Below are 144,179 nucleotides of genomic sequence, written 5' to 3'. Positions count from 1 at the left end.
GAACATTTAGGAACAGACATAGAGAGAGATAAAAGGATCTCCAGGAATGAAACAATACTAAGAGAACTATGTGACCAATCCAAAAGGAACAATATCCATATTATAGGGGCATCAGAAGAAGAAGAGAGAGGAAAAGACACAGATAGTGTCTTTGAAGAAATAATTGCTGAAAACTTCCCCAAACTTGGGGAGGAAATAATCGAACAGACCATGGAAATACACAGAACTCCCAACACAAAGGATCCAAGGAGGACAACACCAAGACACATAATTATTAAAATGGCAAGGATCAAGGACAAGGAAAGAGTTTTAAAGGCAGCTAGAGAGAAAAAGGTCACCTATAAAGGAAAACTCATCAGGCTATCATCAGACTTCTCGACAGAAACCCTACATGCTAGAAGAGAATGGCATGATATATTTAATACAATGAAACAGAAGGGCCTCAAACCAAGGATACTGTATCCAGCACGACTATCATTTAAATATGATGGCAGGATTAAATGATTCCCAGACAAGCAAAAGCTGAGGGAATTTGCTTCCCACAAACCACCTCTACAGGGCATTTTACAGGGACTGCTCTAGATGGGAGAACTTCTAAACAGAGCACAGAACAAAACACACAACATATGAAGAATGGAGGAGGAGGAATAAGAAGGGAGAGAAGAAAAGAATCTCCAGACACTGTACATAACAGCTCAATAAGTGAGCTAAGTTAGGCACTAAGATACTAAACAGGCTAATCTTAAACCTTTGGTAACCACAAATTTAAAGCCTGCAATGGCAATAAGTACATATCTCTCAATAGTCACCCTAAATGTAAATGGAGTTAATGCACCAATCAAAGGACACAGAGTAATAGAATGAATAAAAAAGCAAGACCCATCTATATGCTGCTTACAAGAAATGCACCTCAAACCCAAAGACATGCAGAGACTAAAAATCAAGGGATGGAAAAACATTTCTGTCAAACAAGAGTGAGAAGAAAGCAGGGGTTGCAGTACTAATATCAGACAAAATAGACCTCAAAACAAAGAAAGTAACAAGAGATAAAGAAGGACACTACGTAATGATAAAGGGCTCAGTCTAACAAGAGGATATAACCATTCTAAATATACATGCACCTAACATAGGAGCACCAGCATATGTGAAACAAATACTAACAGAACTAAAGAGGGAAATAGAAACTAAAGAAGTCTCATTTTAAGAGACTTCAACACACCACTCACGCCAAAGGATAGATCCACCAGGTAGAAAATAAGTAAGGACACACAGGCACTGAACAACACACTAGAACAGATGGACCTAATAGACAACTATAGAACTCTACATCCAAAAGCAACAGGATATACATTCTTCTCAAGTGCACATGGAACATTCTCCAGAATAGACCACATACTAGCTCACAAAAAGAGCCTCAGTAAATTGTAAAATATTGAAATTCTACCAACCAATTCTTCAGACCACAAAGGTATAAAACTAGAAATAAATTCTACAAAGAAAATAAAAAGGCTCACAAACACATGGAGGCTTAACAACATGCTTCTAAATAATCAATGAATCAATGAACAAATCAAAATAGAGATCAAGCAATATATAGAAACAAATGACAACAACACAAAGCCCCAACTTCTGTGGGACACAGCGAAGCAGTCTTAAGAGCAAAGTATATAGTGATCCAGGCACACTTGAAGATGGAAGAACAATCCCAAATGAATAGTCTAACATCACAATTATCGAAACTGGAAAAAGAAGAACAAATGAGGCCTAAAGTCAGCAGAAGGAGGGACATAATAAAGATCAGAGAAGAAATAAACAAAATTGAGAAGAATAAAACAATAGCAAAAATCAATGAAACCAAGAGCTGGTTCTTTGAGAAAATAAAATAGATAAGCCTCTAGCCCAACTTATTAAGAGAAAAAGAGAATCCACACAAATCAACAGAATCAGAAATTAGAATGGAATAATCACGACAGACTCCACAGAAATACAAAGAATTATTAAAGACTACTATGAAAACCTATATGCCAACAAGCTGGAAAACCTAGAAGAAATGGACAACTTCCTAGAAAAATACAACCTCCCAAGACTGACCAAGGAAGAAACACAAAAGTTAAACAAACCAATTACGAGCAAAGAAATTGAAACGGTAATCAAAAACTACCCAAGAACAAAATCCCAGGGCCAGACGGATTTACCTCAGAATTTTATCAGACACACAAAGAAGAAATAATACCCATTCTCCTTAAAGTTTTCCAAAAAATAGAAGATGAGGGAATACTCCCAAACTCATTCTATGAAGCCAAAATCACCCTAATACCAAAACCAGGCAAAGACCCCACCAAAAAAGAAAATTACAGACCAATATCCCTGATGAATGTAGATGCAAAAATACTCAATAAAATATTAGCAAACAGAATTCAACAGTATATCAAAAGGATCATACACCATGACCAAGTGGGATTCATCCCAGGGATGCAAGGATGGTACAACATTCGAAAATCCATCAACATCATCCACCACATCAACAAAAAGAAAGACAAATACCACATGATCATCTCCATAGATGCTGAAAAAGCATTTGACAAAATTCAATATCCATTCATGATAAAAACTCTCAGCAAAATAGGAATAGAGGGCAAATACCTCAACATAATAAAGGCCCTATATCATAAACCCACAGCCAACATTATACTGAACAGCGAGAAGCTGAAAGCTTTTCCTCTGAGATCGCGAACAAGACAGGGATGCCCACTCTCCCCACTGTTATTCAACATAGTACTGGAGGTCCTAGCCATGGCAATCAGACAAAACAAAGCAATACAAGGAATCCAGATTGGTAAAGAAGAAGTTAAACTGTCACTATTTGCAGATGACATGATATTGTACATAAAAAAAACCCTAAATACTCCACTCCAAAACTACTAGAACTGATATCGGAATACAGCAAAGTTGCAGGATACAAATTTAACACACAGAAATCTGTAGCTTTCCTATACACTAACAATGAACCAATAGAAAGAGAAACCGGGAAAACAATTCCATTCACAATTGCATCAAAAAGAATAAAATACCTAGGAATAAACCTGACCAAAGAAGTGAAAGACCTATACTCTGAAAACTACAAGTCACTCTTAAGAGAAATTAAAGGGGACACTAACAAATGGAAACTCATCCTATGCTCATGGCTAGGAAGAATTAATATCGTCAAAATGGCCATCCTGCCCAAAGCAATATACAGATTTGATGCAATCCCTCTCAAATTACCAGCAACATTCTTCAATGAATTGGAACAAATAATTCAAAAATTCATATGGAAACACCAAAGACCCCGAATAGCCAAAGCAATCCTGAGAAAGAAGAATAAAGTGGAGGGGATCTCACTCCCCAACTTCAAGCTCTACTACAAAGCCATAGTAATCAAGAAATTTGGTACTGGCACAAGAACAGAGCCACAGACCAGTGGAACAGACTAGAGACTCCAGACATTAACCCAAACATATATGGTCAATTAACATTTGATAAAGGAGCCATGGACATACAATGGGGAAATGACAATCTCTTCAACAGATGGTGCTGGCAAAACTGGACAGCTATATGTAGGAGAATGAAACCCTATACACATACACAAAAGTAAATTCACAATGGATCAAAGACCAGAATGTAAGTCATGAAACCATAAAACTCTTAGAAAAAAATATAGGCAAAAACCTTTTAGACATAAACAGGAGTGACCTCTTCTTGAACATATCTCCCTGGGCAAGGAAAACAACAGCAAAAATGAACAAGTGGGACTATATTAAGCTGAAAAACTTCTGTACAGCAAAAGACACCATCAATAGGACAAAAAGGAACCCTACAGTATGGAAGAATATATTTGTAAATGACAGATCCGATAAAGGCTTGACGTCCAAAATATATAAAGAGCTCACACGCCTCAACAAACAAAAACAAATAACCCAATTAAAAAATGGGCAGAGGAACTGAACAGATGGTTCTCTAAAAAAGAAATACAGATGGCCAACAGACTCGTGAAAAGATGCTCCACATAGCTAAGTATCAGAGAAATGCAAATTAAAACTGCAATGAGGTATCACCTCTCACCAATAAGGATGGCTGCCATCCAAAAGACAAACAACAACAAATGTTGGCGAGGCTGTGGAGAAAGGGGAACCCTCTTACACTGCTGGTGGGAATGTAAATTAGTTCAACCATTGTGGAAAGCAGTATGGAGATTCATCAAAATGTTCAAAATAGACCTACCATTTGACCCAGGAATTCCTCTCCTAGGAATTTACCCTAAGAACGCAGCAATCAAGTTTGAGAAAGACAGATGCACCCCTATGTTTATTGCAGTACTATTTACAATAGCCAAGAATTAGAAGCAACCTAAATGTCCATCGGTAGATGAACGGATAAAGAAGATGTGGTACATATACACAATGGAATACTACTCAGCCATAAGAAGAGGGTAAATCCTACCATTTGCAGCAACATGGATGGTCCTGGAGGGTATTATGCTCAGTGAAATAAGCCAAGTGGAGAAAGAGAAGTACCAAATGATTTCACTCATCTGTGGAGTATAAGAACAAAGGAAAAACTGAAGGAACAAAACAGCAGCGGAATTACAGAACCCAAAAATGGACTAACAGGTACCAAAGGGAAAAGAACTGGGGAGGATGGGTGGGTAGGGAGGGGAAGAAGAAAGGTGGTATTAAGATTAGCATGCATGGGGGGAGGAGAAAGGGGAGGGCTGTACAACACAGAGAAGACAAGTAGTGATTCTACAACGTTTTGCTATGCTGATGGACAGTGACTGTAAAGTGGTTTATAGGGGGGACCTGGTATAGGGGAGACCCTAGTAAACATAATATTCTTCATGTAAGTGTAGATTAAACATTTAAAAAAAAGAAAGAAAGGAAAGGGGGACTACTCCTTGATAGGTTAACTAACTGTAAATCAATGATTAATGCATGCTTTACATATCCTTAATTTTTATTGCTTAAAGGGTCTCAGATGATCAGCTATGGAGGTACACTTTTCTGATAATATTCCTTTCTCTTAAAAAAAAGAAAAGCAGTTCCTGTGTGGTGACCTCCAGTGAGTTCTACGCAATGGTATAAAGGGTATATCAAAGTATGGGCAAAGGGTTTGTTTGTGTTTATACAGAGGATCAAAGCCTAATTTGGCTACCCAGAAAATGAACTAAGATACGATATGAAGAAGAACTTCCAACATCACCACTCTCTGGAAGAGTCATACCAGAAGATGATCATCAAAAAGCTCAACAAAGATCCAGGCGATGCTGCAGTTGTAGCTGCATCCATCCCACTGGTTCCCGGACTTGCCATTGGAATGAAGAAGGAGATATCTAAGCTGGCCTGTGATTTCAGTAAAACAACAAATTTGACTGGATCTATACTGTTGGAACTCAATTAGGAGAAGTGCAAGTTGTAGCGCTCCAAAATCTTACAACTACAGACTATCTACTGTTAAAAGAACATATGGGATGTGAACAGTTCCTAGGAATGGGTTGTTTAAATTTGTCTGATTTCTCTCAGACTGTTCAAGTACAGTTGGACAATATCCATCATATCATAGACAAATTTTCACAAATGCCTGGGGTGCCTGACTGGTTTTCTTTTCTTCACTGGAGATGGCTGTTAATTATAGATCTGCTTTGGTTATGTAACTGTATTCCTATTATGTTAATGTGTGTGCACAATTTAATTAGTAGTTTAAAACCTATACATGCTGAAGTTACTCTCCAAGAAGATATGTCAAAGAAATAATCAATCCTCCCATGTTTTCTTCCATCTGCTACCTCTATAGCTTTTCTTCTTCCTTCCTAATTACAACCCTTAAATAGAATTCGTGCCTCATATCGAATTTACTGAGTATCATAATTCCTCCAGGTGGTAAAGATACCTCGAGACAAGTGCTGGGCATAGAAGCCACAGGGCATAAATCTGCAAAGAAGTAAAAAGCTAACCTTTTCAAACAATATGGCTTCTCTCTCACTTACCAACTTTACATCTCCCTGTATGGCCCCGGAAGAAGACTGGTTAGCCAGAGACAGGTAAGATTCCTCAAGGGAGGAACAACCTAAGATAGGCACAGTCGCAGGGGGGCCATCAGGTGAGAAATTGGGGATCAACAGTGGTGAGGCTTAGAACCTCACCGCCCCTCCCCTGTTTTGAGAAAAATCTTCTGCATCCATGGATACTTTAATGCCCTTGTCTAGCTTGGATTAACACATAGTCTACAGGCACACACCTGATCATCTACATTTGCTCTCTTACAACACTAAACTATGTTTTCTACCTTTATCTTGCATCTACCTACCACTTCAGCATTTTATTAAAATAAAAAATAATAATAATAAAGGGAGAAATGTGGGATCCACATATAAATCAACTATAAAAATCAAACAAATATTCATATTTGACCTGATTGTTTATAGTTCATAATGCATGATCAAAACCAAAAGTTTCTGTGATGACTGCCCTTGTACTGTTCACCATGTAAGAACTTATTCACTATGTAAGAATTTGTTCACCATGTAAGAACTTGTTCATTATGCTTCAGAAGATTGGAGACTGATGAAAATTAGGCTTGGGGTGGATTCATGATTGTGCATTGAGCATTGACTCCCCTATACAGAATTTTATTGTTGTTAACAACCATTTGATCAATAAATATGAGAGATACCCTCTCAAAAAAAATATTATCAAACCGAATTCAAAAATACATCAAAAAGATCATCCATTATTGTCAAGTAGGATTTATTTCAAGGGTGCAAGGATGGCACAATATTTTAAAATCCATCAACATCTTCCACCACATTAAGAAAAAGGACAAAAAACACATGATCATCTCCATAGATGCCAAGAAAGCATTTGACAAAATTCAACATCCATTCATGATAAAAACTCTCAACAAACTAGGTATAGAGGGCAAGTACCTCAACATAATAAAGGCCATATATGACAAACCCACAGTGAACATCATACTTAACAGCAAGAAACTGAAAGCATTTCCTTTAAGATCAGGAACAAGACAAGGATGCCCACTCTCTCTACTTTTATTCAACATTGTTCTGGAGGTCCTTGCCACAGCAATCAGACAATAAAAAGAAATAAAAGGCATCCAGATGGGTAAAGAGGAAGGTAAATTGTCCCTGTTTGCAGATGACATGATATTGTACATAAAAAACCCTAATGAATCCACTCCAAAACTGCTAGATCTAATATCTGAATACAGCGAAGTTGCAGAATACAAAATTAATAGACAGAAATCTGTTGCATTCCTATACACTGACAATGAACTAGCAGAAAGAGAAATCAGGAAAAGAATTTCATTCACAATTGCATCAAAAAGAATAAAATACCTAGGAATAAACCTAACAAAGGAGGTGAAAGACCTATGCCCTGAAAACTACAAGACACTCATGAGAGAAATGAAAGATGATATCAATAAATGGAAACACATCCTTTGCTCATGGATAGGAATAATTAATATTCTCAAAATGGGCATCCTGCCTAAAGCAATCTACAGATTCAATGCAATTCTTATCAAAATACCAAAAGCATTCTTCAATGAACTAGAGCAAATAGATCTAAGATTCATATGGAACCACAAAAGACCCCGAATAGCCAAAGGAATCCAGAGAAGGGAGACTAAAGCTGGGGGGTTTACACTTCCCAACTTCAAGTTCTACTAAAAAGCCACAGTAATCAATACAATTTGGTACTGGCACAGGAACAGACCCATAGACCAATGGAACAGACTAGAGAGCCCAGATATAAACCCAAGCATGTATGGTCAATTAGTATACAACAAAGGAGCCATGGATATACCACAGGGAAATGATAGCCTCTTCAACAACTGGTGTTGGCAAAACTGGACAGCTACATGCAAGATAATGAAACAGGATTATTGTCTATCTCCATACACTAAAGTAAACTCAAAGTGTATCAAAGACCTGAATGCACGTCATGAAACTATAAAACTCTTAGAAGACAACATAGGCAAAAAATCTCCAGAATATAAACATAAATAACTTTTTCCTGAATGCATTGCCTCGGGCAAGGGAAATAGAAGCAGAAATGAGCACGTGGGACTAAAGCAAACTAAAAAGCTTCTGTACAGCAAAGGACACCATCAACAGAACAAAAGGGCATCCTACAGTATGGGGGAATATATGTGTAATAAGAGTTGGTGCATATACACAATGGAATACTATTCAGCCATAAGAAATAAACAAATCTTACCATTTGCAACAACATGGATGGAGCTGGAGGATATTATGCTCAGTGAAATAAGCCAGGCAGAGAAAGACAAGTACCAAATAATTTCCCTCATTTGTGGAGTATAACAACGAAGCAAAACTAAAGGAACAAAATGGCAGCAGACTCACAGACTGCAAGGGAGTAGTGGTTACCAAAGGGGGGGGTGAGGGGGGTGGTGGGAAGGGAGGGAGAAGTGGATTGAGGGGTATTATGATTGGCACACATGTTGTCAGGGGTATCATGGGGAAGACAGTGTATCACAGAGAAGGCAAATAGTGACTCTGTGGCATCTTACTTCACTAATGGGCAGTGACTACAATGGGGTGTGGGGGAACATGATAATATGGGTGAATGTAGTAACCACATTATTTTTTCATGTGAGACCTTCATAAGAGTCTATATCAATAATACCTTGATTTAAAAAATCTCAAATGTAAATGTGATTTTTCTCCATTATGAGGTGAGATAGGGATCCACCTTCAACTTCTTCCATTTGGATAACATTGTTTTCAGCCTCATCAGCTCCTTTTTCTACTGACAATATGCCACCTTTTTCAAGTTCCAATGTTCTAAACATGCAGAGATCTATTTCTGTGCTTTTTTGTTCCATTGATCAATGTATCTCTTCCTACTTCAACACAACTATTCAAATTACTCAGTCTCCTAGTCAGTCCTAATAACTAGCAGAGTAAGTCTCCCCTCTCTGAAGAAATTCTATGACTATTTTTAGTCCTTAACTCTTCGACATAGGATCATAAAGTTTCATGAAAAGCTCTACTGAGGTTTTGACTGTAATTACTTTCAATGTATCTATTAATTTAGGGAGAATTGAAATATTATTCTATAAAAACTCTATTCAAGAATGACAGTTCTCCAGATTACTTTGACCTTCTGTAATATCTCTTAACAGAGCTGTATAATTTTTCCTTTTAAAGTTGTATTAATCAGGTTTCATGTATAATAAACAATTTCAAAATTTTACAATTAGTATTTATTTCTAAGTACTTCAAGTTTTCTGTTACTATTGTAAAAGTTATTTTCTATTATAGTTCTCATTTGCTGCTGGTGTATGCAATTAACATTGGTACTTAATCTTATTATTTCAAATGTCTGTTTATTATTTTAGGCTTACTATTTATATGATCATGACAACTTTATTTCCTCTTCCTAATCCTCATACTTGTAGTTGGTTTTTCCTACCTTGGAGCACTAGCGAGGTGCCCCAATACAATGTTGAATAGAAGTGGTGATGAATCCTTCCCTCTTTCTTGACTGCAAATGGAATGCCTCTAATATTTCCTTAGTATTATTCCCTTAATATTCTTTCAGATTTTTTAATAGATACTTTTCATCAGGTTAAGGAATTTTCTTTTTAAATTTACTTTGTTTTAAATATAAATAAGGTGCTAAAACCTATTAAATGCTTTTTTATGGTATGGATTTAAGTGATTTTATGTTTTATCTCTATCTATTTGTATGGTAGACTGTATTTACTGGTCTGATATTAAACCATCCTTGTAAGCCCTACTTGGTCATTGTGTATTACCTTTTTTATACATTGTTAGACTTGCTTTGCTCATGTTTTACTTAGGATTATTGTATCCATGTAAATAAGTAAAATGAGGTCATAACTTTTCTTTTATAACATCTTTGTCACCTGTAAAACTCACCTTCCAAATCATTTGACCTTGGTGTTTTCTTTGTGGGAATTCTTTGTGGAAATCTTGCTAACCATTGCTTCATTTTCTTTAATAGTTATAGTATTCTATTTTTAATCAGTTCTGTTGTTACATAATTTTAACATATCAAAAGTTATAGTTTTATTTTTCTATAATTTAGTCAATATATTTCCAGTGGTATTAATTTACATGCATTTACCAGATATATTTACAAAACTGAGGTTTTGTAATTTGGGGTTTTATTGTAGTTTTATACAAAATGAGTTTTGCAATTGTATCATCTGTTTTTAAAGCTTTCAATATTTTGTGAACAGCTTCCCTGGACTTCTTCAACATTGGAAATGACTTCATATCATTAAGGAAAATGTCTAAAATCCAGTCATTTTGGAACCAGATACAATTTTTTTCAAGGGGCATTCCACCCTCTTTACAATAGCTTTCCTGGTTTCAATATCTTGAGCAATAGGAGAAGCTGTGCTACAAACATATTGTATCTGTTCCTCCATAATTGTAAGGATACTATTGAAATTTGACTTTCAACTTAACTGTTTAACTTGTTATTCTTCATTATTAAATCACTTGCTTAAAATACTTCAAAACTGTTTTATCAGGTGTTGATAAACTGAATTAACTTAATGTGTTGAAATGTTTATCATATGTAGTGACCTTTCCTATCTAATAATACAAGAAAGAGTAGAATTTAAGAGCATTAGTGGGGTTGCAGACACTCACTACACAGTGTAAAAGATTGGCATTTGATGTGTTTCCATCCCATATTTTCAACTTTTGCATTTCCATATTTTTTCACTATAGATTTCATTCATTTACATTTATTAACATTATCCATATATCTGGACCTGTGTAGCAATGTCATGTTCTGCCCAGATCCATGTGGATCCTTGTAAACATTTTGTTCAGTCCCCACCACCACTGTTCATTGCTTCCAAAAGCAAGCATTTGCCACTGCTTTAATTGCCTTAGTCTCCATGTTCACATTATTCTATGCCCTCTGGAAGTGCTTTCTTAATGACTGATGGCCATGGGGATATATGGCAGGCACATACACCCTCCAAAGTTGCTCTGCAGGGTCACGGTGACACCACCGTGCTGCCTGCTCATGGGTTGTACCTTGTGTGACTTCCTTCCCTTTCACATTCTGTTTTGTCCCACTCCATTACCATTTGACCCTGGAAACATTTCCTGAATAAAACACTTGTAAGAATTCTCATCTCAAAGTATGCTTTGGGGAATCTGATCTAAGAAAACCCATTTTTACTATCTCTCCCACTTTTTCCATCATTTTAGTTTATGTCTTAGTTTTTTAGGTTTTTTGGGTAGCTTTTGTTTTTGTTTTTGTTTTTGATATTGACATCTACATCACTTCTACCTCAAAAAATAGAGAATTTTATTACACTTTCAACTGTTTCAGACTCTCCATTCTTTAGGTTGGTAATACCTTGATTTAAAATTCATAGTTACTATAGATATAGATTTTTTCTTTTCCTTTGCTTTTATTTTTTAAAGATAACAGTTTTACCAAGGTATGAAATATCATTCCCTCGTGTATCTCCTGCAGTATATTTTAGCTTTTTCTCTACACTTATGTAAGTTTCACTCCTGTTTCCAATGCAGATCTTTGTGTGACAAACTTCTGAGGCTTTCTATGTCAGAGAATATCTTATCATGACTCTGAATTGGAATGACCGCTTGTTGGATATAAAATCCTAGATTCTAAGTTGTTTTCCTTCAATATATTGAAAACCCTCCTTCATTGTATTCTTGCATCTAGAATTAATACTGAGAGAAAAAAATCTGATGTCAATCTGTTTCTTGGGCTCATTTTTTATTTTGTCTCTGAAGCCTTTTAACTTCTCCTTGTCTTTAATATCTCAAGTTTTACTATAATGTGTCTGAATGTGAGCTTTTCTTTATCTCTCCTCAATGGCACATTATGAGGCTTTGAAACAGAGGTCTTTGATCTTTAATTGGGTAAGTTAATCTCCAATATTTCTACAAACATCTTCCTGGGACTTTATTATCTGGATATTTGTGCCACTGCTTCTTTCCTCTGTATTTTCTTGCTTTTTTAAAAATACATTTTTGGTTTTTCTTCCAAGAGATTTCCTCAATCTGTCTTCTAATCTATTAATTCATTCCTCAGACCCATACATTCTGCTACTCATCCAAATGAATGCATTTTTTAAGTATTGTTTTTATACCTAGTATGTCTGCTTAGTCCTTTTCAGCTTTTTATTGTTCTTGTTCCACATTGCCAGTTTTGTCTTTTATCTCAGTACATTTATTAGGATAATATGATTATTTGTCTTCAATATTTCTACTTCTGACACAGCCTAAAATTGAGAATGTTGTTTTTAATTTTAAAATAACTGTCCTCAGCTGATTTCTTCTCTTGGTGCAAGTGCCTTTGAATTTTAACTAATCTGTAGGCAATGTGGCAAGTAAGACCCCAGCTTGCCTCAGCCCTGATGTGGGAGGTTGATGGGCTCAGAGTGGAGACCCCTGGGTACTAATCACTTCTCACAGTCAAATCTTTACCACTGTAACCAGGAGAAATACAACTGGTGTCTTGCCAATGGATTTCAGCCCTGGGCAAGTTCACTATGGATTCAGTGAGACCGAGGAATGACAATGGAACATTCTTGGGGTGAAAGGTTTTATTACCCAGTTTATTCTCTGACAATAGGTTGAACACTACAATTATGCCTGCATCCAACAATCTGCAGCTCTGTAATCCTCCATCTCTGCCTCCACCCAGAGTACTGGGCAGAGCTCTTTATATAGTGACTCAGTCAATAATTGCTTATTGCCTGTGGTTGTGGAAGCAGTAGCCTAGGAGCAGGCCAGTCACATCATCAAGTAGTTTAGGTTCAGGTGAGAATCCTGGCCATTGGAACCTTCATTTTATCCACAACTGGTTTTCCTGTAATCTTTCTATATATGTTTTTGGGTCTTTCTCTTCACTTCTGTAGTCATACCCCTTTTTTCTCCTTCCTGCCATTGCTTGTTGACAGCTCTGTCACAGCGTGATCCAAAGAACACTTGTATTGACATCTCCTGGTTAAAAATGCACTTCCTGGGCTCTACCTTAGATCTATTGATCCAGACTCTGAGTGGAGTCTGGGAAGCTGAGTGTCAGCAAACTATCCAGGTGAATTTTATAGATGTTAACAACTCAAAACGATCCCTAGTTCCTATTGTTAATTTTGCTTTCAGAAGCTTTACTGAGGAAGTTGGAGAAGGATTTATAATGTATGATTAAACTGAATGAGTGAAATGAGGTTTTAATGTTCTGTGGATGTCATCTCTCTGTACTATGCCTGGTCCTCATAGTATAAATAAGCAGGTCCCCTTAGTTTAAATAATCTAGTGCACCTGTCCCAAGGGGCTCAAAGGACTTCGTGAAGCTTAGATTATATTAATTCTCATTATGTTCTCTAATGGCAAACATGTATTTATAGAACCATAAAGAAAATGAATCTTATTTTGTATTGATGAATCATACTGTCTAGTGCAAGAATATAGTCAGTGAAACAGCTATTGAAAGTCATGAAACTGAATGGTACTGAGGAACCATGCAGAACGTGGGACTCTGTTTCAGTGGTAGAAGGAGTCCTTTGTTCACCAGAAAGAAGCAGGTACATTTACTTTAAGAACTTTCCTGGCAGCATATTCATATATCCCAAAATAGGAAAGAACCCAAATGCCCATCAATACTAGAAAGGAGTAGTAGGATATAGTATATTAGCATTATTTAACCATGAAAAATGGACTAATAACAGGTATATATCACAAGATGGATAAGTCTCATGAACAGAATTTTAAGTAAAAGCAGATAGGCACAAAACAAAACATGCCATATGATTCCACTTATATAAAGTTTAAAAAACCAGGAAAACTATATAATATTTAGCAATTCAAACAAGGTAGCTTAAGTATAAAGAAATTATAGGGAAGAGAGAGAGGTTATGCGAAGTTCATCTGTCACTCCATACTGGCCCCTTCTGATCAGTGATCTTGCCTACTTACGCCAATGAGAGAGCTACTGAAACTGTGTTTGGACTATATCAACAATCTTCAGTGAATGTCCTATTAACCGGGAAGACAACTGCATCTTCCCTTTCTTGTATAAAGGACAGGACAGGTTTGAAGTGAGCAATCAAAGATCTGTCAGGGCATCCTCAGCATGCCCCACCTCTGAGGCCACATGTTTCTGAGAGATTGATTGAAAGTAAGCACGAGGAGTTCTTCACTGATTCACATAACTATGTCACTTCTGGGGCTTTCTAACTTAGAGTTCTCTTTACCATCACTCACTCAAGGAGTCAATAAGCTGTTATGAGCACCTACTGTATGCCAGGCAGTGTTCTGGGTGTTAAAGATACAGCAAGTGGAAAAGACAAAATTTCTGCCTTCAAGGAGCTTTCAGGTTCGTAGGTAAGATGAAAAGATAAAAGGCAAATAATAAAAATTATTCATGTAGTTTAAAGTAGTGGTTAGTACTAGAAAAAATGTACCATGGAAAATGGAAGTAAAAGTGTGTGTTAGAAGTATTATTTTGATATTTACAAGCCATGGAAGGCTTAAACAAGGGCTTGAAAAATGTTCCACCAGGGAAATGGAAGTTTTCCACAGTTTCCTTGCATATGTTATGATGTTATTTTGTTCATTTTTTTCACCCTAGTCCATTGGATTATTCAGATACACTGTTTATTTTCTCTAGATCTAAAGAGCATATATTATTCATAGTTACAGATTTAAATATAACTTCTTTTTCATATTCACCTGAAAACTATGGTTATGGGCCAATCACCTGTTTATTTAATGTCTATGAATGCTTTTATGCTACAATGGTAAAAATGTGTAGTTGGGACAAAGTCCACATGGCCCAAAAGCCTAAAATATTTATGTCTGGGCCTCTATTTAAAAACTGTGTTGACCCCTGGCTTCGACTATTAAAATTTTTTCTATTTTTATTCTATTTAAAGCCATGAATTTACCTCTAAGCATTGCTTTAGCTGTATTTAACTGGTTTGGGTAGACATATTGCATTACAATTCAGTTCAAACCAATATTCACTATAATTTATCTTTTTACACATCGGTTGTTTAGAAGTGAGTTGCTCAATTGGTAAACTATTAAGAACATATCTATTTACCCTTCTGTTCTTGATTTCTAATTTAAATTCAAAATGGTCAGAGAGCACAACCTATTTTCAATTATTTGATTGTTTTCAAGTCTTGACTTAGGGACCAGCATACAGTGTACTTTAGTAACTGTTCCATGTACACATAAAAAGAAAGTCTGATGGGCATCTAAGTGTAGTATTTACATAGCTCAATTAGATTAATTAACCACAGTGATCAAATATTTTATACCCTTGTTGATTTTCTGGCTAATATTCTAATACTTATTGAGAGATATGCATTAAAGCTCCAGCTATTAAATGATTTTAGATCAGTTTCTTTTAGTTCTGTTAAACTTTGCAGTACATATTTTGAAGGTATTAGGTATATATAAATGAAACATTAGGTGTAGAAAATTTTAGGATGTTTTTATTATATGAAATGTTTCTGTTTGCTTCTAGTGATTTGTCTTGCCTTAAAGTCTATTAGTCTGGTAATATATATTAATAACCAGCTTTCATTTGGCTACTGTTTGCATGGTATAATTTTTTTCTATCCTGTTCCTTTACATTTAACTTGTCCTTATACTTAAACAACTTATAAATAGCACATGCTCAAGTTTTGTTTTTGTATCCTGTATGACAATCTCTGTCATTGATTGGAATGTTTATTTATTCCTACATAATGTAAGTAATACATTGATTTAGGTCTCCAAACTTGCTATTTATTTTCTGTTCATCCCATTTATCCTTTGTCTCATATGTTTTTCTCAATAGCTCTTTCTTGGATTAATCAAGTATTTTTGTTGTATTTTTCACCTCAATAGCTACTCTTGAATATTTTAATAGTTACCTAGAGATTCAATATGAATTCCTCACTTACTGCAGACTACCTTTAGTTATTTTTACCACTTCCTGAGCAATGCAAGAACTTCACAACATTTTTAATTCACTTAATGTCCTTATTCTTTGTGCTATTACTCATATATTTTTACTTCTACATGTTATAACCCACAATGCATTATTACTTCTAACTCTTATTATATGCTTTTATTCTCCACACATATTTATCCATTTCAGCACTCTCTATTCTTCCTTGTAGTTCCACGCTTCCATCTAGGATGATTTTCTTCAGTTTTTAGAATTTATTTTGGAATTTCTTCTGGAAGAGGCCTACTAGCCACGAATATTTCCAACTTTTTTGTTTACAACATTTTAATTTTACATGTAATAAAGAATATTTTCTCTGGGAATAATATTCTACATTGGCTGGTTGTTGTTTTTTTTAATTTGGTCCTTTGGAGATACCATTCCAGTGTCTTCTGATATGCACAATTTCAGACAAAAAGTTGCTGTAAATCTTATTGTGGGTCCTTTAAGGTTATGTGTCTCATTTCTCTGGCTGCTTTTAGAGTCTGATTATCTTTGTTTTTTAGTGGTTTGAGTGTGATGTGCTTCAGTGAAGTTTTCTTTGTATTCTGAGGTTCATCAGTCTTCAATCTGTAAACTGAGAGCTTTCAACAGTTTGAGGAAACTGTAGCTATTCTATTTTCAAATAGTACTTCTGCTTCATTTTTTCTCTTCTACTGGAATTCACATTAAACATATAGTAGATTATTTGACCATTCAGATTATTTGATTATCAATTTCACTTATCTTTTTTACCCTCATCACTATTTCCATGCTTCTTTCTTCTGTGTGTTTTAATTTGGATATCTTTTATTGATCTGTTTTCAACTGCATTCCTCCTGTTTTTGGCTATGTCTGGTCTGCTCTTCAGTCCATCCAATGAGTTCTTAATTTTAGGACATGGTATTTTTCATTTCTAGAATATCCATTAATTTTATTTTAGAGATCCAGGTCTCTATTGAAATAATTCCTTTCATAGTTTCAGTTTTCTGTTGAAAGTCTCCAACTTTTCATGAATTTATTTGGTCTTTTCATCTCTCTCTTTTATAAAAAAACAAAGTAATCATAGATGTAACCCACTTTTAAGTAAGATATAAAATTTCCATCTCCTCAAACCTGGAAGTTTTGCTCATTGTAGGTTTTGAACTTAGCTCTTATTTTACCCATTGCAGGCTCAAAATCTGGCAAATATCTTAAGAGGAGACCAATTATGTATTTATTGCAGGCCCCTCTAACAAGAATTTAGCACCATGAGAGAATGGGAAATTCCGTTCTGCCTTTCAGGCCCAGGCCTCCAGCCCCAGACACTGCTCAGAAATCAGGAACTGTCCCGGGATGAAAACTGACATATCACTTAGGTCAAATTTGTTAATTGTGTTATTCAAACCTTCTATATGCTTACCAATTTTTGGTCTATTTGCTTTATCAATTACTGAGAGAAGCATATTATCATGTTCCACTTTGATTGTGGATTTTCCCACTTATTTTTTAGTGCCAGTTTTTGCTTTATATATTTTAAGGTTATATCATTAGATACATATACAGAGTAATTCTGTATTCTGAGTGACTTAAAACTTTTATTGTTATCATGTACCCCTGTTTATCTCTAGTTAGGCTTTTGCCTTGGCATTTATTTTATCTGGTGTTAATATGGTGATAATTGCTTTTTTTATTAATGTATGTAATCTTCCAGCCTTACTTTCTCCTATTCTGCATACTTATACTTAAGATAACAGCACAAAGTCGGATTTTATTTTATTCAGTCTGACTATTTCATCCTTATCTGAAACATCTAGTGTAGCTTCATTTAATTATTTACCAACAAAATTATTTTTGTTCTCCCATATTTTATATTTCCATCTTTTCTGTTTCTGTTTCCTCTTTTTTCTTGTATTGTGGCGAACTGATTTGTCTTATTATTGCATATTTATACTATAATTCTGAAGTGATTTTTTAAAATTCTTCCATAAGTAGGTATGCTGGAAATTATCTGCATCCTTGCCTTGTAGCTTATTTTTTATTGTTGTCTTCTTTCTGGATTTTGCAGAGATTGTGGAACAATTTAACTTAATTAATCCTCTTCAAATCTATAAGTATTATTGTCTTGTATTTTAATTCTATACATATTTTAAACCCCACTAGATATTATTATTTATTTATTTATTCATCATCCAGTTAGACTTGCCATTTGCATTGTATTTAATTCCTTCCTGAGGATGCCAACAATCCTTGGTGATCTTAATTTAATTTCAAGCTTGCAATTTTATGGAATATCTTGGTTTACTTATGTTTCTAAGGTTATTTTTTAAGCCCTTATTTTTAAGGTCCCACCTCTCAGAGTCTCTTCTCAAAGCTGGGGTTTTGCTTGTGATTCCATCCATTATAGACTGTGGATCCTAATTTTTGTTTTTCAGGCTTACAAGTTTGTCAAAAGTGCTGATTATTTTCAGCCACTCCTGATATTCACAAAAGTCCCATATGCCAATGTTGCCTCTAAATTTGTCTATTCTCAGATACTTCTCAACCTTCTAGTACCTTTAAGAATATACTCTTACACTATAAAAGAATTTGATGAAGCTATAATAAAGGGCTGGAAATTATTAGAAGAATTTTGGGAGAGAGGTATTGGTGGATTGAGGGAGGCTGTTCCTTCCCACTTCACCTCCAAGAGATGGAACTTGGGGCAATCACTTTGGAAGTTTAATTTTTGTCCTTACAATCTTACAGTGTGAACTGGTAGCTGATTGTTATGAGTTGAGTTGTGTCCCCCCAAAAAAGATATGTTTAAGTCCTAATGCCAGCTCCTCAATACATGACCTTATTTGAAAATTAGGTCATTTCACGTGTAATATGTTAAGTTGAGATACTGGAGTAGAGTGGTACCCTAATCCTAAATGACTGGTATCCTCATAAGTAGATAACCATTTGAAGACAGAGACACATAAAGGGAGGTCATGCAAAGAAAAGCCAAAGACTGAATTGTGCTTCCATGATCCAAGGGCCACCTGAGGCGATCCTGAACCCTCCCCGGGAGGTTTTGGAGAGAACACAGCCCAGCCAACACCTTGATTTCAGACTTTTAACCTCCAGAATCATGAGAGAACAAAGTTCTGTTTTTTGAAGCCATTCAGCTTGTGGTACTTTGTTATGATAGTCCTAGGAAACTAATACACTTACTTATTAATACCTAAAAATCTTAAAAGGAAAGCTGATTGTCTAGCCACTCTGTTAGTGAACCAAGGAAGTGTGACTGGGTCGGATAACCTTCAGACCCACATTTGTCAGGTCTTTTCTTATAGAGACATAAAACCTGAGATTTGAGAGATGGAGAGAGGAGCAGCAGAATGAGGATCATTAGGAGCTCAAGGTGATGAAGACAGAAGATGGAAAGCACACCCCTTTTTCCATTGCCATTGCCAATCTACAATAGACCTACCCTAGAGGAAGAGGAGGATATGCCTCAACATTAAATTTGACATTTCTTATTATTACCTTGGATCAGATATTTTAATTACCGAACTGAGACTTTTTTGGGGAATGGCATCATAAAGGAATATTTTCTTTCCTAAGAAGACCAAAATAGCCAATGATCATCATAAACCTCATTCAGGGACAGGGGAAGAACCAATCCTACATTTAAGAATGCAAAGAGAGAGAAAGAGAGAGAGAGAGAGAGAGAGAGAGAGAGAGAGAGAGAGAGAGAGAGAGAGAGAGAAGTAAATTTGCCTGCTTTTTGAATGTAACACCACATGAAGCAAACAATCTTCAGTAAAAAATTTTGAAGTCATCCTATAGAGAGAAGTAGATAAGAGACAGAATCCAGTGACATTTGAGTTTCAGCTTCTGGTTGTCCCTGCTTCTAAGCTTTGCCCTGCCATATTTCATTTAAGGAAATGCAAACTGGCTCATGAAAATTGTTCAAGTGGTCACAAAAAATCTTTGCCCCCTTTATTTTTGAGAAATCATTCCTTCACTGTTAATGGGTTGAATTTTGTGTCCCCTGCAAATTCATATGCTGAAGCCCTAACACTCAATACCTCAGAATATGATTAGTTGGAAAGAAAGCCTTTAAAGTGGTGATTAAGTTAAAATGAGGCACTAATGCGACACAATTGATAGTCTAATAAGAAGAGTAAATTTGGACAGAGAGACACCAAGTATGCATGTGCAGAGGAAAAACCTTATGAGGATACAGCAAGGTAACCAAACCAAGAAAAACCAAGGAGACCAAGGAAAGAGGCCTCAGGAGGAACCAAACCTGCTGACACTGATCTTGGACTTCCAGCCTCCAGAACTGTGACACAATGAATTTCACTGTTTAGCCACCCGGACTGTGTATGCTCGTTCTCAAGCGACTTACCTAAGCAACTAACTGGGCCTGCTTGAACCCAGTATCATATAGAATACTGATTTTGGAACTTTATTGCCCAATGGGCCAGATAACACCCAGTACATGAAGGAAACCCAGAATGCATGGGCTTTTTTTTTTTGGTGTCATTAATCTACAACTACATGAGGAACATTATGTTTACTAGGCTCCCCCCTTCACGAATTCCCCCCCCAAACCCCATTAAGTCACTGTCCTTCAGCGTAGTAAGATGCTGTGGAGTCACTACTTGTCTTCTCTGTGTTGCACAGCCCTCCCCGTGCCTCCACCCGGAATTCTCTGAGCTCATCACAACTCTTCCTCTTGCTGCAGCCACAGGTTTCCTAGACGGCTCTAGGCACCTGACTCAGGGCCCTCTCTCTCTGGAATGCTCTCCCCCTTATATTCCTACAGTTCATTCCTCACTTCTATCAAGCCTCTGCTTAAATGTTATTTTTTCAATGAGATCTTCTCTGAGCACCCAGCATGACATTAACTCCTGTGGCATTCTCTATTCTCCTCACCTTGCTTTGTATTTCTCCCTAACACTTACATATTCTGACATGCCAGATTTCTTGGTTTTCTTTCTCTACTAGATCATGAACTCCATGGGGGCAGGCTCTTTGTTCACTGCTGTATTCTTGGAGCCTCAAACAGTGCTGGTATATCTTACCTAGTAAATATGCATTGAATGGGAGAGAAAAGATGGCAGTGTGAGAAGTGTGATGGAACTCTCCTCTCAAAACCACATATATTTTGAAAATACACTCCTAAAAGAGTGACCAGAAGTAGGAATACACCAGCCAGTCTACATCTGGGAGAAGTCAACATCTTACAGAAAAGGGTGAAGTAAAAAGATGTGACCCGGCAGGACCACAGCACTACTCCCACCCCAGCTCACCGGTGGGAGGAAAAGAATTAGAGCAGGGAGGGAGTGGAAGCACAGGACTGCTACATACCCAGCCCTACAAATCTACTGCAGGAGCACAGACTCACATTGCATGGAGTAAATTAGAGGGGCTGAAAACCAAAGTTAGAGACTAATACTGTGAACAGGTTCCCACAACCAGCTGCCTGGGACAAAAGAAAAGCAGGTGCTTTAAAAGATTTCTCAACAGTCAGAAGGCTGCTAATGGGACAAGGGTTTAGGAGAAGGAACAGGTGGACAAAATCGTCCTGACACACTCACCCCAGCAGGTTGGGAACTTTCAGGAGCTACAGGCATCCTATCCCCTGGTTGGCAATGCAGCCCCGAGGCCCCTCACTGCAATACACAGCTGCCACTCCTTCTGCCCCACTGGCACCTGCACACAAACCTGCTGTCCCCACCATTGCTGCAGACCAGCTGGAGGGCAGCCCCGCCTACAGCAATTACACAGCTTAATGCAGAGGTTTCTCCCTGTACACAGCTAATGGGCCCAGATAGTGGACATAGGCATGGCAACAGGGAAGCATGGAAGGGCTTCGCGCCTCCTGCAAACACCCGTGCTGCTTGCCAGTACCCCTGCTATTGCCCTAGGCCATACTGAGGACCGCTCCACCCACAGCAATTTAGGGGATTAACTCAGAGACGGCTCCCTGTGTGTGGTTAACCAGCACAGATAGCAGAGCGACCTGGAAGCATGAAAGGGCTTTGCCCTCCCTGAAAACACCTGTACTGTGTGCCAGCGACCCCCACCATTACCCTACATCATCTGAAGGCTGCCCTGCCCACGGCAGTTTAGGGAATTGACCCAGAGGCAGCTCCCTGCGCACAGCTAACTGGACCAGACAGAGGAGACAGGCACGGTGCAGGGAAGCACAAAAGGGCTTTGTCCTCCTGGAAGAATCCACACCACTCACCTGCAACCCCTGCCATCACCCTAGGCCATCCTAAGGGCCACCACATCCACGGCAGCTTGGGGGATTACCCAGAGGCACCTCCCTGTGCTTGGTTAACCAGCACAGATACTGGAGACAGGCACTGTGACTGTCAGGCAGGAAGGAAATTTGTCCTCCCAGCTGACACCCACACCACTTGCCTGTGACCACTCCCATTGCTCCAGGACTAGGAAAAGGCAGATGAACGTTGCTCAATCCAAAATCCCTCAAACACCAGAAAAAGGGCTCGGTGAGACTGAAATCACCAATCTTCCTGAAAGACTTCAAAATAAAAGTCATAAGAGTGCTAATGGAGCTACATAAAAATATTGATGAGCTAAGGGATGAATTCAGGAGGGAGATAACTGAAATGAAACAAACAATGGAGGGACTGAAAAGCAGATTAGGTGAGATAGAGACAGTAAATGGAATATAAATTAGAGAACAGGAATACAGAGAAGCTGAGGCAGAGAGAAAAAAGGATCTCTACAAAAGAAAGAATATTAAGAGAATTGTGTGACCAATCCAAGTGGAAAAATATTCACATTATAGGGGTACCAGAGAAGAAGAGAGAGAAAAGGGGATAGAAAGTGTCTTTCAAGAATACGTACCCAATCCGGGGAAGGAAATAGTTTCTAAGGCCATGGAAGTCCACATCTCCCAACACAAGGGACCCAAGGAGGACAACACCAAGACATACAATAATTAAAATGTTAAAGATCAAGGACAAGGACAGAGTATTAAAAGCAGCCAAGAAAAACATCACCTACAAAGAAAACCCATCAGGCTATCATCAGACTTCTTAGCAGAAACTTTACAGGCCAGAAGGGAGTGGCATGATATATTCAGTGCAATGAAACAGAAGGGCCTCAAACCAAGAATACTCTACCCAGCAACATTATCATTTAAATTTGAAGGAGAGATTAAACAATTCTCAAATAAGCAAAAGTTGAGGGAATTCACCTCCCACAAATCATCTCTACAGTTTATTTAAAGGGACTGCTCTAGATGGAAGTGTGCCTACGGCTAAATAGATGTCACCAGAGAAAATAAAACCACAGCAAAGGAAGCAGACCAACTAAATAGTAACCAAATGCAAAATTAAATCAGCTACCCATAAAGTCAGTCAAGGGATACACAAAGAGTACAGAATATAACACCTAACATATAAAGTGTGGAAGAAGAAAGAGAAAGGAGAGAAAAAAGAATAATGTGATTGTGTTTATAACAGCATAATAAGTGAGTTAAAGTAGACTGCTAGATAGTAAAGAAGCTGCCCTTGAACCTTCAGTAACCACGAATCCAAAGCCTGCAATGGCAATAAGTACATATCTATTGATAATCACCTTAAATGTAAATGACTGAATGTACCATTCAAAACACATGAGTTACAGAATGGATAAAAAAAACAAGACCCATCTATATGCTGCCTACAAGAGACTCACTTCAAACCCAAAGACATACACAGACTAAAAGGGAAGGGATGGAAAAAGATATTTCATGCAAACAACAGAGAGAAAAAAGCACGTAATGCAGTACTTGTATTAGACAAAATAGACTTCAAAACAAAGAAAGTCACAAGAGACAAAGAAGGACATTACATAATGATAAAGGGGTCAGTCCACCAAGAGAATATAATCATTATAAATATCTATGCACCCAACACAGGAGCACACAAATATGTACAACAAATATCCACAGAATTAAAGGGGGAAATAGAAGGCAATGCATTCATTTAAGGAGACTTCAACATACCACTTACTCCAAAGAATAGATCAACCAGACAAAAAATAAGTAAGGAGACATAGGCACTGAACAACACACTAGAACAGATGGACCTAACAGACATCTACACAACACTTGACCAAAAAGCAGCAGAGTACACATTCTTCTCAAGTGCACATGGAAAACTTTCCAGAATAGACCACATAGTAGGCCACAAAAAGAGCTTAGCAAATTCAAAAAGACTGAAATTTGTACCAACCAACCTCTCAGATCACAAAGGTATGAAACTAGATATATAAACTGTACAAAGAAATCAAAAAGGCTTACAAACACATTGAAGCCTAATAACATGCTCCTAAATATGATCAATGATTTGATCAATGATCAAATTAAAACAGAGATGAAGCAATATATGGAGACAAATTAAAACAACAGCGCAATGCCCCAACTTCTGTGGGACACAGCGAAGGCAGTTCTAGGAGGAAAGTATATAGCAATCCAGGCCTATTTAAAGAAGGAAGAACAATCCCAAATGAACAGTTTAAATTCACAATTATCAAAATTGGAAAAAGAACAGAGGCCCAAAGTCCATAGAAGGAGGGACATAATAAAGATTAGAGAAGAAATATATAAAATTGAGAAGAATAAAATAGAAAAAATTAATGAAACCAAGAGCTGGTCCTTTGAGAAAAGAAACAAAATAGATAAACCCCTAGCCAGAATCATTAAGAAAAAAAGGGAATCTACACACAAAAACAGAATCAGAAATGAGAAAGGGAAAAATCACTACAGACACCACAGATATATAAATAATTATTAGAGAATACTATGAATAATTATATGCTAACAAACTGCCTAACTTAGAAGAAATGGACAACTTTCTAGAAAAACACAAACTTCCAAGACTGACCCAGGAAGAAACAGAAAATCTGAACAATTAAGAGCAATGAAACTGAATCGGTAATCAAAAAACTACCCAAGAACAAAACCCCCGAACCAGATGGATTCACCACTGAATTTTATCAAACATTTAAAGAAGATATAATACCCATTCTTCATAAATTCTTCCAAAAAGTAGAAGAGGGAATACTTCCAAACTCACTCTATGAAGCCAGCATCACTCTAATACCAAAACCAGACAAAGATAGCACAAAAAAAGAAAACTACAGATCAATATCCTTGATGAACATAGATATAAAAATATTCAACAAAATGATAGCTAACCAACTTCAAAAATACATCAAGAGGATCATACATCATGATCAAGTGAGATTCATCCCAGGGAGGCAAGGATGGTACAACATTCGAAAATCCATCAACATCATCCTCTGTATCAATAAAGAGAGGTACAAAAATCACATGACCATCTCCATAGATGCTGAAAAAGCATTTGACAAAATTCAATACCCATTCATGATAAGAACTCTCAAGAAAATGCATATAAAGGGCAAGTATCTCAACATGATAAAGACCATATATGACAAACCCACAGCCAACATCATACTTAACAGTGAAAAGCTGAAAGCTTTTCCTCTAAGATTGGGAACAAGACAAGGATGCCCACTCTCCCCACTTTTATTAAACATAGCTCTGGAGGTCCTCGCTATGGCAATCAGAAAACACAAAGAAATAAAGGCATCAAGACTGATAAGGAAGAAGTTAAACTGTCACTGTTCACAGATGACATTATATTGTGCATAAAAAACCCTGAAGAATCCACCCCAAAACTACTAGAACTAATATCTGAATTCAGCAAAGTTGCAGGATACAAATTACTATACAGAAATCTGTTGCATTCCTATACACTAATGATGAACTAGCAGAAAGAGTAATCAGTAAAACAATTCCATTCACAATTGCATCAAAAATAAAAAAATACCTAGGAATAAACCTAACCAAGGAAGTGAAAGACCTATACCTTGAAAAATACAAGACATTATTATTTTTTAATTAATTAATTAATTTTATTTTGGTATCATTAACATACAATCACATGAGCAACATTGTGGTTACTAGATTCCCCCCATTCTCAAGTCCCCACCACATAACCCATTACAGTCACTGTCCATCTGCATAGAAATATGGTATAGAGTCACTACTCGTGCTCTCTGTTATACTGTCTTCCCGTCACCACCCCCCATGTTATGTGTACTAATTGTAATGGCCCTTTTCCCCTTTATCCCTCCTTTCTCACCCATCCTCCCCAGTTGCTTCCCCTTTGGTAACTGTTAGTCCATTCTTAGGTTCTGTGAGTCTGCTGCCATTTTGTTCCTTCAGTTTTTGCTTTGCTCTTATACTCCACAGATGAGTGAAATCATTTCAGACTTGTCTTCCTCCACCTGGTTTATTTCACTGAGCATAATACCCTCTAGCTCTATCCATGTTGTTGCAAATGGTAGGATTTGTTTTCTTCTTATGGCTGAATAATATTGCATTGTGTATATGTACCACACCTTTATCTATTCATCTACTGATGGACACATAGGTTGCTTCCATTTCTTGGCTACTGTATATAGTGCTGAGATAAACACAAGGGGCATATGTCTTTTTCAAACTGGGCTCCTGCATTCTTAGGGTAATACCTAGGAGTGGAATTCCTGGGTCAAATGGTGTTTCTATTCTACAAGACATTCTTGAGAGAAATTAAAGAGGACACTAATAAATGGAAATTCATTCCATGCTCTAGGGTAGGAGGAATTAATATTGTCAAAATGGCCATCCAGCCTAAAGCCATCTACAGATTGAATGTAATCCCTATCAAAACACTGGCAGTATTCTTCAACGTAAGTGAAAAAATAATTCTAAAATTCATATGAAACCACAAATGACCCCTAATAGCCAAAGCAGTCCTGAGAAGGAAGAATAAAGCTGGGGTGATTATGCTCCTCAACTTCAAGCTCTACTAGAAAGCCACAGTAATCGACCAATGGAACAGATTAGAGAGCCCAGATATAAACCCAAGCATATATGGTCAATTAATATATGATAAAGGAGCCATGGACATACAATGGGGAAATGATAGCCTCTTCAACAGCTGGTGTTGGCAAAACTGGATTGGTACATGTAAGAGAATGAAACTGGACTACTCTCTAGCTTCATACACAAAAGTAAATTCAAAATGGATCAAAGACCTGAATGTAAGTCATGAAACCATAAAACTGTTAGAAGAAAACATAGGCAAAATTCTCTTGAATATGAACATGAGCAACATTTTCATGAACACATCTCCTTGGGCAAGGGAAACAAAAGCAAAGATGAACATGTGGGGCTATCAAACTAAAAAGCTTCTGTACAGTAAAGGACACCATCAGTAGAACAAAAAGGCATCCTACAGTATGGGAGAATATATTCATAAATGACATATCCAATAAAGGGTTGACATCCAAAATATATAAAGAGCTCACATGCCTCAACAAACAAAAAGCCAATACCCCAATTAAAAAATGGGCAGAGGATCTGAACAGACACTTCTCCAAAGAAGAAATTCAGACAGCCAACAGGCATATGAAAAGATGCTCCACATCACTAATCATCAGAGAAATGCAAATTAAAAACACAATGAGATATCACCTCACAACAGTTAGGATGGCCAATATCTAGAAGAAAACAACAAGTGCTGGCTAGAAAGCAGAGAAAGGGGAGCCCTCCTACACTCCTGGTGGGAATGTATATTAGTTCAATCATGTGTAAAGCAGTATTGTGGTTCCTCAAAAAATGAAATACCATTTGATCCAGGAATTCCACTCCTAGGAATCTACCCTAAGAAAACAGGATCACAGATTCAAAAAGACATATGCACCCCTATGTTTATCGCAACACTATTTACAATAGCCAAGATATGCAAGCAGCCTAAGTGTCCATCAGTAGATGAACAGATAAAGAAGATGTGGTACATATACACAATGGAATACTATTCAGTCATAAGAAGAAAACAAATCCTACCATTTACAACAACAAGGATAGAGCTAGAGGGTATGATGCTCAGTGAAATAAGCCAGGTGGAGAAAGACAAGTACCAAATGATTTCAATCATCTGTGGAGTGTAAGCACAAAACAAAACTGAAGGAACAAAATGGCAGCAGACTCACAGAGACCAAGAATGGACTAACAGTTACCAAAGGGAAAGGGACTGGAGAGGGTGGGTGTGAACAGAGAGATAATAGGACTAACAGGCATTATGAGTAGCACAGATAATATAGGGAGAACACAGGGAAGTATAGCACAGAGAAGGCAAGTAGTTACAGCATCTTTCTATGCTGAAGTACAGTGACTGTAACGGGTTATGTGGTGGGGACTTGATAATAGGGCAGATGTAGTAACCATAAGGTTGCTCATGTGAAACCTGACTATAAGATTGTATATCAATGATACCTTAATAAAAAATGCATTGAATGGATGAATGAAAGCTTACAGTACTTACAGTGAAGGTTTATAAGGTCAGTATTACTATTTTTTCCACTTCTCTGATGAGAAAACAGATTAACTGAAGGTTTAATTAACAGTTCTGTCTTATAAGGGACAGGACTGGTATTTGCATAGGATGAAAAAGCTCATTTTTATTGAACATATGCTATGTGGTTAACATTATTTTAAGTGTTTTATGTATATTAACATTTAATCCTCATAACAACCTCATCTTACAGATGGGAAAACTAAATCAGAGAGCGGTTTATGATTTTGCTGGGTACTTTAACACTTGCTAAAAAGTTGCAAGCCTGTGTTCTTGACCACTTTTGTTATGCTACCTAATCCTAAAACCAATTCCTTAAGGACATATGACTCTGCTTCTAACTGCCAGGACAGTGAGATAGAGGATGAAATCTAGGATTACTAATGTTATTATTATTGGGGACCGCTGCTGATAGTAGAGTCATCCATCAAGTCAAAGAATATAGGATGTGTTGGTTTCATTCTCCTTTAACTCCAGAAACCCAAATCCAACTGACTCCTTGATTTCTTCACTTGGATATTAGGATACAAGGTCAGCTATAGTAAAAGTTATCTAGAATAACCACAGCAGATTATAGAAGTTAGCTGTCTTACATGAAAGTTCAAGCTGGTATATAGACTCTGACCCATGAAATTCTCAGTGGCCTGCCTTGTTGATGTCAGTCCTCCAACATAGCTCACAACCCCAATCATCAGAAAGGAACACAGGGAAAGGTGATCCCCTTTCTTTCAGAATATGATCTGGAAGTTGTACACATTTCTGCTCACATCCCATTGGCCAGAACTTTGTCACATGGCCACACTAATGAGTTTATTATAGGTCATCATGTGTCTAGATAGATATTCCATTGTCATGAATGAAGAGAATGCATACTAAGGTTCATCTAGCAATCAATCTCTACTGAGGTGTCTGCTACAGATACATAGGCATCTCAACTTTAACACTACCAAAACTCAGTTTCTGCTTGTTCTTCCAAAACTTCTTCTATGCACAATTACCACCATCTCAGGTAATGGTGGAAATTGGGACAAGTTCAGCGGTTCAAATTTAGACATGTCGAATTTGAGGTTCCTGTAGAACATCCAAATCAAATTTCTAATAAGGGGTTGAAGATACATGTCTGAAATTTTAGTAGGGTCAGGGTTCAAAATTCAGATTTGATCCCTGATTGGAATAAGTGATAGAGGAGGAGTATATGTAAATAGTACTGTCAGGGACTGTGTAATATAGTGGGCAAAGAACCAAGGATGGAGGGGAAGAGCATTCTGCAAGGAAGACTGAAGAAGAGTGGTCCAGGAAGAGACACAGGAGAGACTAGAGAATGCAGTGTGATTGAACTAAGGGAGTGGTCTTCAGGAGGCAGTGGTTAGCATTACGAAAGGCTGCAAAGTCAGATACCAGCGAAAACTGAGAATCAACCTTTAGACTTGGCCATTATGCCGTTACTGACATTAATACAAGCAATGTATATAGTAAAAGTGGGAGAAAATGCTAATTTTCGGTAGTTGAAGAGGTACTTGGGAGGAAATGGCAATCCAAACACAGCTCTTCTAAACAGAAGTGACAAAGTTTGTAGAGAAATTAATGCACAAGAGAAGGAATGACTGAGGGATTAAGAGTCTTGAGGAGATCCCCTCCAAAAAATAATCAGCTATAGAAAGGAAAGATGGCTCATACTTCAAGACAGATCAGGGGGAGTGCAAATTTAGCCACATTTGGAGGAATAAGGGTGGAGGCGTGAAGGTGTTCATGCCTGGTGTGTAACTACTATTACTAAGCACTAACATATATTGAGCACTTAATATATGCTAGACAATGCTCTTCATGGAGCTAATTTTGCTTCAACGGAATTTCTTAGACACTGAGAGCTATTCATACACTGAAAGCTTAGTCTGTGTTTCAACAGCTGAGTAATTCTGATATAATAAAAAATGCAACAGTAAACTTCATCCTACCAAATCTGATACTTTTGTGGTCCACAGTCTTAGCTTACTCCAGATCCTGGGGGCATGCTAGGTAATAAAAATTTTTTGCATTTGGATTCATCTGTTGTGACTCAAATCAACAAGAAATCTTGAGCACCAAAACACCTTATCAAAAAACTCTATTTTATCAGATATATGGGGCAAAATGTCTCATTAAAAGAAAGTTATATGAGTATTAGCAGGTATATTTTAGTAAGTACTCCCATAGTTATTGAAATGCTGGGTTTTCTTGAAAAAGTATCCAGTTTTACAGGTGTGACTTCCACTTGGACAGTTAGTTCTTGAGGGCAGAAATAGGGACTGTTGAGCTTTTATTGTTTCCCAAAGTTGGCACAGTTCTGGTCAAACAGAAGTTCAGTTTAAGGAATTCATTCATTATGGTGAAAAGATTAAACTGGGCCTTTCATTTTACACCTGAAATAAGAAAATTATTAGAAACTATTGAACTCCATTTTGATTAGAATGGCCCAAAGAATTTATACAAATTCCTACTTAGTAGATATTAGGTTATTTTTCTGAGGAAACATACCTGAAGAAAAATATGCATCTGATTTGGGAGAAGAAAATAATCATAGAAACTTACGTATATGGAGGTGGAACACGACCTGCATTCTAAGGAGTCCTGACAATATTTGTGTTGAGAATTTTTAGCAGCAAACATCTAAAATTTGAAAACCGATAAAGCAAAGAACGCAGTGGCTTCCTAAATCAAGTCTGACACTATTGTTACACATAAGAATACCTATTTAATATTAATGAACTTAAAGATCTATGAGTAATTTTCCAGATTCCAAGGGAGGAAGTGGGATCCTCCTTGTCCTTAGTAAGAAATAGACAGTCACTTGACACTTAACTAAGAGTAGATTTATTTCTCTTCATTCTATCTAATATTTTGGAACTCAGGGACTTGCCACAATAAAAAAGTACACCAGATTATTATAAAGTAACATTTCATATATTCAATTTCTACTTAAAAGGAAGTAGAATAGCTAAATGTATCTACATGTTAGATACTGTGGTAATATTTTGCTTTAATTACTCAAAGTCTTTAAAGATTTTCATTCTCATTTGTCTAGTTTGATTATATGCAAGGATAAGTAAAAGACTTAAGAGTTTAATTAGTCTCTTCCATAAAACATACCTGCAGTTTCCAAATTATCTGTAAGCGGGTAAATGAAAAATGGAACTGAGTTAAAATTTGGACATGTTTAATACTGTCATTTATCATCAGTTATCCTAGGATAACTTAAATTCCATCGGTTTCTTACAGTTGTTTACGTATTTTATGACAGTTAAATACACTATGTACTATTGTTGATACAAAAAAGTTTGAATACTAGATAAATGAGATCTCATGTAGCATATACTAGCTAAATTGGAAACCGTAAAACTATGAACCGTTAGTGATTCCGTTACAGCTTTGCTAGTAAGTGTTGCAGAGCCATAAAAAACCCCTTTCAAAAAATGGTGACCTTGGTACTAAATATGAAGGCGCAGTGCTTTAAATAGGTTTAGTTGTCATATGGGTCAAAATTAGCCTCCATGCAGCTGGGGCCAACCAAGAGGCCACTTTCTCCTTCCCGGGAACCCACCAAACGTCGAAACTGCAGGAGACGGGCTTTTACGTTCTCGTTAACTACTGACACATTATGTGTTGGCAAGAGGCCTAAGCAGATGACCTTGGTCCCCTGAAAGCTGGCCCACACTCTCGGGCTACCTCTGCAATGTTTACAAAGGCAGCTCCCGGAGAAAAGGGGTTGGGGTCGGACCTAGTATCCGGAGGCTTCTGCCTGGCCGCGAGGCTGGGGCTATCACAGCCTCTTCCGCGGACTTTCGGAGCAGATTCGTTCCCCACCAAACCGGAAGCATCCAAGTTCCCGCACGTTCCACCACTGGGTAGAGCAGGAAGGTTCAAGGCGTTCCCAGAGTGTACCCCCTTCTTTCTGTCGTGCCACAGCCAGCCGTGGCTCTAATTAGGTATTGCTCCTTTTTCCCTGTTTCAAGATGGCGATAGAACTTGCTGGACCTCCGACGAACAGCAGGCAACTTCACCTTCCCAACAGCCCCGGCGCTGGCGACGACGGCAAGCAGGAGGGGGGCGGAGGCTCTAGATGGGCGGGGCACAACGCCGCACCCTCCCGCGCGCGTTCCGGCCTGAAGCTCTCGCCAGCCCCGGCGGCGCGCGCTGCCTGCCGGGATACTCGGCCCGCCCAGCTAGTCCTCCCGGCCTGCGCTGCGGCCGCGAGATCCGCGTTTTTCTCAAGATGGTGGCTCTGTGCTCGGGCTGACTGCTTAAGACGACAGAGCCTGAATCCTCTTCGCCAGAATCCTCATCGCCACGCCGCTCTCTTCTGGCTAGCGCACCCCGCTGCCGCGTAGCCATCCGCCAGCCCGGGCGCTTGCCATCTGCCGCCGCCGCCGACTTACGCTTCACCTCTGCCGACCCAGCGCTCACGGCTGCGGGCGGCGGCACCTCCCTCAGCTCCTCCTCGGGGCCGCGCTCGGAGCAGCTCGGAGCTTAGCCGCGGGCAGGCAGGCCTCGCAGACTCCCGGTGTGGACAGGCAGTGGCGGAGCAGCGTCTGGCGACGAGCGCGGGATTTTTTGCGGCCCCGGCGCCACCTTTCCCGGCCAAGGTCTCCGGAGAAGGAAGCGCGGGTCCCGCATGAGCCCCGGCGGTGGCGGCAGCGAAAGGGAACGAGACGGTGGCGGGCGGAGGCGGCGGGCGAGGGCGACGACGACTAGTGAGGCAGCCGCCGCTGCGAGGGCCGCAGCTCAGGCGCGGGGCCCACGACAGGTCAGTGTGGCCTAGGACGGGGCCTGGGCCCGGGCGGCCGGGCCCCAGCTCCCTCGTCCCCTCTGTTGCCCGAGCCACCCTTTGGGGCCGGCTCCCTCGAGGGGAGGGATGCCCCACCCCCCCTGGGTTTGGGGGCGCATGGTCTGGAGGGGGCTGGTGCCAGACGTAGGCTTCTGGTAGCAGCGGCTGCTGCTGCTGTAACTGTCAGTCCTGGCTGAGTGCCGGAGGGAGGGTTTGTCGCCGGAGGGGACACGAGCGGGCCCGGGGCGGGGCGGGGCCAGCGGGGCCTCGAGAGTTGGCCCTCCTGGAGCGGGGCTCGCCGAGCCAGCCTAGGCATCAGGCTGGCAAGGGCTGGCCTGATCCTTCCAAAATGAGCTTTTTCTTAGTGTTCGAGGTTTTGGCCTTGGTGAGGAAATTATTTAGACGTGTGCCTTGGTGGGTTGGGGTTTTTGGGGTGGACTGGTAGAGAGGACGGGCGGAAGAAGTGATAAATCAAGCCCAAGGGTTGTGTTGACAGATTACTTCTTGGGATTCTGAAATTAAACGAGAGCTGCAGGGTTTGCCAGAGATTCTCCGAAATGCAAACCTGCAAACACTTAGCCTTTTTTTTCTCCTTTCAGTTGAGAAAATGAAAAGGACGCTTTCCTCGTCATGGTGTGGAGGTTTTTGTTGGTAAAGTCAGAATTGAATGTGGCAGATGCTCTAGTCCATAAAATTATTAGAATAATTTTAACATAGACGCTGTTTGATTAAGCTTAGAATCTTTGACAGATAATTTAGGCTGTGAGTTTTTTAAAACGTTCTATGGGTATGCTAAAATAGAATCATTACGAATTAGAGATTACATTAAGTGGCTAGGGTGCTGTTGAAAATGTAAACTAAAAGCAATATGGGTTTACAGTCCACAGTTACCCTCAGTCAGTCATGAAGAAATATGGATATGACCCATTATTTTGGATAATTCCATTGTGTGCAGTATGGAGGAAAGCAACAAATTATTGCAGAATTTTTGGGGGTGAGAGAAGAGGGCTTGAAATGGAAATGACCTAAAGTTTGGAAGTACAACTATTTAAAAGTTATGTCAAAGACACTGTATGTACCCAATAAGTCTCGTTGAATGAATTGGAAGGGTGTTTACCTCACACCTCTGACTATTTAAAGTACCCTTAAGGCGTTATATTGTAAACCATGTAAAAAAGTTTAGCATTTGGGAAGAGAAAAAGTTTTGTCATGGGATCTGTAGTGGAAATGACTGGAATTAATCCTGCTTCTAAATTTGAGCTATTTACATTTTTAAGGAAATGTGTGTAATATTAATGATGCTGCTCATAACTCAAATGATGACCAGAAGCCTTTTAAAGAAATTAATAGTCATGACAAAAAGAAGAAATAGCTTCAGGAAAGAATGACTCTACTTAAAAAATTAGAATATAAACTAAGAAAGTCTTACTGTGTCAATAATTATTAACTAGCATTAGTGTGCTAAGTGTGTACATCATCCTCTGGATATTGCCTGGGTTCCTGAGGAGATTAGCTTTACACAGAGATACAAATTACAGCGTTTTGATTCCTTTTCAAATGTTTTGTCAGCTGTTTTTATTTTATCTCAAATTCTACACTTTATTTTCATGGCTTAAAAAATAAGCAAAGGTACTTAGTAGTCAGAAGAGTAAGGAAGGCATTCTTTTCCCACTAGTTCAGTCCATTTAACAAGATTTATTGGGTACCTACAGTGTCTTTGACATATAACATTTAATCGGTAGTATTTTTTAAACTTGAGATCATTTGTAAATGACCTTTTCCTTCTCCTTTCCAAGGGGGGGAAAAAAGACCCTCTCTCCCTTGAAAAAAATCGAATAATTTGCTGATTCTCTCAATATGTACTCAGTGGAATATCCCAAACTATGGATCATACCTAAAATTTTCAACCCAAACAATTGAAATATTTACAAGTCTATTTTCTTAAATGATTACTGGTTATTTTCATCAGTCATGTTGAACACTTTCTTTTAGACCTAACCTTGTATAGATCCAAATGTAGAAGCGTTACATTAAATACACATGCAGATGTTAAAAAATTAGTTTTCTGATTTTTATGAGTGAAGACAAATTTTCACAAGTGAAATACTTCGGTAAGTCCTGGATGCTCTCTTCATTCTCATTCAGGATAACAGTTTTGGCTGATTTTGACAGTCCCCATTCTACTTCCACCTCAAATGTAAAGATAAAATATAAAAGTCAAAGACATTTTGGTATGTATGGTGGAAATAGCTTTGGAATTAGATCCTGCTTTTATTTCTGGCCTTACCTTAGTTGTCTGACCCTTGGCAAATTGCTTTATCTTGGTGAGCTACAGTTTTGTCATCTGTAAAATGGGATAGTGAAACTAAGAGGTTTTTTGGAGGATTAAAGTATGTAGAATGTCTAACATACAGGTATATTTAATAAGTATGCTTGGAAGTCTTCTTGCCAGATTATCCAAATGGTCTCACTCAGTGCACCTCATATGCAGTGGACTCTTATCACATTGTCCCATACGGTGTTTTCTTTTTTCTCACTATCTGTGAACTCACTTTTTAAGAGCAGAGTCAGCGTTTACCAGAGAATGGATTAACTAGTTAGCAGTACATCAGTAAATGGTCATCTAACATTTTATTAGTTACCTGTTGTGCTACTATGAGCTGAGCTAGGTGTAGTGGCTACAAAGACAACACTCTTGTCTCTGTTTTGGATGCTTACTTACAGTGTGACTTTCTTCACGTAACACCCTGTTTTGTGAAACCTTATTGTATAATGGTTATTATTATGAATATTCATTCTCCCTTGCCCTTCCAGTCTCAAGGCAGTTATGTAGACTAAACATCTCCTACCCATAGCTGCTATTCTGGAGAATATTGTTTTACCCTTTTCTTTATACAATTGTCTAGCAAATCCCAGATACTTCGTATCTTGGTCCCAGTCCACCACCTAATATTTGGCACACAGTGTTGCATGTGTGTGTGTGTGTGTGTAAAATACCTTTACTTTGGCAATTGCCTGTAAGTACTCTAATAATTTTTCTGGGGTGATTATCATTGTCTTCTGGTTATAGATTTACAGATGTTTTAAACCTGAACAGTACTATCCTTGGATTTCAGTTGCCTCATTCATTTTACACGTGAGGAAATTGAAGTGTAGATCTCTAAGATGGTTTTCTTAAAGTCATCTGGGTAGCAGAGCCAGACCACAGTCTGTGTCTCTGGACCCTACTTCAGGACTCTGCATATAGTGACACGTGTTCTTTACATGTTTGGAGGAGTGCTTATTTTGCTTAGCGATTATCTACCCACCTCTTTGGGGATAATGTGATTGTTTTCTATACTTATTTAATAGAAGGTAACCATCACAAGATGGCATCACTGGACCTTTATTGACCATAGCAGTTAGTTCAAGAAATGGGATTTTTTTCTTCCAATAAAGGAAATCAAGTAAAATTACAGTATATAGAAATAGTGTTTATTTACAAACTTACATCCTAATGTCCAAAACATATGATGTTTGAAATATTTAGATGCTATATACATTTTTTAATGAAATGCATAGTAAACAACTCTGCCAACTTTGATTTTTGTTCACTCTCAGAAATGTCACCTGTAATGCTTTCATCTAAGTTTTTGTTAACAAGTAAATACCATTATGGATAAGTGAAAAAGATTAAGTGTAAGGCCTACCTGAGAATGAATAATGCTAGTACTTTTTTTAGAATGCTGCTGTTAGCACATGAGATTTAGCTGCAGTTATTACTGCTTGATTGTAAGCCTTGCGACTGTGAATTCCCTAAAATTATACATAAAATATTAAATGCTTGAGAGTGAGCATATTCAGTGAGCAATAGCCACTAAGAACCATGGATATAGAGGAAGGAGCACTAACTCTAGTGTCAGAAATCATGGGTTCATCAGTATTTCAGCTTCCTAGATGATTTTGAGCAGGTCATTTAGCTTTGTAAGTCTTTGTTCTGTTCCTTCTGTTAAATGAATGTGATTATTGCTTTGTCTGTTTCAGAGGATTGTTTTTCAGATGTGATCATTTTTGAAAAAGTGGGTTAGTACTATATAAAGTGACCTTATAACTTTATAACTGGTTTAGTGACTTGCCCAAGAAAACAAATTGGTTAATGGTAGGTAGATGGGATTGGGACCTTGGTGTATTTTCATGCTTTTCTTTATTAACATTTTATTCTTCATTGACATTTATTAACCTTTTCCATAGAAATATTATTTTGTGAAGTATTTAGTGAGTGAATTTATTTTACATTTGGTAACTACATTTGAAATAAATAATAGATCTTAATAGTTAGTGATGTATTAATCCAACGTCAAATCTTCTGACCTCTCTTCTCCTGTTAACATTCATTTGTTATTTGGTAAATGACAAGTGAATCATAAGGTTGACCTGAAAGGGAAATAGGTTTTGGAGACAGAACCTTATTAGATAAGATTATTCCTGAAGTTCAGTTCTAGGAAGTCTGCTGGAGTCTCATAATAAGACATCACATGTGGATTATAGAAGAGAATCTAAGACTTTATTAATTAAAGTCAGCATCTATGCTGCAAATAAAATTATGAGGCCCTGAACACTTGTGCAAGTAGGATAAAATCTTCCTTAAATGAAATGCTTGGCTGGCCAGTGTGGAGTTTAATGTGGTGACTCTTCACAGCTAAGTGTGTTCTAGAAGTTCATCTTCTGTAACCCATCAGGATTGAGGACAAATCCCTTTATATTACAGAAATAAAACGTTTAAGTTTTTTTGACCTCCCTTTGTGGTATTTGGCTTGTTGTTCTTTGTTAGGTCTTAATGTGTACCCATTGTATATATTTTTAGTAATTCATGTAGTAATTCACAAATTACATAGATGGGGGCTGAAGGAAGATGCTACAGGTGCTAAATTCCACACATGTTCTTTTCACTAGGTGACTTCTGTTTCCTATATTGAAAGGAATGGCTTATCCATTTCAAGCTTCTAATGGACTTGGACCTCAGCAGCCTTCCTCTTGAATACCAGAAGGTAGTTTTAGAATTGTCCTTGTGGACACTATAGTAACCCATTTATTTTTATATTGTTTGTGGTGCAGAATAAATTTTGAAATTTTCCTCCCAAATTTAATGTGGAGCCTGTACAGAAAGTAATAGTAATATAACAACCATGTGTGTACCATTCAGTATAATTTGTTGTATTTTGTCACTTCCTTGCACTATTTAGCTTCCTCTCTAAAGCTGATGTTCTCTGTTTTCTTCTCAGATAATACTCCTAGCACTGCAGATACCACTACAGGAAGTTCTTGATACTGCCAACAAATACTTCCCTGTCTTTTATCAGATGTAAAGCATAATCCTCTTCTTCGGAAGGGAAAGGATAAAATGCCCAGCAGTGTTTTCTGTATAAAACAAATGGGTCATAGGGAGAAATACTGGTTATTTCCTGCTTATTAATGATCTTAGTACTTTTTTTTAGGACTCCTATTTGTTGTGCCTCTGTGTGTTTGTACATGCAAATATTGATAACTCTACAGCATGCCATAAATAAGAATATTAAATGTTTACTTTATTTAAAGTTTTTGTTTTAGGAATTAAAAAATACATGCCTTTTGAGCACCTATTGCATGTGACCTGTATGCTAATTGATAAATCCTTTTTCACACAAAGATTAATTGGGTGACATTTTCCTTTTCTAGTTTTCTGAAATGATTGAGCAGTGTGTCATATTCCATGATGGTGATTGAGACTATGCTATTTAAGATAATCGGAAGTTAAAGCTACTAGGAAATGAAAATTTCCCTAATTACTTAATCTGCTTTATTCAAATTCAACTCAGTAAATATTTTGCTATGTTTATAACATACTGCTATACATTGTATGTTTATGTCTCCTCAAAATTCTTATGTTGGTATCCTAATGCCTAATGTGATTGTATTAGATTGGGGCCTTTGGAAGGTGATAAGCTTATGACACGAGAGCCCTTGTGAATAGGATTGTAATTATAATGGATATATAGTGTCCTTAAAAAGGACCCTAGAGACATCCCTCACCTCTTTTGCCTTGTGAGGATCTAGCCAGAAGACAGCTGTCTCTGAACCAGCAAGCTAATTCTTGCCGGACACTGAGTATGCCATTACTTTAATTTTGGACTTCCTAGAATCCAGAACTGTGAGAAATAAATTTCAGTTGTTTATAAGCCACCCAGTCTATGGTATTTTGTTATAACAGCCTAAATGGACTAGGACACATAATAAACATATTTATAAAAAAGAAAGAAAATAGAAAAATAAATGGATAAAGTTTGATAGCTAAGGTAGGGATACACTGTGCTTGAAAGAAATGGAAGTGCTCCTTGAAAGTTGAACTGAAAACACTTAAGTACAATAGAAAAATTGAGCTACCTTTAGCCTTTTACATACAAAACTAGATTCTACATTTCAAATCATAATGTATATTTCTTTTTTTTGTACCTCTTTATCTCCTTCACCCCTTATTTCACCATCCCCCCACTGCACTTCCCTGTTGTGCAAGCTCCAATCTGTTCTCTGTGTTCATTAGTCTATTTTTGTGTTGTTTCTTCATTTGTTTTTTAAAGTTCTGTATTTAAGTGCAATGATACAGCATTTGTCTTTCTCTATTTGATTTATGTCACTTAACGTAACATCCCCTAGGTCCATCCGTATCACAAATAGCAGATTTAATTCTTCTTTATGGCCTGAATAATATTCTATTGTATATATATACTTCATCTTTATTCATTCATCTATTGATAGACACTTAGGTTGCTTCCGTATCTTGGCTATTGTAAATAATGCTGCAGTGAACATAGGAGTGCATGTATCTTTTCCAACTAATGATTTTGTTTTCTTTGGGTAAATGCCCAGAAGTGGAATCACTGGTTTGTATGGTTTTTCTATTTTTAGTTTTTGAGAATCTTCCATACTATTTTCCATAGTGACTGTACCAGTTTACATTCCCACCAGCAGCATATGAGAGTTTCCTTTTCTCTATATCCTCACCAACTTACTTCTTGTTTTTTATTGATACTAGCCATTCTAACTTCTGTGAGGTGATACCTAATTGTGGTTTTGATTTTCATTTCCTTGATAGTGATCTTTTCATCTTTTAATAGCATCTTTTCATGTGTCTGTTGGCTCTCTGTGTGGATTCTTTAGGAAAATGTATATTCAGGTCCTCTGCCCATTTTTAAATTGGATTAACACAGCAAGTGCTGAGTTGTATGAGTGTTTTTTTTTCTTTTTTCTTTTTGGATGTTAGCTTCCTTCTTATTGGATATATCATTTTCTTATTGGATATGCCTTCTCCCATTTCAGTAGGTTGTCTTTTTGTTTTGTTGATGGTTTCTCTTGCTGTGCAGAAACTTTCCACTTGATGTACTCCCACTTTTTCCTTTTGTTTCTCCTGCCTGAGGAGATATATCCAGAAAAAAACTACTAATACCAGTGTTCAGGGGTTTATTGTCTATTTTTTTAGGAGTTTTATTGTTTCATGTCTTGTATTCAACTCTTTAATCCACTTTGGGTTTACTTTTGTATATGGTGTTAAGACAGTGATTCAGTTTCATTCTTTTGCATGTAGCTGTCCACGTTTCCCAACACCTTTTATTGAAGAGACTGTTTTTCCCTATTGTATGGTGTCGCCTCCTTTATTATAGATTAATTGGCCATGTAAGCATGGGTTTATTTCTGGCTATGCTCTTCTGTTCCATTGATCTTTTTGTCCATTTTCGTGCCAGAACCACACTGTTTTGATTGCTGTAGCTTTGTAGTAGTTTGAAATTAGAATGTGTGATACCTCCAGCATTTTTGTTTTCCTGAAAATTGCTCTGCATACTCAGAGTCTTTTCTACAGATTGGATGTAATCCCTATCAAAATACCAAATACATTTTTTCACAAAACTAGAGCCTATAATCCTGAGATTGGTACGGAATCACAAAAGACCCTCAGTTTTTCCATACAGATTACATTGAATCCGCAGATTGTTTTAGTTAGTATGGTCATTTAAAGAAAATATTAATTCTTCCTATCCATGAGCATGGAATATCTTTCCATTTGTTTGTGTCATTTTCAGTGTCCTTTGTTACTCTCTTAAAAGTTTTCAGAGTACAAGTCTTTCACCTCTGTGGTTAAATTTATTCCAAGGTATTTTATTTTACTGATGCAATTGTAAATGGTATTGTTAATTTCTCTTTCTGCTTGTTCATTATTTATATTTAGAAATACAACAGATTTCTGGTTATTGATTTTATTGATTTTGTATCCTGTGACATTATGAATTTATTTATTCTAATATGTTTTGTAGAGTCTTTAAGGTTTTCTATATATAACATGTCATTTGCAGATAGTGACAATTTTACTTCTTCCTAATTTCCTTAAATTTAATTATTGCCCAGTGTACTGTATTTCAAATCAGCTTCAAAATGACAAAGTAAAATCTTACGGTCTCACTTAACTCAGTGGGAAATTAGTCTACCTCTTCCTCTCACCCCTCTCCCTCCCCCCAGCATTTCTTTTCCATCTTTGAGGCTAGCTGAAAGATGGTGGTGGGGAGGGGTGAACTTAGAAGGATCTCTGTTGGAGAATAAGTAGGTTACTTACCTCAACTGAAATTAAATAATGTCATTACTCCTAACATTTTCTGTCTGTCTCACTTTTTTTCATGTACAGTTTTAGGTATTTGTAAATGCTGAATGAATGAACCACTTTCTTGTTAGTTCAGGACTACTATTAGATAATCTGCTGTGGGCTGCTATCTAAGAATATTAAGTATGATCAGGAAAAATCCTCTGGGCTTCAGAACTTTAAGTAGAGCTAGGACTAGGGGTCAGCCGGGACAGTAGGTGAAAGATCTACTACAGCCCCACTTTGCTGCCTCTCCTCTTCCTGTGCTAAATGTAACAGAACATTCTTAGGAGGGGTTCTCCATATTTCTAGCTGACACCTGGTTTTGAGAAATTGGGACTGGTCACTGTAGCCTTGCAGGGTTCTCTGAGGAAGTCAAGATTTACTTCCCTCAGTGCTATTTTAGACACTTAGTATGTTTAAAATTGCCGTAACTACAAAATGTATTTATTTTATATGATTAATTCTGCTGTCTTTCCGTGGTCCTTTTATAAAGTAAGTTGGTTAGAGTAGATCTCCAAGGTAATTGTCAGCTTGGATATTGTATGCTAATTTTTTTCTTTTTAAAATATATGTGTATATTTTAATTATAAAATATTTAAAACATACAGTAAATAATACAGCAAATACTCATTTTTATTTACCACCTTGAACTATAAATTATGCCACTTTTGATCCTTTGGGCAATAAATGCAGTCTTACATATTCACTTGGAGTAATGTCAGTACCCCTTCCTCCCAAGTCTTCTCTCTCTCTTTACCCAAGGTTATAACTATTCTGAGGTTGAGTATATTTCATATCCTTGCTTATACTTGTACTGTACATGTATGCATGTGCCCACAAGTGATATATATATATGGTGTTGGTTTTTGGGTTTTAAGTTTTTACAAAATGGTAGTATATCTTTTATCAGCTTGCCTTTTTTTTAACTCAGTGTTTTTTGAAATATATTTGTTGATGCATATAGCTCTAGTATTCAGTTTAACTGCTGTATAATACTCCGTTGCATGGATATACAAAATGTATGTGTCCCACTATTGATGGATATTTTGAGTTGTTTCCTTTTCTGCTATTATAAATAATGTTGCAGTGATCATTTTTACACATTTCTTTGTGCAGGTGTTTGTGAAGATTCATAGAAATGAAATTGCTGGAGAATAGATTTGTCAGTATCCAACTTTACTAGATACTGCAAAATTCTTCTCTAAAATGGTTATGTCAGTAGATACACTACCAGCAGTATATGGTATCTTTTTCTCCCATCTTAGCCTGTACTTGGGATTGTCAGATTTAAAAACTTTTGCTAACTTAATGGATTTGAGATGCTATCTCATGTTAATTTGTATTTCCTTGATTATTAATTCTGGGTGGTGAATAAGTGGGTACGAATTTTATTTTGTATGTGTTTTAAATGTTTCCTAAATTGATGTCTTAACATTTTAAAAAAGTGACACCACCATACAACATTTATGTTGCCGAGAACCTTGGAGATCATGTTATCCAGCCTTCTTTAGAATGCAGCCAGGAGCATTATCAAACAAGAATAAAATATAAAATATTATAAAATATAATATATATATATATTTATATATATATACACACACACACACAAATGTGAACATATTTTTATTATAATGTTCATTGCTGATTGTGGTATTCTCTTGGGATACAGGATCTCAATTTTCAATATCAAAATCACGAGTCTTTTTCCTTTATGAGTTGTTTTTGTTTTGTTTAAGAAATCTTTTTTGAGAGGTTTATGTTGTTACTTGTTTTTTTTGCATTTAGGCCTACCTGGCAGGAAGTTAGGAATCTATATATGTGAAAAGCTAGTTATCCCAACATAAAGTATTAAATTATTTTCTCATTAACTTTTGTTTATGTCACCTGTATCATCTGCTACATTTGGATTTGATTTTTTTTTTTATTCCCTTTTTTGTGCACTTAAAAAAAAGCTGTGAGTGCTACATTGTTTTATTATAAATTGCTTTATATTAAGCTTTGAAATCTGGGAGCAAAAGCCTCCTCCTTCATTCATTTTCAGAATTTTCTTGACTCTTCTGTGACTTTAATCTTCTGAAATAACTTAAAACCAATTTATCAGGTTTCTTTTGAGGCTCTTGAAATTGCATAGAATATAGATTGCCTTGAGAATTGACATAAATCTTGCCATTTACTTAGTTCGTATGTGTCTTGCAGTTTTTTTCCTAAATGCCTTTTACACATATTTTATTAAATTTATTCCTGGATATTTGATAATTTTTTTTGCATTATAAATACCATCTTTTTTCTATTACATGATCATTGCTGGTATTGATTGATTCTGTATCTAACTTGGGTGAACTCCATCTGTTTTAATAGTTTGTAATTCTTACGGATAATTTTGAAAGAGTAACAGTTGTTTTTTCAAATGATCTTTTAAAAATACAAGTTTAACTTTGTTACTTTATATTTAAAATTCTTCTCTGCTTCCTGTTGCTTTTAGATTAAATTCAGAATCCTTTATTGGTGTATAAGATCCCATATGATCTGGATTCTGTCTCCTCTGCCTTCCCTTTCTTCACACCACTTTGCTTAGAACCCTCTAACGATACTGGCTTTTCAATTTTTTGAGCTATGCAACATCTTGTGCCAAATCCTGTGCCAGTGCATTTCAGTCTGCCTGGAACATAGTTAGCCAACAAATTATATCCCTCCTTTAGTGGTAAGTCTAAATATTACTGAGGGAAGCTTTCTTGGGTGTCTCCTTGTGCTCACTGGTTTTAGGGTTTCCCTGTATTATACTGTCATTAAATCCTGCTTTTCCTGAGTAAGTGTTTATCTCCACTGAAATTAAATAATCTCTTTAGTACTTTCTCATAGAAGATTCTATGAAAAAAGTAGATATTTGTAGTCTCTTTTTTCTTATAATGTGCTCTTTTAGGCATTTGTGCATGCTGGATGAATGAAAGTTCATGTAATGATCAGTATTGCATTTTTATTTTCCAATTAGAAATACTGCTCCAGTTGATAACTGCTCAAAAGAAAATTTCTAATTAGGCTACACTAAAGTATTTTACTAGACTTTAATAGAAGAGTAAGTGTCCTCAGTGTTTTAATGTTTATGTCCTTCAAGTATGGATGGTTTTTAGAACAAGTTTTGTCTCCTAACAGATGTTCAGTTAAAATTATATGTAAATTTTCTTAAAAGCATTTTGAAGTTAAGTAAGAATCCAGTGGTCTTTTCTTATCCTTAAATCAGATGTTATTTTATCAGTTCAGATACTATATTGGATAGGTAGGTGAAATGTAGTAAGTTAAACCTGAAAATTTGTGTCATGATTATTTCAAGGAAAAAACCCATTTGCCTTTAGTTCTTTCAGTATATTGCCTTACAAGTCTCTTTTTTGTGCATATAACATGCTGAAGAAAGCTAGCATAATTTTAGATTAGGTACTATATAAGACTGAATTCAAATTAACAATGGTGCAAAAAGAGCCTGGGGGAAAATTTTACAATAATAAATCATTAGGATTATGTGGCACATTTGCTTCTGTTTTCAGATTTCTTGTGTATACACACCTGGGAGTGAACCTGCCAGGTCATAGCATAATTGATTAACATTTTGAGGAACTGCCAAACTCTCCCAGAGTAGCTGTACCATCTTATAATTGCATCACGGATGTATGAAGATTCTTATTTCACTACTTTCTTGCCAAAACATACTGTTTGTCCCATTTGTTTTAGTCATTCTCGTGGGTGTGAAGGTTCCTCTTTGTGGTTTTGATTTGCATTTGCTTAATGACTTAATGATGAGTATCATTTTGTGTGCCAGTTGGCATTCTTTGGAGAAGATCTATTCAGATCCTTTGGTACTTTTTAATTGGGTCATGTTTCTTTTTATTGTTGGGTTTTAAGTGTTCTTTATATGTCCAGGATACAGGTTCCTATCAGATATATGATTTCCAAGTTATTTTCCCTCTTTCTGTAGGTTGTCTTTTCACCTTCATAATTGTTTCCTTTGAAGTACCCAAGTTTTACATTTTAGTGGGGTCCAATTTATCTATTTTTCTTTTGCTGCCTTTGGTGTCTCACCTAAGAAACCATTGCCTAATCCAAAGTCATAAAGATTTATACCTTTTTTCTTCTAAAAATCTTTGGTCGTTTTAGCTCTTTTATTTAGGTCTGTCATCTTTTCTGAGTTAAATTTTACATATAGTGTGATGCGAGGTAGGGTTCCAACTTTATTCTTTTACATGTGGATATATCCAGTTGTGTCAGCACCATATGTTGACTGTTCTTTCCCACTAAATTGTCTTGACACCCTTGTTGAAAATATATTGACCATAAATGTAAGAACTTACTTCTGGACTCTCAGTTCTCTTCAGGTGATCTGTAAGTCTGTTCTTCAGCCATTAACACACATTCTTGATTACTGTAGATTTACTGTAAGTTTTGAAATTGGGAATGTGAATATTCACACTTCGTTCTTTTTTAATACTGTTTTGGATGTTTAGATTTCTTGAGTTTCTGTGTGAATTTTAGGGTATGTCAGTTTCTGCAAAAAGTGCAACTGGGATTTTGATAGAGTTTGTGTTGAATCTGTAGATCTTTTTGAGGAATACTACCACTTAAAATCTTTTGTTCCATGAACATAGGATGTCTTTCGATTTATTTAATTTTTTGTGTGTGTTTTGTAGTTTTCAGTGTAGAGGTCTTTTATTCAAAGGAAATATGTTTCATTAAGTATGTTTTTAAGAATTTTATTCTTTTTGATGTTATTGTTAATAGAATTGTTTTAATTTCATTTTCAGATATTTCATTACTTCTCTTTAGATATTTGTCCTGAACTTGTATTTTGCGCAACTTATTTTTTTCTCTTAATGATATGTTGCAAAATCTCTGTAAATGGCTGCATGGACATATTGAGCACCCGCTGCGTCATAGGTATTTTTATAGGTGCTAATGGAGACAACTGTATAAAACCTGCCCAAATTCTTGTTTTCATGGAACTTAAATTTAGTAGGGGAAGAGAGGTCATAAGACATGTAAAATGTTGCATAGTACTTTTAAGGAGAATTAAATTAGTAAGGGACTTGGGATATAAAGTGTCTGGGGTAGAGGGGATGAATGCAAATTTTAGATGGCCAGAGAAAAATCTCACTCAAAGGGTAACTTGAGTAAAGAACTGACGATGAGAAAGCTAGTGATGTGGATTTCTGAAGGAAGAGCATTTCAGGCAAAGGTGTAGTGAATATGGAAAATCTGAAGGGGGAGAGTGATGTGTTTGAGGAAGAATGAGGTGGCCATTGTGGATTTAGAAAAATAGATGATCGGAAATAGAGTCAGAGAGACAATGTAGGGTACAGATCATTTGGTTATAAGGAGTTTGAGTAAGATGGGAAACCTTTGAAAATTTTTGAGTGCAGGTGGTAAAAAGGTGTGACTTTTGTTTGAGCAAAATCACTCTCACTGCCATATTGAAAAATTAGACTGAAAGAGGACAAGGGCAGAATCAGGAGACCAGTTAGTGAGCTATTACAGTGATATAAATAAGAGTTGATAACCGTGGGTTGATCAGAGTGGTGTGTGTGTGTGTGTGTAAACTGTTGCACATAGGAGTCGGTAGTAAAACAGATGTATATGTGAAATAAAAGTAGGGAAATAATGACACTGAGTTTTTGGCCAGAGCAACTGAGAGAATGGAGTTGATTATTTATTTTTAATTACTACATTAAATCTATGCATCACATGCCCATCTAAGAGTTTTACCTTACAAAGTTGGAGAAAAAAGAGGGGGAGTGGTGGGGGGAGGAAAAAAATGTTAAATGTGGGGAATTAAGACTTAGTGATATGTCCTGCAGTAAATTTGAGAATGGAAGACTGTAAATCTTAAGACTTAACAGTCTTTAGAACTGACCTAGGAACTAAATCGGAGATCATAATATATTATAAAACTATTGGGGAATTTAGGTTGTTTTCCATTTTTGTGGTTACAAATAAAGGTACTTTTTATTTCTGTAAGTAGATTTCTACAAATATGATTGTTAGACCATGAGGGTATGTCAGTTAAAATATTTGATAGATACTGCATTTTCTTTAAAAAAGGTTTTTTAGCCAGTTTCAATCCCAGCGTACTGTATTAGACTGCTCATTTACATCACTGCTTATTTTTTTAATGTATATATAAAATCTTTTTGATTTATTAGGTTGTTTATAGATAGCTTTATGAAATTGCCTCAGTTTTGGGGAGTTCATTTTCTGTTATGTTATTAATTTTGTTCTTACTAATTTATAGGCACTCTTTATATATCATTATTTAATTCCTTATTACAATTTGCAAATATTGTCTCATCATTTATCTTTTAGCTTCATAGTAACTAGTCATCTAGTGAAATTGTTAAATTTGACATAGGTAAATTCATTTGTCTTATGACTTGGGTTTCAGCATTCTTATGAATATGACATAAAAATAAATTCTTGTATTTTCTTGTTACTTTCATGAGGTTATTTATAGATTTAGATTTGAGTACATCCAGCATATTTTGGGATACAGTATGATTGAGTTTCAGATCTGGGTTGTATTTGATTTATTTTTAGATACGATATGAAACTATCTACCTTTTATTTTTTTCCGTTTGGGTAGCCAGAAGTGGAAAATTCTCTATACCCACTGATTTAAAATGCCACTTTTTTACATGTTTAGTTTTCATAAACTAAAAATTCAGGCTTATTGAAGTATAACTTATATCCAATAAAGGACACTTAATTTTAAATTAAGTGTTGTTTAATGTATTTTGATGCGTACATACAGTATTTACCACCACAATCAAGATAGAGAACATTTGCATTACCCCCCACTGGCCGACCTTCCCAGACCAGTCCCCAAATTCCTTAATGTCCCTTTGTAGTAATTTCTGCCTCTTGGTTCCAGGCAACCTTTGATCTGCTTATTAGTTTTGCTTCTTCTAGAATTATGTATAAATGGAATCATAATGTAGTATATACTCTTTTTTTTTTGGTTTATTCATGTAGCATGTGTTTGAGATTCCTCTAGTTTGTGTTCATTACAATTTTTTTAAATACTGTATGTCTGTGAAGTTCAGTAGATTTTTTCCAGTTTTAGCCTGTGAATAAAGATACTCTTTGCATATGTGTCTTTGTGGTGAACATGTTTTTATTTCTTCAGGATAAATGCCTTAAATTGGAATAACTAGGTCACATGGTAAGTTTATATGTTTAAAAGGAACTATTTTACAAATGGTTGTCCCATTTTGCATTCCCACCAGCATTGTATGAAAGTTCCAGTTCTTCCAAGTCTGTGTCAGCATTTGATACTCTGTATTGGCAGACATTCTAATGGGTGTATAATGGTATCCCATTACAGTTTCTTTTTCTTTCACTGTAGAAAAAAGATATATAACAAAACTTAGAATTTTAACCATTTTTAAGTGCATGCTTCTAAAGTAATTCACATTGTTGTGTGATCATCACTCTTACTCATGTCTGGAACTTTTTCTTCATCCCAAACTAAAACTGTATCCATTAAACAGCAAACTTCCATTATCTTTCCCCTCCCTCCACCACTGGTAACCACTATTTTAGTTTTTGTCTCACTGAATTTGGCTGTTGTAGGTACTTATATAAGTAGAATCATATGGTATTTGCCCTTTTGCTTCTGTCTTATTACACTCAGCTTAATGTCCTCAAGATTCATGAAAGTCATAGCTTATATCAGAATTTCTTTATTTTTTAAGGCTGAGTAATACTCCATCGTGTGTAAAAATACTACATTTTGTTTAACCATTCATGATGCACACATGGGTTACCTCCTTTTGGCTTTTGTGAATAATGTTAATGAATGTGAATATAAGTGTGCAAATATCTCAAGTCCCTGGTTTCATTTCTTTTAGGTATATACCTAGGAATGGAATTGCTGAGTCATATGGTAATTCTGCATTCCATTTTTTTTAAGGAACAAACATACCATTTCCTATTGTGGCTGTACCATTTTACATTCCCATCAAGAATGCACAAGGGTCCTAGTTTCTCCTCATCCTTGCTAGCACTTGTTATTTTATTAATTTGTAAAAAATAATTGCTATACTAATGGGTGTGAAGTGTCACTTAATTTACATTTCCTTGATGATTAATGATGTTGAGAAGTTTTCATGTGTTTATTGGCCTTATGTATACAGGCAAACCTCTTTTTATTCTACTTTGTTTTATGGCACTTCACAGATACTGTGTTTTTTACAAATTGAAGGTTTTTGTGTCAACTCTATATTGAGCAAGTATCAGCTCCATTTTTTTAAGAGCATTTGTGTCCCTGTGTCATATTTTGGTAATTGCAATATTTCAGGCATCATTATTATTATATTTTTTACAGTAATCTGTGATTAGTGCTTATAACTCCCAGAAAGTACATTTTTTTCTTCTTATGTATGATACTATTACACATTTAATACACTACAGTATTGGATAAACATAACTTTAACGTGCACTGAAAAACCAAAAAATTCTTTGAGTTGCTTTTTTGTGGTAGACTGAAACTGAGCCAGCATTATCTCTAAGGTATCCCTGTATCTTCTTTTGTGAACATCCAGATATTCTGTGCATTCTTTTTCTGTTCAGTTTACACATCCTTTATTGGATATATGTATTTCTGATGTATCATTACTGACTTTTTGGCTACTTACTAAGAAAAGAATGTTGAGATCTTCAACTGTAATTGTGAACTTGCTATCAATTCTTTCAGTTCTGTCCATTTTTGCTTCACGCATTTTGAAGCTCTGCTATTAGATACATTCACATTTAGGACTGTTATATCTCCTTAGTGAAGTGATTTATCATTATGAAATGCATGGAATTTTTATGACCTAGCACTGTTGATCTCTGGCAATGTTCCTTGTCCTAAAAGTCTTTGAATCATTTTAGTGTAGCCACTCCTCTTCTTATGATTTGTGTTTGTGTATTATATCTTTTGCTATCTCTTTACTTTCAATTTATCTGTCATTATATTTAATATGTCTATTTTAGACAGTGTATAGCTGCATCCTGCTTTTTGCTTTTTCAGTGTTTCCTTTTTAATTTGAATGTTCAGTCCATTTACATCTATTGTAATTGTCAACATGGTTAGGTTTAATACTAAAGACTTACTTGTTTTGTTCCATCTATATTCCTTTTTTTTCTTCCTTTCCTGCTTTCTTTGGATTGAACATTGTTTTAGTAGTCTGTTTTATCTCTACTATTAGTTTATCTCTGTTCTTTTTTCAGTGGTTGTGCAAGTATTTATAATATGCACATTAATGTATCTCAGTCTACCTTAAAAAATATACTTTTTGAGTATAGTGAATTCTAGAACAGTATAAATTAATTTACCCTCGTTCATCCTTTTTGCTGTTGTAGTTTTACACTTTACCTTTATCTAAGTTACAAATTCATAGTAAAATTTGTAATTATGTCTTTAAATGGTCAGTTTCATAAAGAAATTTAAAGATCAAAAACAACATACTTTGATATTTATACTCTTGTCATTTTCATTTCTTGTAGATTTGTGTAGATCTTGCTTTATAATGTAGATCTTGCTTTATAATGGCTGGATTCTAAGTGAATCTCTCAAGAGAGCAAGGCAAAAATGCATGGCATTTTATGACCTAGCATTAAAAGTCAAAATCACATATTTCCACCATAATTTCTTGACTGAAATAGTGACAAAGCCAGTCAACTTGAATGAGAAGATTCATCATATACCCACCACATGATCGGAGAATGCTAATGTTCCCTTGTAAGAAGAGTACTGCAGTGGCCATCTTTGGAAAGTATAATCTGCCGTAGACATGTATCTCGGAGGTATGGGTTCAGTACCAGACCACCATAATACGTGAATATTGCAATGGAGTGGGTCAAATGAATTTTTTGGTTTCCCAGTGCATATAAAAGTTATGTTTACCCTATACTGTAACCTGTTAAGTGTTCTCTTGCATTATGTCTAAAAAAAAAAAAAGTACATACCTCAATTTAAAATACTTTATTGCTAAAAATGCTAATCATCATCCAAGCTTTCATCAATTTTTACTGATGGAAGGTCTTCCCTTGATGTTGACAGCTGCTGACTGATCAACAGTGGTTGTTAAAAGTTGGAGTGGCTGTGGCAATTTCTTAAAATAACACAGCAATGAAGTTTACTGCATTGATTGCCTCTTCCTTTCACAATGCTGTTTGATAGCATTTTACCCACAGTAGAACTTCTTTCAAAATTGGAGTCAAAGCTACTGCTTTATCAACTAAGTGTGTGCAATATTCTAAATCCTTTGTTGTCACTTCAACAGTCTTCACACCATCTTCACCAGGAGTAGATTCCATGTTGAGAAACCACTTTCTTTACTCATCCACAAGCAGTAACTCCTCACCCGTTTCAAATGTTATCAAGAGATTATAGCAGTTCAGTCACATCATCAGCCTGCACTCCTAATTCCCGTTCTCTTGCTGTTTGCACCACATCTGCAGTTACTTCCTTCATGCAAGTCTTGAACCCCTCCAAGTCATCCATGGGGTTTGGAATCAACTTCTCCCAAATTCCTGCTAATGTTGATAGTTTGATATCTTCCCATGAATCATGAATCAGTGTTCTTTAATGGCACCTAGAATGGTGAATCCTTCCCAAAAGGCTTTCAATTTACTTTGCCCAGAGCCATTAGAGGAATCACTATGTATTGCAGTTATAGCCTTAAGGAATATATTCTGCAAATAAAAAGACTTGAAAGTTGAAATTCCTTCCTTGATCCATGGGCTGCAGAATGGATGTTGTGTTAGCAGGCATGAAAACAACATTCGTTCTGTTGTATGTCTCCATCAGAGCTCTTGGGTGGCCAGGTGCATTGTCAGCAAGCAGTAGGATTTTGAAAGGAATCTTTTTATGAGCAGTCGGTCTTAATAACAGGCTCAGCATATTCAGTACACCATGTTGTAATGAGATGTGCTGCCATCCAGGCTTTGTTGTTCCGTTTGTGGAGCACAGACAGAGTAGATTCAGCATAATTCTTAAAGACCCTAGGATTTTTCAGAGTGGTCCATGAGCACTGGCTTCAACCTGAAGTCTCCAGCCGCACGTGTCAGTCCCTAAAAAGCATCAGCCTGCCCTTTGAAGCTCTGAACCCTTGAGCCAGGCACTGACTTCTCTTGAACTGTGAAAGTCCTAGATGGTCTCTTCTTCCAATAGAGGGCTGGTTTGTCCACACTGAAAATCTGTTGTTCAGGGTAGACACCTTGTTTAATGATATTAGCTCCATCTTCTGAGTAACTCACTGCAGCTTCTACACCAGCACTTGCTGCTTCACCTGCACTTTTATGCTGTGGGGATGGCTTCTCTCCTTAAATCTCGTGAACCCACCTCTGCCTGCCAGCTTCCAACTTTTCCTCTGCAGAAGGCTTCGTCTGTTCTCAGCTGTCAAAGAATTGAAGGGCCTTACTCTGGATTAGACTTTGGCTTGAGGGAATGTTGTGACTGGTTTGGTCTTCTTTCCAGGCCACTAAAATTTTCCCGTATCAGCAGTAAGGCAGTTTTGTTTTCTTACCATTCGTGTGCTCACTGGAGGAGCACTTTTAATTTCCATCAGGAGCTTTTCCTTTGCATTCAACAACTTGACTGTTTGGGCTCAAGAACCCTACTTTCAGCCTGTCTCAGCTTTCAACATGCCTTCCTTGCTAAGCTTAATCATTTCTAGCTTTTGGTTTAAAGTGAGAGACATGCAGCTCCTCCTTTCCCTTGTATACTTAGAGCCCATTACAGGTGGGCCTAATTTCAATACTGTCATGTCTTGGGGGATAGAGAAGTCTGAGAAGAGGGAGAAAGATGGAGGAATGGTTGGTCAGTAGAGCAGTCAGCATACACACATTTATTAAGTAAGTTCACCACCTTTATATGGGCACAGTTTGTGGCACGACAAAAGAATTATAATAGTATCAGAGAACACTGATCAGAGATTGTGTTATTAACAAAAGTAACAATAATAACAATAATTATGAAAAAGTTTGAAATATTGTGAGAATTACCAAAATGTATCAGAAACACAATGGTAGCAAATGCTGTTTGAAACATGGCACTGAGACTTGCTTGATGCATGGTTGCCACAAACCCTCAACTTTGAAAATTGCTTTATCTGCAAAGTGCAGTAAAATGAAGAACAATATAATAAGGTATGCCAGTATACCATTTCATGAGTTTTCACAAGTGCATTCACCTTTGCAACACAAAGTCCTATCAAGTTATAGAACCTGTGCCCTTTTTTAGTCGGTTCCTGACTCTACATCACCATCCCCAGTAAAGCACTGTTGTTACACTTTTATCATAAATTCTAGAGGAAGCCAAAGTAATCTCATATAAATAGCATTGGAGTACTTTTTCTATAAGGTTTCTTTCAGTAAACAATGTTTTTGATGTTTTTGAGATGATCCATGGTAGTGCCTGTTTCGATAATTTGTAACTTCATTTTCTGTTAGAGGACCACTAGAGTTATTTTTCGTTTCTAGCTGTTACGAATAAAGCTGCAAAGATAAACTGTGTGTGTGTGTGTACATATATTCATACATATATACATTTTTTTTCCCACTTGGATAAATACCTAGGAGTGCTGTGATTGGATTCTAGGATAGTCAGAATAAAGAGACTAATCTTTTCACCGTTTGGTTGTTTTGTTTTACTTTCCTGTCAACATGTGCGAGTTCCCATCGCCCCACATCCTTGTCAGTTTTGGGGCGGTTAGTGTTCTGGGTGTAGCCATTCTCATACCTACGTAGTGGTTTGCCTTCATAGTTCAAAGGATCTTTTTAGTTGATGTGTAATTCTACATCAACGTATTTTCTTCCAGTATTTGTTTCTGACTAGAAATCTGTTACACTTATCTCTTATCCTCTGTGCTTTAAATTTCTTTCTTGACATTTTTTTGGAAATTTTGATCAATGGTTTCTTTGGGATTAGGATTTATTGTGGTTGCTGGGTTATTTTTTTTAACTTTATATTTATGGTTTCATCAAATTTCAAGAAGTGTCAGCAATTATTTCTTCACATGTATTTTTTTAAAATGACCTTCCCTCCACACTGTTTTTCCTGGGATTCCAGTTTCATGTATGTTAGGCCTTTTAATACTTTCTTGGGTCATTAACATTATTTTTGGTCTTTTTGTCTCTGTGCGTCAGTTTGCTTTGCTTTCTATTTCATTTTTTTTTTTTCTGCAGTGGTGAATACTTTCAGATATTTTAGTTTATCTTTCTAGAAGTTCCATTTGATTTGTTTTCATGTTTTCTGTTCATTTTTGTTTGAATCCTTGAACATATTTACAATAGCCATTTTTGAAAGTCCTTGTCTACTAGTTCTCTCAGTTCTTTCACTTCAGGATCTGTTGATTGGTTTTCCTGGTTATGGGTCGTATTTTCTTGTTTGCATGTTTAGTAATTTCTTACTGGATGCTGGACATTGTAATAGTCTTTTGTTGGGTGGCTAGATTTTGTTGTCTTTTAGAGTGTTAAACTTTGTTTTGGCAGCCTGCTAAGTAACTAGCTGGTCAGTGTGATCCCTAAAGGCTGTTAGGGTGTGCCTAGAGAAAGCCTTTAAGGCTAGGAGCTACTACAAAGGCATGGCCTTTCTTAGTTCTCTGTTAAATGTCCCAGTGTCAGCATATTCTCTTCACTCTGGTTGGGAGGAACTTAGGTCTTGTGGGTAAAATTGTAATATTTCCAGAATATCTTACCTGGCTTTAGTGCATCTGCATATCAATGGGCATTCCTCAGGGGTGGATATGCCACCATATCAGTGGGTAATTACCTGGGCAACCAAGGGCTTATCTGAACCTGAGAGGTGAGGGGGAGGGCTAGTTTGCTTCTGCTGGAGCAGGAAAGAGAAATGGCCCCAGACCTCAATTTGGTATTTCTCCCTTGACTGATTTCAGTTTTAGAGGTATTTTGCCCTGGATTTCCTTTCCCCTGAGTTAGAGGTATATTCCAGTCCTATATGAGCACTGAGAATATTTCAGCTCACAGATTCTCTTTCCCCAGCTTCTTGGAGTCTTTCAACTTACTCATGCACAGTTTACTGTGCTTAAAATCTTCACCTTAACTCATATACAGTAGCAGACTTAAAACCCTTAAGTGACCAGATTTCTGGAGCCTTTTCTCTGCATAGCTGCCTTCCTCTTTGGAACTCGGTTTTATAAATTGCGCCCATTTAAGCCTCCTCAAGGCTGATGACTTGCTTCTTACCTCAGTGAGACTGCTGTCTTCTCATTGGGTCTCCCTGCCATTGGTTGCAGGTTTCAAAGTACCTCCAGGCAGAAATCTGAGCATTGGAAAGCTTGTCTTACTTCTCTTTGTTCTCTCAGACATCACAGTCTTGCACTGCCTCTTATTTATGGTCTGGAATCAGCTGTTTCGTGTATTGTGTCCAGTTTTCTTGTTTTTGACAAGAAGTGACTCTTAAATACTTTAGGATCTTTCTCAACTTATTTCTGTTCCACTTACTTACCTAGTGCTCATACCATACTGGATTTTTGAAAATAAAACTTTGAAATAAAATATATACACAGAAGAGTGCATTTATAAGTGTACATATAGCTTGTTGAACTTTCACATAATGGAGAACACATGTTTAGCCAGCATTCAGATCCAGAAACAGCAGCTCCTTTTAAGTGCTTTGTGCTCTCTTCCCCTAAGAGTGACCGCTATCCTGACTTATAATAGCATAGATTAGACCTGCCTGTTTTTATGCTTTATATAATTACAATCAGTCACATTTAGTTTTGTCTGGCTTCTTTCATTTTATGTATTTGTAAGTGTAATTCATACACACTGTTGGTTGTGGTGCTTGGTTGCTTATATTTGCTGTATGGTATTTTGTTTTAGGAATTTGCCACAATCTATTCATTCTGTTGTTTAGTCTCTCTGGTTTGAGGCTACCAACAATATTGCTACTCTAAACATTCTACCAACAGTCCTCTAGTAAACATAGGTGTTCATTTGTGTTTGATGAATACTTAGGAGTGGAATTTTTAAGTCATGGGGTATACATATGTTTAGTTTTAGTAGATACTGTCAAAGTTTTTTGAGGGTATTGTATTGATTTTTTTTATACTACTTAAGTAAATATTCTGTACTTCAGTGCCTAGTAGAACAATTTCCTTGGGAGAAAGGGACATCATTTTTCTTTTAGAACATGAAATTTTCTTGGTTACTCTTACATGTTTGGTCTTCAAAATAAACTTTTGTTAAATTGGCATTGGGTTAAATTTGTGTTGATTTGGGAGGCAGTGATATCCTTGTTCATCCATGAATAGCATTTGGAAGTAGCTCAAAATCCTTTGTCAAACCATTGACCCTTATTCCTTTTTCTTTTTTTTTGTAGAGGGGAGCTGTGGTGTCAAGAAAACATAGTCCTCTATACTGTGAAAATAAAAATACATTATAGATGAGCTCTACCATCAGTCACCTTACAACTAGAGGCATTGACAAATGTATACAGATAGCTATAATGTGAAGTACAACATATTTAGGATATAAATTAATAAATTGTTTAATAGTATTAGGAGCATATGGCAAGACCCAAAAAATACAGTGTTACTTACAGAAGAGCTTAGAGAACATTGTGAGATAGAGCCTTTAGAATGAGTAGAATTTTAACAAGGCATAGATAAGTCATTAGGGGATGGAAAGTATCTCTGAGTGAAGTGTCCGGAGAAGAAAAAGCATTGAAGTCAGAAGTAAACAGGTGTGAGAGCCAGTAATCCAGTGATGGTACTAGATCATCAGGTACCTGTTAATGATGTCATTCATTAACAGTGAGGCTTGTATGAATGAGTAGGGGTCAGTGGCAAGGGCCTCATATGATATGTGGAATTTTGAGATTTATCCTTTGGGCATTGAGAAAGGTGAGAATTTTGAGCATGAGAGTAATATGGCCAAATATGTTTCTAGGAAGATAATTCTAGCAGCAGAGTCGAGAGTAGAGGCAAAAGGGAAACCAAATGAATTAATGAGGATCTATGTTATGACAGTGTTGATATGCATGGGGCAAAAAAGGTAAGATGTTTCAAAGAAACAAGTTACAGGATTCAAGTATAAATTAGAAGTGTGGTACAAATAAGCAAGAATGGCCTTTAGAATCAGACTAGTTGAGTGTGAATCCTAACGTCACTAGTTAAATGTCCTAAAATAAGACATCTAAGAAAACTTTCCTCTTTTCCAAGATGTTTATTATGTGAACATGTTCAAGCATTGGAAATATAGAAATGAATGATACATATGTTCCCTAGAAGTTTGCTCTAGTCTGAGAAGAAGTTGGACTGTGTTTCTCCCTTCATAACACTAAACTATGCATTGCAATTATATATATATTGTGGATTTTATTATTTGTGTTCATTCCCCTATCACATGAGGACAAAAGATTATGTCTTATTCACTTGGGCATCCATAGTCTAGTAGACATTTTTTAAAAATGGAGATATAATTGACATATAACACTGTAATAGTTTTAATTAGTAGAGACTTTCTGAATAAATTACTACTAAGAATTTGAAGGTTAACAGATTATCAACTCACATAGTGGTTAGGCTAAATAAAATTTAAAGGAAGAAAATAAAGATTGGCCGTAACTTTTTTAGTCTTTAAGAGGACAGCAAAAGTAGGTGCGCTTAAGGGGGAGTGAGTTTTTGGAGAAAAACTGAGTCTGATTTTAGATGTTAATGAGATATCCAAGTGTATATGTACCAATGAGACATCCAAGTATATGTGTACCACTGGTAATTAAGAGTAGTAGGCTCATGGAAGCAACCTTGGTGTCCATCAGTAGATGAATGGGTAAAGAAGATGTGGTACATATATACAGTGGAATATTATTCAGCCGTAAGAAGAAAACAAATCCTGCCATTTGCAACAACATGGATGAAGCTAGAGGGTATTATGCTCAGTGAAATAAGACAGGTGGAGAGAGACAAGTACCAAATGATTTCACTCATATGTGGAGCATAAGAACAAAGCACAAACTGAAGGGACATAACAGCAGCCGACTCACAGAACTCAAAAATGGACTAACAGTTGCCAAAGGGAAAGGGACTGGGGAGAGTGGGTGGGAAGGGAGGGAGAAGGGGAGCAAGGGGCATTACGATTAGCAAACATAATGTAGCGGGGAGCATGGGGAAGGCAGTATAGCACAAAGAAGACAAGTAGTGACTCTATAGCATCTTACTACGTTCCATTGATGGACAGTGACTAATGGGATATGTGATGGGGACTTGATAATAGGGGGAATCTAGTAACCACAATGTTGCTCGTGTGATTGTGTATTAATAATACCAAAAAAAAAAGGGTAGCAGGCTCATAACTCGAGATAAAGGCTTAAAGATGTTGAGTTAGGGATCCTAGGTGTAGAGATGTTATGAGAATGTATGACATTGCACAGAGAATTAATTTCAGTTCAGAGTGGTCAGTGATAGAAGCTTGGAGAGTGGTCATAAGTGAGAGTTAGGAAGATTAACTAGCAGAAGACCCTATTGCTGTCAGCAGTAAGAGGACATAGGCACAGCATAACAACAAAAGCCAGGAAGGATGAGGAGTGGCTAGTAATGTGAAATGTTACAGAAAGAAAACAGAATTAAGGAGCCACAGAACTTAGAATATATAGGAATGATGATGACGATGTAAGAAAACAGTCAGCAGTGAAGGTTTTAAATGTCAGCAACTGACGTGGTGGTTTTCAGGTCTTTCTAGTAGTTGAAGGAAAATAGGAAATCTTATTTTAAGAGGTTAATGGATTTATGTTAAGTGTATGAAAGCAGTACTTAAAAAGTTCTGTCTAACTGCATAATGGATAGAATGAGGAGAGCCTAAAGGCAGGAAGATTTAGGCAAGAAGGTTATTGGAACAGTCTTTGGTTAGCTGTGAAATTTATAAATAGTACCAAACTTAAAAGAGTCAACAAATTGCTTTAAGCATAAATATAAGACACAATAAACATGGTACAAAAGAAAACAGAAATGCTGAGTGGGCACAATAAAAAGTGATAGAAAAGGTGATTTGTGAAATTGTTTTGACCTAGGTTTAGAGGAAGTGAAGAAAATAGGCTGTTAGGACATGGAGGAAATACAAGAAGCAATAGTGACAATATGTATGTATACGTGTGGGTGTGTTGTGTGGAGAGAGTTGGCAGATGGAATATTACAAAAATAAGCAAAAATGTTAGAGGGGCAAGTGGATGTAGTTTAATATAGGCATTTGTTATTAGATAACAGTTTTTATTAGATTATTAGATTGAGCCCTCTGTTGTAGAGGGACACAGATACAAATAAGGGCACAGGTCTGGTATTAGAGTGCTACTGGTAAGTTTGCAGTGTGCCTACCATTTCTGGTACTTAGTTTTTGTTACTTAATCCTGTATCCTTATAGATTGATGTATTTCCTCTGTGGTTATGGGTTCCTAGTGTTCTAAGGCAAGGTTTCTCTAACTGGCGTCTGCAAATCACCTGAAATGTATGTTACAAATACACATATATGCACCCCCACTTCATGCACTGAATCATGGGCTCTGGAGGTAGAGATCAAGTATCTGCATTTTTTATAGATCTCCTAGGTGAGTCCATTCCAGAGTAGAGTTGAGACTGTTAGAGTAGAGTAGAGTAGAGGTGTTAAAACTTGGTTAATCAAAAAAAATTACATGCACTGTATTGTTTCTACTGTCAGCCTAGGTTACTGGGTTGTTTCTTGATCTTTGGGACTTGGTTTCTTCATTTATAATAAAAGGAAATGGATTAAGACTTCTTTCAGTTACTGTTACAAAGAAAAATACGCTTGCTGTATACAAATGAGTTAAGAATTTACAGGGACTATTTGGGTGCATGCTTTAAAACTTAAGAATTAGGTTTTTGTTGAGTTAAGCTTTGATAGATATATTAAGTGTTTGATTTAAGAAATAATTGCTACCATATATTAAGCCCGTGTTATATGCCAAGCAACACTGTCCTACATACTTTATGTTTTCTCCAAAATTCAAAATAACTGACATCAGAAGACCTGCCCAAGGCTGCTACTCCAGGAGGTAGTAGACAGACACCCATTTATGAACCTAACAGCAGATTTCCAGCATACAGAATTTAATTAAAAACTAAATAGCTGTAGGTATGAAGGAATTAGAAGCATGTAGTCAAACAGTTGTCATATAGTTTTCAGCCCTGTGGGAGGGAGGGAAGAGTAAAGAAATGGCAAACACTAGGCTCTGGGTAAAGGGGAAGCTTGGCCTGCTGGCTGGAGGGCCTCAGGCTGCAGGACCTCTCACGTGCTCTGGTGACAGCAGGGGCACTTCCCTTTGTTAAGTTCTTAGAGATCACAAATACTATAAAAAATGAGCTTGCTTTTGTAATGAATTTTAGAAAAATGTTTTTCTTTGAAAGTTTATCCAGTTGTCTGTGTGAAAAGAATTGAGCAAGGTGTTTTATATTTTAGGTTAAAAATCTGTAAGAGCCTGATTTTAGAATTCACCAGCTCCTCAGAAGTTTGGCGAAATATGGTATGTTTTTGTTTTATTTTTTGGAATTCAAAATTGCATATGTATCTTCCTGTCATGATTAGAGTAATGACAATGTGTTCAGAAAATTCAGGTGCCTCCCATTTTTAAAGCATTCTCCTAGGTGCTAAATCAGGTAGGCTGTATGAGGGACTCAAGTGGGATTCTGAAATAATTTAGAAGAAGTTAGTATGTTCTGAGAAGTAAAATAATACGCACAAGAAGTAGGGGACAGGTTTGGTTGTTAAGCTGTGAGTTAATAGTTTTTATTTGTTGAGCTCTTACTATGTGGCAGACATTGTTCTGAGCAATTTATATGTTAGCTTGTTCATCCTTATGACAGCTTTTTGAGATAAATACTACTGTTATCTTCTACCCATGAGGAAACTGAGGCTCAGAGAGGTTAAGTAACTTGCCCAAGATTTCCCATCTACTGAGTGACCAAAAGGGTGCTTGAATACAGACTGGTTCTGGGATCTGTTTGTGCTCTGTTGGGCACTGGGCCTCATAAAAAAGAGGGGCTAGATGAGAGGACTTGATCAGTAATTTTCAAAATACTTGTAGGTTAGCCCTTTAATGGACTAACTCACCTCAGTTAATTAAGAGGTATTTTAACATTTTCATTCTTATGTTATAGATTGGAAAGTTAGATTTCTTTGGATCTTCTAAATCCACATGCACGTTAGTCTTATGAAAACCAAGAAGGAACATTATTCATTTCATGGGTGCCATTGTCTCTTCCCCATAGATTTCACTAGTGCTCTAGGTTCTTACTAGGAGACATGTAGTTATGATAGGAAAATCTGGGAAATTGAATCATTCCAGGGATTTTTAAATCCCATTTATTGAGGCCCCCTAAAGTTACTTACGTATACTTTGGCCAGTGTGCACCCTTATCTGATTTTGAAGCCTAAATTCAGAGGTTGTAGAGGTATGGGCTCAAGCACTGATGTTGCAGGACTTTTCTTGGGGTTCTCAGATACCCTCCTAATTTTCTCATCTTGCTTTAAGTTTGCTTTCCTATTTGGCCTGGATATACAGTTCAGTAGGGAAATCATCAGGAGAATCACTAGCTGCACAAAATGAGCTCTTGATACTGGGGTATTTCAGATGTATATCTTCTCCAGAATTACAGTATGATTATGATGCCTGATAAATTTGAACCATGACAAGCAAGAAAGTTCAGCTAAGACCAAATAAGGGGATCAAAAGAGATGTTCGCATATTTTGCTGTTGTCGCTCATGAAATTGAATTATTAGTGGATTTATGGCTGGAAAAGAGTAGAACATGTTTTCATGAAGTACCCAAGGGGTTTTGACTAATGTTTGATCATCTTTAAGTGTAGAATAAGCAGGACCAGCCTTTGGTATACGTGTGTGTGTGTGTGTGTGTGTGTGTGTGTGTAGATGCGTATGTAACTATACAGCCTTTGGTATACGTGTGTGTGTGTGTGTGTGTGTGTGTAGATGCGTATGTAACTATTCCAGTAAGCGTTCAGCTGCTGCAAATCCCTATGGCTATTAGTCCCAGTTAAACTATTGCCATAATTGTGAGTCTCAATCCATATTCTAAAACTTTGCTCCTTAGTGTATATTTATTCCATGAAACTCTAGCAAAACTAAACCAAGTAAAAAATTCTAACCTTGGATAGGAAGTTGGTAGATCTGGTTTTTAGTCCTATATTCAATACTAATTCCAAAATCTTGGGCAAGTAAATTAATCACTCTAAGGCTGATTAATTTATAAAAATTCTTAATGTAGTATTTACTTCGGTTAAGTAGAGCCAAAGTTGTCATGAGACTCAGACAAGGTACTGTTGACCCGAGTGCTTTGTAAACCATAATAGTTCATAAAAGTGTGAGAGTATTACCACATTTCCTCAAGTGAAGAGATCATTTAAGAAAAAAAATGCTAGAAAATAGTCTTTTAAAAGCATTTCTATGATAATTGCTCTTGTGATGAACATTGCATTTACACCTGATTCAGAGCTTTGAAGATTATTTTTTGAACTATGAATTGGGTTTATAAAAGTGTTCTAACTAAAGATTTGTTTAATTTATTAGAGTTATTAAACCTACGCTCAGATCAAGTTAGCAGCTAGACTGGTGTGACAACCTGTTTTTAATCAGTGACTCAAAGCTGTGATCTCCCTGATGTCACCGAATGGCCACAGCTTGTAAAAGGTAATTTTGAATGTTATTTCACAGCCTTTAAAAGGCTGTCATTGTAAAGTAAAATACGTGCTGTAAAAAACTGAAGAAAATGTGTATTTCTCAGAAATACCTAAGAGTGGACCTGCTTCTCCATGTAATCTCCTTCCTAAAATTGTGCTTTTTTTACCCCCGGATCTATCTGTAATAAACAGAAAAGTATCTGTCAAAAATACCAAGTTTTTGAATAAACATTTTATTATGAACATTATAAAAACTGAAAAAATTATTAATATGAGTTCTTAAGTATGCCTTTTATGTGGTGAGAGTTTAAACACCTCTCTAGAAGTTTTTACAAATTAAAATTAGTGTACTTTCTCTCCTAGAGAGTTACGGTGAAGGTACTAGGAGTGGCTTGCAGACTGGAGAAGCTGCCCCCAGTACTATTGGAAATGAACCTCCATTTGAATTTTCTAGCTCAGGCTGCAATGTTCAAAATACCTAATGGGTATTTTGTGATCCCTTTTTCTACAATCCAAATCAAGATCTAAACTCACCCCAAATTTATTCTTCATTTTCTAAAGTTATCTGCTTGTTTCAGTTTTAAAAGTTCTTTTCTGGCTTGTTACTCTGATAAACTTTAGGTTAACCTAAGTCAGTAGTTTTTTTTTCTTTCCCTTTCGATATATTGAGAATTTAGTAAAATTAAGAGCATGTACTGGATCTTTACTTTCAAAAACTTGATAGTAAAGAACAAAGAGACTCTTTAAGGGCCAAAGTAAGCCTTGGAAACTGTTACTAGATGTTCGGTATTTCATGGTTTTGAGAGTTTGAATCCTAATGTTAGGATATTTTGTGGTAAATTATTTAGAATATTACAACAATATGAGCAGAATGACTAGAAGAATTTATTCAGACATGTACTATTACTTATTACTCCCTGCACGAAGAGTGTTTCTGCTAATTCCATGTATATATACTTTTCTGTTGATTAAAAAACGATTCACTTTGAGTAGAAAACAACTTGTCCTAACCATGTTTTAAGAGACCCAGGATAGCTCTGTTTTAGGGTAACAATCTTTCAATCCTTTCTTTTACTTTTTGTCCTTTTAGACTGAACTTGCTTAAATTACTTGATTGGACCTATAAATGATTTTTAGTAGCTCATTTTAACATGTCAATATTAAATGATAATCCACATATTTACAATGATTTGGTAATATTTTGATGCTAATGTTTATGTATCTGTTTAGGGAACAGAAATTGGAAAATAGAATGTGTTACCATTTGATGATGTATCTCTATCCCATTTCAGAATCTCAAAACTGCAGCAGTTGCATATTATGCTTCTAAGACGCAGATTTGCTTGCCTTCTTGCCTTCTTGCTTGTGTCTTTCCTTTTTGCAGTAGCATTTTAATTTTCCTACCACTGTGTTTTTTTCCCCCTCTGTCTATTTTCCTGTTAATTTTGAAAGTTTTGCTGCCTACATGTTTGAAAGCTGCTAATCTGCCTCTCTTCCCTTAGTGCCAGCAGGTTTATTTTTTGTTTTGCAAGCCTGCTCTGCCTCTTACAGTATGACATCTGATGCTGAAGGGTCGCACTTTCAAAAATGAGTCAGCTGGTACATGGGGTTATCATCAGTTTTTAGCTCTTCTGTCTGAGAGATACAAGTTTGGAAGCAATCTTGGGGTACTTACCCACAAGGCTGGTGGAGACCAGGTGTGTCACAAAGGTGATTTGCTTGCTCCCTGGGGGAGAGGGTGGAGTGAAATTTTTGCATTTGTGTCACTGCCAAGTCACTGCCACCTCCAGTATGCTCCAATTTTTAGTTCTAACATAATTTTGTGTAAAATTGAAAATGTAAATATACTGCAAGTCTTCTGGAGTCTTTTTTTTTTTTTTTTTTTGGTTCATTCTTGTCCTTGGACTCTGAAACTGCAGTGAAGGGTAATTTTGAAAGTGATGAAGAGGTGAGCTTTTTAAAAGCTAAGAAATGTGGAAACATCTTTTGTTTATTTGTGTGTTTTGAAGCAGTTTTTTTGATGTTCTTTTCCTGGTGGCTCTGATTTTAAGACTTTTTGTTAAAGTTCAAACTTAGAAGTCTCAAGTCAGATAAATTCACAAGTCAAGTCCTTGTAATGTCATTTTGAAAATTTAGCTTTGATGTCTAAAATATATGTTACCTATTTGAAGGTGTAAGAAATCAGTGTTATGATTCACCTCAATGTGTACTGACTGATACTGTTTGTAAAAATGACTAAGGTAACAGGAATTTTTTTTTTTAACAGCGTGGTAGGAATAGGCAGAACTGGTTCGTACTCCAAAATGAAAATGAAAGACTTATTAATATATTAGAATTTTGAGTATTTCTTGATAAGATGGCAGTATATTAAAAGTAATAGAAAATAACTGCTAACTATTTATAATTGAAGTCAGTTCACAGTTACCTGTAGCAAAATGTTAATACGCCAGGCCGATGACGATACACTTTTGACAGTATATCCTGCCAGTGTGTTTTCAAGGAAATCTAACTTCATTATTGAATCAAGATAATCATGATCAGGGTGGTAAATCTGACTAAAGTGTCTCAGAATTTACTGTGGGTATTAGAATTAAATTTGAGTAATCTAGAGAAGAGATTAACAATTTTTTTCCTAAAGGATCAGATAATAAATATTTTAGGCATTTTGGGCAATATGTCCCTTTTGAGTTTCTCAGCTCTGCTCTTATAGTGTGAAAGCAGCCATAGACAAAATTGAATGAGTGTGGCTATGCTCCAATAAAAGTGTACAGAAATAGGCAGCTAACCTAGGTCTCAGCTTGTAGTCCCAGGCAGTAATTTGCTGACACTTTATCTAAAACTTTGGGACTGTGAATATCAGTGAGTATCTTTGATACATTGGATAACCGATGCTTGGCTGTAGAAAGTTTCATAGTTGTATGTTTTTATTATAAATATTTGGCTTTGTGAATAATTAAGATATATTATACTGGTTTGTATGTTCGTATTTTAATACAGTGTTAATAGTTGCCTTAGGAAAAAAAGCAGTGAATTTTTTTATTTGTCCAGCCTTAACAATAAATGTGTCATATGGCAATCTGATCTGCACACTCTTTTCTCATGTTAAAGTCTTTACTTTTAAAAGTGTTAACAATGAAATTTTGTATTCAAATTTGCCTTCCAAAATAACATGTCTGCCCCTTACTGGAATATGGAAAATTTTGCTTAACTTTCCTCAATTGCATTTCACAGATCGCCAGGAGAACCTCAGTCTGACGACATCGAAGCTAGCCGAATGTAAGTGTAAATTGGTTGAGGCTGTGGTGTCTTTTAAGTTGCCCTAGATTGCTTTAAAATGGTATCACTTTATGTGAAAATAATTTCCAGTTTCAAGAGAATAATGCTTTAAAAAATAGATTGGAGCATAAGAATGTATCTGCTTTTTTCCCTACCAAACAAATACCTCTAAACTATTGTAACATGTCACTAGATCTCTACTTAGAGATGGTAATTGTATACTCCTGAATTTTTTTCTTTTTGCTCACCTAGCAGTTGGAGGGAAAGAGAGAGATGGGGAAGGCATTCAGTTTAACAATCATTTACCAAGTGCCTACTATGTGTAAAGGCATCAGGTGCTGTGTTGTGAATACAAAGATGCGCAAGAGTTTCTAACCTCCAGAAATGTAAAGTCTACTCTGGGCAAAAGACTCAGAAGCATATTTTTTCTTCATTGTGGTATGATACCCAGGTTGTAATGGGAACATAAATGAATACGGGGGTACTAAGGTATCTATAGGAACCTAATCCAGATGGCAGGGAAACAGGGGTGGCCAGGGAAGGCTGAATTAAATCTTGAAGTGTGATGGGAGTTAAGTAGCTGGAAGCATGGGCAGAGTTGTTTTAGGCAGAAGCATGAGCAAAGTTATAAAGCAGCATAGTGAGTGTAGGGAACAGCTGAGGATTGATCATTGACTGACGTAAAGGCAGGAAAATGAAGAAAGGACTAGGGCCTTGCATGCTATGTGAAGGGCCTTAGACTGTGTCTCTTAATTTGGGAGTAAAGAATTTGCCTCATAAGGGATAGTAACCTTGTTAGACAGATGTATATTTTTAATGATTTTAGCAACAGGGAAACACTGTGAAGAGAAATATATGATGATAGGGTGACCAGGACTTCAGTTAGTGAGAACCTTAACAAGGGCAATGGTATAATAGGAATTCAAGGTAAAGTTTTCTGTATTTAAGACAAATATTTGGAAAGTGAAATAGGCCTGACCTAAGTGATTAGAAGTGAGAATTTAAGAAGTTTATGATAATAGGCGAGGTAACCTCTAAGCAACATTTTTGAGGTAATACAGTTTATAATGAAAATATAGGTAGTGGGATTGCTCTTGAGTAAGAGCAAAGACCTTCATCTTCTGAAACTAGGAGGTAAAGATAGGTATGCGATGTTAAACTTGCTTGTAGGTAAGAGTAGGGAAGTCAAGTCATTCATGCCTGAACTCTTTATTTTCTCAATAAATTTGTTTAGGTTTCCTACACCACTGTTTTTCTCTCCTTTGAGATGATATTAGGTGCTTCCTGAAAAGGAGGTGTGATTGTTGAGTAAGTTTGGGAAATGGAGCTTAAACAGCAGGTTTCTTCACTGAAAATAGTGGAAATCTTTTAAAGTTGTGATGTGTATTGTGAAATCTCCACCAAAGGACTATAAAATGTATTTCTCAAATTTATGTGTCCATGTATCCTTTTTATTTTGTTTTTGTAGTAAAATTAACATAAGAAAATTTACCATCTTTATTTTTAAGTATGCAGTACGGTATAGTTTTAAGTACCTTCATATTGTTGTGTAACTCTATAGCGACCATCATCTCCACAGCTCTTTTCGTCTTAAAAACTGAAACTGTACTCATTAAACTATAACTCTCCATTCATCCCTCTCTCCAGTCTCTGGAAACTACCATTCTACTGTCTCTGTGATTTTAACTACTATACCTCATGTAAATGGAATCATACAGTATTTGTCCTTTTATGTTTGGCTTATTTCCACTTCGCATAATGTCCTCAAGGTTCATCCATGTTGTGGCATATGTCAGAACTTTCTTTGTTTCAAAGCTGAATAATACTCTGTTGAACGTATGTAACACATTTTGTTTATCCATTCATCTATTGATGGACACTTGAATAGCTTCCCTGTTTTAGCTGCTGTGAATAATACTGTCATGAACATTAGTGTACAAATATCTCTTTAAGACCCTCTTTCAATTCTTTGACTATCTACCCAGAAGTGGAATTGTAGGATTGTATGGTAACTCTTTGTTTAATTTTTTTAGGAACTTCCCTACTGTTTTCCACAATAGCTGTATCATTTTACATTCCAGCCCATAGTATACAATGGTTATAATTTCTCCTCATTCTTGTCAGTGATTATAATTTTCCCCCTGGTAATAGCCATCTGATGGGAGTGAGGTGATAACCATTGTAATTTTTTATGAAACATTTTTGAATAATGTTTTGTGGAACATCATCAGGGTTTGGTTAGGGGATTTGAGAACACTACCAAAACTTGAAAAAGTACTGTGGGGAATGGATGAAGAAGTGGGCCAAATATTATTGATAGTCTCGTGCTACTGAGTGGCCAGCTGAGGTTCGAGAATTTATCATACTTTAAAGACTACTGTTTAATAGTCAGAAGAAGATGCATGGTGTTTTAGGGTTAGCAGAGCAGATAGGACAGAACTACTAGTAGCAATGTGCTTAGGATGTTAACATTCGAGTAGCTGCATTTCTGTGTCATTGGTGATGGCCATGATTGGAAAGACTGTTGTGCCAAATGAAGGTGTCACTTTGGTCACAAAAAGCCTGATTTGTCAAAGAGCTTGTTCAGTATAAGTGAAACATTTGTAAGGATAGATGGTGATCAGAAGTTGGGTTATTTCATATGCTTAAAGTAGTGATTGTCTGAAATAGAGGCAGTGGATGTCCCTCCAGTTTAAACAATTAAGTATTTTTTTGAAAGGCTGAAGTATTGGGATAGATCATGCACAGACATTGAGTCACCATGCTGATGATATAAATGACTGGAGCCAAAATAGAGCCTTCAGTATGTGGGTATAATTTACCAGAACAGAGAGGAAAGGCAGAAGATACTTAGATAGATAATATGTTTCAAATTAGAAGTGTTGTGTTTGTGTTTTGTTTTGTTTTTTTAGGGGGTGGGCATTGTTTATTTTAATACAGGTTTTTAGAATAATTGACATGGGGGTTCTAGTTACCTGTGAAATCTTCACATAAAAGGGTTGCAGAATAAGCAATGCTTTGGGGAGTAAGTCAGGCTTTAATGAAGGCTACGTGGTTGAGGAATCATTATACAAAGCAGTTGAAGATATGGGACAGCCTGTATCACAAACGTGTTTGAGGAGATCTTGGTGGAATAGGTTAGGGGAACGACTCGAGTAAAGAATGGAAAAGGATAGATGAGGCTTGTGTTTTTGTAGTAAAGTGAGGATGGCAAGAATGTGAGGGATAATAGGGTATTTTTCACAAGATTCCAGGTGAAACTCTAATGTTAAGTTCTCGTTGTGAGCAAGCTGTCATACTATTTAACTTGACTGTTCTAAGGTATAGGAAATTAGAACTGCCATGATCTCTGAACGGTGATGTCTAAGGCTCTAGCTGTAATTGCTATGAGAATATAACTCTTTAGTCTACATGTCTGCCACCATTTCTCAATTCCTATACCTATGGAAACCATAACCAGGCAGTAAGTAGTTCAATAAGATGAATAGGTACAGGTTTGTTCAGCCATAAACTTGTGAGTTTTGATTTACAAAATAGGTTTTTGTATTCTTGGTTTTACCTGAGAATTTTAAGGTGTTTGATTAACGACAATGTCTTACATTTATTGAAGCTTTTTGTTGCTGTTGTTGCTTAGAAACCTGTTTGTATTTGTCACCTTTTAACTAGGGACACCTTTAGTGTATTTTAAATAGTAATTGTTGTAAAATTAAAGAATATATTTTTTAGCAATTTAGTCTTGCCTATTTCCTAGGATGCAGAAAAACATAGTACAAATTTTGAACAGCTGCATCCCGTTTTATATAGTTTGGCCTAGAAATAGAACTAACATAATGACCCTATATCTTTTATTCAGTATATGTATATTCTGGATTCATATGTGTGTACTTGAATTTTGTTTAAATATATATATATAAGTTATAGTAGAATCTTTTCTGCACGTAGTAATTAAGACTCTAATTAATGATTTCTAGTAACTTAAGATTTCTCATCTTTGGTAGTTACTCTTAGACCCTATCTCTAACATGTAAGCTATGTTTTCAACTGTAAGAGTAAATGGAGCAAGAACAATGGACAAAGTGATTCCTGGTTCAGTATTTAGCACAGTATTGAAATAAACACTGAGTTTTCCCTAAATGTTGGAATGACCCAGGACCTAGTCCTCAGGTCATCATTGCTCTTTATCTCTGGGGAAGAACTTTACTTGTATGCTTTGACAACTCATATATTTCCATCTTTAACTCTGACTAGCCTTCTGGATTGTAGACTCATATATCCAATAGTGGAATGTCTGATTCTCAAACTTAACAATACAGATTAGAACTCCTGATTTTCATCCTCAAATCTACTTCTCTTATAATCTTTTTTGCGATTTCAGTCAGCAGCAACTTCTTTTTTCTTCCACGTCTTCCAAAACATTGGGAGCATTCTTCATTTCTCTCTGTCTCACTGAAATTATCACCAAATCCTGCTGCCTCCAACTTCAAAGTATCAATAATTCAACCACTTTTTTTTAATACCATGTCCACCTGTTTCACTCTGATTAAAGCCATCATCCTTTGCCAAAAGAATGAAATTGCTTTCCAGTAGTCTTGCTGTTTCCATCCTTGCCCCTTACAGTGTATTTTCTGTGTAGCAACCAGAGTGGTCTTTTAAAAATTGAAGTTAAACTTTGTTACTTATGGTCAAATCTTTTCAAAGCCTTCCTGCTCCTCTTAAAATCTAAAGATCTACAAGGCCCAGTGTTAGCTCCCTTTCATTTCTGTGGACTTTCCATTTCTCTTGTTCATTTCTACTCACAGGCTTTATGCTCTTGCCCCTAAGTCTTGGTGGTATGTCTATTGTCTCTGAGCCTTCTCTTGATACCACTATGGGCTCCTTTCTCACTTGCTTCAGGGCTGTCTTCTCAGAGAAGTCTTCCTTGACTAACTTGAATGAAAGAATGGTCACATTCTGTCTTCTCTGTTCCTTTTACCCTGCTGTGTTTATCTTCACAGGATTTAATGTCATTTGACTTGTTTCATACTGATTTCTTTGTTGGCTAGCTCATTTAAAAGTAGCATGGAAGCCTAATAAGAGTGCCTAGCATACAAAGAAAGTCAGTAAATACTTATTATATAAAAGAATGAAATTACTAAATTCATGTAAAATGTTTATTTCTGACTTTTTAATTCCCTTGCAGAAATGTAGGAAGAATTTTCTGGGATCAGTTTATATGTAAATAAACTGATCTATATGTACACAGCCCATAGAACTTTGATAATAACACCTAACATCTTGAGGTTACCATTTGACAAGCCACAGTGCTGAATACTCTACATGCGTTACATAATTTGATAGGAAAGCTGAGCCTTCTATTCAGAGTAGACTATTAAGATATAGCTTGTATACTCTGAAGGAGATTAAGGGGATTGGTGTAATTTCTTAACTTTTTTGGAAAATTCACCAGTAAACCCATCTAATTCTGGTGCTTTCTTTTTTGGAAGGTTGTTATTTACTTATCTAATTTCTTTATTAGATACAGGCCTATCAGGTTGTCTATTCCTTTGACAGATTCTTCAAAGAATTGGTCTGTTTTATCTAAGTTAAATCTGTGAGCATAGAGTCGTTCATAGTACTCTTTTATTACCCTTTTAATATCCATGGGATCTGTAGTGATGTTCCCTCTTCACTTCTGATACTAGTGATTTGTGTATAGCCTGGCTGGAGGATTACCCATCTAGTCATGCTTTTAAAGAATCAGTTTCTGATTTTGTTGAATTTTCTTTGTTGATTTCCCTTTTTTTGATTTCATTGATTTCTGCTCTTAATTTTTTCTTCAGCTTACTTTGGATTTAATTTGCATTTCTTATTTTTCTAAGTGGGAGCTTTAGATGATTGATTTTAGATCTTCATTTCTAATACATTCATTCACACTTAAAAATTTCCATCTAAGCACTATATGCCACACATTTTCATAAGTTGTGTTTTCAATTTTATTTAGTTCAAAATAGTTTTTAGTTTCTTGTGTGATTTCTTCTTTGACTCATGTAATTCAGAAATGTTAAATCTCCACATATTTTGAGTTTCCAGTCATCTTTCTGTTATTTACTTCTAGTTTAATTCCATTGTTGTCTGAGAGTAGACATTGTATGATTTCTCTTCTTTTAAATTTGTTATGGTGTGTTTTGTGGTCTAGAATGTGGGTGAATTTTTTGTGAGCTTGAGAATGTGTAATATACTGTTGGATGAACAAGTAAGATTAAGAAAAATAAGAGTTGTTATGTTACTTCTACTTACCCTTTCTGTAGCTTATAGAATTGAGTTTCTGATCTATATCATTTCCTTCTCTAAACAACTTTTAACATTCTTAAAAGGAACATCTACTGACAAGTCCTCTCAATTTTTATTTGCTGAAAATACATCTCCTTCACCCTTAAAGAATAATATCACAGGGTACAGAATTCTAGGCTGGTGTTATTTTTTTCTCAGTACCTTAAATATTTCATTCCATTCTCTTCTTGCTTGTGTTTAGTTTTGAGGAGAAGGCAGATGTAATTTTTATTTTTGTTTTCCATAGATAAAGTATTTTCCTCCTGGCTTCTTTCAGGATTTTTTTTTTATCTTTGATTATCAATGGTATGAAAGTCATATGCCTACGATGATAGTTTGTTTGTTTTTTGGGAGGTGGGTGACATTTATCCTGCTTGGTGTTTTCTCAACTTCCTGTAACTATGATTTGATGTCTGATATTAATTTGAGGACATTCACAGTGATATTAAGAAACAGTATTGGGAATAGCTAACCTCTATTATATAGAGTTTGTCAACTATAAATGTGGTTCAAAGCTAAAAGAGTGAAAAAGAAAAAATTCTGTTCCCCCCAAATTATTTGAAGCAGAACATTTTGATTCTTCTACTATCTCCCTCCTACAAAAATTGTGAGGATTAAGGGACTTGATGTACAAAAATCACTCACTGTATGTAAATGAGCTCTCGCTGTTCTTGTTATCATTTCAGCTCACAGCACTACCTTTTTACCAGTTACCTATAAGAGAAACCTAGGTATTCAGCTCTTCCCAGTCATTTACTTCCGCAAACTATGTCTTTTAAATATTTCTCCCATCAGTTTCCTCCTCTTCATTCCTGCTACTGCTTCATTCTTTGCCTGATCTATTACAGTGGTCATCACCTAACTGGATTGCCTGTCTCTCGTTTTGCCAACTTTTGGTCCCAGTTTAGAAAATGGAATTATCATATAGGCAAATTTGACTTCCTTACTGACCTGCTTAAAACCTTTACTGACTCTTATCTAGTGGTTTATGAATGGTGTGTGAATCTTACGAAGTTACTTGCAGGATGGGAATATATGTACATTTTTATGCAGAGAAAGTCATTAGCCTTTATTAGATTACTCCTCTGCTGGCTAAAATCAGAATTCCTTATCACGTTTTATAAAGTCTGCCATAATCTGGCTCCTCCCTGCCTCTTCATATTTTTGAGTCCTTCCTTGGGAGGCTTTATGCTACTGAACTGCTTGCAGTTGTCATACAACCATGTTTTCAAGCCTTTGTACCTTCACTCATTTGTTTCCCTCTTCTGAAAATGTTCTTCCCTCCCTTTTTGTCACTATCTCCTAGTCATCCTTTGTGATTAATTTTGACCAAGTTCCCTTTTTATTTTGCCATACCTGTGTAGTACCTATCATATTAAAATCGTGTAAGTTTCTCCTCCTTTAAACAGTAAGTTCCTTGAAGAAAGAGCTCATAAGAAAATAGCCAGAGAACCTGTGTTAGTACTAGATTCTCAAGCACCGTTTGAACTCTACTGAAGGAGACATTTGAAAATCACCAGGTATTGCCAAAACCTTGAAAAAAGACGAAACTACCCAAACAAAAACTGTCTAATTAGAAGGGGAATCTGTGAAGAGCAGCCAGAGAGACAGGAGGAAATCGGGAGGTAGTATTCTGAAAGCCCATGGTAAATCATTTCCAAAAAGTCTGCATTTCTAAGCTAGGTTAAGTAAAATAAGGAGTGAAAAGTGATGACTTGGCAGGAAAAAATACTGTATTACTAGATAAAGAAGCTGTGTTACAGGTGTAATAAGCCTTGACTTGTTCATTTCCTACACACTCTTTGTTATTCTTATTTTCCACAGATGCTTCTGGACTATTTCTATTATCTCAGCATAGTAATCTCTGTTTCTTTGAGGCTATGCCTTCTGGCTCTCATTCTCTACCTGTTTTTATTGTCTAGTGATCTCCCAGTAACTTCTCAGTCTTTGAGAAGCTCATACTCTACTATTCTATTCCAGTTCTCCAGCCATTTTTGTTTATATGGTTACCCTTCAACTCCTTAGCATTTCATTCCCCAATCATTTGATCTTCAAAACCTTCACTTCTGCCTTGTGGTTGCTTCCCATTCTCATGGGCATGCCAACCTGAGCTGTTTTACCTTTGGAAGCTTTTATTAAATCACACACCTTGGGTTGCAGTCTTTGTATGCTAGGATTGTTTCTTTCATCCCATCTGTTCTTCTCTGTTGTTGGGAGATGCCTCGTGGCTCCTCTGGTATCTTCCAGCCTCATCCCTTTGGTTCCTCTACTTTCTGACATGGGAGTATTTAGACCCAAGAAGTTAAATAGATAATATTCCATAGATTGCCTTTCACTCTGTTGGTTGTTCCTTTGCTATACAGAAATTTTTAAGATCAGTTTGGTCCTGTGGGTCAGTTCGTTTTTGTTGCCTGTGCTTTTGGTGCCAGGCATTGCCAAATCCAATGTCGTGAAGCTGTCCCACTGTGTTTTTTTCTAGTAGTTTGATGGTTTTCAGGTTTTATGTTTAGGTCTTTCATCAATTTTGAGTTAAATTTTATATGTAATGTAAAGTAAGGCTCCAGTTTCATTCTTTGGCCTATGGAGATCCAGTTTCCCCAGCCCCATCTGTTGAAGAGAATGTCTTTTTTTCCCATTGTGTATTCTTGGCACCTTTGTTGAAGATCATTTGACCACATATGTAAAGGTTTATTTCTGGGTTCTCTGTGGTACTCCATTGGTCTGTGTGTCTTGTCTTTATGCCAGTACCAGACTGTTGACCATATTAGCTTTCTGAGATGTTTCAAAATAGGAAGTGTGAGGCCTCTGTCTGTTTTTTTTTTTTCTCAAGATTATATTTGCTTTTTGGAGTCCTTTGGAGTGGTTTTAGAATTTGTTTTTTTTCTGTTTCTGAAAAAAATACCATTGGGATGTAAAGAAATGGAATTGATAGCATTGGTTACTTTGGATAGTATGGGCATCTTTACAATATGGAATCTTATAATCTGTGAACACAGGATGTTTTTCCATTTGTTTGTGTCTTTTTTAGTTTCTTTAGCAATATTTTGTAGTTTCCAGTGTACATACAATATTCCCCCTCATCCGCACTTTCACTTTCTAAGGTTTCCATAGTCAGCAGTGGTCTAGGAGATGATCCTCTTTCTGACATACAGTGAGAAGGTCAGTAGTAGCCCAAAACATAATGTCTGTGTCATTCATACTTCATCTCATCATGTAGCATTTTATCATCTCATTATCACAAGCAAAAGGGTGAGTGCAGTACAATAAGATTTTGACATAGACACCACATTCACATGATTTTTATTACAGTATATTATAATTGTTATATTTTATTATTACTTATTGTTTTTAACCTCTTACATGCTTACTTTATAAATTAAACTTTATCTTAGGTACATATGCATAAGGAAAAACAGTATATATAGGGTTTCGTACAATCTACAGTTTCAGGCGTCCACTGAAGATCTTGAAACGTACATCCTGCAGATAAGGTATGACTATGTTATAAGTCTTTCACCTCTTTGATTAAGTCTACTTGTAAGTATTTTACTTACAATTTTCTTAATTTCCTTTTTGGATTCTTCATTGTTAGTTTATAGAAACAGCTGTTTTTTGCATTTGTTGATTTTTATATCCTACAACTTTACTGCATTCATTTATTAGATTTTTAAAAAATATTTTGAATAATACTTGACAGACAATAATAGTTTTAGGTGTACAACATGGTGATTTGACAATTATGCAGATTGCAAAATGTTCACCACGACAAAGTGTTAAATATAGTTACCGTCTGTCACCACACAAAGTTATTAAAATACTATTGACTATATTCCCTATGCTGTACTTTTCATCCCATGACTTACATATACATTTGGGAATTTGCTCCTCTTTATCCTTTTCAACAATTTTGCCCACCACCATGCTACCACCTACCCCCACTCCAGCCATGGCATCACCACTTTGTTCTCTGTATTTGTAAATCTATTTCTATTTTGTTTGTTTTGGTTTGATTTTTGTAGATTCCACATATAAGTGAAATCATGGTATTTGTCTTTGTCTGACTTACTTCACTTAGTGTAACACCCTCTAGGTCCGACCATGTTGTTGGAAATGGCAAGGTGTCATTAATTTTTATGGCTGTGTAATATTCCATTGTATATATATAGCATGTCTACATCCATTCATCTATTGATGGACATTTGGGTTGCCGACATGTCTGGCTATTGTAAATACTGCTGTATTGAACAGGGGGGTGCAGATACCTTTTCAAGATAGCGATTTTGTTTTCATTGTGTAACAGCCCAGAAGTAGAATGGCTGGATCATGTGATAGTTCTATTTTTTTTTTTTTTTTTAGGAACCTCTATACTGTTTTCTGTAGTGGGAGCATGGTGTTACATTCTGACCAGCTATTCATGAAGGTTTCCTTTTCTCTACATCCTCACCAATACTTATTTCTTGTCTTGCTTATTGTAGCCATTCTGACTGGTATGAGGTGGTTTTGCTTTTCATTTCCCTGATGATTGGTGATGTGGAGCATCTTTTCATGTGACTTTTGGCCATCTGTATATCTTCTTTGAAAATATGTGTATTCAGGTCTTCTACCCATTTTTAAATTGGGTTATTTACTTTTTTGGTGTTGAGCTGTGTGAGTTCTTAGGTATTTTGCATATTGACCCCTTACCAGATAAATCATTTGTGAATATAGTCTACCATGCAGTAGGTTGCCTTTTCATTTTGTTGATGGTTTCCTTTGCTGTACAGAAGCTTTTTAGTTTGATGTAGTCTCACTTGTTTATTTTTACTTTCTTCTCCCTTACTGGGAAGGTGTATCCAGAAAAAAATTGTTCATGCTAATGTTTAAGAAATTCCTGCCTGTTTTTCTCTAAGAGTTTTATGGTTTCATGTCTTAAATTTAGGTCTTTAATACATTTTGAGTTTACTTTATGTATGTTGTTAGACTGATGCAGTTTCATTCTCTTGCATATAGCTGTCCAGTTTTCCCAATACCATTCTTTGAAGGGACTATTCTTCCTATTGTATATTCTTGCCTCCTTTGTTATAGGTTAATAGAATATATTTACGGTTATTTTGGGGCTTTCTTTTCTGTTCCATTGATCTATGTATGGGGTCTGTTCCACCTTGTGCCAGTACAGTACTGTTTTAATCTCTGTGGCTTTGTAGTATAGCTTGAAGTCAGGGAGCATGATAACCTTAGCTTTGTTATTCTTTCTCAAGACTGCTTTGGCTATTCAGTCTTTGGTGGTTCCATGTAAATTTTAGGATTCTTTCCTCTAGTTCATTGAAAAATGCCATTGTTATTTTGAAGGGGATTGCCTTGAATCTGTAAATCGCTTTGGGCAGGATGGCCATTTTGACAATATTAATTCTTCCTATCTATGAGCATGGGATAGCTTACCACTTACGTGTGTCTTCTTCAGTCTTTGTCAGTATCTTATACTTTTCAGAGTATAGGTCTTTCACCTTCTTTATTAAATTTATTTCTAGGTTTTTACTCTTTTGATGCAATTGTAAATGGGATTGTTTTCCTAATTTCTCTTTCTGTTGTTTTGTTGTTAGTATATAGGAATGCAACATATTTCTGGATGTTGATATTGTATCATGTAAGTTTATTGAATTCATTTATTAATTCTAATAGTTTCTTGGTGGAGTCTTTAGGGTTTTTTATAAATAGTATTATGCCATCTGCAAATAGTGAGTTTCACTTCTTTCTTGCTAATTGGATCCCTTTATTTTCTTTTCTTTGGTTGCTGTGGCTAGGATTTCCAGTACTGTGTTGAATAAAAGCAGTGAGAGTGGGTATCTTTGTCTTGTTCCTGATCTGAGAAGAGAAGCATTCAGCATTTCACCACTGAGTATTATGTTAACTGTGGGTTTGTCATATATTACCTTCATTAAGTTGAGATACGTTCCCTGTACCCACTTTGGTGAGACTTTTTATCAAGAATGGGTATTGAATTTTGTCAAATGCCTTTTCTGCATCTGTTGAGATGATCATATGGTTTTAATTCTTTAGTTAATAGTATTTCACATTAATTAATTTGTGCTCGTGGTTATTGAACCATCCTTGTAAACCTGGATGGTAATACTAGCCTGGTCATGGTGAATGATCCTTTAATGTATTTTTTAATTCAGTTTTCTGATGTTTTGTTGAGGATTTTTGCATCAGTGCCCATTAGGTGTATTGGTCTGTAATTTTCTTGTGTAGTTTGTCTGGTTTTGATCAGGGTGATACTAGCTTTATAGAATGAGTTTGGAAGCATTTTTTGCCCTTTTATGTTTTGGAATAGTTTGAGAAGGTAAGTATTAAGTCTTTAAATACTTGCTAGAACCTAGCTGTGAAGTCATCTATCTGATCATGGATTTTGGTTGTTGGGAGTTTTTTGATTACTGTTTAGTTCATTTCTATTAATCAATCTGTTTGAATTTTCTATTTCTTTCAGAGTCAGTCATGGAATACTGTATGTTTCTAACAATTCATTTCTTTTAGGTTGTCCCATTCGTTGGCATGTAATTTTTTCATTGTAATCTCTTATAGTCCTTTATATTTTTGTGGTTTTGGTTGTAACTTTCATTTCTGATTTTATTTGAGATTCCCCCTCTGCCTCCCCACCCACACTTTTTTTTTTTTTAATGAATCTGGCTAATAATGGTTTATAATTTTTTTTTTTTGTCTTTTCAAAGAACCAGGTCTTACTTTCATCTATCTCTTGTGGTCTCTATTTCATTTATTCTCATTCTGATATTTGTTATTTCCTCCTTCTGGTAACTTTGGGCATTGTTTATATTGTGTTTCTGTTTTCATTTGTCTGTAGATATTTTTTGATTGCCTCTGATTTCTTTGTTGACCTACTGGTGGCTAAGTGGCATGTTCTTTAACCTCCACATATTTGTGTTTTTTTCCAGCTTTTTTTTCTTGTAATTGATTTCGAGTTTCACGTTGTGTTCAGAAAAGATGTTTGGTATGATTTCAGTCTTCTTAAATTTATTAAGACTTGTTTTCTGGTCTGTGTGAGCTACTCTGGAAAATGTTCCATGTGAACTTGAAAGGGATGTGTATTCCACTGTTCAGATGGAATGTTCTGCAGATGTCTGTTAAGTCCATCTGGCCTGATGTGGTGTTCAGAGTTACTGTTTCCTTATAAGAGTTTCCTTATAAGTAACTCTTATAGGATACAGAGTTACTGTATCCTATATATATATAGGATATATATATATATCCTATCCATATATATCAATGGGTAGGGCATGGACCAGACCTACCCATTGATATAAGTATGTTAAAGTCTCTTACTGTCAGTTTCTCCCTTTATATTTGTTAACATTTGCTTTATGGTTTTAGTGCTCCTCTGTTGGCTTTATAGATATTTACAATTTTATATCCCCTTGTTGGATTGGTCCCTTTATCATTATGTAATGTGCCTTTGTCTCTTGTTCATATTCGTTCTAAAGGTATATTTTGTCTGATAAAAGGATTGCTTCCCAAACCTATTTTTTACTTCCATTTTCATGGGATATCTTTTTCCATCCTTTTAGGTGTACTCTGAAGTATGTGTCTTTAGGTCTGAATTGAGTTTTTTACAGGCAGCAAGCGTATTACATGGGTCTTGGGGGTTTTTGTTTTTAAATTCAGCTGCTGTATGTCTTGATTGGAGCATTTAGAACATTTATATTTAGAGTAATGTTGATAGACCTATGTACTTATTGCCATTTTGTTGTTTTCTGGTTGTTTTTGTAGTTCTCTGTTCCTTTCTTCTTCACTTGCTGTCATTCTGTGTGATTGATGACTTTCTTTAGTGTTCTATTTGGATTACTTTATCTTTATTTTTTGCATATCTATTAATAGTTTTGGGTTTTGGTTACTGTGAGGTTCATATATAGCATCTTAAGGATATAGCATTTATATTAAATTTATGGTTGCTTAAGTTTACAGTTTTAGTCCCTCTCCACATTTTATATATATGACATCATACTTTATACATCTTTTTAATTTTTACTACTTTTGTCTTTTAACCTTCATTATAGCTTTTACATGATTGATCTACTACCTTTACTGTATGTTTGCCTTAATGAATGAAGTTTTTACCTTTCATAATTTTCTTCTAGTTAAGTCCTTTTCTTTTTATCTTAAAGAAGTTCCTTTAACATTTCTTTCTTGTAAGGCTGGTTTAGTGGTGATGAACTTCTTTAACTTTTGTTTGTTGGGGAAACTCTCTCTTCTTCAATTCTAAATGATAACCTTGCCAGGTAGAGTGTTCTTGGTTGTAGGGTTTTTTTCTCTTTTAGCACTTTGAATGTATTCTGCCACTCCCTTATGGCCTGTAAAGTTTCTGCTAAAAATCAGTTGATAGTATTATTCCCTTATATGTAACACATTGGATTTCTCTAGCTGCTTTTAAAAGTCTTTATTTTTATTCTTTGTCATTTTAATTGTCATGTATCTTGGTGTGGACCTTCTTGGGTTCATCTTGTTTGGGGCTTTCTGTATTTCCTGTATGCGGATGTCTATATCCTTCCCCAGTTAAGGGAAATTTTGAACTATTATTTCTTCAAATAACTTTCCTGCCCTTTAATTTCTTCTCTCACCTATAATACAAATGTTAGTAAGCTTGATATTGCCCCAAAGTCCCTGTACCTATCAATTAAAAATCATTATTGTCTTTTTGCTGTTCAGCTTGAATACTTTCCATTACTGTGTCTCCCAGATGGCTGGTCCTTTCTCTTGCATTATTTAATCTGCTTTTGATTCTCTCTAGTATAGTTTTCATTTCATTTATTATATTCTTCAACTCTGATGGCTTGTTTTTTAATTTACTATCCCTTTCTTGAAGTTCTCACTGAGTTCATCCACTCTTTCCTCAAGTCTGGTGAATATCTTTATAGCCATTACTTTAAACTCTTTATCCAGGTATCTTGTTTAACTCTTGTTTCATTTAGTTATTTTTCTGAAGTTTTTTCTGTTTTTTTAGTTTGAAACATATTTCTCTATCTCCTCATTTTGTATCTTTCTGTGTTTGTTTCTATCAGTTAGGTGGAACAGCTACTTCTGCTAATCTTGACAGTGTGGTCTTGTATAGGAATGTTCCTTATGTAGACTGTGTGTCCCTTATGGCTTTGGGTCGCTAGCTGGAACCGGAGCAGACCAGGGGTGTCCTTGGGCACTGCTGGAGCTGATGTGGGCATGGACCAGATGGTCCTGGGTGCTCTCAGCAAGGACTGTCCTGTTCAGGTCTACTGGAGCTGAAGCAAGCACAGCCCAGGGAAATCCTGGTAAGACAGCTGGAGTCCACATGGGCCTGTGTTGTGGGGGTGGGCCTGTTTTGCTCTGCTAAGGGGGTGTCCTAATGGAACAGCAGGAGCTCTATTGTATGTGGGGCAGGGTATGTGCTGGCAGGGTGGCTGGAGCCCAAGCAGGTGCAGGCCAGCTGTGTTCTGGTGTGTTGATCTGGTGTTGCCTTGGTTGGGCTTCTGGCCCATGGGTCTGTTCAGGCTGGTGTGGTTTGTGGTTGGGTGTCTAGCAGCACAAGTGTAAGGTACCACTTTGGGGGAGGTCTAGATCTGGTGTGGGCTAGGGTCTGCCAGGCCTCACTGAGGTGGCAGGCTAGCAGGTTCCCCTCTGTGCTATCAAGGTAGAGAGGCAACATAAATAATGGCTTTTGCCAGTTCTTCCTATTTCAAAGAGAGTTTTAGCAGTTCCCCACCATTGACATTCAGTGTTGATAAACGCATTTCCTTCACTTGTAGCCTAGTGGCTTTTTGAGCCACATTTTGTCCCTGTGCCCCAGCATGGGTGAACCTGTGCACAGGGCCCTCAGTGATATCCCTCCCTCCTGTGTTTCCTGGCATGGGGTGGTTTCTGTCTTGACCATTCCTGCATCTCACCTGCTGTTGTCTGTGTGCCCTTTCCGTTCTTGTTCAGTAGGTGTTGTAATCAGCTTTTGGCTCTGTAATAGGAATTGCTCTGCATGGAGGGGGATTTGGCTTGTGCATGATAGGAGGTGAGTTCAGGCTGTTCTTCCTCCATCTCGGACCAGGGCCTTGGTTATTAGTTGGAACAGTTTTTGTTGCTATTGGTGGCTCTTGAGACTTTTCTACACAAGCTCACATCATCAGCAAACTGATAATTTTATTTCTTCCTTTCCTATTTGAATGTGTTTGTTTATTTATTTATTTTTGCCTTATTGCTCTGCCCAGGATATTGGGAAGTGTGTTAAAAAGAAATGGAGAGAGTAAGCATCCTTGCCCTGTTCCTGATGTTACAGGAAAGGCTTTCATTTTTACACCATTGGTATAATCTTAGCTCTGGGCTTTTCATATATGGCCTTTATTATGTTGTGGTAATTTTCTTCTATGACTGTTTGTTGAGTGTTTTGATTATAAGAGGGTGTTCATTATTTGTCATGTTTTCTGCATCAGTTGAGAGGACCAAGTTATTTTTGCCCTTCATTTTGTTAATCTGTTGTATTGCTTTGATTTTCATATGGTGAATCATCCTTAGATTCCAGGAATAAATCCCGCTTAGTGATGATATATATCTTTTAAATGTGTTGTTCAATTCTATTTGCTACTATTTTATTGAGGATTTTTACATCACTGTTAGGGATATTGGTCTGTATTTCTTGTATTTTTGTTTCATTTTGGTATCCAGGCTATTCTGGCCTCATGGGATGAGTTTGGAAGTGTTCCCCTTTCAATTTTTTGGAAGAGTTTGAAAGGGATTGGTGTAAATTCTTTAAATCTTTGGTAGGTTTCTCTACTGAAGGCATTTGGAGCTGGGCTTCTCTTGTTGGGAGGTTTTTTTGATTACTGATTCAATCACCTTACTATTTATAGGTTGCTTCAGACTTATTATTTCCTCATGATTCAGTCATATTAGGTTATGTGGTTCTGGAAATAATACCCCTTTCTTGTAGTTTGTACAATTTATTGGTGTATCATCATTGATAGGAGTCTGTTTGATCCTTATAGTTTTGTGGTGTCAGTTATATAGTGTGGCTTTTCTCATTTCTGATCTTTGTTGAGTCTTCTCTCTTTTTTTCTTGTTTGGTCTAGCTAATGATTTGTTGATTTTTTTCTGGATAATATCTGAAAACCAAGTCTTAGTACTGTTTATTTTTCTAGTTTTCTGTTTTCTGTTTCACTTATTTCTGCTGTAATATTATTTCTTCCTTCCTTCTGCTAACTGGGTTGTTTTTCTAGTTCTTTGAGGTCTAAAGTTGATTTGAGGTTGTTCTTGTTTTTTAATACAGGTATTTACAACTATAAACTTCCTTCTTAGACTCCTTTTGCTGCATCCCATACATTTTGATAGGTGTGTTTTATTCTCATTTGTCTCAAGATAATTTCTAATTTGTCTTGATTTCTTTTTTGACCCATTGGCTGTTCAAGACTATGTAGTTTTGATTTCCACATATTTGTGGATATCCAAGTTTTCCCTTTGCTCTGGAAAGATAATTCCTTTGTATTTGGAAAAGGTACTTGGTAGGATTTCAGCCTACTTAAATATCTTAAGACTTGTTTTATGTAATAACATGATTTCCTGGAAAATGTCCCTTGTGAAATTGAGAAAATGTGTATTGTGCTGTTGTGTCGAGTGTCATGTATGTGCCTGTTAGGTCCATTTGATCTGTAATGTTGTTCAAGTCCTTTGTTTCCTGATTGATATATCCATTACTGAAAGCAAGGTATGGAAATGTCCTGTAATTACTGTGTTACCATCTATTTCTCTCCATTTCTGTCAGTGTTTGTGTAATGAATTTGGGTGCTCTGCTGTTAGGTGCAGATGTATTTATAATATTTTTCTGGTGAATTGACCCTTTTATTTTTGTACCTTGTTTTTTGTGACTTGGAAGTCTAGGTTTTCTGACACATATATATATAGCCCCCCCTGCTCCCCTTTGATTATCATTTAAGATATCTTTTCCGTCCTTTTAACTTTCATCATGTGTATGTCCTTGTATCTAAAGTGAGTCAGTGAGTCTCCTGTAGACAGCATATAGTTGGGTCTTTAAATAACCCATTCAGCCAATCTGTAACTTTTGATCGAGCAGTTCAATCCATTTACATTTAAAGTAATTAGTAATAGGGAAGGATTTACTGTTGCTGTATTGTTTATTGTTTTTTTTGTATGTCCTGTAGTTATTTTTCCCGTTTTCTTCTGTGATGTCTTCCTTTTTGCTTCATTGATTTTTTTTTTGTAGTGACATGCTTTGATTTTTTTTTCACTTTTGTGCATATTCTATAGGCATTTTCTTTGTGGTTGCCATGGGGATTACATTAGATGTCTTATGGTTGTGATTATCTATTGTAAAATTGATATCAGTTTCAGTTGCACATAGAAACTATACTCCCTTCTTACTATGCTGATGGACAGTGACTGTAATGGGGTATGTGGTGGGGACTTGATAATACAGGAGTCTAGTGACAATGTTGCTCATGTAATTGTGTATTAATGATACCAAAATTAAAATAAATTAAAATAAATTAAAAAAGAAAAAGAAACTACTCCTTTACATCTCTCCCCGCTTTATGTTATTCATGATGTAAATTACTTCTTTTCATATTTTATATCCATAACATACAGTTTTTAAAATGTTTTATATCCTAAATCTATCTGACCTTAAAGTGAGTTACTTCCACCATTACAGTATTACAGGATTTTATATGTGTCTGTGTATTTACTTTGTCAGAGAGCTTTGTATTTTGTATGCTTTTGTGGTGTTGTCTGCTGTCCTTTTGCTTCCAGTTGAGACTACCTTTTGCAATTCTTATAAGGCAGGTCTAGTGATGAATTGTTTGCCTTAAGTGGTCTTTATTTCTCCTTCTTTTTGAAAGTCCATTTTAACAGCTACATTATTTTGGGTCAGCAGTTACTTTTTTTTTTCTAACAGTCTTATGCTCCCTTGTACATGACCAGTTTTTCTTTTGCTGCTTTCAAGATACTGTCTTTGTTTCTGACTTTGACAGTTTGATTATAATGTATCTTAGTATGAGCCTCTTTGGGTTCATTCTAGTTGGAGTCCTTTGAACCTCTTAAAATTAGATGTCCATTCCTTTCCTCAGATTTGGGAATTGCTGGCCAATTATTTTTATTAAATTAATTTTATTAAAAAATAAATGTTTAAGTAAATTTAAAAAATAGTATTTTATTAAAATATTTTATTAAACTGTCTGCCCCTTTCTTTTCTCCTGGGATTCTCCTAATGCATATGTTAGTTTGCCTTATAGTATCATGTAAGTCCCTTAGAGTTTCTTCATTTTTCTTTATTTTTTCTTTTTTCCTCTGACTGGATCATATAAAGTGGCTTGCCTTTGACTCTTGAGATTCTTCCTTCTTCAAGTCTGCTGTTGAGCCCCTCATGAATTTTTCAATTCAGTTATTATAGTCTTCACATCTGGAATTTGTTTGGTTCTTTTCTCTGTTTTCTTTCTGTTGATATTCATATTTTCTCCATGTATCATGATTTCATCTAGTTGTCTCCTTGTGTTCTCTTGTAGTGAGTTGAGTTTCCTTAAGGCAATCGTGACGAATTTTTTTTAAGTAATTAAAGACCTCTGTTGAAGTCAATTTCTAGAACTTTATTTTGTTCCTTTGATTGGGCTATGATTACTTGACTTTGTTTTTCTTTTTGTTTTTATGTGACTTGTTACTTTTTATTGTGGAGTCTGCACTTGAGAAAGCAGCCATACCTCCGTCTCTGTGGACTGGCTTCATGGGGGGAAGGAAGATCTTTACCATTCAGCCTGGCTAGAGAGTCTTTGTTCCTCTAAGACCTTTTACCAGGAGTGCATCTTACCTGAATTTATGCTTGAGTTTCCCATTTGAAGAGGTTTCTTGGTTTCTCTTTCAAGAACTTATAACCTTTTATCCTCTTTTATGTCTGTATATAGTACTTCAGGTTCTCTGTTGATGCCACAAGCCAGGAACTGTCTTTTGTTTTCTGTAGGTGTCCAGTGTATTCTCCAGGTATCCAATATGTGTTGTTTGCATCAGTGAGCTAAGTCAGACAAGACAAAAGTAATCCCTTTGGCGGTTCCCCCGGCCCCCCAGAATTGGAATGTTGGACATAATTCTACTCTTCCATTTCCAATGGTGAAGGTACAAGATGGGCTTTTCATGATCATTGTGAATGAACTTGTACCACCTTGGGGAGGGGTTTGAAGCGGTTGAAGTGAAATTTCTTTTCTTACTCATTTCTGGCTGTTTTCTTTACTTAGAGATCACCTGGAGTACTACAACTTTTTAAGTGATATCTAGAGGTCTCATAAAGGGTTCTTGGACCGTATGTCAGTGTTACTGTAGGGAAATAGTTTTGGGGCTTTTTCCTCCATCTTGCTGATGTCATTACTGGTTAGCTTATCTTTTTGTTCAAATAAATTTAATTATTTCTGCAGTTAAGTTGGTAGAAGCAACATGTGAAAAGATTCATTTATCACCTGTGTAAGCTAACTTTGGTCTAAAAATCTTTAGTATTAATTTTAAAGATTAGTATCCGAATACTGAAAAACTGTAGGTGTTTCTCAACAGTACATAAAAAAGCTACGTAATTTTTCCAGTAACTATGTTAAGGTTTTCTTAACTCCTAACCCCCTTAAGAATGTTATTTGTTAAGAGCAATCCAAATATCTAGAATACAAAATAATTGGCCAGTGAGATCTTTATCACACAATTTACAACATACTGCTCCATCCATGGTAGACACTCAAGTATATAATTAGTCACGGAATAAATTTGTTGTCTTGATTGTCTTTGAATTTTAAAAAAATCAAAGACCATATTTCATGGTTATCTCAGAGAACTGCACTAATGCCAACATGTATTTTCTTTGCCCTTAGGCTCTTAATTGGAAGGATGCACACAGATATATTTAGGTTTTTGTTTTATTATAACTTGATTGCAAAATGTGATACTGTTTGGTTATTACAGTAAACATATTTCTAATATTCTTTGGCCTCTGTATTCTTTACTTCTTCATTTGACTTCATCTTCAATTAAAGTCACTCTTCTTAACATTCACATATTCTTTCTGATCTTTGCCTTTTTATGTCCTTGTATTTTTCTTTGCTTTATTCACCATTAATTTTTGTGTTGTATCTCATGTTACTATATTTTTGGTGTTCTAATGTTGTTTTTGATTCCAGTCTTGTTTGCTCATTGTTCATGGACACATTTTTACTTTCTGACAGTTGCTATTTTTATTTATTTATTTTTTATTAAGGTACCATTGATACACACTCTTACAAAGGTTTCACATGAAACACATTGTGGTTACTACATTCACCATATTATCAAGTCCCCACCCACACCCCATGGCAGTCACTGTCCGTCAGCATAGTAAGATGCCACAGAGTCACTACTTGTCTTCTCTGTGCTACACTGTCTTCCCTCTGCCTCCCCTGACACCATGTGTGTGCCAATCATAATACCTCTCAATCCCCTTATCCCTCCCTTCCCACCCACTCTCCACAGTGCCTTTCCCTTTGGTAAATGTTGGTCCATTCTTGGGTTCTGTGAATCTGCTGCTGTTTTGTTCCTTCAGTTTTTTCTTTGTTCTTGTGCTCCACAGATGAGTGAAATCATTTGGTACTTGTCTTTCCCCACCTGGCTTATTTCACTGAGCATAACACCCTCTAGCTCCATCCATGTTGTTGCAAATGGTAGGATTTGTTTTCTTCTTATGGCTGAATAATATTCCATTGTGTATATGTACCACATCTTCTTTATCCATTCATCTACTGATGGACAGGTTGCTTCCATTTCTTGGTTATTGTAAATAGTGCTGCAATAAACATAGGGGTGCATATGTCTTTTTGAATTTAGGAGATCCTACTTTCTTTGGGTAAATTCCTAGGAGTGGAATTCCTGGGTCAAATGGTATTTCTACTTTTAGTTTTCTGAGGAACCTCCATACTGCTTTCCACAATGGTTGAAGTAATTTACATTCCCACCAGCAGTGTAGGAGTTTCCCCTTTCTCTGCATCCTCACCAGCCTTTGTTGTTCCTTGTCTTTTTATGTTGGCCATTCTGACAGTTGCTATCTTTATGGCTTCATTTTTTCGTTCTTGTATTCATTGCTTATTTTCCAACTGCTTTTTCAGTTCAATTTGAGATCTTTGTCAACTTTCATCTCCTATTTTGTTGGCAGCCGTTTCAGTGATTCTAACCCCAATGGTGTGCCATTGGTATAGGAACATTAAACATACTTCCCTCATATTTGTCTCCTTTACAGGTAAATTAAGTTGCTGTGCATAGTTATGGTTAGATTGTAGCTCTTATTTTTATCATTAATATAGGAGTTTTTATTTGGCTTTGTTTCTGTTAATTTCTGGACTGCTCTAAAAATTAGGATTTAAAGTCAGTAACATGGCATTAGTGCCATTGATAACACTGACATTAGTTTTCTAAAACTATTTCCTCTGCAGTTGGCAAGCTCTGTAAAACGTTGCAATATGGTAACAATGCTTTCCATAATGTTTTATTTAGAAATCTTCAAAACGTGCAGCAAAGTTGAAAGAATTTTACAACTGACACCATATGCCTACCTTCTAGAGCCTACCAGGAATACTTATATTGTTTGATAACGTGCATCCATCTATCCATCTGTCCGTCTCTTTTTTATTCCCCATGCATTTCAGAGTTAATTGCTGTACAGTTTCCCCTAAGGTGAAATCCTTTCTGAAAAGATTTCTGTCAGGTTTTTTAGAGTAACTGTGGCCCTCCACATAGAAGTTATTCCATAAAATGTTATGGAATGTATCACTAATCCAGTCAGAAATAAAACAAGTAAATGGAAATGGAAAAGTATTGTCTGTTTTAAATGTGTGTTTCCAGGTGTCTACTTTATTTTTGAGAGCTCTGTCACTAGAAGTTCTCACTTGGCCTTCACTAGTGACTCAGTAAGAAAAGCATCAACATATTATAAAGTACTTAGTTTGGTTTTTGAATAGCAAGAAAAGTCAGTGAGATGTAAGGAAATTAAAGAAGCAAGCCGTGGCTCCCCTTCTGGTAGTTTTATGAATGGCAGGTAAGTGTCAATAAAGGGACTTAGGGAAAGGCCTTCTCTTCATTTGTTGCCTTTTTTCTGTCACTTCATTTCTTCCTTCCTCCTCATTTCTTCCCCATTCTTTTTCCCTCGCTCCTTCCCTGTTCTTTTATTATACTGGAGGAAGGTGTACATTTTACTGCACTGTTTTGCTGAGGGGAAAGAAAGAGTGAGGAGCCCATGTGATAAGTTGGAAGTATCACTGGAGGGCAGACAGCACAGACTTTAAATTAAGAATTGGTACATTTTTTCCTGTAAAGAGCCAAGTAGTATTTATTTTAGGCTTTGCAGGCTATACAGTCTCTGTTAAAACTATCCAACTCTTCTTTAGTAGTGCAAAAAACAGTAGACAGTTTAAGAGGATGAAGTTGGCTATGTTCTAATAAGACTATATAAACATTTTTGCATGTCACAGAATATTATTTTTCTGACGTTTTCTACCATTTATAATTATAAAACCATACATAGCTTGCAGGCTATAAAAAACAGGGGGTGGGTTAGACTTGGCCCATAGTATGATTTGGCATCTTCTACTATATAGAGATTAACCGTTTGCAGGTTATTTACCAACTTAGAAGCCTTTTATGTGTTCTAAGTTTTATGGGGATACCGAATTATACAGAGGTAAATTAGTGTCATTGGAGTGACAAAAGAGGAAATATGCTTATTGTGATTGAGTCCACGGATAGCATGGAGGTTCCAACATGGCCTCCTTTCGGTTGTGTCTCATCAATGTAGTTGCTGTTTTTAAGTTGAGACCAGAGAAGCAGATCAAATAGAGGGGACTACTTTCCCTTTCTGGTAGTAAGTCTTCCTTCAGTGGAATTGCAAACCCAAATTTTTGAGACAAGCCTGAATTAAAATCTCTTATTGGACGTGTGACTTATTAGTGACTAATGCTTTCATGGTGTTTACTATGTGACAGTCAGTATTCTAAGCACTTAATATATATAAACTCTTTCAGTTCTTCTAAAGCTATGATAATTCTCATATAAACCATCATCTTAAAGATGAGGAACCTGACACATAGAAGTAACCCATTCTAGGTCACATAGGTAATAAGTGGCAGGCAGAACCAGCATGTAAAACTGGGCCTTCTGACCTTAGAATGAGAGCTCTTAACTGCTAGGGTTTAAAGCCTCCTAAAGCAGGAACATCTGTAAAGTATCTAGCACATAGGTCCTCAATAAATTACAACTTAACAAAATATAGTCATATCTATTCCTGGAGAAATTTAATGTACTTGTGTTACGTCAGATACCGTACATCAATATGAAATTCAAATTAATCATTTTTCAGAAGGTTTTTTTGCTTTTTTCAATCACACATTATTTATGGGATTTTTTCCCATAAAATTTTTTCATACTACTATGAGAATTATTTTGAAATGAATCACTTTCTATAAGATAAAATGATAGAAATGACTTAGACTCTGGAGGCAGAAGACCTGTGGACTCCTGTTGTCCTGGTTCTGCACTTCCTTTGTGTAATGTTGGGTACATGATCTGACTTTATTCTGTCTCCTCTTTTAGCTATGTACTGAAAATAATCCTCAGAATCATGGGATTCAAATGAGATGACCTATGTCAAAGTTCATACCAGTGGGTCTAGTGTGTTATCAGTATTTAACAAATGCTGGTTCCTTGCTCACTTCCCTGCAGCATAGAATAACCCAGAATTCAGAACTGAAGGGAGTCTTAAAGATGGGAATTACTTGTTCAGGATCATACAGCTACGTCTTCAGAGGCAGGAGTTGTCACTTAGTACAGGTCTTCTCATTTCTCAGTCTTGTAGTATTTTTACTGTTCACATTTCTTTAGGCATTATATAGAGAAGTATTATGTATGTGACTATGGTTTTCTGTTATTTTTAAAGGAAAAAATCTGACAGTCTTATTAAGAAAAACTTTGCTATTCTGACTTTTGATAATCGTGATCAATTTAGTAAACCTTGAAGCCATTGAAATCATGTATGTGAAGTTTTAAAACTACAAACATTTTCCCCATTTGTATTTATTAATTCTTAGTATACTAGTAGTGTATTTATTACAGAAAAAATAAATTAGAAGCATAAAGATAGGAGGATTTAAAACACCTATTCAGTCATATCATTCAGTTAAAATAACTCTTTTAACACCATTTTGCAAAATCATCCAATTATTTCCCACAAATGGGATCTCTGATTTGTGTAGTTCATTCTCTGATTATGTTTTTAAGACTTCTGATACATGTTCATAATTTAACTTTAGAAAGGAAATATATACCTGTTTACATTCTCATTAGAGAAAATTTCTGCAGTTTGGGAGAAGATGGCATTAATACCCCATTCTTCATTGAAGAATAGCAGTATATGGTATAAATCTTATAGATTCTATATTTCTCTTCCTTTACATGTTGTCACTTTTAATATTTCAAATAGTTATATATCTGGAATAATTTTCAAAAATGGAATTGTTTATAGCTACATATAATAAAATATCTGAAGTCATGTTCATGTTATTTTTAAGTGTGTTTTGTGAGTTTTTCTTTTTTCTCTATTTGCATGCAGTGAGTGGTAAATTTGCATGGAACACTTGAAAAATAGAAGCACCAGAATGAATTGAATGTGTTTGAATTATTACTCTGTGTCATTTACCTTGATAGTTTAGAGACAGAGTCCTATTTTTGAGATAAAATTGGACCTATTAGTGTGTCCTTACCTACTACTTCCTTGCCTTGTTAATTTTTCAGTTTCTCATGATTAGCAAGATGTATCTCATAATTAACAAAATGTAAACTCTAATGCCATTTGACATTTAGTCCTACGTGTTGGTAAGATAATTGTAGGAACATTTTGAGAATTAAATTAGGTATTTTTTTATGCTTTTGATTATTTGTAGTTCTTACTCCCATGCATGTGAATTTGACCAAAAGGAATAGCTATGTATACGATATCTTCAGATAATTTAAAATAGGCTACTCTGTTTAAATTATGGTAATCTCATGTCATCAGATAATAGGAACATAGATGTTAGATTTGAATAAACTATAAATACAGAGACAGATAATGTATGTAGTCTTGCTTCTTGCTTGATGAAATAATCCCTTTCTAAATATCCTTGGTAGCTCTGTAGGAACAGATATAATGCAACATTAGTCTACATAAGTTCACAAACTAAGAGGAATGTAAGATTTGGCTCGAAGGGAATTTATTCCATGTTCTTATGACATGGAATTAATAATGAAGTTTAACATGTTTTGGGTTCAGGATTATGCTTTGAGTCACTTTCTTACAGTGTAACACAAGCTTTGGGTATTTCATTTACAGATTTACTTTAAAATCTATATGATAGTTAATAGGGAACAGGCTTTTCTGTTTCAGGAAGAAGTTCTGTGTTACCTATAAATGAGGTATTTATAAGCTGCTGGAATAAAATGGTGACTCTATAAAGGAAAGCTGGATCAGTACTTTAGATAGATTCTGATTTCTTAATGTCAGTTTTTAAAGTGATGAAATACAAAAACTCTTAGCCATAAACCTTGCAGTTCAGCTGTTCAAACAGTTTAAGCCTGCATACCATCAAACAAGTTTTCTCCCCTTTTTTAAAACTAAAGGACAGCATATCCTGTTAAAACAGTGATTTTGATAAACATTGATACTTTCTCACATATCTTATTTATCTTATTTTAACCAGGGAAATATTTATCAAATATTCCCTTAGTTAGAAATTTTATGTAAGTAGAGATCTCCATTTTCTAACACCTCATCTTAATATGCAAGTTTATTACTTCAGTGCTTGACTAACTTTTGTCTTGCTGATGATCTGTTGAGCTTTGTACCTCAGAGCTGTACTAATCATAATCACTGTGCTTATTTGAATGTTTGGTACAGGAAGCGAGCAGCTGCAAAGCATCTAATAGAACGCTACTACCACCAGTTAACTGAGGGCTGTGGAAATGAGGCCTGCACGAATGAGTTTTGTGCTTCCTGTCCAACTTTTCTTCGTATGGATAACAATGCAGCAGCTATTAAAGCCCTTGAGCTTTATAAGATTAATGCAAAACTCTGTGATCCTCATCCCTCCAAGAAAGGAGCAAGCTCGGCTTACCTTGAGAACTCGAAAGGTACCCCTAACAACTCCTGCTCTGACATAAAAATGAATAAGAAGGAAGGACAAGGAGCAAGAGATGATTTTAAAGGTAAGATGTCCTCTTTAATTGAGAATTTTTTACTGAAAACAAGACTGGAGATGTAAATAATGTGTGAGGTTTTGATTTGTCTAATTGTGTGACATTAGGACATGATAGTATAGTGGAACTGATTTTTTCTGTGTGTGGTAAAGGACGAAATAAGTTAGAGATTTAACCACATTTTACTGTTATAAACATCTCTGATTAGAAGCAGATTATACTCCAAAAGTTCCTTTGTTAATGATTGATTGGAACTTTTAAGCATTTCAGTCAGGAAATATACTGGTAGTTAATCTCCCAAGTAGGCTACAAAGTCTACTTAATTATGGAATAGCTGGACTGAACATGTGGTATGAGTTGTGGAACCCAAGTACTATGCAATGAAAATAGCAGAAAGAGGAAGCAAGGCAGGATTTTGGAATAGCTACCTTAAAAATAATTCAGTTTTTCCTTCTAAAGTATTCTTTCCATATTGTGTTCACATGCTGCCATAACCAGCACACTCATGCCACCAATAATCACATGTAACAGTGCCATTCTTCGTGCAGACTTCACTTTGTTTTCTCAATGATCCTGCATTGCCAAATTGTTAAAAACTTTCTTTCCTTTTTTTTTATCCTCAAAACATTTATGCCCTCTGTAAATAACAAATATTAGTAAAAAGGTAATCACATTTCTGAATGGCTGACAAGGCTTAGCCCCATCAGAGGTAATTGTGTATTCAAAGAGGAAGCTTTTTGTTTAAAACATACAGGCATACCTCATAGTATGCTTGGTTTTACTGCATTTTACAGATAGAGCGTTTTTCAAAGTTGAGGGTTTGTGGCAACCGTGCATCAAGCAAGTCTCAGTGCCATGTTTCAAACAGCATTTGCTCCCTTTGTGTTTCTGATACATTTTGGTAATTCTCACAATATTTCAAACTTTTTCATAATTATTGTTATTATTGTTACTTTTGTTAATAACACAATCTCTGATCAGTGTTCTCTGATACTATTGTAATTCTTTTGTCATGCCACAAACTGTGCCCATATAAAGGTGGTGAACTTACTTAATAAATGTGTGTATGCTGACTGCTCTACTGACCAACCATTCCTCCATCTTTCTCCCTCTTCTCAGACTTCCCTATCCCCCAAGACATGACAGTATTGAAATTAGGCCCACCTGCAATGGGCTCTAAGTATACAAGGGAAAGGAGGAGTTGCATGTCTCTCACTTTAAACCAAAAGCTAGAAATGATTAAGCTTAGCAAGGAAGGCATGTTGAAAGCTGAGACAGGCTGAAAGTAGGGTTCTTGAGCCCAAACAGTCAAGTTGTTGAATGCAAAGGAAAAGCTCCTGATGGAAATTAAAAGTGCTCCTCCAGTGAGCACACAAATGGTAAGAAAACAAAACAGCCTTACTGCTGATACGGGAAAATTTTAGTGGCCTGGAAAGAAGACCAAACCAGTCACAACATTCCCTCAAGCCAAAGTCTAATCCAGAGTAAGGCCCTTCAATTCTTTGACAGCTGAGAACAGAGGAAGCCTTCTGCAGAGGAAAAGTTGGAAGCTGGCAGGCAGAGGTGGGTTCACGAGATTTAAGGAGAGAAGCCATCCCCACAGCATAAAAGTGCAGGTGAAGCAGCAAGTGCTGGTGTAGAAGCTGCAGTGAGTTACTCAGAAGATGGAGCTAATATCATTAAACAAGGTGTCTACCCTGAACAACAGATTTTCAGTGTGGACAAACCAGCCCTCTATTGGAAGAAGAGACCATCTAGGACTTTCACAGTTCAAGAGAAGTCAGTGCCTGGCTCAAGGGTTCAGAGCTTCAAAGGGCAGGCTGATGCTTTTTAGGGACTGACACGTGCGGCTGGAGACTTCAGGTTGAAGCGAGTGCTCATGGACCACTCTGAAAAATCCTAGGGTCTTTAAGAATTATGCTGAATCTACTCTGTCTGTGCTCCACAAACGGAACAACAAAGCCTGGATGGCAGCACATCTCATTACAACATGGTGTACTGAATATGCTGAGCCTGTTATTAAGACCGACTGCTCATAAAAAGATTCCTTTCAAAATCCTACTGCTTGCTGACAATGCACCTGGCCACCCAAGAGCTCTGATGGAGACATACAACAGAACGAATGTTGTTTTCATGCCTGCTAACACAACATCCATTCTGCAGCCCATGGATCAAGGAAGGAATTTCAACTTTCAAGTCTTTTTATTTGCAGAATATATTCCTTAAGGCTATAACTGCAATACATAGTGATTCCTCTAATGGCTCTGGGCAAAGTAAATTGAAAGCCTTTTGGGAAGGATTCACCATTCTAGGTGCCATTAAAGAACACTGATTCATGATTCATGGGAAGATATCAAACTATCAACATTAGCAGGAGTTTGGGAGAAGTTGATTCCAAACCCCATGGATGACTTGGAGGGGTTCAAGACTTGCATGAAGGAAGTAACTGCAGATGTGGTGCAAACAGCAAGAGAACGGGAATTAGGAGTGCAGGCTGATGATGTGACTGAGCTGCTATAATCTCTTGATAACATTTGAAACGGGTGAGGAGTTACTGCTTGTGGATGAGTAAAGAAAGTGGTTTCTCAACATGGAATCTACTCCTGGTGAAGATGGTGTGAAGACTGTTGAAGTGACAACAAAGGATTTAGAATATTGCACACACTTAGTTGATAAAGCAGTAGCTTTGACTCCAATTTTGAAAGAATTCTGCTGTGGGTAAAATGCTATCAAACAGCATTGTGAAAGGAAGAGGCAATCAATGCAGTAAACTTCATTGCTGTGTTATTTTAAGAAATTGCCACAGCCACTCCAACTTTTAACAACCACTGTTGATCAGTCAGCAGCTGTCAACATCAAGGGAAGACCTTCCATCAGTAAAAATTGATGAAAGCTTGGATGATGATTAGCATTTTTAGAAATAAAGTATTTTAAATTGAGGTATCTACTTTTTTTTTTTAGACATAATGCAAACTTAACAGGTTACAGTATAGGGTAAACTTAACTTTTATATGCACTGGGAAACCAAAAAATTCATTTGCCCCACTTCATTGCAATATTCTCTTATTGTGGTCGTCTGGAACCTTACCTGCAGTATATCCAAGGTATGCTTGTATATGAGTTACAGGATACTTACCAAGTTTTGTAACATTGTATGTATTAAGTTTAAATTAATTAGTGAAATGGAATTGTGTCATATAGCTTTTCAGTTTCCATGTTAAAGCTGTTTTCATAATTTGGTAGAAGTTTTGCTTCATAATGCATGGTTCTGTTACATGGATTATCTCATACACTGTGATTAAGTAGGTCAGTTTGTCAGTATGTATAATAAAGAAGTTGCATTGACTCCATTATACACAGGTCCCTAGATCCATGCACTACAGAGTACCAGTTACTTATTGTAGAATGCGCTGCCAGCCAGCCATGGAGGTTTATATTACAGGATGGATGAACACATCTTTTTTGGCTATGTGCTTCCTCTTAGAGATGCTTACTGAATGGTCATCCCCAGTCTTTGTGTGCTGTTTTTGCTCAAACCTGTGTGATGTAGCAGCTTCTTATACTTCCTTCCAATATGCTACTGTCCCTCCCCCTTTTTTTCTGTCACATTCTGTTATTACTATACTATTATTCTACTAGGAATTATAAATGTATTAAGTGCACTAATACTTTTATTTTGATTGATAATTATGTTTGTTACCTCTAGTTACAAAGTTGTTTTATAGAAGAAATTTTTTCACTGTAAAATTTTATAAAATAAGAATATTTTCAGGAACACACATGTATCTCAAGATATACAGGTATATCATACAAAAATGTCTCAATATTCTCTCATATCAAATACCTCTTTCTATTGATACCCAAGCTTTATAAATGTTTATACTCTAATTACAATGTTTTTAAACTAATTTATATTTATGTCTGAAAAACTCAGCTCAGTTCAACATCTTAAAAAGACACTGGGAAAAGTTTGATATATTTTATGTAGAATTAATGGAATATCAGAATCACCTAAAGATGTTCTGAGGAGTATAACATGTCAAAAAAGAGTATGGGTCTAGAATATTGTTGTCCCTACGATAGGCCATTTTACTGCATTCATAGCAACTTTTTTTTAACAACTTAATGATTTAATGACTAGGATGCAAAACTTTTTTCATCCTAACAAGATAGTTATGTATAATTGCAATATTTACTGTGTTTTGGTTATTTTAGGAAATTAGAAGTTTTACATTGTCTGGTAAGAAGGTATTTATAATTTTTTCCAGTTAAAATACTGAAAAATGAGGTCCAAGTTAGCTGTTTCACACTTTACAGTCAGAAGAAGCCTATATAGGTTTCCCCTGATCTCTGAAAATAAAGCTTTCATTTCTCTGAAATCTTACCTTAGGACACATCTTGCTAACAGCTGTGCAAAATCAACAGCAAAACTATGGCAGCTTTATGCTGAGATGCTGAGTGTAGTTCCCAGTGAAGGAGTTTGGCACTGCCACTAACTGCTTGGGGCATGTGCTGTCTGTAATGGCTCACTGTAAAACAAAAACTGAACACTATTTTCGTTTTTCACCTGTTCTTGTAAAGCAAAATTCCTCTTCAGATTTGTTTAGTTAGTGAAAACAGATACGTACTTATGTAGTTCTTTTATAAGAAAAGAAGTGGTGTACAACCACCTCTTGAAAAGTGGGCAATACCTGTACATCCTTAATAGAACAAACCTGAAGATAAATTCTTAAAAAGTTAAGGCCCATTAAAAAAAATCTCTGGTGTTGACAGTCTGGTAAGGACCAAAGATCAGATATGTGGTGTGATAAAATTTGATACTGTTGTGGCTCAACTTTTGGAGGCTGTTCATTCAGTAATCACTTGCATTTTATATTGTCTCTTACTGTGAAGCAAATACATTAAAGCAGAGGTGGGAATCATATTAAGAAATTTTATATATCATACAGAACATGTATAAGGGTTCCTTTTTCACAGTGGAGATAGAGCCACATGACTAAAATTATCTTCTGCCTGAGTGGTTAATGACAAGTCTGTCACTCTTGATGAAAGACCAGATGAAGAGTTTTGTCAGTATAGTTTGACCAATATAATCTCCATAAAGTTCATAGATAAAATATATTATTCTCTTTCCTGTAAAATAACATATCTGAATAGTTTATTTAAAATAACAAAAGCTTTATTTGGGGTGTTCTTTATATTCTGCAGTTTGATTGTGTTTTTACTGGCCTGCTTTGTACCACCTTATGAAAAATGGTCTTGAAATATTAGTAAACATGATTTTTCTTCATTTGAAGGACAATTTTATAATTTGTTAGAGACATGATCTTTGGGTAATTTGAAGATGATATTAGCTTATTCTGTATATCTATTAATAGAAATTAATTAAAATGATTATTTTTCCTACTGAAAATATGAGTTAATCGTATTTCCCTCCATTGTGAAAACAAACTCTCAGAAATCTATCAGGAGACTCCTGTTTAGGTCATTGGCAGACCTGAGTCACATGCTGTCCCCAAGTACAAATGGGGGTTGAAATACTAGTGTTTAGTTTTTAACAGTTTCTGTTATAATGGCATGTCAGGGAAGAGGGGGTGTATAGATTTGGAGTTTTCTCAGCCTGCAGTGTTTGCCCAGAAACACCAGAAAGCTGGGGGAGGACAGCAGTTTCAGAAGATCACCTATCAGATACAGAATGATCACCTTTCAGATACAGAATGATTATAGTACTTTAATTTGGAGTTAGAAATAACCACAATAGAAAATTTAAGTTGATGTACCCATGTAAACTAAACTAGTATAACTCTTAACACAAAACTTTTTTTTTGGGTACTGCCCAGCATTGAACATAGCCCTCTTTCCATCAGTTAGGAATGAGGTAGGTCCATTGGTTTGTCATTAGAGGTTTCATATCCTTTCTGTAATTGGTCAGTTTTGCCTGTGAACAAACATTTGAGTGCTTTCAGTAATGCCAGATAAATGGTAGCCATTAGCGATCACAAAAAACACACAAATACACAAATAACTTGGAGCTTTCAAGTTTTTGAATTATCTCTACCCAGAGTATTGTAGTTGATTATCAACTTACTATCTTCTGTTTAAAGGATGTTTTCACTTCTTTCTTTTATTAATGAAGCTATTGACTATAGGATTTGAATTTTTTTTTTTTTTACCTCCAGTTATCTGATATTCATGCATATCATAAAAGAAAAAATAGTGTTGCTGAGATAATTTCTCAGCTTTGGTAAGGTGAAATTTTGTAATTATAGGCTTATCTCATACAGTAAATGAGAAAAATGTGGGGTGAGGGTTTTGTTTGTTTTTTGTAATAGATCATGAGAATGAGTGCATTATATCTAAGTTAATTTTAAAATGTTGGTTTTTTTCCTTTTTTAAATTGAAACTTATGGTAAATATCAGGAAGTTTTATGATTTGAGGTGTTAAATCTAGAAGATGTCAATTGTATGATGTTCCCAAGCACTGGGATTTACTTCTGTTTGAATTTGAATGCTTTAAATGTTTTCCACTCAGTCACTTTCTATGAAAAAGTCAAATGTTATGCAAGTTCATATCATACAACACGAAGTAAATTAACATTTGAGTTGTTGACTCCAAGATGACAACTGGAAGTTACTAAATTTTACAGCATTTAAAATTCACTTTTTTGTGAGGTGTGTGCTTGTATTTTTTTCTCCAGTAAGGAAACCATAAGAGAAGGAACACATGAAGTTTTTCTCATGTGTTTCATCCAACAGCACTCCCCTTGAGAACTAATGCGTTCCATAACCTCCAAATTTACTCTTCATTGAGTCTATGTACAGACTTAAGTTTTGTTGGTGAAGAGAATGAGAGCTTTAAGTTGGCCAGGCACTGTGTGGGGGAATACTAGCAGGTATAAGAACAGTCAGTCGACTGGCAAAAAGGTGGTCATGGCGGCCTAATCTACCACGTCTAGAGAGAGATGTGAGCAAGAAGAAAGATGCCCCCCAGCAACTGCTACAAACTCCCCCTGCAGTGGTCCAGGGCTTCAGATGCTTTTATGTCAAAAATCCTTGAAATAGTCTCTTTTTGGTTTCTTCCATGATTTCATTAAAATTTCAACTTAACATTACTGTAACTCTAAAAATGTGTAATAAATTGGTATCAGTCTGACCTTTCACTGCCTCTGTCATTTTTGCCTTTTATGATGTTAATTATTTATGGGGCAGAATGGATACAATAAAAAAATATAATAAAACTTCCTTGAAGTTAAGTAGCTGCAGAAACAATGGTAGTATATCAGATTATCTTAGTTATAAAATTTATATTAAGAAAAAAGTACTAGAAAAGATTAAGTATAACTAAGAGGGATAGTCATTACTGGTATTTTAAAGACTCTGAAGACAAAATGGGGAAAGGTAATACTAGTAAGAATCTGCTAGACTGCAGTATTAAGTACACCCCAGAAAAAGTACAAGGTTATGAAAGAGGAAGTTTATTTCTAGCTCATCTTTAACAGCCATAATATTATGGCTGGTAAGTTCTGCTTCACATTCAGAGGTGCAGGTGTAGTGGCATTGTAATCTTTAGCACTTGCTCTCAGTTGCCATCCTGTAAGCATCATCCCATTAGCCAGAAGGAGGGAAGTCCAGGCCTGAAAATAGGGCTTGCCTCAAAAATGCTCAGAAAGTAAGAAAATTTGGTCCAATTCTGTGTCCAGGAAGGAAAATAGTAGATTTTGGTGACTATATTTTGGTTTTCTATTTTACCTGACTGCACATAATTTTCCTCTTCCCATTCTGTTGTTTTTTTATTTCTCTGTAACTATTTCTTGTCACTTTGTGAGATTTATTCCAACCTGATATCTGGCTACAGATGAAGTATCTTGTCAACTTTGCAGCTTTGCAGTGAGAAATGGTATATTAATCATCTCAGTCAACAACACAATGGCCGCCCTGGAAAAAACTAAGAAGGAAAACCCAGAAACCCAGAAGGAACTAGTTAGCTTTTAATATACAGTTAACCCTCGAATTACAGGTTTGAGCTGCATGGGTCCACTTACAGGCAGATTTTTTTTATAAATACATTGGAATTTGGGGGGGAAATTAACAGTTTGAAACATTCTCTTTAGTTTATTATAAAGAATGTAGTATATAATATGTAGAATATATGTTAATTGGCTCTTTATGTTATCAGTAAAGCTTCTGGTCAACAGTACACTATTTGTAAAATTTGGGGTAGTTATACATGGATTTATGACTGTGCAGAGGGTTGGTGCCCCAGCCCCCATGTTGTTCAAGCTCACTTGTATACAAAAATAAGATGGGCTATTTCCAAAAGAGGCTACTGAAGGAACCTTTCATAAAACCTTGCTGCCTTAGTCTTTTGAGAACAGAGTAGTAAAATGAGGAAGAAACTTCTCAGTAGTGTTTCTGCTCTAAAGCAAGGTTGTAGGAGGTGTGATCAGTCAGCACATAATATCTTGATTCATAAAGCTGCATGTTAATAAATACTGGGATTGTAGAAAGAGATTGAGCTCATTAAAAGCTATGCATTATTGATGGACTATAGACGAATGGGTGAGGTGGTTGCTATTACTAGTTCACTGAAAAAAATAGGTAAGCATTATGTTTATTGAAAATATTAGAATTTTTTTAAAAGACCTATAAATCGTAAATGATAATTGAGTGCAAAATGTTTGGCTACTTTTCACTAGAATTTATTAAAACAAACATACTATGAAAATTAATTTCTTTGATTTTCTTCTAATTTTCTAGATGTGACTTACCTAACAGAAGAGATCGTATATGAAATTCTGGAATTATGTAGAGAGAGAGAAGATTATTCCCCCTTAATCCGTGTTATTGGAAGAGTTTTTTCTAGTGCTGAGGCATTGGTACAAAGCTTTCGGAAAGTCAAACAACATACCAAGGAAGAACTGAAATCTCTTCAAGGAAAGGATGAAGACAAAGATGAAGATGAAAAAGAAAAAGCTGCATGTTCTGCTGCTATGGAAGAAGATTCAGAGGCCTCTTCCTCAAGGATAAATGATACCTCGCAAGGAGATAACAACTTACAAAAATTAGGCCCTGATGATGTGTCTGTGGACATTGAGGCCATTAGAAGAGTCTACACCAGATTGCTGTCTAATGAAAAAATAGAAACTGCCTTTCTCAATGCACTTGTATATTTGTCACCTAATGTGGAATGTGACTTAACATATCACAATGTATACTCCCGAGATCCTAATTATCTGAACTTATTCATTATTGTAATGGAGAATAGAAATCTCCACAGTCCTGAATATCTGGAAATGGCTTTGCCATTATTTTGCAAAGCAATGAGTAAGCTGCCCCTTGCAGCCCAAGGGAAACTGGTCAGACTGTGGTCCAAGTACAGTGCAGACCAGATTCGGAGAATGATGGAAACATTTCAGCAGCTTATTACTTACAAAGTCATAAGCAATGAATTTAACAGTCGAAATCTAGTGAATGATGATGATGCTATCGTTGCTGCTTCAAAGTGCTTGAAAATGGTTTACTATGCAAATGTAGTGGGAGGGGAAGTGGACACAAATCATAATGAAGAAGATGATGAAGAGCCCATACCAGAGTCCAGCGAATTGACACTTCAGGAGCTACTAGGAGAGGAAAGAAGAAACAAGAAAGGTCCTCGAGTGGACCCACTGGAAACTGAACTTGGTGTTAAAACTCTGGATTGTCGAAAACCACTTATCCCTTTTGAAGAGTTTATTAATGAACCACTGAATGATGTTCTAGAAATGGATAAAGATTATACTTTTTTCAAAGTAGAAACAGAGAACAAATTTTCTTTTATGACATGTCCCTTTATATTGAATGCTGTCACAAAGAATTTGGGATTATATTATGACAATAGAATTCGCATGTACAGTGAACGAAGAATCACTGTCCTCTACAGCTTAGTTCAAGGACAGCAGTTGAATCCGTATTTGAGACTCAAAGTCAGACGTGACCATATCATAGATGATGCACTCGTCCGGGTAAGTGGGGCTGCTACTTAAACATTAGTATCAGAACAGCTACCAAATTATGGGGAGATTGTGAACATGAATCAGTGAATTCATTTTGTTAAGTGACTGTTTGAAAAAAATAATGTGATGTTGTATAGTATAGGAACACATGGACATTTTTTATTGTAAATGTATTATGCTTTTGTCATTTTTGTCCAAGTTTATAAATGTATTACACAAATTGTTGGTTGTCCTGTGTAATGATCACTTTCTCTTTGAAAAATAGTAGAATTTCTAGATATTGACACCTAACCCCTAAAGTTTCTCCATTCAGGAGACAAGTGGGTATTGGGGAAAGAGCAGAGTACAGGAACGAGAGGACTGTAGAGATACCCAGTAATACATAAGGCTGTCAAGCCTTAACTGGGAGAAGTTGAACAATGAAATTACACCGTAAAATAATAAATGTGTCGAAAAGCTCCATCACGTAAAATTCAGAGTTGCATTATTGTGAAGTTGATGAAATGGACCTGGGCAGGTTGGTGCGTGCTGCCTGTAAAGTAAGAGTTCCTGCTGGGTCACTCAGAATGTCCCCGTATGGCCTGTCTCGATTGTGGTATTTTCTTCCTACTTAAATATCCATATGGACTACTCTGGGTCTTGGGAGTTGGTTGGAACTTCTGGGAAAAAAAAAATAGCTATTCCAGGAATGTTAAAATTAATGGTGCCTGTATCATCAACCCAATCCGGAGACTGAGCTGGGATACTAATGGGAACACAGGTACCTGCCTTCTAAGTTCCTGTTTCGATGGATTGCCTTTTGTTCATTCCTTCCCTTCACCATGAATAAGAATTTTAGTGCCTCCATTTAAGAATTTGGGCCTGGCTGGAAGAAACCAATAACATTGTAATAAAATTTGTATCTGTAATAGGGTGCTTTATCTCAGGGTTTTATTGTATTCATAATACTAGACGACACCAGTCATTGCTAGTTACTTTTTCATCAACTTCAAGTAAAATTTAATGTCAACTAATATTTATAGTCAACCTTCTATACGAATAAAGAATAAGAACCAACAGACAACTAAGAAACAGTGTTATTTATTTTAAAATATATTTTAGTTTTAGAAAGGTCTTACCTAAATCTGGCAATTCATAAAACTAAACCAGTGGAAAAAGTTGTTTGATGTCTCAGAAATTTAAAAGTTACAGAGGTTCTGTGTCTCTTCTTTCTGTTACTGTTTTGAAAAATAGCCAAATATGTTTCAAGTGTTGAAGAAAGTTTCTACATTTTTTAAGCAACTCAGGCAGTAAACAGACAGAAAAGGGCATTAAACTGCTTGGAGTAATTATCATTGTTTCTTGGTGCCCTTTTTATGTAGTTTTGAGCTACGTGAATAATTAAGTATACTTAACTGATCATCATGCAGACAGCAAACAGTTTAGCAGAATGCTAGACTATCATCTAAGGATATGAGTGATATTTTAAGGAAACCATATTGAGGTCTGTCTATGAACTTACATGTTAGAGCAGAACTGCAAATCCCAAAACTACACATTTTATGATTGCACATTTATGCTACTTGGATTGTGATCCTTTCATCCTTCCCAGCAAAAGCTATTGCTAACCTTTAAAAAGCAATAAAAATGAATCTCTGTAAAATTCAACTTAGAGCTTTAAAAAATTGTCCACATTCTTTATCTACCTTCTGCTTAGAAATCTACCCAATCTTAATTTCCTCTTCCTACCATTTTCCCAAACCTTAGTAAAAGTAAAGCTCAGAACCAATTAAATTTAGATATTTGTTGTATATGTACTTTATTCTAGTTTCTATATTATCATCCAGGATTTTGAAGAAACAATCATTTTGGCTTATATGGCCTTCCTTTAAAATTAACTGAGCTTTTTAATTATGTTAAAATTATTTTTTAATGATTTTAAAGAAAGTTATTTTTTGCTTAATTATATCCAAACTGAATATTATGATTTGACCTATTATAAATCAAGATGCATTAGATAATATCTGTACTTGTATATTTTTATTACCAGTTCAGAAAAGTAGCTCACTTCAGACATCCTGTGTGTGGAGCACTTCGTTAAGTAGAGATGTAAAGGTGAATCATGACTACTGAGAAACTACTTAGGGGCTCTAAATGCTCACACTAAGTAGATTTTATTTACTCTCAACTTGTCTTCCCTTTCTTCTCCCCTTTCCCCATTAAAAAATATATATATATAATGTAAAAAAGGTTAGAAAAAATAAGCATCAAAGTAGGTGTTGGAAGTCAAATTGATTGATAATCTGCCTGTACTTTTAGGAATATTCACAGCAAGTGATAATTATGATGAAGTCATATTATTTTATTAACAAAAAGTAGGTTTGCAACAAAAAGTAGTTTTAAGGTCATTTTCTAAGGTGAACATTAAAAAGTACTGATGGATTTTTAACATCTTATTTCTCCAAGGATTGACTTCGCTCTTTTTTTTTTAAGTCTCAGTCTTTTATATGACAGTTTAACAAAATAAACTCATTGATCACTTTCTTATGACCTGCTGATTTTGAACTACAGAGTAGGGTTGGGAAGAGAAGAGGAAATGAAAAACTTTGCAGTGAGCTGAATATTAATAAAATAATTAAGGTTATAGGATCCTAGACTTTCAAGAGCTAAAACAAGCCTTAAGAGTTCATCAACTCATTAATTTATAATTAACAGTGATTACCTGTATGGCACTGTTGAGTATGTTTTCTATTGGGTGTTATTTTTCAGTTATTGATTGATTGTAAAACTGGCTTGGAAGGTGAGAGAGAGAGAATAACTTCAATTAATACAGGTTTTTTTTTAAAGGAAAATATGTTCATTGCTTTCCTGTGTACTGTGTAATTCAAACCAGACTAGCAGGTTGGTCCTAACTAATTTTCAGAGGAACTGCCTTTGTATGACAGCAGAAGAATTAGTGTTTACAATATTTTACCTAAGATACCATTGAGTAGGATATACTGTTACTACTACTAAGAAAAAAAAAATGCTGCCAATTAGTTATAAGATGCTATCAGTTGTGTGGTATATTCCTGATTTCAGAGATGTTAAAATGTAGAAACAAAACTGAATTTTATAATTAATGAAATAAGATAAAATCTGTAAGTTTCACAAATATCTCAGAATCATTTAAGAGCTATCCCCACACCCTTAAGTTACTCAAATATTCGCTCTAGGATTTATTTTCACTATTTTGTGTTATTGTCCCTTAAAAAACAGTACAGTGATAAACATGAGCTCACAGCTGAGCTTCCATTTGAATGAAAAAAGTCCTGATGAGATTTTTACAATATTTTACTAAAAATGTTAATCTGCTTTTGGGTTCTTCAGTTGTCATTTTTCTTAGACAAAGCATTCTCAAGGGAAGAGGGTATAAAATTTTTTTTAATTATTAGGAGATAGAATGTATGAGTATCAGAAAAGAAGACAGACAGTATTGCATTTATAATCAGCCCCCAAACTGCCATTCACATCTGGATGTGAAATTTATTTTTAAAAAAGAAAAATCCAAGGTTCTGCCCTGTAGACATTCAAATTAGGAACTCTGTTGGGGAACCTAGGAATCTATATTTCTGGTAGTACCCTGTATATTTTGATAAAGTCAGACAGCAAAACGGTATTTGGAAAGGTGGCTATTAGTACAATTTATATATACATATTTATTGAGGCCATTTTTTACACACAGGTATATGTTAGGAAATGGCAGCCATTAAGAAGATGGTGAAGATAGCATGCTTAGACTAGGGGTTAATGGTGATGTGAATGTGTTTCAAATTACCCAAGGAGTCCTGGAACTTTGAGTAGGGCTCAGCCACACTATCTAACTGAGCTAGCATTTTCTTTGGCAAACTCCCTGAGTTACTGAAACAAAACTTGATTCTTTTATTTATCAATTGACCTACTACAAGGCTTTAAGACTAAGATTATTCTGTGCTGCTCTGGGTATGGTTAATTGTATCTTACACAGTCTGATACTGTGTTAATACAATGAACAGTTACTGTTTCTTTGATGTAATATAATTCAGATGAAGAATTTCATGCCTGATTCATGTCCTCAAAGTAAAATAGAATGAAGTAGATCTCCATAAATTCCCAGCACCATAAAATAATTTAAAAGAACGAGACTTGTCCAGCTCCTTAGTATTACATGTGAGGAAAGAAGTTCAGAGAGATTCTGGCCTAAAGACCTTGATAGAACTGGAAGTAGAATTTAGGGTTCCTTTCTTGCAGGCAGATGTGATTATGTGATTTGGCTATTACCCAAACATCTAAACCTTACATTTAAGATGTAAAGACTTTCTTGTTTATAAAGAAATGAAAACACTTAATATATCTGGATGATCTAAAAATCTCAGTCTAGTCCATAGTTTAAACATACTCACTAGCAAAGTGTTAACCATAGTCCAAAAAATTGAAGTAGTTTAAACCAGCCATTCTTGGGGATCCTAGGCATTCTCAAATATTAGGTCTATTTTATCTGAATAGTACTTCTATTTAAATATCCATACCATTAAGGAATTTTTTTTAACTATTGATAAGAATGGATTTGCATGAGTAGCAGCTCAGGATACTTAAAAATCTTTAAGATTAGGGTTTTTCTCTTGACTCTTGTAAATCTGGCAAGTATTTTTATATTAAAATATTATCCTACCTAGTCATTCTGAGAATGCTTTAGTATCAAGTCCATATATATTTTTTAAATTATCTCCCTAGGATTTCATCATCATGGCCAATTAAAAGTTCAGAAATTGAAAATTGTTTTATCCAACAAGTGATGAAGTCAGGAGTCTTAGTAAAAAGAGGAAGTCATATAAGTAAGAGGTAGATGTCACTACAAACACTCTATTTTTATTTTCCCCCATTAATCTGTGTTTTGTCAGTCTTTATATTGCATTAATATAAAATATACCCTACTTTAAGAAAACCTGTATATAAAAGTCCAGTTCTCATACACTAAGTGAATTCAATTCAAAGATGCATACAAATTCTCCTTTCAGCATGTCCACTGACATTCTTCTAATCCCTAAAAACCCTATTGCATCCAAGATAGCTTTTGATTTTAAAAATTATTTTAAATGGAGTGTATCTTTTACATAAAGTGATGTACTTTACAGTTTAATTCTTTAGTCATTAATTGAACAATGGATTGGAAGTGGATAATTTTAAGAAAAAATTTAATGCAGCCCTTTACTTAATGGCCTTTGTCAAAATGATACCACTAAGTTTTATGTTTGTTAAAATTAAGCATTTTTAAAAATGTAAGCTACCCAGTATACATAAATGCTACATTATCTAATAGAACTACTTAATGTGTATCTGAAAATGATCATCTATGATAGATAATGGGAAATTCTCACCTACAGAATTCAGTTCCCACCATTTTTCAAATCATTATTTTTATGTATTTACATTCGAGTACCATCTTGACTCTGAAAGTAAAAACAGATTTAGTGTAAAGAAAATTGGAAATACAGAAACATAAAGTAAAAATCACTCATGCTGGTCATTGAGAGGCAGTGAAACAGTAGTTAAGAGCTTGCTACCTGGAGTTTACTAATTCTGACTTGAGCAAGTTATTGAATCTTACTTGAGGGTCTTCATCCATGAAATGGGGTTAATAATGTTACTGACCTCATATGGTTGTTTGTAGTGAAAATTACAAATGAGTTGATAAATGTAAAGTGCTTCAAATAGTGCCCCCAAGTGCTATATGTTATTGTTACATTGTTATTACTGGAATATTTTTGTTCTATAATGTCTTCGGTCACTAGGTTTTCAGAGACCTGATAAAAATTTTAGGACCAATGAAATTAAAAGTAACAATAAGAACAATAGCTAGTATTTATAAAGCATTGTTGTACAGGGAATTCATCTAAATGCTTCACATTTATTAACATTCTAATTTTAAAGATGAAACTAAACAAAGGTATATGTTCACAATTATAAATCTGCATTAAATTCTGGCATTCAAGATGTGGAACAGTAGAGATTGATAGGAATGGACTCAGCATGTAATATTAGGAATGAAGATGAATTTACTTCAGTTTTCACATAAAGTGTCTCAGGTTTTGAACATGTTTTACAACACAGGGCCTCAGAATCCTGTAGAAACTACACCAAATCTTTTAAAAAAGTATCATTATACTTAGCCCTCATTTATGAATGTTAATGAGGAAGAATTACAGGAAGCATAATTTAAATAGCAAATAATTGTTTTTCGCCTTGGAATGCATTGTACTTGCTATAAGCAGTTTTGTCTTTGTGTTATAAGGGCATATATAAAAATTGACTTATGGTCCTTTAGGCAAATGGGAACTGGGAGATGGAAACTAGGAATGGGTTTCATGGCAATGAGGGATGTTGGACTGATGGGTAAACCACATGTGAGCTAAGATTATAAATCTAATTTAATCCTCAGGTTCTTTATATTCTGTGGCTTGAAGCAGGTTTCCAACTGGAACTATTTTTTCCCCAAGGTTTTTTCAAAACATGGGACTAAGTTGTAAAGTCAAATAATGAACCTTTTGTTCAAAGAGGAGCAAAGTTGTTTTAAAAGAGAGCAACATGTTGTGTTATCTTAATAATATTGCACACTCTAGAACTCTCACATATATTCTTATGTAAGCCTTCACAACTTTATGAAAAAGAAGAGAACTATCCCTCCCTTTTTTTTCTATGCAGATGTTTAAACTGAAGCTTACTTTGAATTCCTTGCTAAAATTGACAGTTGGAACTAGTACACAGTATTCTGGCTCAGTTTTTCCACAACATCCTTTCTCAAAAATAAGTTATCTTAATACAGATTGGCATAAAAATGACCTTGTAAATGTTGGAGACTACTGTCATACAGGGCAGACATTCTTTAGAGCTAAAGATTTCTAAATTCACAGAATGTACAATCCAACAGTTGAAGATACTCAGGAGATCATTTTAGCCTTTGTTCTTTAAACATTTTGATTGCAACCCCTTGTAAAAGATATTTTACATACCATCATTACATGCATATATGTCTGTAAGTATAACAAACAGTTTCACAGAACAATAGGTGCCAGTACTATGGAATGCATTCTGATTTTTTTCCATTATTGGTTGCAAGCCACTACTTGAATTGGACTATGCAATAATGAGTTGCAGTTGGCAGTTTGACAACATTGATCTAGCTGGGCAAATGACCTGATTCATGAATTTATGAGATTTTATTTGATTTTTTTATAGACTGGAATGTCCTAACTAGTGCTGTGAACTGAAGTAATTACTTTAGAACTATAGTACACTTATTCTGAGGATGTTTGCATTGCTCAAAACTATTATAAAAATTCTTACTGGAATAGCTGCAGTAACCTGAACACCCTTAGATATTCCGGGTTGACAATTTAAAAATTTTTTTTAACAGCCCGAGGCATTTAAAGTCAACTTAGCAAATAAGGCAGATGATCAATGAAGTATGCTATTAGTAAATTTCAGATAAATAAATAGCAGTACTTTAAATGTTTCACATTAGAATCTAGTGCTGATTCTATGATTAAACTCATAATGACAGATTAATCACCATGTATATTCATTATTCTTTAGATATAGCAAAGTATTTGGTAAAGATTTATAGTTGAAATGCTAGATACTAGAGTTTTGTAATTGTTAATAAGAAATTAAGAGTAAGGATTGAGCAAGTATGCATTTCATCTACTTGAAAAAATAGGTGTGTTCTAATCCATTAAAAAGTGGTAATTTATACTAAGTGCTATTATAATAGATCATAATTTACCCAATGCATTTTTCTTAATCAAACTTATTGTATTTATGGCTTAATAGATATTAAGACTTAATTATTGAATTTTTTTCTATTCTAATAAACAAAATCAGACTTCTGTATTCCATTGTTTTTGCTGATTGACTTAGTTTGAGTAGTAGTGCATTTTGCTGTCTTGACTTCTATGTCTTAATCTTAAAGCCCAGGTTTGTTATATGCAAATAACAGAATATTGAATCCTGACTTTCTACTACATGTTAATTTCATAACAAATCAGTACTTAGAAAGTAACCCTTTTACAATTCTATGTTGGTTTCTTTTCTGTCTAATTTTTTAATTATCTGTGAGACTGAAGCTTTGCTTTCACTGGCTTTTTACCAGTTTGCTTCCTGTTTCCACTTAAAGCAAACCAAAATTCAGTCTCCTTTTGCTTTCTAGACTTAACTCCTTGTTTTTGTTTTCATCCTAGTACTGGCAGTCATCTTATTTTTACTTTATCTTTTCATTTACTAGCTAGAAATGATCGCTATGGAAAATCCTGCAGACTTGAAGAAACAGTTGTATGTAGAATTTGAAGGAGAACAAGGAGTTGATGAGGGAGGTGTTTCCAAAGAATTTTTTCAGCTGGTTGTGGAGGAAATCTTCAATCCAGATATTGGTAAATATTTTAGTGATGTGATCATGATGTCTCTCTGAATTAAGAATTTTGTTTAATCAGGTTTATCAATATTCTCAATTATGAAGAGCAGCAGCAGAAGAGGTTTGGGGATGGATTACCTAGAAACATAGATAATGACTGAATTTGCAGGGTTTGGGGACTGATCCGCATCACTCATTTATTCAAGGTCTTATATTACTTAGCCAAATATTTTAATGTAGGAAATTATTTCTTAGGTAAATGAAATTGAAAATAACTTTCAAATGGTTCAGTTGAAGGACTTCGCTGTATTTAGCCTAAAACATCATCAAACTCAATTTCTGAAACAAGATCTTGTAAAGCAGTGATGTCGAGCATGTGGAGAATGTCTCACAGGTACACCATGCTCAAAGTGTGGAAACAGTGATACCAAATCACTTAGGTTTATTTGCTACAGGATTTCTTAGGGCTTAATATTGTAATCTTTTCCCAAACTTTCTGAATTTCAGAAACCTTTTTTCCACCCTACATTGAATAACATTTGCCTTCCAGAAGACTTTTTATTGAACACACTTCGGAAAAGACTGATCTACGTACGTCAGCCTTACAGTGAAGGATTTGAGTTCCACTGATAGACAAAGAAATAGACAAAGTGGGCAAAGTAGAACAGGGAAAAAAACAACAGCTTCTTTGATAGTGTACTTAACTGGTAATTATGAACTGATTCCGTTTCTACAGTACAACCACTTAGTTACTTGGTTTCCTTACTATTAAAACTGAATACATGTCAGAAGAAAAGGATTCTAAAAAAGGTACTATTTAGAATTGTGAAGAATGTAACACAGAATAATGCAGATTATTTCCCTTAAACTTTAAAAATTGAGCTTGTTAAAGCCTACTGATTCTTAGTATGTACATTGAATTTGACTAACTTACCTGTGGCTGTTAATTGGTCATATATATACATATATATGTAAATAGAAGTAAACATTTTGAGTTCATGACATGTAGTTAAAACTATATAGTCTTAATTAACAATAAGAAGGTTATTTTTTGTGTAATTTGTTCCAAGTAAACCAAGACACCCAAAAACCATGCCCTATTTGAAGTAGAAGACTATAAGCTTCATAAGTTTGATACACCTTAGTTGTAGCTTCTAATGTATCTGGAAATGTTGAACATTAGCTATATAAAGTATACTTGCATTACATGCAGAAATCCTTTTAAGAAAAAACATACATTAAACAGTTCCACTTGTGATATGATGGCAATAGAAATATCAAAAGGGAACATTTTAGGAGAGCTACCGTTCATGGTGCTTTTCTTAAAGGGATCTGAAAAAAATATGACCAAAATGGAATCTCTTTGGACTTTGAAATTATTACTGTTCTTATACAGAAATGAAAGTAGAGACCTTTGTAATTTATATTCTGACTAATTTGTAGTTTATTGCTCTTAGACTTAGGACATTTGTGAGATTTCATCAAATTTATTGATTAATTGTAATTATTTTCAACTTCTTGATCCTGTTAATACCACATTTATAACTAAATGAAGTTTTTAGCACTTCAATGAATGTTATAACTTAGGCCTGTAAAAAATAATTAAAACCTAAACTGTGAGATTCAGGTATAAATTGGATACTTTTCTAACTATTATTCATGAATACTAATTTGCATTAGAAAAATGTCCTAGCTTAATTTATACTTTTATGATCAAGGGGGCATTTTAAAGTTCCTTTATATTTAACTTAAAATGTGAAAATGAAGAAACATTTTTAAAGTTATCAGAAATCTTATAAATTGATTTATTTATGTGCTGTATTAATTTCTAAAGTTTGTCCTATTGGAAATTCCCCCTTTTTGTTCAGACCTAATTCTTAAAATATTTTCATGTAGTTTCACACTAGCAACTGATAAGCATTTTAGTAAAGTGGAAAATGTGTTGAAAATTCAATTAAAATGTCATTTAATCCTTTCCTCAGATACTAATCTAAAGAGAAGATAATTTTGCTTTAGGAATGGTTATTAAGATAGATAAAACCAAGATTCCTGTTTTTAAGTGAGTGATATAAAAATGTTTTGCAAGTTTGGATGTTGAATATTGAAGACCATGTGAAACTGAAAGAATACCAGAAATAGATGACTTTCATTTTACTTATTGGCTCCCAATTAATGTATTAAATAACTTTAGTTTTCATCAAGTTTATCTGAGTTGACGTACTTGCTACCTGACTTTGTTAGAAAGATGAGAGAAAACTTTTTAGACCATTGTGCAATTTTGAAAAAATAACTTTTCCTTAATGAAATTTAAAAAAATGTTAAGCAGTGCATATGGATTAAATGTTTTTGTAAATGAAACATTTTCAGCATATGATGCCCTTTTGTCCTTTTGTTTTGCGTTTGCCAGCCATTCACTGGATAAAGTATGATGGCAAATTATCATTTGTGTTAGTAGAAGACTAGAGAACTTGAATTTAATGAACATTTCCCTAACTTCTTGGAAAACACCACCAAAATTGCTCATATTGTTTACTTGGCTTCTTAAAATCATATGCCATTTGCCACAATTTATAACAATCAGTCTCCAAGTTGCTAATGTAACAAAGAAAAAAAATTTTGTTTACCTAGTACATCTCAGTTTACATGTATAATTGTTTTACATTTGTATTGTTCATCAGTCTTTAATAAAGTAAAATAATGTATTTTAAAAATCATTTCTTATAGGTATGTTCACATATGATGAATCTACAAAGTTGTTTTGGTTTAATCCATCCTCTTTTGAAACTGAGGGTCAGTTTACTCTGATTGGCATAGTACTGGGTCTGGCTATTTACAATAACTGTATACTGGATGTACATTTTCCCATGGTTGTCTACAGGAAGCTAATGGGCAAAAAAGGAACTTTTCGTGACTTGGGAGACTCTCACCCCGTAAGTCTTTGTCATTTTTTTATTGTTCTTTTAGATTTTCTTTAAAAGCAAAAACATAGTTTAATTTATATTAAAAAAATAAGTTTTCATTTAGAATATTTGATGATATACCTAGTAAGATAAAGTTGTTTTTATTCGACCTACCATCTTCTGTACCATGAACACTTAAAAACTCAAAAGGCAAGTTTTTTATATATTGCCATGAGCGAGCAGGTTTTGTAAGACTGATTCTATAGAAAAGTGTTTTTAAACATTCTGTTTGTTTTTTAATGAACTCATAAGAGATTGCCTGGTAAAATCAGAGCTGTCCTGGGTAAGGGGCTTGGTAGCTACAGTCAGTGTGTGTTTCTCTCCTCATCTCCTCCCTGAGACACCTCTGAGTTTCTCAAGCAGGGCAATGTGAAATGCATTGCTAAACTGCTGGTGTGGGGTTTCTCAGCACAAGATGGGACATCATCAGTGACTGGCAGTCTTCTTGTAGTTTCTGTATTATAAACTATTTGGGGATAGGAACGATACCATCTGTGCTTTGGTTCTTACTGTCAATTTATTTTCTTCCAAGAAAAATGATACAAACTGTTACATTTTGTAATTCTGTGATAGGCTTAATTTTCCGTTTTTAATTGTTAGGTTCTTTATCAGAGTTTAAAAGATTTATTGGAATATGAAGGCAATGTGGAAGATGATATGATGATCACTTTCCAGATATCTCAGACAGATCTTTTTGGTAATCCAATGATGTATGATCTAAAGGAAAATGGTGATAAAATTCCGATTACAAATGAAAACAGGAAGGTAATAAATATTTTTATATCATCATTGTCTTTGTCTCTTTATTAACAGAATTGCAAAGCACATATGCTTGTAATTTTTAAAGAAGTATTTATTAAATCCATACAAAGATCCAAGAAATCTTGTAACCATGATCCTGTAAATGAAATAGCCACAGTTTTCTAAATCTAGGATATAAGCTGATATGAGAGTACAGTTGAGTGACTAAATCCCTTTAAGACAAGGAAAACAAGAGTGAGAGCTAGTGGTTCAGTGAGGCTGTAATACTAAGAAAAGCAGGATGTTTATAATATTAGGCTTGTGGAGGGGAGGGAAACAGGGACCTCATGATTAAGGTCCTTAACACCAAACAAATGATGATTGCATTTAATGTACACACATATATATGTGACTTAAATGCAATTCTGTAATCTTTAAATCAGATTTTTATTTTCTATTGACTAGAAAAGAATGCATCTGGAAACAGGGGAATAACCCAGAACATAAAGGAAAATTATGATAAATATATAGTAAACCTTTAAAAAGCATGAGTTTATATTAATGTCTGATAAAATATTATACTAAGAATACAAGTACATTTTCCTTTCGTAATTTGGTATGATAGCTTCTGTATCAAGTAAAACACCAACATTTTTGCTCATCTGGATATAGTAGACAACTTCCCAAATATTCTAGCTTAGAAAACATAAGACTTCCTGGTTTGCATAACTCAATTACATTGCACTCTATTAAAAATGTTAGTTTTTACAAATAGATTCATGGTTTAAATCATCTCTTTGTTCACATACCTAGTTGAGGGAACTTCCAAATTATATTGGGGCCCAGCTTCTATGTTCAGTGTTGTTCGGAATAATATCTAAATTGAAACCTAGTATGTATTATTAGTTTATGTACATGGCCTTTTTAGGGTTATTATTGGCTCTTGCAGAGACATGTGAAATTGTTAAAACTTTTTTCTTTTAAAGCTTAAAGGGCAAAGTTTGAAGTTTTAAAAATATTCTTAAATGTTTTTTCTTTGGAAAATAAAAACATAAAAGCTATGTAATCCAGTAGCATGTTGTGTTTTATTTATATCACACACTATAAGAAGTTCTATGGTTAATGTTTTCTGCAGGAATTTGTCAATCTCTATTCTGACTACATTCTCAATAAATCAGTAGAAAAACAGTTCAAGGCTTTTCGGAGAGGTTTTCATATGGTGACCAATGAATCTCCCTTAAAGTACTTATTCAGACCAGAGGAAATTGAATTGCTTATATGTGGAAGCCGGGTAAGAAAACAAGTGTCTGCAAAAGTATGTGTATTGATTTATTGTTTGTAATGGTGTGATGTAGAAGATGTTAAGATATATTTTCTTGAATTTGCAGAATCTAGATTTCCAAGCACTAGAAGAAACTACAGAATATGATGGTGGCTATACCAGGGACTCTGTTCTGATTAGGTGAGGTGCTTAATTCTTAAAAGGAAGATTTAATTCACCAAAGAGGTGTGCTTTATGCTTTAGACCTTTAGACCTTTGTCTCTAGGAATAACTTCTCAAGTAAGCAAACTCATAAATTCTCAATCTATAAAATTAGGATTGTATTTGTAATATAATTTACCAGTTTTTGTTAATCTTGTGATACATTTCTTGAATAAAGTTTTTATGTAAGTTGCATGTCTTCTGCATTTGAGATATAAATTACTACTATTCTCAGTGATTCTGATTAGAATATGCTTACTGCTCATTAGAAGATGATGAAAATAAAACTACCACCTCTGAATATTCTCCTTTCTTTTGACCTCTGTGAACTGTTCCTGTATGAAACATCTTTTGTGTGTAATAGTCCATTCCTTTATTTAATCTGTATGGTAACATGCCAAGATACATACTAGTATTTCTATTTTACACCTAAAGAAACTGAGCCCCAGATTCTCATGGAAAGAGGCAGAGATTCCCAATTTTACGTGCTTCCAAACAGATGGCTTTTCCTGCTGTACTGTCTCCTTTTCTGTACCATGCTTTCCAATCCTGAAAAACAGATGCTGCTTCCTCCCCTGCTACGAGTGGTAAAAAGGGACAAAGATTCCCTTTTGGCACCCACTAGTGTGGTGGAGTGGGAAGACATGAACAGATAATTCTCTGGAGGTTGTCTCTGAAGGTTATTGCTCTATAAGGCTCAAGTATGTGAACATTAGAATGAATATCAACTATTTAGAAATAAATATTTTATATTGTGTTATATTATTTTTATGTTACATTATTTTCTTTGGTTCTGTTATTTATTTTGTTCTTTAGTTTGGTGTGTAGGTAGTTACTGGTATTTCCTCTTTAGTAGACCCTTGGTCATTTCTAGCAGCAGTCATGAACTTATTTACTCTTAGCAACCACTGTTCTGCTACTTACTTGAAATTTCAAAGGTGACCCATAAAAGGGTTGCGATTACATGGTGATAGAACCTCACCTGAAAGTCATGAGGAGTATCCCAGCAGTATCTCTGTTAGTGATATTATCGATCACAGATAGTCAAGACTTGTATCATCTTAACATTTCTCTGAAAATTATTGAAAATATCTTGTGCCATTCTTTATGGGGAACCATTTTTTAAATGAAGGTCTTCATTTCTAGCTTTTGTAATAGCGTAATTCCTACTTGATACATACATATCTTAAGATCATATGTGAATGCATGGTTTAAATGGCAAGCTAGTACATGAAATGACATGGATATTAATATTCTGAATATCTTTTTAAACAAAATTCAACTTTTAATAATATTCTGAATATCTTTTTAAACAAAATTCAACTTCTTAGTTTTATCAACATAAATACGAAAGCATTAATTCAGTAACTATAGTCTACAACTAGCAGAAAGTTGAAGACTTAGCATAGTACTATAACGTAAAAAAATGGCAGTATTGATATCTTGATTGGTATTTTATGTAAAGTATTCAGAATTTATTAAAATGAAGTGAACAGAAAACTTTGAAACTGCTTAATACATTTCAGCTGAAAATTAGCATAACATTTTATATAAGACAGCACTAGAAATACGATTTTAATTTTTAGTATTATAAAAATGTAATTCTAAAATTTTTGCCAGTAATAAAATCAATGAAAATAAATGATTCAAAAAACAACCTTGCATTTTAAAATGAACATTTAAGTATATAATATTCATAAAAATAAATTGTGAAAATGTTGCGTCACAAGCAAGGTTTTGTGTTTCCAGTTGCTGGTAAAGCTCTCCCTGATTTCATTCATTTGACTGCTGAGACTTAAAAATATCTTTTTAAATCCCCTGCTCACTACTTTTTTGGGTATAAGAGGTAGGGACTGTAATTTCCTTTTAACTGAATATCTGTTTCAGAGGTTTGAAAAGATTCAGATTTCATCCCTACCCCAGTTTGTATAATTAATTTCCATTTAATTTTTCAGTGTTAATGGTTCATGTCATCATTCCAATCCTAGATAAATCCACCTTAGCTGTGGTCTGTTTATAAATATACTGCTCTTACTTTGCTAACATTTTGTTAGGACCTTTTTAGATCTATGGTCATGAGAAATATGGACCTGTTTTTTCCTTTTCTTGAATATATTTATCAGGTTTTTTCTACCCTCATATAATGAGTGCAAAAGAGTACCCTTACTTATTTTCAGAAATACTTGTGTAAGATTAGTATTATTTTTTTCTTAAATAATTTGGTAGTGGTTACCAGTTAGATTACCTGGGCCTGAAAATTTCTTTGTGGGAAGGTTTTTGTTTATTTTTTATTTTATTTTGAAATAATTATACATTCATTGGCATTTTTTTTTAAGTCTGGGTTGATCGCATCCCTTCATCTGTTTTCCCACAATGGTAACAAAATCAGGAAATTGATAGTTACAATCTATAGTTCCAGCTTTCAATTTTTCATGCACTTACTTGTATGTACATATAGGTGTGTGCATTTTTAGCACATGTATGGATTTGCATAACCAGTACCATAGTCAAAGTACAGAACCTTCTCATCACTAGAAGGTTCCCTTTTGCTGTCTCTTTGTAACCACACTCACATTCCTCCAGCATCATTCCCTTGAGGTCCATCAGAGTTGTTAAGTGTATCAATAATTCATTTCTTTCTATTGCCACATAATATTCCACAATATGGATTAACCATTCACCCATTAAAGGACACTTGGGCTGTTTTCAATTTTTGGCTATTAGGAATAAAGCTGCTATGAGCATTTAGGCACTGAGTTTTGCATGAACCATAGGTTTTCTTTCTCTGGGATAAATGCCAAAGAGTCAATCTGGATCATATGATGTATGTGCTTACTTTTTTTAAGAAAATGATTCAGGTTTCTTAAAACTACTTTCCAGAGTTTCTATACCATCGTACACTTCCCTGGGTAATATATGAGTGATGCACTTTCTCTGTATCATTGCCAGCATTTAGTGGTGTCAAAATCGTTCATTTCATCCATTCTGCCAAGTGTGTTGTAATATGCCATTGTGGGTTAATTTGAATTACTCTGATAGCAATGATATGGAATCTCTCCATATTACTTGCCATCTGTATGTTGTTTTTGATGAAATGTCCAATTTTTTACTGCTGAATTTTCGATTCTTTGTGTATTCTAGTCCTTTAGGAAATATATAGTTTGCAGGTATTTTTCTCCCATTCTGTAGCTAGTCTTTTGATCTTAACAGAATCTTTTTCATAGCAAAAGTTTTAATTTGATGAACTCTGTATGCATCTTTCAACAGTTTGTTCCTCTTTTTTGCTGAGTAGTACTTATTCCTTGAAAAGGATTTACCACTCTTTTTAACCATTTGCCAGTTGAAAAGACTTCAACATTGTTTCCAGTTTGGGGCTATTATGAATAAAGTTACAGTCATGTGCAGTGTTTTAGGTAAACATAACTTCATTTCTCTGGGATAAATCCCAAGAGTGCAGTTGTTGAGTTTGAGTTCTTTGCATATTCTAAATATACTGTTGTATCCTTCTCCACTGAATTACTTTTCTACATATGTCAAAAATAAGTTGAGCATATTTATGTCAGTCTCTTTTGGTGTTTGTCTTCATCTCCATCAGGCTTTGCTGGTGCATGCCCGTTTAGAATCATAATGTCTTGGTGGGTTGATCTTTCATCATTATATAAGTTCCATTGTTATTTATGTCTTGTAATGTTATTTGTTCTGAATATAACCATTCCTGTATTTTTTTAATGTTTATGTGGTATATATTTCTCTTTTCATTTCAACCTATTTATGTTGCTGAATTTGAGATGAGTTTCTTATAAACAGCATATGGTTGAATCTTTTTTTTTTGTCCACTCGGTCCATCTCTGCCTTTTAATTGGTATAGTTAGACCATTTGTGTTTAAGGGAATTGTTATGTTAAAGTTTTCTGCCTTTTTTTTTTCTGTTTCTTTCCTCTTTATGGTTCCTTGTTTCTATCTTTTTGCTTTCCATGGGTTACTTAGTTACCTGGACATTTCTTAGAATTCCATTTTGATTGATTTTTAGTGTTCTTTTTTTGTTTGTATTGTTTAGTACAGTTCTCTGTGGTTGCTGTTGGTACTACATTTTAAATATGTGATACTGGTATCAGCATCTCTTCCAGACCATGTGGAGACCATGCTTCCAATTACGCCTCTGACCTCTCTGAGTTTTAAGTATCATTGTCTTGAAAGTAAATGCTGTTAGAATGTTTTGACTGGAATATAAATTGTTACAATTGTTACAATTTATATTCAAAATGTGTCATCAGTATGATTTAATAAAACTAAATAAGAATGGCAATCTGTTGGTTTTATCTATATTTCTGCTATTTCCATTCTTCTGTTTGCTTCAAGTATCCATCTTTTATTACTTCCTTTAGTCAGTCTTCAGAGAAAGGTCTGCTGTTGACAAATCCTGCTTTCTTTTGAGGATGACTATTGCCCCTTTATTCCTGAAGAATAGTTTATGCCATTTAGGGTTCATCAGCTTCTTGAATCTGTGGGTTTGTGTATTTTGCCAAATATGGAAAGTTTTCAGCCATTATTTTTCAAACACTTTTTCATTTCCACTCTCTCCTTTCTTTTCTGGGTCTTTAATGATACCAGTGTTCAGTCACTTATTGTTCCACACGTACCTGAGGGCTCTGTTCATTGCTTTTTTCAGTCTTCTCTCTCTTTTGTTCAGATTTTTGTTCTTTGTCAGCTTCACCCGTTACTGAACCTATCCAATAAGTATTTTTCTCTTTTTGTATTTTTCAATTCTGTAATTTTCATGTGGCTCTGTTTTAACTTCTGTTTCTTTGCTGATATTTTTTATTGTTTGATTTGTGAAACAGGAGAACTTGTAATTGCTTGTAGAATGATTTTTATGATAACTGCATTAAAATCATTGTCAGATAATCCAATATTTCATTCATCCCAGTGTGAGCATCAGTTTTTCTTTCCTACATGTTGTAGTTTTCCTGGTTCAGGATATTTGGCTGTTATGTTAGGATACCCTGGGTCCAATTTACATTTTTTACTTTTAGCAAGCAGTCATCCTGTTTAAGTTGAGCATGCAGGTCCTGGAATACTTTTTATGGGTTATGGTTCCAAGGACAAATTTAGTTTTCAGAGCCTTTGTGTTGCTCTTCTGGTTCCATTCATTTGTCTCATTCCCCTGGGGCTCCTGCTGGTCCCTTCTGGTGCTGCCTGAGGGTGGTGAGATGAGCTGCTTCTCCAGGCTGGGCTTCCTGGTGTCTATCTCAGGCCCCATAGGGCTGGTAAGTGCTTCCTGGGCCCTTCGCCTATTAGTAGCAGGATCCCCCTGCTGTGTTGTTCCTTGCCATTCAGTTTCTCTGGGCTGGAAGGGACTCCGAAGCTCCACTAGAAGGAGAGCACCTCTCAGGCCGGGGCCAGTTGTGGCAGCATTCCCCTGCTAACTATGACTCTGGGCTGGGAAGGAGAGTTTTTAAGATTTTTCCTTCTATCTTCTGTTTCTGTGGTATTATCATTGTGCTTAATTCACCATGTGGTTCATCTAGTTTAGCTTTATTTCTTCATATTTGATAGTTTTTTTCCCTTTATTTCTAGTTATTTCCTAGTTCTGTCATACCTTCCAAAATCTTCCTTTTCTTCCATTACCTTGTTCTCGGATAAGATTTAGTTGTTCTTTCATAGCCTGTACTATTAACAAATTTTTTTCAACTCTATTTAAAATTTGTTTACATTTTCATAGTTTGGTTGGCAGATCTTTCGGTGTACTTTCATTCTCTGTAGGGACGACATTCTTGTGCATATGCACATATACTTGCTCTGTTAAAAACTTTGTTTCTTGTTTGACTGTGGTCCCTCTCTGTTGCTTGTTTCTTTTAAAGTGAAATGCGTTTTCCCATACTTGCAACAGGGAGAGTTAGGTGAAGACACCTTTGCATCCTTTAGGAGGACTCTTTTATGAAAAAAAACAAAAATACGGCCTTATGCTTTCTGAAGCTGCCTCCTCTACTCCCTGCTACACATTTATTTGATTTTTTTCTTTGCTTTTATTATCCTTGATCTTGTCAGTTTGGATGTTATTCCTAGCATTTCCACCTCAGTGCGGTTTGTTTTAGAAGGGAATTTCGATGCTCAAGAGTTTTAAGAGCCCAGAGGTTATTGTCTCATGATCCCCTTACAATCATCTACAAATTAGGTCCTGTAGAACTCCCTCTGTTTTTCACCTGCTGTTCTTCCCTTGGCCTGTGCTTTCCAGTGAGTTGTTTCAAGCTTCTCGTTCTCAGGGCTGTAAGAAGCCCGGGAAGCCTCTGCTTCCTCACTCCCAGTGCTGCACTTGCCCAGGTCTCCCAGCTGTCAGCGGTTATAGTTCCTGCCCACGGGTGTGTGAGATTTCATGGGGGTATCTTACAGCCTAGTTTGGTTGTAGAGTTTCTCTGTAGGTCTTTTATTTTCCTATCGAGTTACAGGAATATATAGTTTTTTATGGGAGAGATTAGGAAAATTAAAATAAAAAGCAAAAACGGAATAACTGTCATTGCTACCATCATCTTCCCAAAACCCCTTATCCCCTTATCTATCCTCCACCTGGTTTTAGTGTCTATTAGTATCCTTACCTGAATCCATTATATCACTAGGGATTGCAAATGCTGTTTGGAAAAAATCTGTCTTCTGTTCATTCTACATATATACCTGTCACTCTTTTTCCTCATCGATGGTTTCTGTTTGATGACTGTGAAAGCCAGCTCTATTAAAAAGGCATGATAAAATGTATTCAAGTATTTTAAAGTAAGAAATTAATCATTAAATAGTGACAACTGAGTTTGGCTTTTCAGGGTTTGGTGTTTTGTGTTTTGCCTTTTCTTAATATTGTTATGAACTCATGGATATTTATATATTTAATGTACTTAAGTTATTATTCTTAATGATATTCAAGTTGCTTTTAACATGGTCCCATTAAATTTTGAAATTTTTAACTCTTCTTGGAACATTCTTCACACTAGACCTCAAATAAGCTGCTTTTAGAAGAAATTATGGGGGACTGGCATTTAGAAATAAATTTTGGGTACCCAGGTACAACATTTGCTGTTAAATATTACTGTTTGCAGGCTGCCTTTTGGAGACAAAGTTAGAAGAAATTTTTCCCAACATATCTGGAAATCACCCCATTTCAATACAGAGATAGCTTCCACATTCTTTTGTATGGATGAATGCTATTGTATTTTGTGAATGCAGCAAAAATTATTAATATTTATGGGCCAAGTGGTTATTTCTAACCTTTGCTATTAGAATTAATAACAGTGAATCATCTTATACATGGGGATTATTCCGTATGTATATGGGAGTATCATTAAATTGCTGTGAGACTGTTTCATCAAATTATAGATACATATGTAATTTTGCTGGATATTGCCAAATTCTCCTTCACAAAAATGGAAACATTTTATACTCCCACTAACTGTACAGAAAAGTATCTCTTCTGCAATTTCCCAAACTCAGTGCATTATTAAACTTGGATGTTTACTTGTCTACCAGTTGAGAAATGGTATTTCATTGTAGATATAATTTGTATTTTCCTCATTATGAATGAAGGTGGGCATCTTCTCTTGTACTTAAAAGCTATTTTATTTTTTATAATCTTGTTCATTTTGCTGCTCGGTTATTGGTCATTTTCTTCATTTTTAGAACTTTGTGTTAGGGAGATTGCCACTTCAACTTTGATAAATTTGCACATACACTTTTCTGTTTTGTCATTTGTCTTTTGATTGTGCTAATCAAAGGATTAGCAAAGAATTTTGCCAAGTGAAAGCTTTATGTTTATGTAGTTAAATACTAGTCTTTTCCTTTATTCAGCTTTGGTGTGTATTTTTTTGTTTTTTATTCATTAGTAAATGAATTAAATTCATTTTCTTGCTCTTTTATTTCTTACCCCTATGTCCCTAGTAGAAATTTTGGTCATATTGCCTCTTCTATGGTCACTTTATAAATTGTCCTTTAGGTCCAGGTTTATTTTGCATGTTTCTCAAGTACTTTTGAGTGTTCTTATTTCTATTTCAGATTTGTCCATCTCTCTCCGAGTTTTATATTTTTGATGAATGGTGTTCTTTCCTACTGCTATTGAATTTTCCCTTCATATGAAATGTGGGTATTACAGGTTTCCCATTCTTTATGAACTGAATTTTTCAGATGTACTTTTTTCTGCCAGAGAGTTTTACTTCTCATATATTTGCTGGACTTGTTCCATAATAGCTTTATTTGGATTTCTGGATTCTGTGTCTCTCATTTATGTTTCCTTCCATTGGATTTTTCTGGGCCTGCTGTCAGTAGGCCCACTGGAGAGTGGGGGAGGAGTTTGAGTGGCTTCAGTGCGCTCTCAGCTGTAAAGATACTTCTTCTGTTGCTTTGGTGACACTTACTGCAGCGTATGGTCATATGGCCCAGCACCTTCTGATTCTTCAATTCCATCTTGTTTAATCAGGGCCTTATTTTCTTTATCATTTGCTTCCATCCCCTTACAGCCAGAAACCACTTTCAAGGAACACCTGTGTCTCCCAAGGTGTGCCCTCCCAGCACCCATCCCTTCCATGCATCGTGCCTTCCTAAGAGTGCCATTTCTATTTCAAGATGCTTTCTAAGGCCCTTCATTTTAGCCACCTGGTTGCCAGTGCTTTTACCTGCCCTTAGTAGTTTATTCTTAGGGTGCAGCTCTTGCTTCTGTGGTGAACACGAACTCATGTTATTCTGTACACCCTGCTCTTTCACGTAGCTCCTGCTGGACTCTGCTAGTGTGCACTTGCATGTCAGTTGGTGTTTTCTGCTCTGTTTTCCTAGTTTTAATCTAGGCATGGATTATGGGTGTTTTCATTGGATTTTTCTCTCCTTTTTGATCTGGATAGGTTTTAGGAATGTGAATGGGATGTTTTCCATACAGCTACCATTTTATGTAGAAATGCAGAAGCTTATCTTCATTTTCAGTTTTTTTTTAAGTAGTTACATTTCTAGTTCAGAATTTTAGTGTAGACTATATACTTAAAGGAAGAGGATTTTGTCATTAAGTGTTTTCATTATATAAACTAATAGTAACCCCAATATTTTCTAATTTTTTAGGAATAATCAAAGAAAAGGCTTCTTATTAATGTGGCCGGACTGGTCACAGTGACCACTGCTGGTTGGCTATTGCTTTCAGGGTCTGTATCATCCACTCAAGGGCACCTGCCTATCTTCCTCATCAGGTGTGGCTGGTTCAGTCAGGCTCCAGAGCACTTCTGCAGTTGCTGTGGTAACAAGGAGACTTGATTACCATCCATAGCAGGGCAGATTTCCTGCCCTAACAGAGGGCTCTGGGCTACAGCAGACTTGCATTTTTTTTACCAGCAACCCAAGAGGAATGACTTAAGCTGTGGAATGATTTCACTCCTTCCTAAATGAAAGATGTGCCTGCAAGTTCCATGTCCAGTTTCCTGTGGTGTATTTCTTTATTGTTTTCTTTAGGTGAGTGGGAGGTTTGCAGGAACTGAAGGGACAGGGCGGATATCAGAGTGACAGGGAGGGGAAGTGGCAAGGCCTGGGAGAAAGCCCTGATGAAGCTGCCGACCTATGTCTGAAATAAAGCTGTTGCACCAACAAAACTGCTGGTGTTTTGGTGACAGAAATTGTATGCTGGCATACTAGAATGTCAAAAACTAGAATTACAGTCACAGATGTGGAAAATGTTACATTCTCTGCCAAGATTCTGGAAAGAACTTTTCAAAAACACTAAAATTCATTCTTTTGCCAATTACTGTTTTAAACTTTTTTCTTAAATCTTGAAATTTTTTAACTGAGAATTGTTAAATTTTTGGATACCTGATTATTCAAACCAGAATACCAAGATTGCCCTTAATGAACTTGCATTTTATTTTTAGATTTTAACTAAATCTAAATCATGTTAACATGATTTTTATCACATAGGTTTTAGGAATACCAGGGATTAAATTATTCTCTTAAAATAACTATATTAGAATAATCTCTCCCATTCCCCACAGTACACAATATTGATCAGAGTGTTCTAGTTTATATAAAAATTGTATGCCTTTGTATTACTACTATTAGATGTGTGTGTGGGGGGGTTCCCCCCTTTTCTTTTTCTTTTGTCCTTAATCTATACCATCTTTTCCCTCAAAATTGAGTAAAGTATGAGTAGACAAAGAACAATAAGGAAGGAAGGGTCAATAAAAATACATATACTCAAAGACATCTGAAGTTAGTTTTTCAGAGTATTTCTTTTCAGTCATTTTAATTCATGGAATTTGGGTTTTGGATTTTGGATTTTGCTTGTTACTGATTATATGTTGTTAATACACCATAGTTTACATAATTACTTCCTGTTACTATACATATAGGTTTACCAGCGTTTACTACTGTAAATAATGTAGTGATAAACTAAGCTTTCACATTTTTTAAACTGTTTCCATAAGATAAATTTGCATAAGTGGAATTTCTAGTCCCAGGTCACCAGGAATGAATCTTTAGAGTTCCTAATACTAACTTACAAATTACTTCCTAATATCATTTTAATACAAATCATAAACTTATATTAGTGCTAGTGATAGCAAATGCCAAACTAAATCTGTATTATCTCTTCTCATTAGGGAGTTCTGGGAAATCGTTCATTCATTTACTGATGAGCAGAAAAGACTCTTCTTGCAATTTACAACGGGCACAGACAGAGCACCTGTGGGCGGACTAGGAAAATTAAAGATGATTATAGCCAAAAATGGCCCAGACACTGAAAGGTAACCACTAAATTTTGACTACATACCAAAAACTTTGCATTCCACATCACATGTGAACTGTGCAGTAGCTTCTGAGCAATCTTGCAGTTTTAAGTAGAAATTTCTAAATCACATGAAACATTAGTTAAGAGAATATTTTATCATGGTTGTTTGAGGAAATTTTTTAATGGGGCTCACTTGATTTGGAATTTTGCAATTTGATAAGATTCATTCGGTTTTGTTTCAGAATTTTTCAACCAAAAACCATATTATGTAGTCTATTTGGAATGGTTAAATTGAGTTCAGGAGGTTATCTTTTCAGCACTAGATTTTGCTAGAATCCTCAACTCCATAATCTTGACATTCAGTTGTGTTCTCTCTCCATTGTAGTGAGTAGGGACCATACAAGAACAGTAACATGTTTAATGACAAATGTGCAGAAACATTTCTAATAGTATTCTGCAATATTTGATACATAATGGTATTAGTGTAAATCTATGTATTTTTTGTTATTAAATTATTTATATAGTCATATTACCAGGAATATTTCTGTTAAGCATAAAGTAGCACAGACTTTGAAATCTTGAGAACCAGGTTGAACTATTATCTCTACCTTAGAGTAAATTACTTAGCTTCTCAGGGACTTCAGTCCCATAGTTGGGATACTGATACTCTGTAACTCTAAGGGTTTTAAGTACCTAAAACAATATCTGATAATATAATAATAACTCCTTGGATGCAATATGTTAACATCATCAATCATTAGCATTAGCAATGAGATAACAACAAACTGATACTTGTAGTTGCATAAGAAAAGCAAAAAGTTTATCCTTATGACTTGCATTAATGTGTAATCTGCATTGCAAACCATCTCAACTATATATGCCATCTAAAAGTAGGGTCAGTTAATACTGAACATATTTCCCATTACTTATTTTCCTGTTTTTCCCCTTTCTCTCTATTTAGGTTACCTACATCTCATACTTGCTTTAATGTCCTTTTACTTCCGGAATATTCAAGCAAAGAAAAACTTAAAGAGAGATTGTTGAAGGCCATCACTTATGCCAAAGGATTTGGCATGCTGTAAAAAAATAAAATAAAGTAAAAACAAAAAAAAAAAAAGGAAAAAGGAAAAAAAGAAATAAAAGGAAAAAAATAAATTTAAAATTTTAATAAATATAACAAGAAGGATAAAATTGGTGGTGATAGTGTTCTAGTACAAAAAGGCTGTAAGATAGTGAACCACAGTAGTCACCTATGTCTGTGCCTCCCTTCTTTATTGGGGATATGTGGGCTGGAACAGCAGATTTCAGCTACTTTTATGAACAAATCCTTTATTATTATTAATATTATTTTTTTGCGTGAAAGTGCTACTTATTCTTTCACTTGTATGTACAGAGAGGTTTTTCTGAATATTTATTTTAAGGGTTAAATCACTTTTGCTTGTGTTTATTACTGCTTGAGGTTGAGCCTTTTTGAGTATTTAAAATATATATACCAACAAAACTACTCTCCCAAGGAAAATATTGCCACCATTTGTAGACCATGTAACCTTCAAGTATGTGCTATTTTTGTCCCTGTATCTAACTCAAATCAGGAACTGTATTTTTTTTAAAAACCAATTTGCTTTTGAAACTTGAAGTCTTGAAAACAGTGTGATGCAATTGCTGCTGTTCTAGTCCCCAAAGAGTTTTCTGTGCAAAATCTTGAAATCAATAAAGATGGAAGGGAGAACTTGGAATGCTTAACTGCAGCCCTCAGAACTTTACTTTAGTAACAGCACAACAAATTAAAAAGTCATGCCACAGTATGTCGTCGTCATGTGTGTCGCAGTGAACTGTCAAGTAGCCAGTCCTCTAGCACGTGTGCGGACAGGGATTCATTGTTCTTGTCGTTTTAAGTTTACTGGGGAAAAGTGCATTTGGCCAAAAGAAACAGTAGTAAAGCCTGTTGCAAGAAAGTTAGGAAGTTTGTTGTTTTTTATAAACACAAAGCATGTGAAAGTGCACTTAAAATAAATTTTTTATTATTACCTGCATTTTTAAATAGACAATCCAAAGTCTTCCCTTTGTGTCGCCATCATCTTGTCTAATCAGCCATTTCACCAAGGCACATGATCAGTGTTGTGACTTAATAGGAAGGAGGCTACTGTGCCTTGTACTTGATCATACAGTAAGCAGATCCAGAAATGAATGGAGCTATTACTCGTAAGTCCTATTTACATTGTATATCCCCAAAGATTAAATTTTACTTCAAAAAATAAGTGTTAATTATTATTTTAATGTACTGTGGAAAAGTACAAATAGATTTAAATTACTGGACATGCAGAAGTAAGTAGTTTCCCCTTTCTAGTCTTCTGTGTCTTGTGATGTTCATTTCCTTTATTGCCATTATAATAAAAGGATTATGTATTTTTAAGGAGAGACATATGATATATCCTTTTACTACAAGCTACAGCTAATGTGCTGAGCTTGTGCCTTGATTGTTTTAACTGACAGATCAACCTGATTTGTTTGAAATTCGCAGAAAAAAATACAGCTTTCAAATCATTGGAGGGGAATAAGGATGTCTTTCAGGATTATTTTAATTATTTTAGTAACTGAGACAGAACTGTTGTGTACCTTAACACTAAATAAAACAGTGACATTCTTCACCATAATCTAGTGAAAAAAAGAAGACAATTATTTCCATATTGTGATAAGTAACATAAGGTTTTACTGGGTTGGGTCAGCCTTTAGTAAAACACTGTTAAGTCTGTATACTACCTTGATGCAAGGAACCCTCCTGCCCCTACAGTCATCTTAAAGGGCCTCTAATCCGTGTGCTTCTGTGTGTAATGAAAGAAAGAAGAGAAATCAAATACTCTGGGGTCATTTTATATAATAAATTCATGAAGAAATCTGTGCTCTTCAGTTCTCAAGTTTTATTATCACTGCAGTATTGAAGTTCTACAATTGTAATATATGTATGAAGTTTGTGAATGGTAATTGAGAATAGGTTATCAGATACAGAATTCATAACAAATAGACTTTTAACAGCTGAAAAATAAACCTATCCTTAAAAATATCAAAAGTCATTGGTTGTCCAGACTAGCTGCTCTCCCCTGCTTAGTTATTAATTATCCTGGGCATGTTACTACTACTATTATCATTGCTCCCTTTTCATTACTATTTACTAGAATGTCACTGACCAGTATCTTAAGGAAGAGGAAAACTATAAATTTTTAGTACAGTGGCTATTCCCTCTACCCCAAATGCATATACAAAAGTACTTTTTTGCCAAGATACTCTCTTCATATTTTGGTTTTCTGTGAATTGGCCTACAATCTTCAGGAATAATTGGCTTTACAAATCAAATAGAAACTTATGTTTTTATTATTTTAAAGAATTTCAAACATACAATGTGAAAACAGCCTGCAGCCAAACTTCTCTGGAACCTAGCAGCTTCAGCAAATGAGTTACATTTCCTTATCCTAATACTGTTTTCTTGGGCTGTGGATAATTGTGTGATAACTCCAATCACAACTTCCCTTACTTTATTATGGGATACATACCTATCCAGGGGGATATAGATCAAGAAGAAATTAGAAAAAGAAGCTTCAAACTGAACTTGCTGTTGTTCCTCTTTTTTCCCCCTTGGCTCAGTTATCTTATTAGAAAGGACAGGTATTTGTGACTTAGCAACATCACTCCCTATTCCCATAAGAACATGACTGTACTGGGATTTCAGGCCCCTTTTGGGATTTTCTCAAAAATTTCATACAAACTGTCAGAGGAAGGAGTGTTTTCCCAAGGCTATAGGCTATTCTATCTAGAGTCTATCCCCTTACCTTAATATTTTTGGACCTTCCACCAGCCTCTTGGGGCCGTCTCTGCCCTTGCTCCGCTCTTGTCTTCTACCCAGTGTGTTAGTCTGTAAACAGTTTCCTGGCAGGGTAGGAAAGTATTTGAAGTGCACAGTCCCAAGGCTCTCCCCGCTTTCTCTGTTCAAAGCTGGGACTTTGGCATTTGTTGACAACCACAGCACAAAGATTTTTTGATGTACAATGTCTCAGTGTGAAAAATGCTGCTAATCGCTGCTGTGCCACTGAAAATGCTTTCCTGCAGGATTCTCATAGCCGCCTAATTGCCGGTAAGAATACGTTTAACCTTGACAACGCCCCACATAGTTTGGCTGCTACTCTGACTGCTCCTTTTTTTGACTTGGCTGGATGCTACTCTATTTCTTCTTTAAAGTTCCCGTTTTTAATTGCCCTCCAATTCTCTGTCAACCTGAATCACTCCTGAAGATTCTTCCCCAGATCCTTCTGCTCAGACTTTCCCCAAGGTATCTTTTTGGTACCTCAAAAAGTCAGTACATCTGAAAGCTCAACATCTTGCATCTCTACCTTTTATTTTAAAAAGCATCACTTTCAACCCAGTCATCAAAATTCCTCATTTGTCACAGCTTCTATCAGTTCTTTTCAAATCTCATCATTCCTCCATCATACCTCCTTCTGGGCCCTGATTCTTGGACTCATCTGTATTCTCTCAGTAGTTTCCTAACTTATTTGCCTGACTCCAACCACCCCTTCCAGTCTTTGTCATTCTGCTAAAACACAACTTTGCTCATATAAATATACTCTGGCTCAAACTTGTTTCCCTTTGAATAAATTTCCAAGCCTGGCATCCAAAGCCCTCCATAGACTGGGTTCCACCTGCTTTTCCAGTTGTGCCATCTGTTAACAGGTACTTCTCCCTGCATCCTTTTTCACTGTCTTCATTTGTGCTTAATTTTTTTATATTTCTCAAGTATCCTTTAAGACCAGATTTTTAAAAACACCTCACCGTAAAGATTTCATCACTCCCAAAAATGCCTCTAGCCTCATTCTATGGTAGCACAGAATGGTGGGACATGTTTCTTTGAATAGTAAGGAGTCGGATTTTTTTCATTCCATAAGCATTATTTGAAGAAAATTCATGGTAAACACTGTATTTTTGTGCCTCTCCCATGCAGTAGTTGCAGTGTGACTGTTAGAGGTCCACCAGCTTGTCAAGAGTCACCGCTTGAGTTATTGACAATGATTCTCGTGCAGTAGAAGGATTAATGAGGCTTCCTGTTTTTTCACTAAAGATGGCCTCTGTCCCCTTGTCTCCCCACAACTCTTCCTCAAGAAAGGTTTTTAAGTATTTGAACAGTTAGTGGCAAAAGGACTTGCTTCTTGAGGAAGCGGCTGTCAGAATCACTGGCTGCCATTTCAGCCTGTGGAAAGATAGATTAGTAAGAAGGGAAGGATGAAAAAGGACAAAGTCCTTGAGAGCAAGGTTTTTTGTGTGACTCCCTCAGGTCTGCCCTTTGGATGTGCTCTGGCAGCCAGGAGCCTCTGTGCAACCACTGTCTCTGGCCACACCCGTCAGTGGAGATGGGGGCAGGAGTCTTACACCATCCTGCAGTTGTCAACCCCTCAGATCTGACAAGGAGCAATCTGCCAAATACTGTGCTTTTTATACCAAGTGAAACATGAATGCTTGCTTTGCCAGACCTAACAACCATTGCTACAAACCCTGAAGTCAAGATTAGGTTCATCTGAACAGGACCTGGAGCTATTCATGATTCACAGCTATTTTATAATCTCCAGGAACCAAAGAAAATGGGATGGACATGTGTCTGTTGCATAGCACACAGTGGTTGAGGGTGCAACCTTCAGAGGTGGATGGCTCTGGGTGTCAGTCCTGCCTGTGCCTTTCCCTTGGCCTGGGTGGTCACATTCAGGCTCACCTCAGTGCTGGTTGTCAAGATTCTATGAAGTTGAGGTACAAATGGTAGACAACCTGTTGAAATACAGTCTGAGAGACAGAGATGGATTCTCCCAGCATTCACCTGTTAAATAAGATCCATCAAGAGGTTAGAGAGATATTTGTAATGAAGATTTCTTTTGTTCCCTTCCTCTTTCACTCAAAACGGGATGGGTGCTTTTCCTTATCTTAACACATAACAAAGATAGAAGTCATGTAACAAAAGTCATCCCTTTAAAGTGTACAATTAGTGGCTTTTAAAGTATTCACAAAATTGTGCAACCATCACTATTACATAACTCAGAACATTTTCATCAAGTGTTTAAAAAATAGTATGCTGTACCCATTAGCAGTGACTTTTATTCTCTGCTTCTTCCCAAGCCCCGGCAGTAATTCTACTTTCTGTCTATAGATTTGCCTGTTTTAGACATACAGAGCCGTACAGTATGTCACCTTTTTATGTCTGGCTTTTTTCACTTAGAACAATGTTTTCAAGGCATATCCATATATTTCATTGTATTAATATACAATGTTTTCATTCACTTGGATTTTTGTATTTCTGCTTTTTTATTATAAATACTACTATGACTTTATGTACAAGTTTTTATGTGGACATAAGTTTTCATTTCTCTTGGTCCTGTACATAGGAGTAGACTTGCTGGATTAATGCCTAATCCTTTCAAGGACTGCCAAAATGTTCTCCAAAGTGGCCATTTTATATTCCAACCAGCAGTCCATGAGATTTCTAATTTCTCCACATCCTGACCAACACTTATTATCTGACTTTTTGATAGGAGCTATCCCAGTGGGAGTGAAATGGTATCTCATGGTTTCGATTTGTATTTTCCTAATGACTAATGATGTTAAGCATCTTTTCATGCCTTTTAGCCATTTATCTATCTTTGGAGAAATGTCTCTTCAGATCTTTTGCCCATTTTTAAATTAGATTGTCTTTTTATTATTTACTTATTTATTTTGAATACAAGTCCCTTACCAGAGAGATTGTTTGCAAATATGTTCTCCCATTCTTTGGATAGTATTTTCACTTTCTTGATAGTGTCCTTTGAAGCACAGAAGTTTTTAATTTTGATGATGTCCAAAGTTATTTTTTCTCCTGTTGATCTTTTGATACGTAAAACACCATTGCCTAATCCAAATGATGAAGGTTTACACCAGCTTTCATTTAAGTGTCTTACAGTTTTAGCTCTTGCATTTAGGTCTTTGATTCATTTTTGCATACATTGCATTATAGGAATCCTACTTCATTCTTTGGCATGTGGACAGCAAGTTTCTAGTACCAGTTTGTTGAAAAGACTGTTATTTCCTCGTGAATGGTCTTGGCACCGTTATCAAGAAATAATTGGCCATAAATGTAAGAGTTTATTTCTGGGCTCTCGGTTTCATTCTGTTGATTTCTATGTCTGTCCTTAAGCAAGTACCACACTGTTTTGATTGCTGTAGCTTTGTGATAAGCTTTTAGTTTGGGATGTATGAGGCTTCCAACTTTGTTCTTTTTCAAGATGATTTTGACTATTCTTGGACCCTTGCAGTTATATATGAATTTGGATCAACTTTTCAATTTCTACAAAACAGGTATCTGGCATTTTGAAAGAATTGTATTGAATTGGTAGATGAACTTGGGAAATACTTTTAACAACATAAAGGTTTCCAACCTATGAACATGGAATGTCTTCATTTATTCAGGTCTTTAATTTTTTTCATTAACATTTCATGGATTTCAGTGTGCAAGTCTTCTTTGGTTAAATATTTTATTTATAAAGTATTCTTTTTGATGCTGTTGTAAACAGTTCTAAATTTCACTTTTGGACTGTTCATTTCTAGTGTATAGAAATAGGCAATTTTTATGTACTGATCTTAACATCCTGCAGCTTTTCTTAACTATTTATTTTGTTTTTGATTCCTTAGTATTTTCTATATATAAGATCATGCATCTGTGAATAGAAGTAGTTTTACTTCCTTTCCACTCTAGATCCTATTTCTTTTTCTCACCTAAATGTTGTGGGTAGTGCCTCTAGTACAATATTGAATAGAAGTGACAGTAACAAACACCTTTGTCTTATTCCTGATTTTAGGAGGGAAGCATTCAGTGTTTCACCACTGAGTATGATGTAAGCTGTGTATGTGGTTTTTCATAGATGCTTCAGGCTGAGGAAAGTTCTTTCTATTCCTAATTCATTGGATGTTTTTAATCAAGAAAGGAATTGGGTTTTGTCAAATGATTCTTCTGTGTCTATTAAGATGGTCATGTGGTTTTTCTCCTTTACTCTTTTAATAGGGTCTATTAACGTATGTTTTATTATATTGAACCAACTCTGCATTCCTCGGATAGTCATACTTGTCCATGGTACACAAACCATTTTCTGTGCTGCTGGATTCTGTTGGCTAGTAGTTTGTTTAGAATATTTGCAGCTGTGCTCATAAAAATATTGGTTTTTATTTTTTCTTGTTGTAATATCTTTGTCTGGTTTTGGTATCAGGATAATACTGGTCTCTTAGAATGAGTTGGGGGCTTCCCTTCATCTTAAACCCAGTGAGACACGTTTCAAATAAACTACCTAGAGACCTTGACCCTGTGTTCTTTAGATATTGGGGAATGTAAGAATGGTACCTGACTCTTCCTATAAAGGGTCCTCTGGTAAGATGTGGCTGAAGGGGCATGTGACAGCAGAAAAAAGGGCATTCACCAATGATGAGGTTGAGGTGTATGTTTCCCATAGGCCACATACGGTTTTATCAGAGATGGGCTGTGAGCCATCTTGAACACAAATGAGCTACACAAGTGAGCTTCCTGCCTGGAACGACACCCGAAATCTGATTACCATCAAATGTAGAAGCTGTGGGGAGGAGAAATTAGAAGCTTACCATCTAAGCCAGAGGTTCTCAGTTGGGGTTCCCAGTAGAGTACTTTTGGGAAAAAGCTATTAGACCTTAACCTAATCCTGAAGGCTCAATACACTATGGAAACTGCACCAACTGGATCAGGCAAGATCCTTTTCTCTAATTCCCTTCCAGAAGGTCCAAGAACAGGTGCTGAGTGAGAAAGAAGGTCAAGGGAGGCAGAGAAAAACTGATTGCCCTGTCTTCAGGCTTCCCACCTAGAAGAGAGTAGTATTTTGATCTTTCACTAGAGTGTACTTAACACCCAGAAAAACAGACACTTTGTCTATTATCTGAAAGTGACCAGAAAAACTATAATCTGAGATTTCATTCCCAGAAAAAAAAAAATCTGGAGGCACCAGCACTGGAAAGCAGGCCTGTTGTATTTGGCTGCACTGCCCTCACACAGTCCTCATTATTTACTAATCAGACTGATGGAAAGGATTCGGGACACTTAGGATGATGATATTTATGAGGAAAGATCTCTATAGGGGATTTCAAAACCTGCCTCTTACCATATTCCAGTTGAAATGTGAAGTTTTTCCTTTCATTAACATTTACCAGGCAAATACCAATTGAATGCTTGCCATGTTGGAGGTTTGCTGAAAGGTTCAGATTGATTCAGAGCTGCTTTGTTCAATCAAGGAGTCTTGTTATGGGAAGACAGTCTTACTGGCCAGACATACATGCAAACCACCAAAGGGTAACAGAGGTATGTAAAAATACAATTTGAGCAAAGAATTCAGAGGCAAATTTTTTTCATACAGGAGGTGAACCTTTAGCTGCATCTTAATGGATGGGTAGGTGTATACTAGGCAGGTAAGTGAAGGGTGTTCAGTGTGCCTGAGTGTAAGGCTCAAAGGGATCAAGATTGGGAAGGAAGACAGGTCAGATCATGAAGGACCTTGTAGACTATACCAAGGACTTTGGGCTTTATTTTGCAGACATTTAGAAGCAAAGATAGTCAGTTTTGCATTTTAAATCTGTAATATAAAGGAGCATAAGTGTCATGTGGTCTTTGCCATGGAAACTACTCCCATAATCCTAAAATGGCATAAAAACATGAGGATAGAAGGGAGAGGGACAATATAGGACATGTTAGGGACTGGATGCAGGTGGCTGATGATACATTCTTGCATGGGAGAAAGGAGTCAAAGATAACTGCACATTTCCAGCTTGGGTATTGTATATAGTGGTGCTGTTGGGTCTACACAGAAGAGGGGTTGGCTTTGGAGGACAGGTGGATCGTGTTTAGCTGAAGTGCCTGAGACATATGCAACTGGAGCTGTCAAGAAATAGTTAAGAAAGTGTAAGGGTCTAGAGAAGAGCCTACACAGAAGATAAAAATTTATGGCGCTTCAGCAGATAGATCATAGGTGAACCCATAAGTAGGAACATTATCACAGGGAAAGGGAATAAAGGGAGAAAATATGAGCAAAATCCTTGGAAAATGTTAGCACTTGAGAGTTACACAAGGAACCCTCAGTAAAGGAAAATGAAAGCAGCTTATGTATTTATTTACTCCTTTTTATCTCGGCTCCACTACCAGCAAGCCCTACGAGGGCAAGGACTTGGTCTTGCTCTTGGCTGTGCCGCAGTGCCTAGAGCAGAAGGTCAGCATGCTTTGTGGAGCTACCCAGCCGCCAGCGCATCTCAAACTCCTGCCCATCCTCCTCCCTGCCATCCTTTTTCACATTGCTGGCTGACACCCTACCCCCGATCTCAACTCGTAACGGCAGCTTCTAAGGAAGGCATATGTATCCTTATTGTCATCACATGAAGATAAATCAGCTAAATGAAAATATTTCAAAACTTCTGAAATGTGATACGAATTCCAAAATCATCAATTATATCAATTGCTTACCTTTCAGGACCCATCACTGCCTGACACTGCTGGGTTTGGCCCACTTCTCAGTGGAACCGAAACGACACAGTTGTGAGATCAGATCTGTTTCTTGAAGTAAATAAAAAGATAGCCTTGCTCCAGAGATAATCACCAAGGGCAGTAAGATAACCTCCAAGTGTTTCAAGCTGAGGTTGAGCAGGAAAATCCCAGATCACCACCACTAGACAGTGTGCGCTTGAGCCTGTCCAATGGAAGTTACACCATTACTAAAAAGGCATTTCAGAATTGCCTCCAGTGTGCTTGCATCCAGCACCTGAACCCAGCAAAAATTCCATTAGCCTTCAATACATAGTGCTAATAGGATTGAAATTTTTTTCAAATTTGTGTTCTCTAGAATGTTCATTATTATTTCATAGCAACTATCACAATGTACCTTTTTTTCTTCGTTATTGCCTGACTCCCTCCTTAAATTGTAATCTCCATGGAGAGCAGGATCATATCTGTTTTCTTTATCCCAATGTCCAGTACATATTGGTTGAATGAATGTATGAATGAAACGGTTGCTAAGCCAAAGAGCCTGGTTTATCAACTAGACTGATGACCTCAACAGAAACTACCGACATGAGGCAATGTAAGAGCTGTTCCTGCCTGTGAATAAGGATCTTAAGCGGAGCTTTTCTGGCGTTCAGATGCAATGTACACCTTCTTCCCACTTTTCAGGACAGCACAACCCTAATTGCTCTTACGTATGTAACTGGTGTCAGAAAGCAGAGGAAAAGTTTGTTTTCCATACATTCCTAAGAAAGTGGTAAGTAAGCCAATCATGCTTTCCCATATGACATTAATTTTAGGCGAGTTCCTTCATTCCTCCCTATCCCAGCCCCCACTCCCCCCAGTAATCCATCATCTAAGGGGGGCCTTTTGTTTCTCATCATACCCCTCTGCGTGCTTTCAGTGCTTCTACTCAAGTAATGCATAAAGGAAATTAAAAAGATGCACACTGAACTCACATGAAGTGGAAGCAGTCCTTTGGGACAGCACAGACCACTGGGGACAGGAGTAGCCTCTGCCTGCAGACCTGACTTCACAGGTGGCACTAAACCCACAGTTACTTAGCCATGTGCTTTATAACATGAATTCTACTTTCTTAGGTCATCGTGGGACTTACATATTTAGGAAATACAAAGAAATAATCAAGGAGCCCTACCATTATTCATTTAAATGTGAAAGAGCCACTTCCCATATATATCTCATGACCATCTAATTGATCATAAAAAATGTTAACTGACATATTGTCTCAGAAAAAAAGTCCAAAATGTTAACTGACCACTGGACATACCACTGGAAGGACAAAAGCCTGAAGATAGTTTGTTTTGCTTCAGGGCAAGCTATCCAATATCTGCTTTTGTGACAAAGTAACTGTAGTGTGGAAGCTTAGGGGTAAAAATGATCCAAAACATCATTTGGTCAACTCTCAACCCTCATTTTATAGAGGAGGAAACTTGAGTCTCAAACTGAAAGATTCTGCCCAAGGTCACTCTGGCCACTGCATTCATCTAAATGTAAACAAAGTTAGAAGCCAGAGCCTCTGCCTCCCACATCATCATGCTGGTCAACAGCCTGCTTCAGCCAGCAGTCTCTGCTTAATTAAATGCAAGGAGGGTCTCCATGGGGCTTACCTGGGGTCGGGGGAGTTTGTGGGTAGGAGAGGAACAGAGAGCTCTCCTAGTTCTCAAGTCACCTAGTTTCCATTTGATTGTTTTTATTGTAAAAGGTTCAGAAAATAGAGTCAGGTCCCCATTCCCATTCCCTCCCCAGTCCACTGAAGAAACAAATTTGCTAACATTCCCCAAATTATTGTCTTTTACTCTCTTTACAGTAAGAGCAATACTGGCAAAAAGTTTCCCAGAATCATGTTCCTCTTAGATATTACTCCTTGAAAAGTGGATTCTGGTGTGGAGATGAAGCCTGGTATGTGGAAAGTTCCAGATGCCCCGACCCCAGCCCAGCTTGCCCTTCCTCCGCTGCCTGTGCTTGCTGCTTGTCTCCGTGCCTCCATTTGAAGGGCTGCAGGGCCTGTAGTGACCTGGGTGCGCTTTCCTATTGTTAAATCCTATTTGATTGTTGTGTTTTTATAGAAGAGGAAAAGCATTTTCTCCCCGAGTTCAGTAGCAGTCTTGAGGTCAGGATAAAATTTTTTTGGTAAGTATTTAGAAGTAGTTGCTAAATGATAAATGGGTGGGAAGGGGAAGGGTGCCTACAAAAAAGGTATTTGTTCTTCCTGGTGATGGAATCACTTCCAGTTTGTCTTCCTATCTCTTCAAGAGCGATTCTGTGCCCTCTTCCTGTACTGTGCATACTGATTTCTGGAGCCTGCAGTACCCCCTCGCTTCCTTTCTCCAGAGCGCTGTTGGAAGCGTGATCTTGAACGATAGAATGTGCGGACGTGGGACACTTCGGATTCTGTCCTCTGATACTTAGCTCTTTGATCCGTAAGAAACTCCTGCCTTGGGAGGGCTCGGGTCTGGGTCCGCAGTGCCAGACCCACTGGCACATCCTCTGGGTTGTGGGAGTTTTTCCTGGGTCCTGGCCTTTTCTTCTTGGAGTGCTCCACACTTCTGTCTCCGTAGACTATATATTTAAGAAGCTCTCCTTTTGATTTTGTACCAATGGCTGGATCTTGGAGAGGACCGTGCACAGAGCTTGAGGGCCCGCCGGAAGAGTCCCTCGTGGTGCCTTCCCTCCCCGACGGTGGCCCGCTCTCCCCAGGAAGCTCTCTCTGATTGCTCCCTGCCCTGGACCATCCAGACACTGTAAAGATAAAACCAGAGCTGGTTTGTCCTCCCCTCCGGAGGGAAACTTCCTTATTTTTACAGTTGTTCCCTTGCTCTCTTCCTTGGAGTCTGCCTTCAAGGTCGCCCCGGAGGCTGCCTGGGCCTCCACCTTGTTCCACAGACCACGGCTGCAGGGCAGGTACAGTCTGTCCTTGTCCAGGCTGAGTCTGAAGTGTCTTTGTTCTTCCCGGCACTCTCCTGTTCTGGACGCTTGCCCCCACGGCCTCCTGGCCCTCACCCGCCAGGGGCCGCTGCAGTCGGACAGCACGTTCCTGGTGGTGAGCGGTCTGACCAGGGCCCTCTAACCTGGCAGCGGCTCAGGCACCAGCTCTGACCTTTGGGGCTTCGAGCGACATGGTTTATAAAAGGCTTTCTGCTCCACTAGCCAGGCATTAGCTTCATACTTGTTCATGGACTACAGAAAACTTAGTTTCTTTTTTACCAAGTTCTCTTCTTTCCAGTTGAAAGACAGAATTGAGTAGGATTTCTCTGTTTCCATAAGCTTGATGTTCTCCCCAAATAGGGAAGAGCGCCTGTTTCTGTCCAGCAAGCTCCGATGGTCACTCTGCGGCAGGCTTCTCCATGAGATGCCCACATGGGCCTGAGGCTCTGGCATTTCTCTGCTCACCTGGCAGCCAGTATTCTGCCAGCACACCTGTGCGGGTGTTCAGTGATGACGTTTCAGCACTATGACCACACAGTTCATGCTGGCCTTCGGTTTGTTGTTAAGAATTCTGTGGGTCAGCAGGGCATGCGGTCTGTTGGCCGGATGCTTCTCCCAAGGGCAGAAGTGCTGTGAAGCCTGTCACTGGCCTGTTACAGGCCCAGCCTCCATCTGAGAATTGTCCCCCTTCCAGGGGGACTTGAAGATCACCATCCTGTCTGTGATGGGAGCTGAAGTAGCAGGGGCGGGGCTTGAAAGGCCCGGGTGTTTACTTACCCATTATTTACAGGTGTTGGAGATTTCTTATATTTGGTTTCCTCTGTCTCCCTGGCAGATGGTGAAGAGGAAGTTTTTAATAAGTTTATTAAATATGAGATAGGAGATATGGAAATGTAATGGAACTCCTATGTAGGTAGTTGAAAAAAATACTTTATATAGTTTTATTATATGAACTACTCAAAAGATGTAAAGTTGGGCCTCATCTTTGATTGTTATATATAAGAAATTTATTCAAAGATGAGACCTCCCAAAAGTCAAAAAAAAAAAAGAAAGAAAAGAGGTATAAATGAGGATGCCCTTGCTGAGGGCATGTGTCCCTGCGTGAGAGCTCAAGAACTGTGGCCCTGACGGATGTTAGAACTCCTTAGCCTCAGACAGGGTAACAGCAGGGTGGGCCACAGAGGCCTCTAGATGGTGCTCGTGCCAGTCTGCAGAAACCCTAAATTCCTAACCCTGGCTCTGTTCCCCCTTAAACAATAGCCCCAATTACGTAAGTGCCTTCAAATAAACTGCTGTGTTTGTACTACCAGGAATTTAGTGTTTGTGACCCAGCTGCTTTGCAAATCATGATTGCTACTTATTAGGGTTTCTTTTTTTAGTGACTGACCTTTTAACAACTATAATTCTCCTCTCCTTAGGGTCCATTCATTGTTGCCCATCCAGTATGTAAATCACCAGTCCCCTTCCTCTGCCTCATGTCCTTCTTAGCTGCTGTTTCCCAGTCCATCGTCTAGTCCTCAAGACCAACAGACCCCAACTTCTTTTATCTAAACATTGTATTCTGAAATAATGCTGAGCCTTCCTGTGGCCCACCAAACATTCCTGCAATCTTAGACTTCCCCTGTGTGTGTTCTTAAGAGTTATTGCTTTGCTAGAACCACAATGCTTTCATAGCTCCCTCAGCTACCTGGGTCTTAACTTCTGCTTGCATTTAGGATAAAAGTGATATTTTTATTAGTAAAATTAAATGCTCTGAAAGTGGTTTCTAAATTAGAATATATATATATAAATTTACATGAGTTTTCATAAATTCAGGTTGCCCCTAAACATCTAGGCTACCCTTACCCCCACAAAATGGCTGTCTTGGAATTTGGAGGACTGGCTCCAAAACTATGCCCAGCCCAAGGAGTTCATAGATCAGTCTAAGTCAGTCAGCGGAATGCCAGCTTCCTTGTTACCGTGACCGGCTTGGGTCAGGGCT

At 36.1% G+C, this 144,179-nt stretch overlaps 1 protein-coding gene across 4 annotated transcripts; it reads left to right on the top strand.

The window, feature by feature from the left end:
* The first annotated feature begins 32,585 nt into the window (after window positions 1-32,585).
* On the top strand, window positions 32,586-131,587 carry UBE3A (ubiquitin protein ligase E3A). Of its 4 annotated transcripts, XM_073227110.1 has the most exons (14): window positions 32,589-33,200; window positions 61,324-61,387; window positions 63,449-63,568; window positions 65,091-65,255; window positions 66,790-66,834; window positions 94,076-94,383; window positions 103,132-104,375; window positions 112,645-112,789; window positions 115,495-115,700; window positions 116,331-116,495; window positions 117,607-117,762; window positions 117,860-117,933; window positions 128,561-128,704; window positions 129,650-131,587. In XM_073227110.1, coding segments are annotated over exons 5-14 (2,565 nt in total). In that variant the 5' UTR covers window positions 32,589-33,200; window positions 61,324-61,387; window positions 63,449-63,568; window positions 65,091-65,255; window positions 66,790-66,832; the 3' UTR covers window positions 129,771-131,587. The 4 variants fall into 4 exon arrangements, with proteins under 4 accessions (XP_036872505.1, XP_073083211.1, XP_017501397.1 ...); XM_017645891.3 differs by lacking the exon at window positions 65,091-65,255 and having other exon boundaries at window positions 32,591-33,200; XM_017645908.3 differs by lacking the exons at window positions 61,324-61,387; window positions 63,449-63,568; window positions 65,091-65,255.
* Window positions 131,588-144,179: the final 12,592 nt, after the last annotated feature.

The sequence above is a fragment of the Manis javanica genome, chromosome 18, assembly GCF_040802235.1.
Source record: "Manis javanica isolate MJ-LG chromosome 18, MJ_LKY, whole genome shotgun sequence".
Lineage (NCBI taxonomy): Eukaryota > Metazoa > Chordata > Mammalia > Pholidota > Manidae > Manis > Manis javanica.
Note: the sequence above shows the minus strand (reverse complement) of the source record. Positions and strands in the feature narration are given on the sequence as shown.

Bases quoted from the DNA above. Each gene is read 5' to 3' on its own strand.
- UBE3A (XM_017645891.3), top strand. From the start codon at position 63,549: ATGGCCACAGCTTGTAAAAG. The intron at 112,790-115,494 runs GTAAATATTTTA...CATTTCTTATAG, and splicing joins AATCTTCAATCCAGATATTG to GTATGTTCACATATGATGAA. The intron at 117,763-117,859 runs GTAAGAAAACAA...TTGAATTTGCAG, and splicing joins TGCTTATATGTGGAAGCCGG to AATCTAGATTTCCAAGCACT.